Below are 144,179 nucleotides of genomic sequence, written 5' to 3' on the forward strand. Positions count from 1 at the left end.
AAAATTTCATTTGCATAATATCTGGAGCAGTGATTGGCGTGAGTTGGACCCAAAGGCATTGCTCTGCTTATCGAGGATTTCAGCGCTTACAGTCCATAGAATTTAGTGCTTTACAGCTGCTGTAAGAGCAGAATTCTGCAGTAAGCATTTATAACTATGAAATTGGACCTAGGTGGTTTGTTCAATCTGAACTTATTACCAGCATTTCCTATTTTTATGTTACAATGTGACTTTGGAGACATTGCCAGTATGTACTCCACAACAACAGCTTTACCACAGCTAATGCTAGCATTGTTACACTGTTGCCTCTATGCTGTAATATGTTTCACTTAATAGTCTGGTAACATTTGGCTTTGGCTCCACCAGCAACTTCTAAATCATGCGCTTTCCAAAGTCAACAAAACTACAACGAGTCATGGATCAAGCCATTTTCAGTGTTTTTCATTCATTTAAAATTAAACCCAGTCAGTTTCCATTGAGGTAAATTTTTAGTTCATTTGTTATTTAATAACTACAAACTTTTACATGACATGAACAAAGCAGTACAGCACCAACTTCCCTTAACCTTAACGTATCATTAAGAGAAGGGTTTCGGCCGGTGTTATCTTGTAGTGTTGGCTGCAGACTGCACCACATCACCGTGGAAACTGTTACATGGTGCAATGTAAACAAATGGGGCTTGTATTTCAAACATAGTTTTGCGTACCTTGTAGAAAAACTAATGAGCATTTTGAGACGCCCTCGGATATGATATAAAGCGCTTTAAAAAGAAATGCGTATTACTAATTTTCTTTTTACATCCAGCTAGTCATTCAGATCTCAAGAGCATCTAAAATGTTTGAATACACCACCGGGACAAGTACCATCAATTTTTATACAAAGTAAAGACAGCAAAACAAGTAACTAGGCTGTTGTAAAAGCACCTATATTTTAAAAATTGTTACTCATATTCTATAAATGAAAATACCAGTAGACGGTAAATTTTATTACAGGGATTTTGACACCTTGTTTGTTACAATCGGTCGAGTATTGTTGTCCTGGTATGTGCTTACAGGTGAAAAGTGCCCAGTTCTATTGTTGCAGTAACTCCTATTGATATGATTGATCTCTCCACTGATTCAGCGTGAAGCTAATAGCGGGAATTTTGAAAAGCTGTTCTTGTCAATAGGAGTTACTGCAACAATGGAAATCGGTACTTTCACCTGTAAGCACATACCGCGACAACAATACTCGACTGATTGACGTAATTAAATTGTCCGTCTACTGGTATTTTCATTTTTAGAATATGAGTAACAATTTTAAAATCATAGGTGCTTTTACAACAGCCGACTATCTTTTGTTGCTGTCTTTAGATTAGTAGCATTACAAAAAATCAGACCAGCTGTGCTGAATTCTACAGCTTTCTCTCTATGCCTTAACAAACACGGTGCAACCATGACGACTGTTCTTCTTTCATTTACAAATGATCCCCCCCCCCCTTTAAAAACAGACAAGAGTTCGCACGCAAAACTTTCCTTCATAAAATACATTTTTTTGTACAATCACTCCAAAATTGTCTGTAAAAATTTGTGATCTAAAAATATTCTCCCACCTCGTGAGCACTTCCAGTGATGACGCACTTGTAATCTTGATTGTTATACAGTTTCACATCCGTAGAATACGTAAACCTTGGCATACATCCCTTGGTAAGAAATCTCGGTTGAAATCATCACAAATCACGGCGCACATCAAATTCTCACTTAAGTCGAAAGTACCAATCAGTCGGGGAAACATCAATCAGCAATAAGCGTTTCACACATTTCACACTTAAACGCAACCAGTTTGTCCGTTGGGATAATATTCATGCCATCCTGATGAAGTCAAACACGACCAGCGCCCTCATGAGGTCATACATCGAGTGAACTTGGATTTACTGGCGTCATCACCGTGACCAGTTGCTGAGTCCACATCCATGTCCTTTGTCATCAGATCATCCATGTCCAGATAGTGTGCTATTGTGAACGGAGACTTGATGTCGCCGTCTATTAAGACATTGACGATGGCCTTCCACTTGTCAAACTGAATGCATGAACTCTGCCAAAGGAAAAGGAAAACAGAAGACGTTATCTTAGTACGAGTAAACATGCAGCTACAACCAGCTGGAAGTGTTGACCTCTGAAAAAATCTGTTAAAATGGTCAGTATAGGGAAAAATTATACATCATAAAGATGGGAAAAAAAATTCAAGTAAACATTGTTTGTATTGATTGAAGCTTTGCATTGTGTGGATAAATGACAAGAAACTATAAATAAATAGTAAAATTTTGTGGGAATGATGGCTCTCACCGGAGTGGTCTCATTGTTTGGCAATCACTTGATAATTAGGTGAGGTTTGCCGTGGCACCATGTCTAAATCTCTTATGAGTAGTGTTGGTTCTGAAACGAACCGGTAGTTGACAACTCAATGTTTTGAGCTAAGCTCAGCTTATCCTGTTCCTGTAACATCGGGCAAAGCCCAACTACCAGTTCATCTCCAAGGCAGTACTTAAAGGCAGTGGACACTATTGGTAATTACTCAAAATAATTATCAGCATAAAACCTGTAATGGGGAGAGGTTGATAGTATAAAACATTGTGAGAAACGGCTCCCTCTGAAGTGACGTAGTTATCAAGAAAGAAGTAATTTTCCACGAGTTTGATTTCAAGACCTCAAGTTTAGAATTTGAGGTCTCGAAATCAAGCATCTGAAAGCACACAACTTTGTGTGACAAGGGTGTTTTTTCTTTCATAATTATCTCGCAACTCCGACGACCAATCAAGCTCAAATTTGCACAGGTTTGTTATTTTATGCATATGTTGAGATACATCAAGTGAGAAGACTGGTCTTTGACAATTACCAATAGTGTCCACTGTCTTTAAAGACACAGGACACTATTGGTAACTGTCAAAGACCAGTCTTCTCACTTGGTGTATCTCAACACCCTTGTCACACGAAATCAAATTTGTGGAAAATTACTTCTTTCTCGAAAACTAAGTTACTTCAGAGGGAGCCGTTTCTCACAATGTTGTATACTATCAACAGCTCCCCACTACTTGTTACCAAGTAAGGTTTAATGCTAATAATTATTTTGAGTTATTACCAAGAGTGTCCACTGCCTTTAAGCAGCATCTAGCAACAAGAGTCCAGCATTTTCCTGAAGACGATCAAAGTATACTGAACATTGAGTTGTCAACTAACGGTTCTTTTGAGAACCAACACTACTCAAAAGAGATTTACACAAACCTCACTGTATACTCCCACTATGCAAAGTTACTAATCCTACTTGGTTACTGGATACCCGAACAAACTAGTCATATCCCCACTACATTTTTAAGTAACACAACTTGTCATTAATTTGTTACAAAGGCAGTGGACACTATTGGTAATTACTCAAAATAATTGTTAGCATAAAACCTTACTTGGTAACTAGTAATGGAGAGAGCTGTCGATAGTATAAAGCATTGTGAAAAATGGCTCCCTCTAAAGTAAAGTAAGTTTTGAGAAAGAAGTAATTTTCCACGAATTTGATTTCGAGACCTCAGAATTAGATTTTGAGGTCTCGAAATCAAGCATCTGAAAGCACTACGTGTGATAAGGGTGTTTTTTTCTTTCATTATTATCTCGCAAATTCCCTGACCAATTGAGCTCAAATGTTCACAGGTTTGCTATTGTATGCATACGATGAGATACACGAAGTGAGAATACTGGTCTATGACAATTACCAATAGTGTCCAGTGTCTTTAAGTTACCATGTTTCAATTTTGGGGATGAACAAAGGAAAAATTATCTTTCCCCGAGTCCTGTGAAAAAAATATCACAGTCATGTTACCCGGGTGCTAACACACATCGGTGTATGGGTAAAAACCAAAATTAATATTCTTTATCCCCGATGCAAATTTAAATCTCTTATAAAAATTTATTTATTTCACTGAGTAATTATAGATAAGGAATGTTCAGCTTGATGTACCTTTTCCAGTTGTGTAGAGTCCTTGTCTTTATGTAGGTAGTGATCCCTCCAGAAAAACACAAGCTCTCTGAAACATAACGCAACATCCAATATCAAGTAAAAGGGTGAACACTTCATTCATTTAGGGGAGAAATGCAGAATTAAACAAGCAGTAACTTGAGGTAACTCGACCTAGAAGCCTAACAGTCCCTGTTTACACTTGATCCAGAAAGTTGGATCAGACCCGGATCTTCAATTCAATTCATTTCAAAAATGGTTTATTAAAACATGTCTCGCAGTTAAAAACTGAATTGCACATGTCAACATCATGTTAAAAGAAAATATATCAAATAGATATTAACAAAGAAAAGGATCCTGCAATGTGAATGAACAGCTAGTGTAAACGCAAACAAAGCAGGATCAGACCTGGTTTAAGATCCTGCAATTTCAATCAATCTTTTTTATTTCTATGTTTTAGTCCGAAGACTAACCAAGTCAAGTTTAAAGATACAAAGCAGTGGATGTAGACCAACCTGAAGTTCTGTAGTAGGAAGCCTGGTTTGAGTTGACTCTGCTCTTCATGTCTAAGATCAGATAGATACTCAGGTAACTCACAAGACCTCTCAGCAAACATGAGGAAGATGATGGTAGTATTCAGACAACTCACGTTCTCCTGTCAAGAGGGAATAACAAAATCATGAAAGGTCATTCTCAACAGAGAAAGTATAAAAAACATTAATGTTTGGTTTTAACAAGATAATAATAACAAGAGGTCGTTCAAAGGTCATTCTCAGCAGAGGAAGTCTAAGTTAAAGTAATGTTTAGTTTTAACAAGATTATTGGAGCAAGAGGTCGTTCAAAGGTCGTTTCTAGGAAGTGGAAGTCTATGATACATTAATGATGTTTGGTTTCAACGAGATGGTCGTGAAGAAGAACAACAGCAAAAACAACAAATACAAACAATTAAGCAAATGTTGCATCAAAGCAAAAATAGCAAAGCGCAACTACACATTGTTTATCTTACTAGTTTACAAATATTGAGTGGCTCAGAGGGGAATGAAAGGAATATTATTGCAAGGTAAAATTTTGACTGTTCCATTTCACGAGGCAAGCCGAGTGAAATGGAACTGTCCAACACATAACCGGCGATAATATTCCTTCCATTCCACGAGTTAAAGCCACTCAATATTTGTTTTATATAACTGACATATAAATCCTTGTCATTTGATGTATTTTAAAAGTATAACATTATGAAAAATCACACAAATTACTGACAACCAAAAATCATATAGCGCCGCGTAGCGGCAACAATGCACAAATCGGACCACAACCTTTTGCACAGGTGCTCCTTTGTTTTAGCAGCGGCGCGGCGGCGCTGTACTGCTCAAAAACATTGGGAACAAGGATGATCCTAACTGTTGAATGGAAATGCTATTCCGCATGGGCGAATGGGTCTTTTTGATCGCATGTGCAGATGGGAGTAATAGTGAATGTCACGTGAAGTAAGGTCCAATCAAATGACAAGGATCAGTATGTCAGTTTTATAATACCTACTATTGTAGTCTGCCATACGTACCTGAGTTAAGATCTCAACATTGACCGTGTTGATAAGCTTGATAAGGAACTTCACTCTCACAGGTCTCTTGCGTACAAACTGAAGAAGGCGACAACTTCTCATCGCATACTCTGTAAACACAATTCAACATTAACGTTAGTTTCGAACCCCAAAGTCTTCCAAAAATCTATGAGCCTTCAAAAAATTGTAGCAGAACATTTGACGCGAATGACCAAAGTAATGTACTCACTTGGTAAGCACTTTCCAGTACTGCTGTCCAACAAAGACTTATACGCTCACATATGCATAGCACCTGCCACAACAACCCTGCTGAGAAGTCGTCTTTGTTTAACTGGCCACGCTCTACCTTCCTCAAACCAGCCACCTTGCGGACAGGGTGGAAGCTTTCGCTGCACCTACATATCACAGCTTATAGACGACCTCAACGTCATCGGCCTACAACACGAGCAAGCTGTTCAAGCTGCCCAGGATTGGCCTGGATGGCAGAGGCGAATTTCTAACATTGGACATACCGGTGGTCACAACGTCTCGAGCCGAGTTTGGCCAGAGTAGTGTCAACTATATATATTATATATACTCACCATAGTTATCAGGTTGCTCCTTCTGGAAGTGATCAAGGGTCAGTATTAGACATCTTATAAACATGTTGGAGTCAACGATGTTATCTGATACTAACTTCAAGAAAGACTCCATCTGAAATCAAAAGGAAATGAATAATACTTAACAACGCATTTCTGACTAAAAAATAGTTAATGGCCTGAAGTTTCGACCCCAGCAGAGTCTTCCTCCAAGGCTAAAAAATGCATTTCTTGCAGTGCACCTCAAACACAATTTATAATCTGCGCATGTTTTTTGTACGGAAAGTATTTGAGCAGAAGTAGATCCTTGATAAACCAAATTTTGATTTTGCACACAATTTCAAAGGATCTTGTTTGTTACGCAAGAAGAAATTGACACAGAGAGAAAAGCTTCTGAACCTCAAGCAAAGGTTTTGACAAAAGAGCGTCACTGCCAACATTAGAGTTAGAGATTGCTCAGTTGGTAATCCCTGTATCTCTTAAAGATGCTATGTCAAATTTTTGGCCCCAAACATTAAAAAATAGATTTTTTTGAGTGAATGGCATTTCAAAGAGTATCACCCGCTCTAACGAAAAAAAAATTAACTTTTACTTTTAATGGTCAGAAACCATGACAAAAATTTAAAACGTTTCTTATAAAACACATAAGAATTGGTCACGTGATATATATTGTCGGGATCCCGACAAAAACTAATTTTGAGCACTTTATTTCACTTCTACTAATAATTGGCGGACTTTTTCGAGCAATGGCTCAAATGAAAACTTTCTCGACCCCCCATCAAAATACCTATTGAATTTTAAATCAAGATTTTTGGGTCAAATCGGCCAAAAATCTGACATAGCATCTTTAAGAAAACCTCTACTGTCACAAGCAAATGGCAACTTCTTTTGCTAGAACTTTTTTATCTTCTACATTTCTGTCAAATATCAGAAGTAGTAATGTTCTGATATGTGAGGCCTGTATTCTAAATAAATCTGGACAATTCCAATTCAATTTTGAACAGTTGGCAGATATGCAAACAAAGGCAGCAAAGTTTGTCTGACCTTTTCTTCTGTCTCGATGAACTTGTTAAACCTCTTAAAGGCAACATGGTTGAACTTCATCAGCTCAGCCAGCAAGTCAAAGTTACTCTGTAGGACTTCTTTAGATTTGGTTCCTGTACTGATGACGTTGGTCAGTATAACCTCTAGGAGACCCTTCCTTAGCAGGAAGGTCTGATCTGTGAAGGACGTCTTGCCACGAAGGAAGCTCTCGACAGACCTAGACATCCAGAATCTGGACAAGAAAATTTTGCGTTTCGGTTGAAGTTGCAGTTTGTCAAAGGAGGGAAGGGAAGAGCCAGGTACAGCCGCCTGGCCCTTCCATAGCATACAGCCCAAATCAACAATTTTTTTATGTGTTTAAGATCATTTCTTGGTAAATTGAGAAAGATTTTTCAATTTAAAAGGTTTGGATGTTAATCTGACATGCCTTATCTCTGCCTCTTTCTACACTTAGTCCCGTGTCATGTCAAAATAGCTTATCTCTGTGCTTGCTTTTCTCAAAATGTACCCCATACATAGCTAAGGGTGCACTGGCCTATATACTCGCCCCAGCATGCGCGCAGGCGGCCATTTTCTAAGTTAAAAAAACAGGCATCCCACAGCGTGTATTTGTGCGGCCATTTTGTAAGTTGACAAAACAGCATCGCTTAGCGTTCAATAAACACTAACTCGTTTGTGCAAGAAGCATCACCAGTGCGCCCTCTAGTTCTTATATATAACTCTATGACCCCATATAAACATGACCTGGAGGAAGATGAGACACATGAGGGTGCTATTACACAGGGATGAACTGGGCTTTAGTATGAACAGGGCTTTAAATGTGTCAGGAAAGTAACATTTGCCTTTAAAGACAGTGGACACTATTGGTAATTGTCAAAGACCAGTCTTCTCACTCGGTGTATCTCAACATATGCATAAAATAACAAACCTGTGAAAATTTGAGCTCAATCGATTGTCGAAGTTGCGAGATATTAATGAAAGAACGAAACACCCTGGTCACACAAAGTTGTGTGCTTTCAGATGCTTGATTTCGAGACATCAAATTCTAAACTTGAGGTCTCGAAATCAAATTTTGTGGAAAATAACTTCTTTCTCGAAAGCCTACATCACTTCAGAGAATGTTTCTCACAATGTTTTATATAATCAACCTCTCCCCAATACTCGTAATCAAGAAAGGTTTTATGATAATTATTTTGAGTAATTACCAATAGTGTCCACTGCCTTTAAGTGAGATTTATTTACATGTACAAAGACTACAAATTCCTACCTGAACGGCGATTCTGCTGGTTCTTTCTTTAGTACATCCACTAGTTTAGATAGGATTCCCTTTTGGCCTGTACATAGCAGAGATCTGTCAAAGCATAACAATGAAACAGTGCATTAAGTGGAAGACAAATTTTCCCTCTCTCTGTGGTGCTCCGTAGTAGGCAGCTCCAGGGGTGGATTTCACAAAGAGTTAAGACTAGTCTTATCTCTAGTTAGGACGCATTACTAGTCCTAACTTAGGACTAGCCGTATACGTTTTCCATATCTCCTAAGACTAGTCCTCCGTTAGGACTAGTCCTAACTCTTTGTGAAATCGACCCAAGACCATTCAACCCAATGGTCTGAATATCCAACAACGAAACAATGGGTGCGTTTGATTAGTTTTCCGCGGGTTGTCCGTGACATACTTGTGCGAATGAGCCCCTGACATGAGCTAATCGCACGCCAACTTCCCCTGCATTCACACCAATGCATCTTGGGACAGCTGACCTGAACGACTTTCATTGTGTGCATAATAATTATTCTCAAGGTCAAAACTGCAATGCTGATAGTTTTTAAAGCCCATGTTGGAACAAAAGTAACAATCTGGGAATAAAAAACATACCTATTGCTCACAAAGTTGATGTTTTAAGGGTAATAATGTGTGTCAAACTTCCTTAAAGTGTCCCGCTGAATTACAAACAAATCTATCTACAGTGCACGTACGGTGCAATGGTGGTATATCGGCATGTTTGGATATTCTAGCGAGATAGGGTAATGGTCTAGCACCCTCACTTACCTATCTATATCTTTGACTGCATCTAACGGTGGTATATCAGCATGTTTGGATATTCTAGCAAGATAAGGTATTGGTCTACAGGGCTCGAATTTCACGCTGGACCGCAGGCCCGAGGCCAGTGATTTTAGCTTCGGTCCAGTAAACTTTATGCCGAACAAGTCCGGCGCTCTTGTGTTTTTTTATGCATACTAATATAGTTACTATTACAAATAATTATATGAAATATATTATCTTTCATTACAAAATGTATTTCAATCTCATTTAAAATAAAAGTTTTTGTTTTACTTGTCGTCAAATCAGTGTTCTGAGCACGCCTGCGGAACGTCAATCCGTCCTTTTTTCACGTGCATCAGACTGTATACAAGTTTTCCATTCAGTTTACTCATGCCCACACCTTGTACATCTAGTCTCAAACCATTTATGTTTATGCACCCGGGGAGTGAGCGAGTTGGGACGAGGGAATGATGTGTTGGTACCCGGCGCGGCGGCACACCTTAGTACAGCGATGTTTGTTTACCACTGACCATGTTTAAAGTCTGATACCTTACAAAGGAGTGTTGAATTTGCATTAAGAAGGTCTGGTTGCAATACCACACATCCCTGTGTAGCATGGATTAAAAGTAAGGTCTTGTTGCCAAACGTCTTGCTAAGTATGGCTACCAACAGTGATGAGCTTCTGACTACTGCTGTCAAATTTTTTGTCAATCTTTTTATGACGATCTTTTTATGAATGCTGCACGCTGCAGTGTTTTGTTGGTGATTTGCCCATCATATCGGAATATTTTTTTTGAGGCGGCGAGAATGACGTGAAGTAGGTATATGGAACTTTATTGAATGGGTTTCATAAAAAAAAAAAAACCTACTAAGGGATGAAAAAGGCCTGCTGTTCTATCGTGTTAACTTTTTTTTTTCCTAATAAAATTTTGGTCTTGTAAAAAATCTTCCGGTCCAGTAAAAATTCTGAGCAACAAGCCCTGCGGTCTTGTGGACTTTTTCCCCAAATTCGAGCCCTGAGTCTAGCACCCTGACTTACCTATCTATACCTCTAAATGCATCTAGTGGTGGTATATCGGCATGTTTGGATATTCAAACCAGATAACTTATTGGTCTAGCACCCTGGCCTACCTGTCAATATCTTTGACTGCATCTAACGGTGGTATATCGGCATGTTTGGATATTCTAGCAAGATAAGGTATTGGTCTAGCACCCTGACTAACCTATCTATACCTCTAAATGCACCTAGTGGTGGTATAGCAGCAAGACTGGATATTCTAGCAAGATTGATCTAGCACCCCGACTTACCTGTCAATATCTTTGACTGCATCTAATGGTGGTATATCGGCATGTTTGGATATTCTAGCAAGATAACGTATTGGTCTAGCACCCTGACTTACCTGTCAATGTCTTTGACTGCATCTAATGGTGGTATATCGGCATGTTTGGATATTCTAGCAAGATAACGTATTGGTCTAGCACCCTGACTTACCTGTCAATATCTTTGACTGCATCTAACGGTGGTATATCGGCATGTTTGGATATTCTAGCAAGATAAGGTATTGGTCTAGCACCCTGACTAACCTATCTATACCTCTAAATGCACCTAGTGGTGGTATAGCAGCAAGACTGGATATTCTAGCAATTGATCTAGCACCCCGACTTACCTGTCAATATCTTTGACTGCATCTAATGGTGGTATATCGGCATGTTTGGATATTCTAGCAAGATAACGTATTGGTCTAGCACCCTGACTTACCTGTCAATGTCTTTGACTGCATCTAATGGTGGTATATCGGCATGTTTGGATATTCTAGCAAGATAACGTATTGGTCTAGCACCCTGACTTACCTGTCAATGTCTTTGACTGCATCTAATGGTGGTATATCGGCATGTTTGGATATTCTAGCAAGATAACGTATTGGTCTAGCACCCTGACTTACCTGTCAATGTCTTTGACTGCATCTAATGGTGGTATATCGGCATGTTTGGATATTCTAGCAAGATAACGTATTGGTCTAGCACCCTGACTTACCTGTCAATGTCTTTGACTGCATCTAATGGCGGTATATCGGCATGTTTGGATATTCTATTCAGCTCATTGATTTCACCTCTTGTAAGGATAAGATACTTATTCCTGCAAAGGAAATAAAAAGTAAAATTATGACATATGATAATGACAGAAGTAGCTTACATGTAATTACTCATAGTGTGCATGTCACACTCTAATATACCAATCTTCAAACTCTAATATACCACATCCAAAATTAAGCAATTATTAATTATCTGTGCTCTTTGAATCTCATGAATTCTTTAGAGGATTTTAAGGAGGGGGGGGGATACTCCTTTACAATAAAAAAAGGGTGTCTCAAAGTAAGGGACTTTTTTTTCCCTTCAAATTTCAAATAACTAATGTGATAGATTTCATTTCTAACAAAAATTCTGGTTGTGAAGCAAAGGACTCAGAGAAATTGAAACTTAATCATTTAACTTGCCAAGAACCCCATGGAGAGAGAACAAAGAATGAAGTTTAAGTTTTAAATGTGGGAGGAAAATCCCCAGCGCATTATTCCAGGTAACCCACGCAATCAAAATGGGACTGAAAAAGGCAAGGAAAGCTACCACTACGCCAACTCACCCGCCCTTAAATGTGGGAAATTTATATGTTATTAAATGAAAAAATCTGCAAACTATAAGTGGTAGTTTTAAAATTTTGGTGGGTAAGTCCAAGTTAATTGTAAACTTACTCGTTCTGGTCACAGAAGCTGTGCACTAGCCTCAAGAACTGCACCTTGAGTGCTACCTCAGGACTACAGTCACAATTCTCATTATGACCATGTAGAGGTCGTGACCTCAAGTTACATCTCCAGATGACCTTATCAAACAGGAGGTTCAGACCGGCCATCAACTTGAACTTGGACAGCATTTCATGAACCTTGAGAAGACAAAAATATCAAGAAAATAACTGGTTGGAACAGTCTTAGCATAGACCATTTTCACGGTGTGGCCATCTTAATTTTACATTCCTTCCAACTCATTGTAACCAAACTGAGGCTGGACGAAATAATAGTCTGGTGCCATGTATGCGCAATGATTTGAGCATTCATTACTGTGATAGACCGTATAGAATAAACTCTTATTTGCTATAAAAGTCGCCATCTTGTAGGGCCAACCCTATGCGCGGCCAAACGCGTACTACAATGAAACGCGCAGCATGCAACATTTCTGGTTTGATTTCTACGGCACATGCATGCACGCACATGCGCCATGTTGTAGGGCAGATATTTGAACGGTCATATTCAATACGGTCTATTGGAAACAGGAAACATGACCAAAATAGTGACAGTGTGATAGAGGTCTATAACAGGAGTGCAGACCCTAGGCACACAATGATTTCTTGTGGCATATTCCACAGTTAAACATGTTACATTTACCATAAACGCAGGCCCGGGATTTCACCTTCCAGAGGGCACTTCCAATGGAAAATCTTAAAGTCTATGGGCATCTTTCGAAGGGGCATTAAGGCCAGTGGCCTAGTGTAATTCTAGGCCTGCAATTACACAAAATATGTTCTCTGAATGTTTGTCACTTGAGTGATATGTTGAAATTTATTCTTCAAAATAGCAAATTCTAACACATCAAGCCCCCTAAAAATAGAATTTAGTTGCATCATTAAATAAGTTGAATGATTAAATCATTGAATAGTACAGTTGCATCATTGAAGAAAAAAAGAAGAAAAAAAAGATCAAGAAAAAAATAAAAAACAGAAAACCAGGTTTCTAATACCTATGGTCATTGTAACAGCCGATCTTATCAATGTACCTTTGTTCGCTGTTTACCAGTGAGCAGCAGACAGAGTACATAGAGTACTTCAACCTTGTACACCAGCTCATGCATTGTCCTCAAGGACTGAGGTATAGGCGCTGACAGGTCATGGAGAGGTAGATTGAGGTACACCCCATCATCGTTGGACACCTCGGCAAGGGCGTCAAAGGCTAATGAGCTATCTAGCCACGTCACCCAGCCTGCAATCTCATTAAACAGGTTGGGCATGTTACCCGTGGATGCAGAGTCTAAAAAAGAAAATCACACTTACTTTTATAAATGTTCATTTGGATGGGAAATCGTCAGCAAAATCTATTCAAATAATATACATTCATAAATACCTCAGCCAGTTTATCCATTCTGATTGGTCGAGAGGGCTTCACGAGGGGTTGTTTGAACGGATGATATAACACCAGTAAAAAGTGTAGCAACATTGGCGTGACACGCGCGCTTGCACCTGTGATTATAAGAGAATTTCTTCATTCCTATTGGTCGCGAGCAACGACTGAAACAGTTGTGCAACATCACGCGATACGCGCGACGCGCACAGCATCTCCTTATAAGGAGTTGTTTACCTTACCATTTCATAGCTGCAGGGGTGTTGTGTTAAAAGAAATCATTGAACAGTTATAATTTTGCATTTATTTTACCTTTTAATCAAAATGTTAAATGTTTTTTTACCGAAAAGGTATTTATGAAAGGGAATCAAAGTGTGTTGAATCGGTTTAAAACTAGTAGTTTAAACACGCCGAGGCCTGGTTCTTGATAATTTACCTCGACTTCGTCTCGGTAAAATTATCAAGTCCAGGCCCCGGCGCGGGTTTAAAACACTAGTTGAAAACTTCTTCACCACACAGTGATTTCTTAATGTAATGCTGACTTATAATACTTGGTTCTCATATAGCACTTTATCACGCCCAATTGGAGTATCAAAGCATTTTTTTTCCTGCAAAGTATGTTTTTGAAACGTATGAAACCTATTCCTTTATAATTTGCTGTGGCACAAAAAAGCTGCCGTTCAGACCACACTGAGGCAAACCTTTTCTCTTATGACGAGTGCACTGGGGTTCTTTTATGCGCATTACACAACACACAGACCATACAGCTAAGGGCCCCATCCGAGGAACATATCAACACTCTGCTGATCAGAAACACCATAGCTTTAGTCCAGAGCACTTGACCACTCTGCCAGCACACGCCACAATTAAGCATTTTTTGGCTATAAAACCGACAACATCTCTATTCAAGGGAAATTAAATGCTGTCGCTGGGAAGCTAAGGCATTCAAACTTGCTAATCAAGTAAGTACTTACCAATTCTTTTGCAAGCAATTTTGACTAACTTCATGATGAAATTTGGAAGCTCAACGAGAAGTTCTAAACAAAAAAAGGAAAAACATTCACAATTTGATTTATTACTTTAGATATAGTTTTAAAGTTGCACAAAGCAATAGTTTTAAAGTTGCGGGAAAGCCGTGTGAATGTGATGCACTGTACCTATAGCAACACATGAACAGGACCAATTGCAACCACTGTACTATGCCATTAGCAACCAATGTACTACACATTTGACAACCATTGTACTACACCCATAGCAACCAATGTGCTACACTGTACCAACCAGTTTACTTTACCCACAACAGATAGTGAACCATACCCACAGCAACCAATGTGCTACACCCATAGCAACCAATGTGCTACACTGTACCAACCAGTTTACTTTACCCACAACAGATAGTGAACCATACCCACAGCAACCAATGTGCTACACCCATAGCAACCAATGTGCTACACTGTACCAACCAGTTTACTTTACCCACAACAGATAGTGAACCATACCCACAGCAACCATTGTACCATACCTGTAGCAACGTTAGACTCTGGTACCTAGACATGTAGGCACAATATTATAATAACAATAATAATAATAACAAGTTCTTATATAGCGCATTTCACAATAAACCGTATCAATGCGCTTTACATTAGTCTCCTGGTCATTGGGCCAATAAACATCCCTTTAATCTTTCTCAGCTCCCATTAGGGAGTATACAGCCCCGAGCTGCCGTGGCGCTCCAGAAGCTTTTCATTCACAATATCAACCTCTACCCTCGCAGGTACCCATTTATACCCCTGGGTGAAGAAAAGCAATTATAGTAGAGTATCTTGCTCAAGGACACAAGTGTCATGACCGGGATTCGAACCCACACTACGGTGACTTAGCACCAGAACTTGAATTCGATACTCTTAACCACTCGGCCGCGACACTCTACATATTATATATACTCTACACACTAATATTATATGTATGGTATATGGTGAGGGATAACCCCGGAAGTCATAGTTTTAAGTATAGCACTCAAAGAAGTCAATATTCTTGTTAAGGTGCAATGGGAAGTTTCTCATACCTTGGTTTAAGTCCGAGACTGGTACCCCTGTCTTGTTACGGTTGGCCTTGTCTTGAGCAACAAGATTGGGCTGTTCATCTCGGACGTCTGTATCGGAGACGGCAATGGACAGGACGCGACAGAAATTAGCTAGCTGCTCCTCGTCGAACCCAGTAACCAATGCTTCAAGGTTTGCTGCAGATTAAAATAAAATTTAAAATTAGTCTTTGCTAATAATCAGAACAAGTAATCTTATCACAATTTTTTTCCAGGGATTAGAATTGTTGACAAAAAACATCTGAAAAATAATCTTGATGAGGTTTGTTAAAAAGATGACATTCACCCCTGGAAGAATAAGCCCTTCTCATACTACATGCAAGCTGATCCCAGGAGCATCCAAGGGGAAATAACAGCCCACCCTTTCACACTTGGATCGCTTAACCCCTAACCCGGCAAAAGGCGTACCCCTGGGAATAGCCACCCGTGTTCCAGAGCAGGGGGTAAGCAGTAAAACCCTTTACCCCCCCCCCCTAATTTTGAAACGTGTAACTGGACCTAGGCAGGGACTGTGAGAAAGTGCCCCGTGGTAACCAAGGGGGACACAAAAATTCCGGGCCTCCCCAGGTCTGTATTCGACATGGTTTAGAGATACTTGGGAAGGGTCATTGGGCCGGACAGTATAACTGATGGTTCCACAAGTTTATTTTATTATTAATACAATGCCTGAACGCACTCCTGGCTACAGTCTGTCAGGCATTGTGTATAAATAAGTGGCGACGAATTAATTTTGTTGTGTCTGTTTTTCTTTGTGTTATGTTTTGTTTTTGTTTTGTTTTTTGGTTTTACTGCGCATTGAACACCCAGCAGGGTGGATATGTGCGCATTACAAGTCTTATTATTATTATTATTATTGACGAGTTCTTAAAAGGCCATTTAAAACCGGCAGGGTCGTAGCCATGTGAGGCCCGAGCTGAAGGCGAGGGCCTTTATCGATTGCCACACCCTGCAAGGTTAAGAAAGAGTCACTACTCTTTTATTCCCATTCATAAATGCCCGTATGTTAAAAAGCGAAATAATTTTGTGGGCGTCGGTCGGTGTGTTTATGCCCGTGTACAAACATATTACGTGCTGTTATTAATAGCTATGAATTGCGTTCCACATGATTTAAACTTGTGTACATTGAGCGTGCGCGCCCAACACGCGAAGCCAGCCGGTCTTAAACAGCTTCAGCCGTGTCTTTATCAACCGTGTAAAAGCCCCCACGTGATGCGCTCTCCACCAATAGGAATAGCGAAACTGTATGGAGTATTTATAAATGAACATTGAATCCCTAATAAATGGACGAGTTTTCCCCTTCACACAAGCGAAAGCAACGTACACATGAGACCAAAGTGGTAAAAAAATATTTGAATATGCGGGAGACTTGCTCGGTCAAAAAACAAATTGTTTATTCTTAAACTAAAGAAAATTTTATTTGAAAATCACTTACGTATTTTACTGAGAGAAATCATGGTTTGTTTGACGCCAAGGATGTCTTCTAATAGTGTGGCTGCTTTTAGAAAGCAAGATTTCTCTGCCATTAAGGTGAATAAATGGAAGATGAGGTCTTCTCTATCGGAGAGAGGCCCTGCAATGTCTGGACCCATCTGTAAACAAATCACAAATACATGATCAAAGGGACACAGAGTAACTGGAATTCATGCTTGAAATCTCCCTTTATAATAAATGGAAGATGAGGTCTTCTCTATCGGAGAGAGGCCCTGCAATGTCTGGACCCATCTGTAAACAAATCACAAATATATAATCAAAGGGACACATAGCAACTGGAATTCATGCTTGAAATCTCCCTTTATAATAAATGGAAGATGAGGTCTTCTCTATCGGAGAGAGGCCCTGCAATGTCTGGACCCATCTGTAAACAAATCACAAATATATAATCAAAGGGACACATAGCAACTGGAATTCATGCTTGAAATCTCCCTTTATAATAAATGGAAGATGAGGTCTTCTCTATCGGAGAGAGGACCTGCAATGTCTGGACCCATCTGTAAACAAATAAATCACAAATACATGATCAAAGGGACACAGAGTAAATGGAATTCATGCTTGAAATCTCCCTTTATAATAAATGGAAGATGAGGTCTTCTCTATCGGAGAGAGGCCCTGCAATGTCTGGACCCACCTGTAAACAAATCACAAATACATGATCAAAGGGACACAGAGTAACTGGAATTCATGCTTGAAATCTCCCTTTGTTTCTCTCTGTAATTCCTTATTCTGGACCATCATCTTTTTGTTGTACAAACGAGGTTTAATACAAGAGATAAATAAGCTGGGACCATTGTTTATCACTGTACTCATACATGGGAGGTAAGTATAAGACTCCAGTGTGGCTTACAGACAAGGGTTGGCCGTTTCACGGCGAGGACATCCCACATTTTCTCGAAAGAGAACCAAAACTCTTGGTGCATGTTATGAGACGGGGCTGGATGTCTTACTTTGTTTGGTAACACATGTAGTTTCATTTTGACATCAATATTTTTAACAACATAAAATATTCTGAAAGTTCAATCAAATAAAAACCAACAACGGCACGGTAAAAGTTGTTCAATATGAAGGTGAGTAGTTAGAAATGACTTCTTACTGGTTAATCCAATAGAACCACGAGAAATAAAGATTATGGTAGAAGGGATGTTTACTTACACAGATACACATAAAATGCAGCACATCGAGTACATGGTAGGATAACTTGGTTCTCACTTCAGCATGGGAAACATCTGGTGAACAAAATGAAGAAAATACTGAATTATGGTTTGCCCCTGACCCTTAAAGGATTGGGGTACTTTTTGCAACACAAAACACAATATCCACAGATTTACATTAAACTTACACCGTTTGAAGATAATGATAGTAGAAAGCAGTCCTTACAATATTAATTGCTGAGGTGCTGTAGGTTTTGAGAAATGAGTAAAACAATGCAATGAAAACACGTTTTTACATGCTAAATAATTTTCGTCTCATGCTCACTGAGACAAAAGTTATTTTCATGACATTGTTTTACTCATTTCTCAAAAACTACAACACCTCAGCAAGTAATATTTTGAAAGAAGCTTTCTACTGTCATTTTCTTCAAACTGTGTAAGTTTAATGTAAATCTGTGGACATTGTGTTTTTTGTCCTACAAAAAGTACATTGACCCTTTAACAGAGACCATTCATTTCTGTATAATCATCATAAAACACCAAGACATCGCTAATTTGTTAATTTATTTAACAAAAATAACATGAAACAGAACATTTTGAAAACATCGGAAAATTTCATATCCGGACATGACCTTTATTTTGACCTCTTCTGGTGAATGGAAACGGGTCAAATCTTGTGGCAAGCAGCTTGAGACCACTACAGTTCTCTATAGGGTACATCAGGCATATCAAACAGAAAAGTAGTGCTTGGCTTGTAAGTCCAGCCATTCCGTGTTTAGCATAAAATTAGCATACCTGGTTGAATTGGCTTGCTGGCTGTTGGGTAATACTCGGACAGAAGCAGTAGTTGCACCATCACCTACAAAGTACAACAATAATTTCGAGTTATTTTGATTGCATACCAAGGATAAAAAACGGTATCCTTTAATAATCATTAGTTTTAAATAGCGCACCCACTATGGCATGGCATGAACGAAAGACTGGACTCAAGTTCTGGTGTTTCTGTTCAGCAGAGTGTGGGTTGGAGTCCCTGTTGTGTAACACTTGTGTCCTAAAGCAAGACACTGAACCATTATTGATGCATCCTTAGGATGGGACGTAAAGCCGTAGGTCCTGTGTATTGTGTAATGGACGTAAAAGAACCCAGTACAATTAACGAAAAGAGAAGGAGTTCACCCTGGTGTTCCTGGTTTGATTGGCAGCATATTGTGCCACATCAACTTGTAAATCAATGGTGCTATGTATAATGAATTGATCTCAAACTTCAATATAGCAGTTCCACAATACCTTGCAGGAAAATACTGAATATTGAAGCGCCTTGAACGTCACTGAGTGACGGATATGAGTAGACTGGATATGAGCGCTACATAAGAAGCCACTATTTTTATCATTATTTGTCTATAACATACCACTGTATAGAATGGACACTATCAAAAGTCTTTACCAGAACGAACGTCTAAATGACACACTATACTGAGTGCTGAAACAATGGGTACACATGTAGATGAAGTACAGAATGGTAGACTTTCAAAAAGTAAAATGGAAGAAATGTAAATTAACAACAAGTATTTATGAACCGGGCAAGAACCAAATATCTTACACCTTAAAGCCATTGGACCCTTTCGGTTCAGAAAAAAAAATAAAAGTTCACAGATTTACAAATAACTTACAGGGTTTAGAGAAGGCAATGGTGAAAGACTTCTCTTGAAATATTATTCCATGAAATGCTTTACTTTTTGAGAAAACAGCAAAACAATATAAATTCTCGTTAACGAGAATTACGGATTTATTTTAAACACATGTCATGACACGGCGAAACGCGCGGAAACAAGGGTGGGTTTTTCCGTTGTTTTCTCCCGACTCCGATGACCGATTGAGCCTAAATTTTCACAGGTTTGTTGTTTGATATAGAAGTTGTGGTACACAAAGTGTGGGCCTTGGACAACACTGTTTACCGAAAGGGTCCATTGGCTTTAAGTGAAATCCACAGTTAACTTATACTGACCTCGACGCCTCCAAATAGATAAATGACCTCGGCGTGGATGACACGACTCTCTCTTGTCTGGCCGCTCCTCTTTGGATATTCTTGAGAGCTGTCCGAGTTCAGAAGTTTCACAAGTAACTGAAGAGAGAAAATAACTATTATTTTCTGTGTTTATATCATGGGCATTCCTGTCGGTACTTCACATTGCCATTTACACCCGATGAACCATTTGTCAGTTTTGTGAAAATTTTGATAAATTTGAAGTGAACACTCCATGTACCTACCTTGAGTTTTTCCATACAGGTTAAATACAGCTCCATGCTTGATTTTTGTTTATCAAGGAGGCTCCTAGTGCTCTCATATAAACCACTGATAATCACTGGTATTTGCTCTCCATCCTCCAGACCAAGTCGGTTGTCACAATCCAAGAGGATGCTTTTGGGAATCTAAAAAAAAATGAATCAGTAGAAAGGTCAATGGTATGAAAGTCACACCTTAAAAAGGCAAGCCTGGAATTTCACGGAGGCAGGCCATGGCCTCCGTTGCTCTCGTCTTGGCCTTGGTGCCCTTTCAAAAATTCCCATAGATTTTCCAATGGAAGTGCCCTTTTCAAAATTAAAATGGCCTTGCCATCTCAAAGATGAAATTCCAGGCCTGAAAAGGGTCAATATAAACTGTTGTCCATATAGAGCTAGGACCAATGCGTCAACCCACTACCTTTTCAAAACACTTTTCCAGGCATGTATGCTTCGTTTTTGAAAGGGCAAGGGCACCAAGGCATTTTCTCTGTGGCAAAGGGCACCCTATGAGGAAATTGTAAATTTCTACTGGAGCATTTCAAGGGCACCAAGGCAATGGCAAGGGGGCAACGGAGGCAATCGCCTCCGTTGCCTCCGTGAAGTATCAGGCCTGACTTTTCTGTAGCTTCCAAAACTCCTGAGCCCAATTTTATAGAGCCACAATACTTAAGCTGAAGCAGAAAATATTGCTTTAATACAATCAGATACTAAGTAACAATGAGCAGGGTACTAGTTATAAATTGTACATTAGACATGGTAGTTCAGCTGGTAACCTTATTATGATAAGCATAACTTTGAGCTCAATCGATGAGCTGACCTGACCTGATGCTGCTCCGACACGGATTCCGGTTGTTCTAAAACCCCCTCGACGTCCGTCCCCAATCGAAACGTGTCCCATTTCCGAAAACATCGCTTTACGGCCGAGTAAGAATTATGTCCCTAATTTAGAACCTTGCTACAGTCACCGACCACCCGTATCTGGGCCACACCTTCTCCACTAATATGTCATGGCAGAAACCTGGGCCTTGTTCGACGCAATCTTAGGAACTGCTCCATCAAAATACGCCAGCAAGCTTTTTTGTCACTCGTTAGACCCCACCTGGAATACTGCAGCCCTGTCTGGAATCCATACACCCAGAAAGACATCAACCAAAATCGAAGCCACTCAACAACGTGCTGCCAGGTTCGTTCTACAGCTGTACCACCGCACTGAAAGCGTGTCGGCCATGCTGAACACCTTGGAATGGGACACCTTAGAAAGGCGACGCCAGGCAGCCAGCCTCAACCTCACTCTACAAAATTCAGAACCAAACTATTGCAGTCAATCCAGACCTATACATTAACCCAGCAATCCCATGTAATACAAGATCATTCCACCCAAACAAATATCAGATCATCCCAGGTAGGATACAGTCATTCTCAAACTCATTTTTCCCAAGAACCGTCATCTGGTGGAACTGACTCCCCGGCAACATCATCACCTCCCCGTCAGTTGAGGTTTTCAGGGGAGTGGTGACTGCTCACCTATAAGCAGCAACAAGTATTTTTTACTTGCACCTTGTACAATCGCACCCCCGCACTGCTCATGGACAAGTAGTCCCTCGGCTTTACGTCCTGTCTTATGGACCCTACCGAGTATCCAAGTAGATGTAGAAGCAGAACTCACAGCGTGTGATCCAAAGAACAGGCGACGCAACTTCCTTCCACGACTGGACTTGATTTCAAGTCTGAGACTGCAGTTATTTCTCTGCGTCAGCCAAGCAGAATTGAGGCCACTTAGCATAAATGGACGTATTTACTCCACTTCCGCACGTCACGTGCACAGCGATCATACTCTCTTTGGCCGTACGGACAGGCGGTACAAGCAGTAGGCCCTTTGGCCTGGGGTGTGGGAGACTGACAACAACCCCAAAACATGTGTGGGCCATTTGGTCGGTCGAGTCTACAACCTCGAGCTCCGCATAGAGCAAGCAGTAAACAGAGCGGGAGCCATCAGCGGGAAATGGGTCTGCCACGTAATCGTACTCGGGCGGTAAACGCAGGTTCTTAGTTGGGATATAATCTTATTCAAGCTCAGGTCGGCCAAGAGATATGCATGGACATGCCACAATTTTTTTTCTGTACATCAAAATTGCCACAGGACCCGATCTCAGCCAATCACGCGCAGTTCGCTTTTCATGCTTTTGTGTGGACTGGCTGAGATTGTGTGCTGCGAGTGTGACAAACTTTATGTAGGCCTACAGGGGGAAAAAGTGTGCAAACTTCGAGCGAGCAGAAGTCACTCAAGGGGGTCGTGGGCATTTTAAAACAACCCATGTGACACATATATTGTACAGTGTACATTCATATGACTTGATATTGATGAAACAGTCTGACAGTCTGATATTGATGATCAGTCTGTACAGTGAATCAACTGAAATGGTGTACACACATTACACAACAAACAAGTCAGCTCAGCAAAAGTTATTGACAAAATACATGGACATGATGAAAGAGAGTTCACACGCGGATACGGACGTTTTCCCACATGGCAATCAGAAATGGTTATTCGTGGATTAATACCTCTGTAATACACCTGATGGGTGGCATTCCTCGTTGCGAATCACGAATCCGCTGGAAAATGTTTCCTCTTCGATCAGCAAGTCCTGTTCGATTTTTTATGGATGTCCTTTTGCGTTGGGAATTGAAATTGCATTGTTGCGGGTTCTCCTCTCTTTTCCCCCTTTTTCGATCTCCCATGATGACACTATGAATTACTAACAAACAAGGCGATTTCGAATTATTAAAACTGCTGTTCCATACATTAAAAATGCAACATAAAATACTTTGATAACTTAAAACAGTTGATTAAAAACAGTGAACTTGTTCCGGGGTTCGACAAAGACATGCAACCCAATTTTATGACGGACATGAAAGATGGCTCCCTTTTCGTTCCTTATGGAAGACGCCCTCTGTAGTTCCAAATTAATTTCGCGCGAAATTTTGAGGATCAGTTTCAAAGCTTCAGGCTGAAGCCTGAAGCTTTGAAACTGATCCTAAGGGGGTGGGGGGGGGCCTCGGGGGGCCTGAGCCCCCCCCCACCACCCCAACAGGGTCCCCCACCCCCAAGAGGGTCCCCCTCCAAAAAAAAAAAAAAAAAAGGGAAAGAAAGAGGGAAAGAGGGAAGGAAAATATAATGGGGGAGGGGAGGGGAAGGGGAAAAGAAAAAAGAGGGGAGGGAGAAAAGTCGCAAAAAAAAATGCGTGTATAGTTTTTGGTTTTTATTTCCGGTGGAAGTAATTTATTTTCTTCCCTTGTCATTCGCATTTTTTCCCCTGCCAAAATAACTCTTTTATCCGGGATATTTGAGGTGCGAGGTGCGAGGTGCGAGGTGAAAGATTTTGAACACATCTTATGCAATGATCTTACGACAACTCTCTTGTAATTGTGTAAACTCACGCAACAATAATTAAGCATTTGAAACCCGTTGTCCAGGATAAAATATATCTCACGTCGTTCTTGGTCGCTCCGGCATTCTATGGTTTTCTAGTACTACACGCCGGAACGGCCGGATAGTAATGTTTTTTACGAAGCGCGATGTTTTTACTGAATATGCATGAAACCAGATACCGACATCGATGGCGTCATCGATCGGACGGCATTAAAATGTCGTAGATTGGACTTTTCCTTGTAGTTTGCCTCAATATATTAAGTGGGAAATTTTTCATAAATACATATAACAATATAATATATATAGATATCGATGACGTCTTCAATCGCATGGCACTACAACATAGTTGGACTTTTCACTGTAATATTATTGCTCCACTTTTAAAATTAAGACATTTTATTTATTTTACTTTCTTAACAACTATGGGTGACACCCTCACCCACATTCCATTTCGAAATATTTGTGTAAAGAATTTTCACCATCTAGCGGGGTGCCGCGCGAAGCTCCTGTGGCTTGAACACTATTATTTAGACATCATCAAGACGGCCCCTCCCCGCAACCTCCACGTCGGACCATGGAGGTCGGACACGCCAGAGGAAAATATGTTAGCTTTTCGTAACGGACCTATTATAGGATAATTTCCCTAATTAGAGCTAGCTATAGCGCCACCTTGTGGAGCAGTTCAGGTATTCACCACCAGTATCGTTTCGACCCGTCCCTAGTCTTGCTCAAGGTAATTAGGCGAATTATTTACTCCGAAAAGAAGACCGCCGCCGCGGCCGGCTGTGATGGGGCGCTATATACCGCACGCGCCGGCCGTCGGCCTTGCAGCCTCTGCATTCGGTAAAAATACAATCATTAACGATAAATAATTGCACAAAAATATGAATGAAACAATAAAGTAATCAATAAAATAAATGCACAGTTAAGAATGACATGATAATCTGTGCATGGTGCCCATTCTTTGTATTAAAAAATTCAAAATATTCTAATTTCGGATTCTGCATGAGTCCCACCCACCATTGCCTCAGGCTTTGCGTCGTAATAATGGTAAGACAGTTTTTAAAATATTTAAAGTATGCTTTTGTTGTCGCAACAATTTGTTTTATCAAACATTATTTTTAGAAAGAAAACAAGTTACTAACAAGTTATCCGACGGCCTAGTAAGACAACAGTCTCTCCCATACAAAAAACTTCCCCTTTATTTGTACTTTGTAGACGCCCACGCATCTGGAACTCTCTACCACTTAATGTTCGATCTTGTGTTTGTACCGCAAAATTCAAGTCTCTTCTCAAAACTTATCTTATGTCACAGGTTTTCAATGACTAATTTTGTTGTGTCTGTTTTTCTTTGTGTTGTGTTTTGTTTTTAGTTTTACTGCGCCATTATTATTATTATTATTAACCTCTCGAAGAACACAATTATGACTCGTGGGCTGTGTAGGATCTGACGAAGGAAAACAACAACTTTTGTTTCGTGCTAATGCCCTAATCCATGGTTTGGTCATTATGGTCATTATAAAACCACTTGATCAAAAGGGAATTCCCTGACGTCACACAAGTTTGTGCCCTCAAAAAACTAGGAGGTCATTATTTGGCTGGTCCTCGGTAACCTCTATCCGTATCTCACCGCACAATCTTGAAATAGAACCAGCGAATTTCTCGTTGGGTAGCTATTCCAAACATGGCGGACCACTCCCACAAGTGTGCGTGAGAGCCCCACACCAACTTCCTGATCTTGTCAACTTGTTCTTCGTGGTTATTCGTTCTGTGTTTCGTGAAGTTACCTACCCCGCATTACAGTTGATGTGTTCATCTACCTTGTGGAAGCGTTTTGTGTAAAAATGAGCTCCCTAGAAGTAATTTCATCGGAGCTGGGAGGTGAGTTGAAGGGCAGAGATTTCTGACTTGCTGATTCGTTTTGTTTACACCATTGATTTGCATTGCGTAGTATTGGATCCGTGTATGCGTACTGTGTGTACGTGTGCATTGAGCAAGTTGTGTGTGACAGTGTGGGGGATGGGACCGGCTCCTTGGGACGTGTGTTGCGTTTATCGACTTTTCAATATACAAGAATTAGAAATAAACTTAACACGCGGCAGTGGCGTAACATGTTTATGTTCATTTAGCCTTCGAGAAAGACTCTGCTAGGGTCGAAACGTCAGGCCATTAACTATTTTTTGCATGTTTATATTCTGTACAAATGTATATAATAATTTATAAAAGTATATGATGAAGCTGTTTTGTGTAGCCTGTACTGTAGTGTAGGGAGTAAATCTTTTGTAAATGAACTGATGATATGAATACTTAAAATATTATTAAAATAGTATTAAAATAAAATTATTAAATTTATGTCAATCAAACCATAGTCCATACATAGAGACTCTAGAGAGATTGTTAAATGTTGAAAATTGTCTTAATGGAATTAAACATGCTTCGTAACTTGCTGGAACTTGGAAGCAAATGGAGCCAAGTCTCTTCTAAAGCAATATTTTAGTGGGGGCTAGTTAGCAATGCCTGGTTTTGTCAACCCATTTTATGACTTTAATTTATGTCCAGTTAAAAACAGGTACATGTAGCGGACACTATATTTGTTTGTTTTGTTTGTTTGTTTGTTTGTTTGTTTGTTTGAATGATCTTCCCATCAAGGGAACTCAGCAAACTCCCATGAGGGATATAAACACCAAGCTGGCAACGGCCAATCTCCCGCACAAACATTGGTTTAACGTCTATGATTATGAATTACACAAATCAAGATATTGTGATTCATTAACTCGATGACAATATTTGTGAACTTAGCTGTTAGCTGGGGATTCAAACCCACAACCTTATGATTGCAAGTCCTGCAGTTTAATCACTTGACCACGGTCCGCGATTGATTAACCTAACCCTAACCCTATACATTGGTAATCACTCAAAATAATTAATAGCATCTTTACTTGGTAACGAGTATGCCCTAATAGGGAAAGGTTGATAGTAAAAACATGGTGAGAAACAGCTTCTTCTGATGTAACATATTTTTCAAGAAAGGAGCAATTTTCCACGAATTTCGAGACCTCAGAGTTAGAATTTGAGGTCTCAAAATCAAGCATCTGAAAGCACACAACTTCGTGTGACAAGGTTGTTTTTTCTTTCATTATTATGTTTATCTTGCAAATTCGACGACCAATTGAGGTAAAAATTTCACAGGTTTGCTATTTTATGCATATATGTTGAGATACACCAAGTGAGAAGACTGGACTTTGATAATTACCAATAGTGTCCAGTGTCCAGGGAATTTTTTTGTTCAATTGAGTATACATATTATATAATAATGTTAATTAATGTTTGGATTTTTGTTTTTTAATTATCACTTTCTTCATTTAACTTTCCACACTCGGGGTTGAAGGAGTGGGGTATCCATGGGGTTGGGACCCCTCCTCTCCACAACCATTTTTGGACCCATTTTTTTCATTTCCCCCCTTATATTTGTAAAAGGCAATAAGCAGCAGCCTACCAACTGTGTTGAATCCTGTTATAATACATGTAATTACTTTTGTTCGAAGACTTAGAATGAGTTGGTATTCCTGAGATAGCCATTTTTTGTATGTATTAGTTTCACTTTCATGTTCATGATGGGTTTTGAGAAGATGAAATTGTATCACAACACAGACCAGAGGAAAATAGCTTTTGTTTGAAAACAAAAACAAAACAGTTGTTGTTGAGAGATCACCCAAAATCACATAGCCTGACGACCACTTCATGGTGAGGGTTACACTTCACTGATTTGGGCTATTGACCCAAATCAACTGCCACCAGGGGCACGTTGCAACCTACTCCAGGGGCTAAAAACAAGATGCCCCCCCCCCACCTTTACAGTTCGTTACGATGTTGGCATGGGTTTCATCCACTAGCAGTGTTTTAGCTAGGATTTGAAAAGTGGGAGTGCAAAATGAAAAACAGGGAGTGCAATATTTTTAGAGTCCAAAATTTGTGTGCGAAGCACACAACACGAGCGCGCAGCGCGAAGTCACTTACGGCCGGGGTCCAGGGCCCGCTTAAGGGCCCTGGGAGCTCTGGGTACTTTAGAAGCTCTGTGGTGGTCTCTGATGCATTTCTGACACCTATTTTTCCAGGTAGAAGTGAGCTACTTTTGTGTGATTTTTCCTTTTTTTTATTTTTTATAATAGGTTTAAGGGAAAATAAGGAATGTAAAGCTCAAACAATTTTGGGTTCGCCTGCGATTTTGTTACAATTCCGGAAAAAGAAAGGGGGAAAAAATAATAGTAATAATATTTTTTTTTTTTTTGACGATCTTATCCCTTATTTCTGCCCTTGAAAATGCTTTTTTTTTCTCACCAAAAACCATTTTTATAGGTTCTTGATTTGAAATTTGGTTGTGTAAAAGAAATTCTTTTGCAATTAAATGTTTGTGATTTTAACGATCCGTCGGCGACGCACATTTTAAAATATATATAGGCCTATATATTTGGCGAGAGCGATGTGTTTTTGTGAAAGAGATTGTTATTCAGCATAGGGTATAACTGGAACGAGGTTGAGATTAGACCCCAACATAGAAATAGAACCAATGAAGAAAGCACGTCGTCCGGACGTACAGTGTGTTTGCTGGTTCCCAATATATCTTTCGCTGGTTGTGAGGCAATAACAGGTACCAGTTTACCATGGCCTGCCGGCGATCTCAGATTCGTGCCGCGCCGCTCATTGGTTCGTGTGCAAACCTGCACGTACACAGCACACAGTACACATGGTGCAAACACGTGCATTGTTTTTTCAGTAGACTTTCAAAAGTCTCCACACGTGTTATCTTTGCTGCACCAGCAAGCGCATTACACGCAAACATTATTGAACCGTACCACTATAAACGAAGCAAGGAATGAGGAAAGTTTATACATCTGTCGCTGCTGCTGCATGCATGCGCGATGCCAGGAAGACAACAAGCCGTAAATTGGGCCAGCTGCTGGACGGCAATTTATTGTTTAGGTGCCGGTATTTCATGAACGACGTGTGGGGATCCGCGATAATAACTATTACAAAGGTAAACTTACATTGTCTGACTAGAGAAGAGGGATTAGAGAAATCCAAATGTATACCCCCAAAAACCTACCCCCCGAATTTTATAGCAAATTCACATCGCACTCGGAGACCACAATTTTGAAAGGAAAAAAAACGGAATTCCGGTTTAAACCGGAAGATTCTCATGCCTGATATCTAGATTACACAAACGTATAATTAAATAGTGCACGGCTAGATTTACACCGCCAGGCCGTGCTTGAAAAAATAGGCCGTGATTTCACAAAACTGGCCGTGCAAAACACGGGTGCACGGCTCGCTAGCTAAAACGCTGTCCACTAGGAGCCTGGTTAGTTTAGCAGAATGCAGCTTCCAAACTTTTTACAAAGCAATGTCTAAATGCCTTGCTCAAGGGCCCAAGTGTCTTTTTTATATTTTTTTTATTATTTTTTTTATGCAAGTCGCCTGACACACAAGGCCTGAAGGCCACTTCGCAGTGTGGGCTACATTTTTTTTTCCAGAGGCCATTGCCACCTCCTAGGGCTGAAACAGGGTTACCCCTTTCACACTCCATACGAATGTAGGCTTGGGTATCTTCAATTCGAAGCGTAGCCGGTAGAGCAGAAAGCACTACCTCCCCAATTTTGTCATGACTAGGATTCAAACCCACACTCTGCTGCTGACAACACCAGAGCTTGGGTCTGGTGAACTAGAGCGCTCGGCCACGATACACCACATGTTTAGGATATCTTGGTTTAAACAGTGTCTAGGAATTTTGTGTGATTTAATATTTTTAAAATTAATGTTGGAAGCACTTTGAAAGCAGTTTTGATATTGTAACCGCAACTATTTGAAAAGCAGTTTATGAAAACCTGTTAGTATTAATATTATTCTTATAATTATTGTATTTATTATTATTATTATTATTAAGGGTGTATTAATTTCTCTTTTTGTCATTGGTTCGGATCAAATCGTACTTCAAATCCCCCCCTAATGTGCTCTCCAAATGATTAATCCCATTACATTATGATTTTCCCATGAATGCTAGATTCTGTTCTAAGCTGTCTTGGAGAACGCTTCAATCATGGCACGCTCAAGCTGGTCCGAATGGATTCATCAAAAGGGGATAAACTGGAGACCAAAATACTGGTGAGTTATACTTGTAATTTTAAAACAAAAATCTAGTAGTGCGACCAATTTCATAGCGATGCTGAACGGTAAGCATTCTTATGCCAACCACAGCAGACGATTTGCTTAAAGCGTATTTGTATTTCACATGCAACATAATTAGGTGATCAGGTCATGCTTTCAACATGGATTTGCAGTGTTATGTCATTAATTTTCATACAGTTAGCAATGGAAATATAAATATCAAGCCTTTTTATGCGCACTAGTTAGCAGCGCTATGAAATGGAAACTGACGCAGTAAGCTCACTTAAACTGGCCGTTAAGCAGCTCTACACAGTTGGGCCCTGGGAGTGTAACACCCCATCTTAAACAAGTTTGAGAAGTTGGCTAGTTGAGCCTCAATGGAACACTACATCAAGTAGATCACAGGCATCCAGACTTAAAGGATTTGGGTACTTTTTGTAACACAAAACACAATGCCAAATATTTACATTAAACTTACAGTACACAGTTTGAAGATAATGAGAAGTTAGTAAAACAATGTCATGAAAATACGCTTCTACATGCTAAAATAGTTTTCGTCTCATGATCACTGAGACGAAAATTATTTTCATGACATTGTTTTACTCATTTCTCAAAATACTACAGCACCTCAGCAATTAATATTTTCAGGTAAGCTTTCTACTATCATTATCTTCAAACGATGTAAGTTTAATGTAAATCTGTGGACATTGTGTTTTTTGGCCCTACAAAAAAAAGTACATTAGAACCTTTAACTTCAGGTAGTTTATGCAAAAATTCAGTAATTTTGTACTACAAGATTACTGCGTGCGCTTGTCTTTCTTGAATAAAGGAGAATATTGGAAGTTTGTAAGTCAGCAAACTTGCTTCCATACACTCTCAAAAGCAATTGATCTTGCTATGCCTTGATCAAAGTAACAAAGAATCTGGGTGCTATAATTATCCACGCGCACACACACAGAAAGCGAAAGGTACCATGACCTTGCACGTTAAACAATCATTGTTTTTCAACTTCATGGAGCAAAGTCTTTCCCACATAGTATGCAAAATAAATTCCCTTTCACACACTCTAGTGTTTTGATTTCTTATGTCTCAGCTTTAAAACACTGTCTCTCAAATCTTCTAGTACCAAGTATATAGCAATTGTCCGTTTTTTAATGTTTTTAACGTGTCAATGTTTTTACTGTATGCAAGCATTTGAATTACCCTTTTTGGGATCTAATAAAGATTATTGTATTGTATTGTAAGTTTACCTTCAACCCACAATTATCTGACAATATGTACACTGAACAATCAAGGATTTCCTGAAATCAGGTAGTTGTGATTAATGACAGAAGTGTCCTAGACTGAAGTGTGAGTACAACTGGTAAAGCTGTTGGGTTTACACTTTAATACAATGTTTACTTAAAATTTGGACACATTGTTTTCAAATATTGGTAATTGTTGACATAGTGCTTCAAGGGTAGCAACCAAAACTTCAACAGTTTCCTTTCCTCTAATAGTTTTTAGCTCAAAGTAAAAACACAGTTGTGAAACCAACACTTCTCTTGTTTCTTCATGTGTAGGTTTAGAGTGTATTTGAAGTAGCGTACTATATATCGCACATGGACACGCAATCATAACATAAACATGGATCTTCCAATCAGGAAACATGCAAAGCTGTATGAAAAAAAAACACATACTTTGCAGTACACTTATGAATACAATGTCTTCCTGGCCAGGCAAATTTTCTCACAAAAATTGGTGTTCAAAGGGTTTGGGTACTTTTTGTTTACACAAAACACAAACGTCCACAGATTTACATAAAACTTACACATTTTAAACATAATTCTGACTAGAAAGCTTCCTTGTTGAGAAAAATACAACTTGCTGGGATGCTTACGTAGTTTTTGAGAAAATAGTATAACAATTTTCATCTTAGTGGGATGAATTTGTTTTGCCTGTACCAGTACAACAGAGTTTTTCGAGTCTCCTAAAAACTTTGCTCTATGATTTGCACTTTCTTACTAAAAACTTGAAGCTGAAACTTCTACAGGTAAACTTCTACACAAACACCTTCATTCATGCATGGGTAAACAAAAATTCATAATCTTTATCCCGGATGCAAATTGAACAAAACATCTATTATTATTATATCGTTGCGGTACCCCCTGCCAAAACATAAGTTTCGAACTGCCTTTAGCTACCGGGCAATCTTGGTGGTCTAGTTGGTGAGGCACTGCTCTACAAGGTTCAGGGGTTCGATTCCTGGACCCAAATAAATATCAAAGGACTCGGGGGGGGGGGGGGGAAGAACTGAGTATACAATGCTAACACACCTCAGTGTGAGCATGGAGGAAGGAAGAGAAGGAGCTCGAACGAAGGGACTTCAAAAGTCGAACCTGCGGTACTGCGGTCGGTTTAACGACACCTCATAATCACCCACATACCTTACACAGACAATGGGCGACCCCTGGCGTATGTGAGTTTGCGCGTGCGCACTTGGTTCTTCACTCAACTATGGTGTCGTATGTCGTATGGATATAATTCAGAAAAAACTACTTTTTTGAGACCTGATAAAAATTGTGTACACTTGTGCTCACCAAATCTTAAAACACAATTGAATACCAACCACCCTCGTGTGCTAATACCCAAATTTTGAACCACCGCTAGTGACCAGAAAGTCACAAAAAAAGTAAAAATATGCCATGATGTTTCAGTGAAACACCGCAAATGGTAAATGAAAATGTGTATATTCACAATTCTTGTCTCCAATGATTCAACTTTACACGAAGGCAACTGTGCAGAGCGACGGTACCGCACGTTCTGTACAAAGAGATCTAATCCTGCTCGTTAATCGGCCGTCCAGCTGGAGGTCTCCTATCTTTTTCCACTGGTCAGTTAGGGGCATTGTCAGGGTATTCTTTTGTTACTCTGCGGTTTTGCGGGTCGTTCGAGCTCCTTCTCTTCCTTCCTCCATGGTGTGAGTAAAACAACAACCTCAAAATGAATAACCCTCATTCACAGTGAGTAGAGATTCATGTCATCTACAAAAGGTATCATGAAACACTGTAACTGCCTAAATCTGTACACCTAATAGTGATACCAGGCCTAGCATTTAATATTTTAAATGAAGTGACGGTGTTATCTGACCCAGCGTTACAGTCAAATGAAAACCTGGAAATTCTATCCTGGGTCAAACTACAGGCCTTCATTACTTATTGAGCTTTGTTGCTTTCAAACCCAACTCATCTTACACTATATCATCATTTTTTAGAGCAATAGAGGTGTGGTCTTAGTATAAATCTCATCTTTCAATGCAGAAATTGTCCCTCTTCAGCAATTGGCACTGAGTTATAAGCCATAAATGACTTGGGCCCTGTCTAAACTGGTGGCTACAGCTGGTGGCTTAAATTTAGAATAGGCCTCATTGGTACGAATTGCTAGCGTTGGCTGTAGTGGCTTGTAACTTGATTGTCAATTGAATGGCAAACAATCTTTGAAATATACAGGAAGGCCCATAGAAATGATAAGCATCAGCCGTAGCCAGCTGCAGCTGCCAAATTTGGAAGAGAATTAATTTTGCTTCTGTTTGATAACATATGAGGTATTTTGTGTGTTGTCAATTTTCGGAGTGAAAAACTAAAGAAATTACTGGTAATGCAAAACCAGTGCTTAGGAGTGTTACCTTTTAGACCTGTCAGGGTTTGGTAACATCCTATTTTCTAACCATGTTCAGTTTCCTAAATGCTCCTGAGAGTTTATAAACTAGTTGCATATCTACATGTAACAATGAATTGATTGTTAAACTTACAGTTGACATACAAGGAACAAAACCTGCAATATGATTGACCTTGTACAATTGTGATTCAGAGTGTCGATGTTATTTAGGTCCGACCTTTTCATACTGGAATGATTAACACAAAATTGTAATTTTAAGTTATCAGCAGCTGATTTCACGAAACGCTAGGATCAATCCTATCTTGAGTTAGGACAAGTAACCCGTCCTAACTTAGGATGGATACAATACGTAATAACAACTACGGAACTGAACTCGTCCTAAGTCCTAAGATTAATCCTAAGTTAGGAAGAGTTTGGTGAAATCAACGGCTGATTTGTTAATACACTGTCCAAGTTATCAACTGTTAGTAACCAGATCTTTACTGTTGTCCTCAGTGAGATCTATTAACAGAACTTTTGAGTCGAACTTTCAGTAGGCCCCTACTTTAATTTCTTCCATAACAAAAGAAACAGGATAGTAGTTTTCTATTGTCAAGTTGCACTTTATTTTATCAGTAAGGTCAAACATAAAGCCACAGGAAATCATGTACCAACACTAATGACAGCTGGGGAGGACTTATTATGCAGACAACTTTCGAGCACTAACGGCTTATATTGTGAATGAAGATTTCAATGCAAATTAATGTCTTTTAACATGAAATATTTTCATCAAATAATTGAAATGGTTGATGTAACTGGTACGGAAGATTCAGGATTTGGGTGAGAGGCAGATTGTTGTCCTAAAAGCCATAAATAACACTTCTATCATAGACATTCATCAACTTAAAGACACTGGACACTATTGGTACGTTGTCAAAGACCAGTCTTCTCACTAGGTGTATCTCAACATATTCAAGTAGGCCTGTATATGAATTTACATAACACACCTGTGAAAATTTGAGCTCAGTTGGTCATCAAAGTTGCAAGATGATAATGAAAGAAAAAATACACTTGTCACACGAAGTTGTGTGCTTTCAGATGCTTAACTTCAAGACCTCAAAATCAAATTCTGAGGTCTTGAAATCAAATTCGTTGAAATTTACTTCTTTCTCGAAAACTACATTATGTTACTTCAGAGGGAGCCGTTTCTCACAATGTTTTATACTATCAACCCTCTCCCCATCACTCGTTGCCAAGTAAGGTTTTATGCTAGTAATTACCAATAGTGTCCACTGCCTTTAATATATGTAGACAAGGAAGTATGAAGAGATATAATGTGTCGGGCTGGTTGGAAAGGAAGTGATTACACGTAAATTAATCAAGTGTCTTGACATGTTTGTCATGTCTTACATTATGAATCTGAGTAATTGAGCTACCAAAAGCGTGAAGGAACTTTTTAATATTTAGTCAACACTGGTTCAGAGACCTTCAGGGTCAAGTGAATGGGCTTGATTCCAAGGTCATCAAGAGTTGACAATATTTCAGGGAAGGATTTCGTCCAAAATGTTTGCTTTATCAAGCTGCTACAATCCACCTTCCTTTCTTAGAGCTCCCTCTTCCTCCCCCAAATAAAATAGATTGAAAGACTTGATTCATCACAAAAGTCTTTTCAATAAAAAACACCAATTCTTACGAACCCCCTTCCCCATTCCAGTCCTGTCTGTCCCATGACACAGGGCTCAAATTTGGGAGGTAGTTTTGTATCTCAAAATATTTACTGGACCATAATTTATTTCACAAATCCAGAATTAAAAAGATTTGAACAACCACAAAGAAATAATCTCATTTCTTGTCGTGTACATGTGTAAGTGTAGCTTGAGATTCAAAAGAGTCGAAAGATATTGTATATTAGCGCTGTATATTAATAACTTTTTCCCACAAAGATGTAAAAACTAATGAAGTAGCCTATGAGGCTATTGTCCAACTATTGATTAATTAAAAAGTAAAAGCAAGACTGGCGAACTTGTATGGTATCTCTTGTATTGTACTGGCCAACGCTAACAATCACTGGCCCTGCAGCCTATTTTACAAAACACTAGGATTAATCCTATCTCAAGGTTTAGGTCAGTAACTCGTCCTACATGTAACCTACATGTAGGATGGGTTCAATGTATCCTAATGTTTATGGATACGGAACTTAACTCATCCCAAGATTAATCCTAAGTTAGGAAGAGTTTGTTGAAATCGACGGCTGGGTCCAGTGTTAATTTGGAGCCCAGCATGATGAATTTACAATGTAATCAATTACATGTATGGACCACATGCTTGACAACCTGATGTGTTTACATTACAAACAGGGCAAGTTGGGATTTGTCAACATGGATACCGATACAAGTAATTAAACTTGATCTCTAGGAACCTTTATCTTGACATTAAGAGACCCAGTGCGTCATTTACATCAACCTACATGTACTTCTACATGGAATAATTCCATTATCAATATTACTTGATCAAACTTTAAAGTGTTATAAGGTTACTAACCGGCTTTGACGATGCCTACTCGGCCATAAAAAGGTAACCACTGAAGTATTAGCAGTGGCCCTTTAATTTAAAATATGGACAAAGGAAAAAGCTGTCGCACTAGTGACATGACAAGTTTTGTTTACACTGGCTAATCACTAAAAAGTTATAGGGAGAACTCTGTTTTTAAGTAATTGAGGTCCCTTTTGTAGGTTTACAGAAACTTTTGAAACCTTAATCCTCATACTGTCAGACCATTCAATACAATCCACTTCGATTTTGAATGATATTTAAAATCATTTTTGGGGTTGAACAAAGAATTGACTAGAGTGGGATTCGAACCAACGACCTCCAAATTAACGTGCCGGCGCTCTACCAACTGAGCTATCTAGCCCTATATTGGCGGTTTCCCTATTTTGTCAATATCTTTGTTCGGCACGTTAATCCGGAGGTCGTTGGTGCGAATCCCACTCTAGTCAATTCTTTGTTCAACCCCAAAAATCATTTACAAACCTAACCCAGTCAGTTTCCCTTGTGGTTTATATTGATATTTAAAATCATGACCTGCAATATGATGTTATTTATGTTGAATGCATCTGTATACACCTGTGCACAGTTGTGTCATCGTACACAACCAATTATGCAGATGAATGGTTTCAAATGATTGGCCAACTCACTGGAAAATGTTACCTCTCAAACCCTTGAACCAACTTAAAATATATACCAAAGTATAATTGGGAATTTATATTTAAAAAATTGGTTATGGTGATCAATGTTTTATGTATATTACCAGGTGAGTTTTAGTTTCATCAATACATACATGTAACCATCAAGTTCAACAGTCAAGGTTGGATGGTTCTGTTTTGCTGTTAAAATAAACAATTGTATCCAACTTGTACAATGTGGGAAGCAAGATGTATGGAATTTTACATGCATAGTTAGCTCAGGGAAATGGCACACCCCCACTGTTATTATTTTGAAAGTAAAGTTTCACCGCTAGACAAGTTGTCAAACAAAACCTGTAGTTTGATGAGGAAGTGAAGATGCAGTAATGCCACTACACAGCACACTAGGTAGATCTAGTCTTGACCTACATGTACTGTATATTTTTAACACTGAAATCTATCCTTTACCTACAGAAATGGAACTCACATATTCAGGGAATGTAACAAAACAAAAAAGGTGTTGCAACCTTTGATTTTAATAATTTAGTACAGCGTTTCGGAATGCATTTAAAAAAGATTTTTAACATCATCGGTTTGCAAAAATCATTGTGATGTCATTTACTGGGACCGGAGGAAGTTAGAAATTAATCTGATTTTAACTTCAAGACCTACATGTTTTACTTCAATCTGATTCATTCCATGTGCAGGGGTGGTCCAACAATTTGGTTCAAGTACTATGTTTTTTTTTTTTTTTTTTTGGGGGGGGGGGAGGTTGCACTTTAGGACTGGTGGGTTAAAATGTAATGTATGTAATTTTACATTACATGATGACTTAAAATTAAAAGCACATGTTTTCAGGCCACATGGTTATGGAACCAACCACGTGATTACAGAACATGTGTAAATATATAATAATCGTGGCCTCTTATAATAAAGACCAGTTTGTTGTGGCCGAGCAGTCTAGTTCACTGGACCCATGCTCTGATGTTGTCAGCAGCAGAGTGTTGGTTCAAATCCCGGTCATGACACTTGTAGGAAGTTGGGAAGGTAGTGCATTCTGCTCTACCAGTCCTTGGGGACTGTGAATAGGGTAACCCTGTTTCAGCCCTATGAGAAGGTGACAATGTGCCCCTCGTGGCAGTTAAAGATGCTATGTCAGATTTTTGGCCCCAAACCTTAAAACAAATTTTCTTTTTGAGTGAATGGTATTTCGAAAAGTATCAACCGCTCTAACGAAAAAAAGTTTCACTTTTACTTTTAATGGTGAGGAACCATGACAAAAATTTAAAACGTTTCTTATAAAACACATAAGAATTGGATACGTGATGTATTGTCGGGATCCCTACAAAAACTAATTTTGAGCACTTTATTTCACTGCTACTAATTATTGGCGGACTTTTTCGAGCAATGGCTCAAATGAAAGCTTGTAACTTTCTCGACCCCCATGAAAATACCTATTGAATTTTAAATCTAAATTTTTGGGTTAAATCGGCCGAAAATCTGACATAGCATCTTTAAGTGTAGCCTCACCTGTGAAGTGGCCATCTGGTCTAGAACATCAACATTGGATCAAAGGCCGGATGATTTTAGTGGTGGGTCTTAGGTTTTTGATTAAAAAATAAATAAATTTGTTTTTAAAATGTTTACCCAGAGTCTGATAAATTATGTTAATTGACAAAGTTTACTTGCCCATTTAAAAGACAACTGTGGCTATTTTATTAATTTGTTTTCATTCAAATTAAAGCCTTTTAAAAACAATTCTGGCCGTTAAAGTTTTTGAGCTACATCCTCAAAGAAAAATCTAGCCATTAACCCCATTTAACATCTGCCAAGTAGCTACCAGTTTTTTTAATTTACTGTGTGTCTTTATTCGAAAATAGTTCAGCATCATTTGTGTATTTCCTGACTGCTTTTGATGTGTGTATGAATGAGATACTCAGCATGAACACAGATGTGCCTAACCTACATGTAGTGGTAGTTGGATCATATAACCATAATGGGACACCAGCATTCTATTTAGACTACATGTAAACCTACATTCATAAATACCTCAGACAGTTTCGCTATTCCTATTGGTGGAGAGCGCGTCACGTGGGAAACCTTTGTTTATCATTGGTAAAAAGTGTTAATTCATTGGCGTGACACGCGACCTTGCACCTGTTCTTATAAGACAGTTTCTTCATTCCTATTTGTCGAGAGCAACGGCTGATACAGTTGTGCCACATCACGCGATACGCACGACGCGCACAGCATTCCCTTATAAGGAGTTGTTTACCGGAGGGCGGCGGAGGGCTTCACCATTTCATAGCTTGAGGGGTGTTGTGTTGAAAGAAATCATTTAACAATTATAATTTTTGCATTTATTTTACTTTTAGACCAAAGAGTGATGATGTTTTTGATCGAAAAGGTATTTATGGATGGGAATCAAAGTGTGTTCATCACGGTAAAACGATCAAGAACCAAGCCTCGTTGGGATTAAACCACTAGTTGAAAACCTCTTCGCCACACATTGATTCCCTTAATAAAGAAATTAGAGTAGGGTTGGTTTCAGAATTGTTTTTTTCACTTTGAGCTAAAGCTTTTTCAAGGAAAGGAAACTATTCGAGTTTTGGTTGCTACTCGTGTAACTCTATAATTAGTAATATTTCAAATCAAGTATCAAAATACAAATGTAAATCCAACACAGTTGTACCCACAGTGTACTATATCTGAAACTGACAGGGATGAAACTAACACCAGTACAGATTTCAAGTATATTACCTTGATTTGTTTATGAAACTCATGACGACTGAGCTATGTAACTCTATACCTTAGAAGGGATTTTTTTCCGTTCGATGTAACTACTTGACATTTTCTTTCCATTCCCTTTATTTTGTATCTACAGGGATTGTCCAAGTACAGAGCATTTATACTTGCAAACAAGATTCCAACAAAAGTAAGTGGAAATCTATTACGGAAGTGACTTTTGTCTTAACTTCAATTTTGTCAAGTTTCCTTTGTTGTTTATTACTTGACATTTGAAATAAAAAGTTGAATCCCCTGAAGGTGATTCCTCTGCTGAGTCTTCCCAGGTTGTATCATAAACTTTGGTGTGATCCCTGGCTACACGGCGGCAGTTGCAGATTAAAATTTCCTACGACTGGCACCCCTAAACAAAGAAATTGACAAAATAGGGAGACTGCGAACACGAGGGCTAGATAGCTCGGTTGGTAGAGCGCAATCAACTTAATCCAGAGGTAGCAGGCTCAACTCCCGCTCTATAGTAGAATTTGTCTTTGTTCAACCAAAAATTTAACATAATTTTTGAGACAAAAGTTGATTGTTGTTTTTCTTCTGTCTTATAGCTTGAGCATGAGTTCAACTTCTTGGAGATTCACAGCATGGAAAGTCTAAAGCCACTCCAGGTAAAAACAAAACTACAAGGGCACAGTATGATTTTATTTTCTTGATGTACGTTAAAGGATTTGGGCCCGTACTATTTGTTCATGCAAGAAGGTTAAAGGCAGTGGACACTATTGGTAATTACTCAAAATAATTATTAGCATAAAACCTTTCTTGGTGACAAGTAATAGGGAGAGGTTGATGGTATAAAACATTCTGAGAAACGGCACCCTCTGAAGTGCCATAGTTTCCGAGAAAGAAGTAATTTTCCACGAATTTGATTTCAAGACCTCAGATTTAGAACTTGAGGTTTCGAAATCAACCATCTAAATGCACACACCTTCGTGTGACAAGGGTGTTTTTTTCTTTCATTCATATCTCGCAAGTTCGATGACTGATTGAGCTAAAATTTTCACAGGTTTGTTATTTTATGTTGAGATACACCAACTATGAAGGCTAGTCTCTCGACAATTACCAATGGACCCTTCCTGCTTTCCACTAAGCTCCGCCCACCGCACACGTGAGCAAGAAACGTGTACGAACACTCCCAATGACATTCTGCACGATTCCGCCGCGCGTGCCAAATATACGTGCACGCATGACCGAGTTTGTCCGACCACAATCATTGCTGTGATTGGTCAAATGGGTGAACGCGCACAGTTTGATTGATAGGCCGGATCAGTCTATAGTGTCCACTGCCTTTAATACTTAGTTTGGTCAAAAAGTTATATCTTGCATATTTTGAAAACTAGCAAGCTGCTTTGAACAATGAGAGCGAACCAGTATCAGTCCAGCATTATTACCTGTCACCTTCAGAAAAAGCAAAGATGATCGCAACTCTCTTTATAAGTTAAAATGAACTACATTTTTTAAAGACTGTCTTTTTCGTTTCTGCCTACAGTTGAAGATCTTTGTGAATTCAAAGAAGGATAACACGAATAAGACGACATACAGTCTTTCTACAGACAAGACAGAGGAGATTGATTGTATCATTGAAAACATAGCCCTGGAGATCAAGAAGTGCTTCCCCAATGTCTTCCCTATTGAGTAAGTCTAGCTGATAAGATCATTGACCTGTGGGGGCAGGGGGGGGGGTTGAGATCAGCCTGTGTGTGGGTACTCTTCCCGGTTTGAATGTTAATACCTACCGGGTTGGTCCTTTACCTTTTAAGAAAATATCAAAAACCAGCCTTTTGATAATGAAACTGATCAGACTGTTTGATTAAAAAAACAAAACTGTTTGTTGATATTTGTTTGTAACACACCAATTGTTTGAAAAGATCTCTGATCTGTTTTCAATTTTTGAGAAGCAATCTGCTCCCAGAAACCAGCCTTTTGATAATGAAACTGGTAAAACTTAGATGAAAAAACATGTGAACTTATTTGATGTTGTTTGTTATGCTCCTAATGTTTGAACAGATCTCTGATTTTGTTTATAAATTTTTGAGAAGCAGCCTGCTCCCGGAAACCAGCCTTTTGGTAATGAGACTGATAAAACTTTTATTTAAAAAAACATATGAATTTATTGGTGTAACACTCCAAATGTTTGAAAATATCACTGATCTTGAGAAGCAGCCTGCTCCTTCAAACCAGTCTTGAAGTATCCTTTGAAGATATTTATATTTTTCTCTTTGTGTGCAGAGCAATAATACCCCGAATAACGGCTAAACCAGAGAGCCGAATGATGAGCCTCAACATGAAGCTAGAGGAGACGTATCCAGAACTGGGGCCTTGTGGTGGCTTCACACAGATGTACGCATGTATGTGTGATCTACACCAAGAGGCATACATGGCTGAAGTAGCATGGGTGAGTTATACTGGACGTAATTTTTTATACAGCTGCTTAACGGCAGTGGACACTATTGGTAATTGTCAAAGACTAGCCTTCACAGTTGGTGTATCTCAACATATGCACGGTTGGGTGGCACGGTTGGCTTGTGCGTAAAGCGCTCGCCTCTCACCAGGGTGACCCCGGTTCGATTCCCGGTCGGGGCCATAATGTGAGTTGAGTTGTGCGTTGGTTCTCTGCTGTGCCACGAGGGTTTTTCCAGACTATCCGGTTTTCCTCCCTCAGGAAAAAATCAAACACTTTCGATCTTGGCTGTGCTCCGTGGTCATAATGGGTTGATGTGGCTGGCAGCTGAATGCGCCCTTGCATGCCTGCTTCTTGAACACGTTGTAGCCGCGTCCTTCGCAATTCAGCTCTTAGCTGCGAGTAAGGACGATTAGCCCCCCAAATTATTATAAAATAACAAACCTGTGAAAATTTGAGCTCAATCGGTCATCGAAGTTGCGCGATAATAATGAAAGAAAAAACACCTTTGTCACACGAAGTTGTGTGCGTTCAGATGGTTGATTTCGAGACCTCAAGTTCTAAACCTGAGGTCTCGAAATCAAATTCGTGGAAAATTACTTTTTTCTCGAAAACCATGGCACTTCAGAGGGAGCCGTTTCTCACAATGTTTTATACCATCAACCTCTACCCATTACTCGTAATCAAGAAAGGTTTTATGCTAATAATTATTTTGAGTAATTACCAATAGTGTCCACTGCCTTTAATGCAGGCGTCAATTTGAAGTGTGGACCGACCCTCCTCAGAGGTCGCAAAATATCGATGCCGAAGCCTGAGGTCAATAATTTGTTGTAATAGTGAAGCCGTAACGTTCTTTTTTACCTATAAAGTTTATGAAAAGGGTGAAGCGTTGACGAGCCTTATTTGTGTTTGGTGAAGTGACATCGAATCCACGACATCGGTCGCGCCGAAAGTATGTCAAAGTCGTTGCGTTTCAAACAACTGTAACTGTGATGCAATCTTTGAAGATGGCCTGTTTTGCAATTCGCGCAAGCCAACTTGGAATTTGCGTGTGCGCAATTTTTGAACTGAAGTTTGCCAACACCACTTGCGCAAACGTTGCCAAGTTTGCGCACGTTTGCTACCGATCTCATTTCGAGTGGAACGAGCTGTGCGCCGCCAACGTTAGCGAAAGTAAGCAACGAGGCGAATAAGACTGGTCCCCTGTCTATACCTTATCAGCAAGGAAAGACGTAAGATGCTCAGGCTAGCTATCGCGAACGTATATGTGTATAATAATACGTGTTGCGTGGTGGTTTTGACATGGCTGAAGGCTGGTTTATAGTCGGTCGCGCGATGGTCGCGCGACGGAAATCTTGCGCGCAATCCTAAGACTGAGGCCTAAAAAAGATTTCCGACGCCCGACCATCGCGCGACCGACTATAACTCGGCCTTGACAGTGACAGTGCAACAATAACCGAACGGTAAGCCGATGATATTATTAATTATGGTGAAACAGTGGTGAAGTGTCAGACCTGGCGAAAACTGAAAAAGTGAAGCTTCACCTATGGAAATAATTCAAAGGGTGAAGCTTGGACTAACACATTTGCTGATAGAGTGAAGTGGTGGTGAAATCCTGACCCTATACATAATTGGCTCAGGTGAAGAAAGGTGATGGCGTGAGGAGGGTTGGTCCACGCTTCAAATTGACACCTGCATAAGTACAAAAAGTAGCTAAGCACAACAAAACTATGCTGACCAGAATAAAGTTACCAGCCAAAATACCATGTCACATGTACAATCTGTGACTGATATCCTGCTTATTTGTGCTTAGCTGAAATTTGTTTAGCAACATTGTTTGCTTAAGCAGCTCTATGAAATTGATCCTTGGGGTTAAACCAGAGCTCAATTCACTCGTGCTGTTGAAGCACAAGAAGAAGCTAACCACAAAGAAATAATGGTAAATGAAGAATAAAGTTATCGACCGAAAATACTATTTAACATAGAACTGATACATGTATCCTGCTTAAAAATGTTTCCCACCAAGTGGCCGGATCGGGAGGGTCATTAGTCCCGGCAGGGTGAAACAGGCATGCTGGACAAGGGGCAATTGGGGTCGAGTTCCCTGGCAGGACCTTTGCCTTTGAGGCCCGGGAACCCTCTCAGGAAATGGCAAAGTATGAAGTTTCAGGGTAGTCGCAGGCATACGGTAACGACCAGCAGAGCTCTGTTCCCCACAGAAAAGCAACATTTTCTGCTTTAAAGAAGCTCTATGAATCTGGGCCATGGTACATAAAACAAATTCCATGCCAAGCAAGGTCTTCACAGTTGTCTTTTTTGTTTCGACTTCCTTAAAATATAATTCAAGTAAAATCATGAAAAAACAAATTCAAAGTCAATCAGGAAGTTTGGGGAGAAAAAAAAAAAATAAAATAAAAATAAAAATCATGACTACTATACAATAACAACATAAACATAATCGTCATATTCTGCACAATTGAGGAAAATATGGAGGTGTATGTTTACACAATAGATTCAGATGAATTTCACAGTTGAAGGGGGAATGAGATCAAGGACACAGAAAAAAGGGTCAGAATTGCTAAAAGTTTATAATAAATTGATTGTTGATACTCGTCATTTGTGAGTTCTTCATTTTCCTGTACTGTGTTGGAATCTCCTATGGAGTATTATACAAATATTGACTGCTTCGAGTGCTATGGTTAAAACTACTACTCCCGAGGTGATCCCCGGAGCGTTCTATTTTCCTGAGGCGCATAGCACGAGTTAAAGCAGACAATATTCGTTTTATAACACCCCAACTGACTATTTTATCATCTTTGTACACGTAACGTTCGTACACGCGTTTCAGATACACAGATGCACAATTGATTGGGTTTGAGGTGGGTAAAAAGACGTCTGGGTACTGCATGCCGTGTGATAGTCTTCTATTAAAGGGAAGCTTTCTACCATCATTTTTTTCAAACTGTGTGATTTCAATGTAAATCTGTGGACATTGTGTTTTGTGTCCTACAAAAAATATTTACAAAGTTAAGATCATCTGAAGTCTTTGTGAATTTGGCTTTGGAATTCAAATAAACACTCTGCTGATCAGAAACATCAAAGCTTGAGTGCGGTGTGCTTGACCGCTCGACCACGACATGCCACTGTCATAAAAATATATGGTGAATACTTTATCGATAAGTCATCCATTGGAGGATAGGTCATTATTGAAAACAAAAGTTAAACCTCACCATATTTTCATACATAGGTTATACTGTTGATTTTTGATTACAATTTTTGTTCGTGTAAAAGTATCTGAAAACAGCCCTGTGATGTAAAAACTTGCTTGGCATTCGCAGGAAGTATATGTACATGTATGAACCGGCCTTTAGTTTATATGAATCATTAGTCTTTTTAACTTTGACTTGAATTTCAACACAGTTTTAATTTTAAAAGCTGAAAGATTGAATTACATTATTTGATCTGTTAAAACTGTGGCTGTATTATGCTGAGATCGAAGGTTGTAAAACTGGTTTATATCAACACACTTGAGTCACTTCCTTCTGTACTCCTCTGCCTTCCTACTCAGTCCTGATTTGACCCGTAATCTTTATTTAAAGGTGGTACACACCTTAAGCAATGAGGCTGCAGATATTAACCTTAGAAAAAGACCTGGAAATTACATGGGGTTGACGGAGGCCATGGTTTCTGTTGCCCCTGGTCTTGGCCTTGGTGCTCCTTTAAACGTTTCCAATACACTTGCTGATTTTCTGATTTGAACCTTGTAATCTTTATTTTCAAAAAGTAATGAGGCTGCAGATGATAAATAAAACCTGGAAATTACATGTTTTCTGTTCCCCTTGGTCTTGACCTTTAAAAGTTTCCAATAGACTTGCTGATTTTTCCAATGGTTTTTTGAAGGGCCATTTTCAAACAGGTTTATGGCCCTACAAGGGGTAAATGTTTTTTTCAATCATTTTTTTAAAAATTTGTTCATCATGTGAAAAACAGATGAAATATGTTTTTAGTGTTCATATTTTTTGTATTTTTTATTTTTTTTGGGGGGGAGGGGGGGATTCATAATAATATTACAGGGTTAAAAGGGTAACACAACTTAAAAAATTTGTGGTTGTGTAGTAATTGTTTGCTTCTTTGTAATAATATTTATCTATATGTGTGTAGATAAATGATGTGCCATATCTACACTAGATGTAATGTACATGAACATGATGGATCAGGAACTATTGAATCAACCTCAGACTTCGTTAGTTCCTCATATTAATGTGTGAAAAAGGGGGATTTCCCCATTCATTGTTTGCTGATGCTATGCAAAGGATTACTAGTTCATTGTGTTGAGCTGTGTCCTTGAGGGTCTGCATGGGGTTATTCAGTGACTCAATCTAGAAAATACACGAACTTGTCTTAAGTGCATACTAGTAACTGAGGGGGGGGGGGGGCACAGGGGCCTCCAATTGGTGTACCCTTCCCATTTGAAATTTGGACTTTTGAGAGTAAAAATTACTACCAGAGTATTTAAAGCAACACATGAAATAAAGGGGACCACTTCACATCCGCTTTCTTTTGTTAAGTACATGTACATGTACTTGAAACCACCTATAAAGTGTTTCAATGGACATGCAGGCTTATAAAATGCATGTACATTCCGGTACATGTAAGTAGGATTTGAAACTTTGCATGGTGGAAATACGATATGGAAAGGTTTGCGGTAACACCATGTAATGACTATATACACATAGATGGGGTGGTTCTTATTAATTCACCTCAACGTTTCGATCAGTATGCTCAAAATACATGTACTAGAAAATAGTTAAGGTTGATTTATTTCAAGGTTTTAAAGTTTTTTTTCTTTAAATCAAGCTCAAATTTCCATTAAAAAAATGGATGGACATTATAACCTGCCTTTTCCACCCATTTTATTATGGAAATTCGAGAGCAAGGAAACCATTAAAAAATTGAATCAATTGAAGTTCTTTTCATGAATAAGCCTGCATGTCCATGTACATGTTGAGTGTTGGCACACTTTTGGTTTCAGGTAACTCAAAAAAGATACCGCCGTTGGAAAAACTGTGACAATAGAAAAGTGGTATACTTTATTGTGTTTTCTTTATGTTTCGTTGTTGTTAGCTTACATTGTTGTACTCTTGATGGAGTAGTAAAGTGTTTAACTTTATACAACAAATGTTCATTTCAATAACAACAACTCTTCTCAGAGCCAACATAAGAAACGTACACATATACCTTCTGGTTTACCAGAATATATATATTTGGTTTGCGGTAACACCATGTGTGTATCTACTTGCCATGTAGAGTTTGTTAGAACTGTCTTTCTTTATGTTACTACCGCGGAGTAGATTTAACGGATGTTCGAGAGGCTTCTCAGTTCTGAAAAGAACTGTCCTGCTTTTTTAACTACTACCCGGGCGGAAGGTATAGAAAATTGGCTGGGACTACTACTTTAGCTTATATAGGATTGTAATAAACTGCACTACCGCGAGTCAGTTCTTGGATTGGTCTCAACCTTTCGACTAGCTTGCTCTAGTCATCGTCAGGAGATATCAGTAATAGTTACTTCTTCAATTTGTCATTTTCTTGCAGGATGTGGATACAATCTACTTGTCCCATGACTCCAAAGAGTTATGCCTGAATGATTTTGATCATTTGTCAAACAGGTAAGTCTACATAGAAGTGCATGTTATGATCATTGAGTAATTCCCTTTTCCCCATAGAGTTATATATAAGAACTAGAGGGTGCACTGGTGATGCTTCTTGCACAAAAGCGACAGATATGTAAGCAGGTGATTGACATGTTTGAGCCTTGAAAGTTAACAGAAGACTTTTGTAAACTGTTCGAAACTTAACTGGGAGCCAGTGCAATTGCTTTAGTACAGGTGTAATATGGTGAGAACGAGGCAGGCAAGAAACGAGGCGAGCAGCAGTGTTCTGTACACGTTGAATTTTAGCAAGATTTTTATCAGGGAGTCCATACAGAGGTGAATTGCAGGAATCAAGTCTAGTAGTGATGAGGCGTGAACAAGACGAAGAGTAGTTGCTTCATCCAGGTAGCGGCAAATTTGAGATATTTTCCTAATAGCCATGAGAGCTCCTTTGCAAACATTATCAACATGTCTGTTTTATCAACTTAGAAAATGGCTACTTGCACGCATGCTGGGTCGCGTATATGGGCCAGTGCGCCCTCTAGTTCTTATATATAACTCTATGCTTTTCCCCTATCACCCCTCACTCCTCACTCTGCCTCATTCCTGATAACTTTTCTATGTTCACCATCTGGGACAATTTCAAAATTTGTGCTTACGCTCACCATTCACTGCTTACTGTGCAATCAATGGTTTTCTGCGCTACAGACAATCGAGCTATGCCTAGTAATGCCGTGGGGTATCGTCCTGGCCAAGTAGTTCTGAATCTCATATAACAAAGAGCAAGGAGTAATCTTCAATTAAGCCAGGAATACATCTATCTTAATTGCTAAGCAAAATGTGATGTCTCCAGTAGACAATTTAATGAAGGCTGCAAGCAGAAGTTTGCTGCTTATACACACTGTACATAGATGAGCCATTGGTACAGTCTCTATTTTGTAACCTCTGTTTACCGTCAACGGTCATTAAAGCAAAATGCATAACTCGGCCCTGCAAATGTGCTGAAAAAACTTTTTGATCATTTTATGAAGTTAACTTTTTCTGCAATAGTAGCACTAAACACTTTTTTTTCTTACTGATAAAACTTAAAGGTTTAAGAAGTTTGGCACAGGCTAGTCAAACACACAGCAGCTGACTGGAAAATATGAAGAAAAAAAATTTAAAAAATAGTGGTGCGTGGACTGCATTTGAATGACATAATATTTCGTACTGTTTTCACCCAGGGATCTTGTGCCTATCATCGCAGCATTAATTCACAACAACTGGTTCACCAAGCTGTCTTTCAGAAATGCATCCAAACTGGTGAGTCTTACAAACCAAACAAAAATCACAATTATCTGGAGGTCCTGCTCTAGTTAGTTGTTCTTTGTTCAACTCAAAATTATTCTGAAAGATTTACCAGTTGGTTGCCCTTACAATTTGTTACTTGATAACATAAACAGTTTCAACAGTAGTAATAAGGGAATCAATATGTGGTGAAGAGGTTTTCAACTAGTGGTTTAAACCCGCCGAGGCCTGGTTCTTGATAATTTTACAGAGACGAAGTCGAGGTAAATTATTAAGAACCAGGCCTCGGCAAGGTAAATTATTAAGAACCAGGCCTCGGCGGGTCGAAACCACTAGTTAAAAACCGATTAAACACACTTTGATTCCCATTCATAAATACTTTTTCTGTAAAAAAAAAACTCAATGATTTCTTTTCACACAACACCCCTCCAGCTATGAAATGGTAAGACCCTGGGGTAAACAACTCCTTAGAAGGAGATTGCTGTGCGTGTCACGCGTGTCCCGTGATGTGGCACAACTGTTCCAGCCGTTGCTCTCGACCAATAGGAACGAAGAGACTGTCTTATAAGCACAGGTGCAAGCTCGCGTGTCACGCCAATGTTTCAACACTTTTTACTGGTGTTATATCATCCGTTATAACACCCCCACGTGATGCCCTCTCGACCAATCAGAATGGATAAACTGTCTTAGGTATTTATGACTGAAAGTTATATACCGATGGATACTATGGCACTTATGATTTGAAAAGGGCCATCAGTTAAGTACATGTACCAATCTAAGAATAAGCATCCACCTGAGTAAAACAAACATTAAAAGGGAGGTTATACCTTTGGTAATGACTCCAAATTTGAATGCCTTTGGTAACTACTTCAAATGTTAATGCCTTTGGTAATTACTCCAAATGTTAATGCCTTTGGTAATGACTCCAAATTTGAATGCCTTTGGTAACTACTTCAAATGTTAATGCCTTTGGTAATTACTCCAAATGTTAATGCCTTTGGTAATTACTCCAAATGTTAATGCCTTTGGTAATTACTCCAAATGTTAATGCCTTTGGTAATTACTCCAAATTTGAATGCCTTTGGTAACTACTTCAAATGTTAATGCCATTGGTAATTACTTCAAATCCAAATGTTAATGCCTTTGGTAATTACTCCAAATGTAAATGATCATAAAACTTACAGGGTAAAGAGCTCGGAGGGTGACAGAGCTCAAACCAAGGTTTTGATAATAACTTTTCTAAATAAGAAATTCTCTGCAATGTTTTTAGTGTCAAAGATATTTCATATTACATTTTGTGGTTAATTTCTGAATCTACAGAGCAGTGATGCTGCACGGGAGATAAATAAAGTGTTACTGAAATCTTCACATCTAGAGCAACTAATCCTGGAAAATGTTGGACTTAAAGGGTATGTGTAGTTTAGAGAGAACACCATTGATCTGTACCGACTTCTATCGATAATTTCCAAATTACGACATCTTTAAAGGCACTGGACACTATTGGTAATTACTCAAAAAAAAATTTTAGCATGAAAACTTACTTGGTAATAAGCAATGGTGAGATGTAGATAGTATAAAACATTGTGAGAAACGGCTCCCTTTGAAGTACAGGGTTTTCGAGAAAGAAGTAATTTTCCACGAATTTGATTTCGAGACCTCAGAATTAGATGTTGAGGTCCCGAAATCAAGCATCTGAAAGCACACAACTTTGTGTGACAAGGTTGTTTTTTCTTCCACAATTATCTTGCAACTTCGACGACCAATTGAGTTCAAATTTTCATAGGTTTGTTTTTTATGCATATGTTGAGATACACCAAGTGAGAAGACTGGTCTTTGACAATAGTGTCCAGTGTCTTTAAAGGCAACTTGGTGTATGGCTTTGAGTCGCGTCTAATTTTGTACGTGTTTTGGGTTGGGATTTCAGTCCATTACCAGTTCCATGTTTTTGTTCCCTATTTGAGTTTGCCTCTGACATCTAAAACTGAAAAATCTCCATGAATGCATACCTCAAAGCCCACAGGTTACGATGCTAGTCCTTCTTGAGGATCTGTTGGTTTCATTATCAAAAACATATAACAAGTAACAACAACAAAGTAATAAATATTACTTAGGGTGCCATGGCTGACTGGTTAAGAGCATCAAATTCAAGTTCTGGTGGTTAAGTCATCGGAGTGTGGGTTCGAATCCCGGTCGTGACGCTTGTGCCCTTAGCAAGATACTTTACTGTGCTTGCTTCTCTTCACCCAGGAGTATGAATTGGTACCTGCAAGGGTAGAGGTTGATGTTGTATATGAACAAGCCTTTGGAGCGCTACAGTTGCCCAGGTTGTATACTCCTCAGGGAGCTGAGAAAGATTAAGGGAATGTAATTGGCCCAATGACCAGGGTACTTAAGAGCGCTTTAATACGGTTATTGTGAAATGCGCTATATAAGAACTAGTTATTATTACTATTATTAAATATAAATAAAATATCTAAAACTATTATATGTGAACTTAATATTTCAGGTCCTTCACACAGGACATGTGCACAGCGGTGCTTACCAACCAGAACACCTCCTTGCGACACATCAATCTGTCTAATAACTCACTTGATGATAGAGGTATTAGATACCTGGCCAGTCTACTGCATAAACTACCCAATGGTCTAGTGGAACTCAATCTGGCACGTACAGGCCTAACAGCAGAAGGTGAGTGTACAGTGGTTGAGTGTTTGATATTTCAGGTTTGATGAGTATTTTAGGCTCTCTTGGGTACAGTGGCTGAGTGTTTGATAACTCATAGTTGATGAGTAGTTGAGGCTCTCTTGGGGTAAGTGGCTGAGTGTTTGATAACTCATAGTTGATGAGTAGCAAAGGCTCTCTTGAGGTAAGTGGTTGAGTGTTTGATAACTCAGGTTTTAAAGGCAGTGGACACTGTTGGTAATTACTCAAAATAATTATCAGCATAAAACCTTACTTGGTAACGAGTAATGGGGAGCAGTTGGTAGTATAAAACATTGTGAGAAACGGCTCCCTCTAAAGTGGAGTAGTTTTCTAGAAAGAAGTAGTTATCCACGAATTTGATTTCGAGAACTCAAGTTTAGAATTTGAGGTCCCGAAATCAAGCATCTGAAAGCACACAACTTCGTGTGACAAGGGTGTTTTTTTCTTTCATAGTTATCTCGCAACTCCGACGACCAATCAAGCTCAAATTTTCACAGGTTTGTTATTTTATGCATATGTTGAGATACACCAAGTGAGAAGACTGGTCTTTGACAATTACTAATAGTGTCCAGTGACTTTAAGAGTATTTTAGGCTCTCTTGAGGTAAGTGGCTGAGTGTTTGATAACTCAGAATTGATGAGTAGTTTAGGCTCTGTTGAAAGCAGTGGCTGAGTATTTGACGACTCAGAGTTGATGAGTAGTTAAGGCTCTCTTGAGTAGTGGTTGAGTGTTTGACAACTCAGAATTGATGAGTCGTTAAGGCTCTCTTAAGCACACTAACTGTGTGTTAAGTTACTCAGATTTTATAAGTAGTTTAGGTTTTCTTGAGTACAGTGGCTGAGTATTTGATAACTCAGAGTTGATGAGTAGTTAAGGCTCTCTTGAGGAGTAGCTAAATGGTTTATTGCTTTCATTTTCAGGAACTCTTCACCTTGGCAAGGCACTTGTTGACAACAACTTCATGTCTATATCCTTGGTCAAGCTTGATGTATCTGGCAACCCCTTCAAAGATGGAGACATCAGTGTAAGTATCTTTACATTTTTGTGAAACAGTCCACTCTGAAATTAGGTGCTCTCTACAAAAAAAAACGAGCCTACAATGGAATATTCTATGGTTGCGTTCGTTAAGCTTCCCTGTGTGTACCCCGCAGTGCTCACTCGGGTGAGCCCCTGACAAGAGCTAATCGAACGATCACACTCGCCCTCTCGTGGTGACGGCATGCATCTTAGGTCACCCCCAAGTTACCCACTCCACAAGCAGGGCACTGGGGGTTGACCAAGGTGAGCCCGTCAAAGCTATTCGTACGCACCAGGGCAGACCGGGGTCGACCCAGGGAAGCTAAACTAACGCATCCATTGTAAAGACATTGTGTGAATGAAGTGGCTATGGGTAAGTCAATGGCTGTTGGATCCAGCGGTAGTGAAGTGCAGGCAGTGTTGGTGATCTTGCTATAGCCACTGTCAAAGCTGTCAATTTGGATCTGATCAATTATTTTTCTTATCACAGCATTTTGGGGGAAGTTGTTCGTAAGTACTGGTCAATCACTTTGGAACAGACTTCCCTACTGAACTCAGAAAAGAAACCTCATGTACACAATTCCAAGTTCAGTAAATAAAACACGCAACTCTGCCTTTTGCTCTCAATTGACTAGGAGTGTCAAGTCTGACAGACATGGCCCATTATTATTATATATTTCTGGTAAAGAAACAAAGGATGCCTCATAAGTGAACTTTATCACTGTAGCTAACAAGTCTTAGGGAACCTGTTTATCAAGGGTGCTTGCTATGTGAACCAGGAACACTTGGTTAACCCACACTTGACATCACTCGTTTGAATGTTCCCCGAGCAAACAAAGTTCTAGGTCGGAAGGCTTTCAGTGTGGCTGGGCCCATGATTTGGAACCATCTCCCAACTGCCATTAGGGAATCTAATACTCTATCTGCTTTTCAAAAAGACTCACCTTTTTCCAAGTAAATTTCTTTCTAGTGCGCTATGATCTTGATGGAATAGTGCCTTATAAATTTTAATTGTTCTGTTATGTTAACCCCTAGTCTTCCACAATGAGTGGTTCGGGTTCTTTTATGTGCACTACATGTACCACTCCTAGTACACGGAACCTACGGCAATATCCAGTTCAAAGGACAAAACATATGAGATGAAAAACAGCTTACAATTCGTCACTGTTTTCACGAAGGGGCAGAATTGTTGATTTTTTTTTGGTGGTTTCGAATTAGTTTAACAGTACCTAACAATTTTCTAATTTATAGACCTAAAAGTCTTCTAGTTTCTTAGATATGCTAAGATGGTGAAGGACAAGAATCTGGATTTGTGTTTTCATGAACAGCCAATTTCCTTCTTTGGCACAGCGCCAAAAACGAGTGCTCCGACTTTTGAGGGTTTCACGAAGGGCCAATATCTTTGACCTACAATGTTTTAGGCGCACGCGCCCCAAACGGCCACAAATGGACACAACTTGTTTTTTCGTTTGACCTACAATGTTTTAGGCGCACGCGCCCCAAACGGCCACAAATGGACACAACTTGTTTTTTCGTTTTCACAAACAGCCACTTTATGTATTGCTCTAACACGTGGGAATTTTCCCCTTGCACAGCGAAAAAGTAGGAGAACCGGCTTTTGCGTTTTCACAAACGGCCACACAACGTGCTGCACACAGACCATGTTTTGTACAGTTTTCACGAAGAGACAGTTTTGTTAATTGAATAATTACTCATTAATTAAACCGTTATGGACAAAATTGGAAACAGATTTGTATGATTTAGGATCTCTTCTTTCCTGATATGTAAAAATGTCAAAGATTACACATCGAAAAGTGATTTCAAAATTAGCATAACTTCAAACGTGATTTTCTCCAAACATACATTTTTGGCTGCATTGGACAAACTGCCCCTTCGTGAAAACGGTGATGAATTGTTAAGTATTTGAAGATTTTATAATAACTGCTTAAGATTATCATGTTTAAATTGTTTTCTGATTGTAGAACCTCACAATGTTCCTGGCCCAGCCCAACTCACTGACACATATCAACATGTCAGACACAGAGTGTGCCCTGGACAATGTGTTTGTCGCCCTCTTCAGGGGATGTTGCTCCAATCTTTCTCATCTTAACCTGGCTGGAAACACATTTACATACAGGTAATATTAATACCAAATTAGTGATCTAATTAACCCTTCAGGGGTCGATTTCACAAAAAATTTAGGACTCGTCTTATCTCGAGTTAGGTCGAGTAAGTCGTCCTAACTTAGGATTAGTCTTAAGGTCTGCATGCTACAGTGCAGGGTTCGGACTCGTCCTAAGTCCTAAGATTAGTCTTAAGTTAGGAAGAGTTTTGTGAAATCGACGGCAGAGCCTGTAGTGGCTGCAAGAGCAGTGGTGCCCACAGCGGACTAAAATGGCTGCCACAAACGGCTGCAATTTGGCCTTATTTCATTTAACCAAAAAGGACACAGAAAGGTCACGTCCTAAATTGACTTTTCCAGTGTTGCCCTTTGTTTTACATACTATCTACTATCTTATACTGGCACCAGCCAGTTTGCTCCTGTGATGTATAAAAACAAATTGTATTTCTTAATGGTTTTTCTGTAATTTTTAACATATTTATTTTTTATGAATCTTAGATTGTTTAAAACTCAATTCAGCTTGTAGCTGCGAGGTTTGAATATTTTTTAATAAACCAATAATAATATTTAAAAAAAATAAAAATAGAAATGATACAATTCTGATGCAAGCAGAGTATACTGTTCTGAATGTCGAGACCACACTGGCTCTTTTTAGAGCGAACACTCCTACAGAAGAGATTTTACACATGGTTGTACCCGCAAATTTACTATTTGTAGGTAATTCTTATTTTATTTTCCACACCATGCAAAGCTTCAAACACCACTTATCTACAATCTATTGAGAATTTTTGACTAGTAATATTTATTTAAGTGCATTTTAATGTTTTAGAAGAAAATTTATCAGATGGTAGACTTGTTTTGGTGTATGGTGAGCATTGTACAGAAATTCACAGTCTATAATTGCTCAATGTTTTTTCCCAGAATTTTATCTTAAAATCTGGCTGAATTTTGAAGTTTGAAATCTTGCCAAACCACTCCACCTTCTATCCACTGTTTTGTCCTGATCTTGTTTGAATGGGTACTGTTTATTGAATTGTGTTTGGAATAGGCAACCTTAACCACCCCAAAACCCACCTAAATCAGCAGATTTTGCTGAATTTCTCCTTTGTGTTGAACTTTGTATTTCTGGGAGGGGACCGGGTAGGGTAGGTGCCGAATGCCAAGTGTTTGACACAGGCCTTTTAAAAAAATATCATTGGATTTTTTCTTTCTTTCAAAGTTTGATAATAAAATTGCTATTTTTGTGATATTTGCTGTACATGTTAGGAGGGGTAAGGATGTACCAATCCAGGTGTCCTTCAAGCAGTTCTTTGCCACATGTACCAAGCTCAAGTACTTGAATCTCGCCAGGAATAAACTTCCTTATGAAGTGGTCAAGTAAGTGTTCCTTATACTTTCAGTAATTTCTTCTTCCTCCGTCATCAAACTAATGTTGTGAGTTGAACTTATCAGACTGTTTTTGTGATGCTACAAATTTTGTGACCCTTAAAGACACTGGACACCTTTAATTATTTTCAAAGACCAGTCTTCTCACTTGGTGTATCTCAACATAGGCATAAAATAACAAACCTGTGTATATTTGAGGTCAGTTGGTCGTTGAAGTGGCGAGAGAAAAATGGAATGAAAAAAAAACTATGTTACTTCAGAGGGAGTTGTTTCTCACAATGTTGTATACTATCAACAGCTCTCCATTGCTCATTACCAAGTAAGTTGTTATGCTCACAATTATTTTGAGTAATTACTAATAGTGTGCAGCGCCTTTACGCCATTGCAGTGGAATGACCTCACACAGAGGTTAAGTGGAGGTTGGCCCATCATGTACCATGCCTTAGGTTTCTATTGTTCCGTCATTGTTTTATCTCTAAAATGGCGTTGTGAATTGTAACTTCATGTAGATTCAGTATGTGCGAACACCATGTGTATACATGTATATGTACTTATGCAGTGAGTTCAAGTTTTGATATTTCTTGTCTCTTATTGCAGGGAAGTCCTCCTTGGTATTGGATCCAATGACAACCTTCAAGATGTGGAGCTTGACCTCAGCAGTAATGATGTAAGACCTTCTTCTATTTCATCAGCAGTTTAGTTGACCGATCTTAAGCTCTGATGTTGCCAGCAGCAGAATGTGGGTTCGAATCCAGGACATGAAACTTGCGCTTGAAAATACTGCTTGACAAATTTCTTTACTAAGCAAACATTTTTTGGAGTAAAGTTAATGTAATTTTGGTTGGTATACTGTTTCTGCTAAGCAGTATTTCTGTGCTTAGCAAGTTTTTGTGCTTATAGTCTTATGAAATTGGGCCATGGCCTTAAGGAGTCGGTAAGAATCCATAGACTTGTTGTGTGCACCCCTTCCCTAACCATGAGTCTTGATTTTGAATGTGTTTTTAGCTGAAGACAGAGGGGTGCAGAATTATTGCTGGCGGTATTGCTCATGTCAACAACATTGCTACATTGAACCTCAGCGATAATGACTTCAATGCAGAACTTGCTCACCTTGTTGATTGGATTGGACAGAGTAAGACCATTCGCTCATTGGACCTCAGCAAGAACATGTGCAGTGTCAAGTACAAGTAAGTCATGAATAAACATGAAGGGTAGTAATGAATAAACATGAAGGGTAGTAATATAATATGGTCTCAGCAAGAACATGTGCAGTGTCAAGTACAAGTTAATCATGAATAAACATAAAGGGTAGTAATGAATAATGGTTGTGATTGGATAGGACAGAGTAAAGACCATTCGCTCATTGGACCTAAGCAAGAACATGTGCAATGTCAAGTACAAGTAAGTCATGAATAAACATGATGGGTAGTAATGAATAAACGTGAAGGGTAGTAAAGTAGTATGGTTGTGATTGGATAGGACAGAGTAAGACCGTTCGCTCATTGGACCTCAGCAAGAACATGTGCAACGTCAAGTACAAGTAAGACATGAATAAACATGAAGGGTAGTAATGAATAAACATGAAGGGTAGTAATGAATAAACATGAAGGGTAAATATGGTTGTGATTGGATAGGACAGAGTAAAGACCATTCGTTCATTGGACCTCGGCAAGAACATGTGCAGTGTCAAGTACAAGTAAGTCATGACTAAACATGAAGGGTAGTAATATATGGTTGTGATTGGATAGGACACAATATAAAATGCACTCATTGGACAACGATTAGAATATATTAAAGTGTGATATCATTCCATTATAAGCCTGGCCACTAGCTCCACTGATTACCAGAAACCAATATGAATTTTACTAGAACTAGTTTTGATTTGAGGTTTTCTGCAAGAAAATTTCAACAGTTAGATTTTAGATTTTAGATCTGTTCTGCAAAGGCTTAAGCTCTACTTGAAGATCTTGTCAGTACTCTTTTATTCCCTTGTTATTTCTCATTGACAAGTTTTGTTTCACTGCCTTCCCGTTTTATTTTGAATTTCAGGCAGCTGCTGAAGGTACTGGAAACCATTGTGCAAGTCATTCAGGCTGAAGGATTGGTAAATACCAATTAACCACTTAGTTGTGTCCTTCCAAAAACTTATACATGTATCTCCTAAAATTTCACCTTTGATATTTGAATCATCATATCTCATTTAAAATATCCCAAATGTACACACATGCACAACCAGCTCTGTGTTGCAGCGACTGTATGGACATTCCTTTGGACACTCCTGAAAATCAACGCTGATTGGCTAACCTTAAGTTATTGCTTTGTACACACGCTTGTTCAAGATGTTTCAGCGCTTGTAGAGCGCGAGTCGGCGCCTAGTACCGCGCGTCAACATTCAGTACTTTGACCCTATACGTTTCAAATGAATCATGTTTTTAGACATATTACATGATCAAAAAAGATTGAGAGTGGGCCAGTTGCTCTATGACTTGATGTGTCTTTCGACAGTGCGCTCTGTTTCTGTCTCAAACACTGAATAGATCAACCACAGGACTAAATAAAATATCAAATTTATGTTGATATTTCAGAGTCAAATTTCACGAGATTATGATCAAGCAAGGCTTTTTTTTTGGAAGGCAAATATGGTTGACTGGAACAAGTTTGACTTTAATGTTGTTATTGATTGATCTTTTGTAGCCTCTACAAACCCTGTCATTGGCCGATAACAAAATGAAGTTTGAGACTATTCAGATCATCAATGCTTTGGGGAGTAACACAACGCTGACCAGTGTGGATATCAGGTAAGGTTGTAGTCAGTTATTGGTCTAAACGGTGTAACTCACAAGACTCAAACTCTGCTGGAAGTACAGTTTAAGTTCTACTCACAGCCGTGCTGTGCCTTGCCTGAAAAGGTTTTTTTCCTTACTCCCTTAACTATTACACCAGTGTACTTTTTGGTGGTTATGGCCGTGTCCGAAACGGCGACTTCGGCTACAGCTACGGCTAGATCGCGCGCGTCTGCCTATTCTTTAACACTGGTAGACGCGCTGATCTAGACGTATCTGTAGCCGAAGTCGTCGTTTCGGACACGGCCTAAGTTTGTACAGGTAGCTTCCAATTCTTTTTTTGAACAAGTTATTTGCTTGGTGTGCATAGATCTGTATAACAATCTGATTGCAATGTTTTTCCCATTCATTCTACTCCATGCGTAGTGGTAACAACATGGGAGACATTGGTGCTCGTATGCTTGCCAAGGCCTTACAGTTAAACACCAAGCTACACACAGTCAAGCTAGATGGCAATGGTATCACAGCATCAGGCTTCAATGATCTTGCCAACGCACTGGAAAAGTAAGTCGCATGTTGAGTGTTTTTTTTCTCCTTTTTGTTAAGTTCAATTAATTTGATATCTAGCTCATTATCTTTTTACGTAAGCTGACCAACGTTTAACTCTTTCAGTGCCAAGGTTGTACATGTACATGTGCGATCTATTTTATGTATTTCGAAAGTGCCATTATCATAAAAGTACGGCACATTTTCTGTACTCATAAAAGGTCATCAATCGGACATGTACCAACTATTTTATATATTCCGAGAGCGAAAATAGGGAGGTTTTGCATGCTATCGGATTCGGTTAGTGCGACGGATATGTCATCATAATGACGTCACACGCTACTCGCTATCCGCTATACATGTGGATGACACTGATATCCTGCTTTCTACACGGCAATTTGGTTACGGATAGCTAAACATATGCGTATGCGTAACCGTTCACGTGCGAAACCTCCCTATTGTAAGATGTACTTTGAAAGTGCCTTTTTTTATGTACTCCATAAGTCTCATCAATCACATATATACGACCCGTTTTTAGGAGAGGGCATTATCACTCAAGAAATACTATTGAGTTTTGAATGTACTAGGGCAGCACCAATCAGCAAGATATGTTTTGTTTGGTGAGAAAGACTGCTTTATTTATTTTGTTACAGAATTTTGAAAAACCTATTCAAAAGGAAACCTGTCATTCTTTGTTTGCTAAGGATGATCTAAATAGACTGGATCTATCAGTACATGTCTACTCCGCCAAAACCTTTGGAATTCTAAGAACTTTCCAGCTGGTGCTCCATGTGATTGGTTTCGTACGCAACAATGTATCAAAATCAAACAAATCTGTGGAGAGACTTCAGAGGGTTTTCAGAGGTTGGAGTCGTTTTTCCCTATTTGATTTGGATTTTAAAAATTTGATTTGCCCACCAGGAACTACACTCTGAAGTACATGCCTACTCCAGTCAATGATGTAACGGCTGCATTGAAGGTCAATGCTGAGAAGACGTCCGAGTCATTACAGAAGATCCAATCTCTACTGCAGAGGAATCACAGCCAGCATAAGTTCTCTGATGATCAAGCCTTCAGGCTGCAGCAGGGCTTCTTATACACTACAGCTCACCAGGTAAAATTAGTCTAGGGGTTAGTGCTGTTAGGCCAAATAAAATTTAAAAAACAGTTGATCGTCCGGATTTTTCAAAAAAGAGGAGGATGAGGGCCTTTTTATTTATTATTTATTATTTTTTCCCCAAGTATTTCAAATCAAACAGGCCACCGATTCGTCAGTTTGAACCCACTGCCAACTTATTTTATATCTATTTGTTGCATGAGGACCCGTGTTAACACTAACAGGGTCGGATTAGTACCAGATTAGCTGGTAGTAGAGGTAGGAATACAAAAAAATAAAAATAGCAAAAACTAAGGATGCTTAAAGACCATTATCTTGCTGCATCCATCTTGGTCATGTTCCTCGTATCAAATAACAATACTGAATGCTATTAACAAGTTTGCTAATAGGAACAAGACTATTTTGTTCTTCCAGCCTCGGTTTGGTAACATTGATATCAATGGGAGAAATTAAGGGTGGCTGCACCGTGATGAAAGTCTATCGGGTGTCATGGCGACCGGTTAATAACAATACTAAGTTCTTATATAGCGCTTTATCAAACCCTTAACATGACCTCTGACATCGGGAACCAAATTCATGCAAAACAAGGGCTATATTATATGCACATACTGCTAGGCAGATTTAATAGAGGGTGGTTGAGACAAAACAAAAAGGGCATATGGTCTAAAACATGGCATTTGATAAATTGAAAATTCCAATGGCTTCGTTGGTTCAAAATGATATCAATTTCTCAATTATTAACAAACAAAATGACTAGAGCGGAATTTGCACTGACGACGTGTCAGCAAAGAAAATTTTCCAAACCTAGAAACAAAATAAGCCATGTTTGGGATAATGAAATGAGCTTGTTCTGTAGGAGCTAGTGGCGTAACTGCCGAGGAGAGACTTGTTGTTCTCATAGTTGTGAGTACATGTATGCTGAGATTTACCTAACGGAAAAAGGTTTGGTTTTGAACAAAGTAAAATTGACTGGAGCAGGGCTTAAACCAACAACCTCCAGATTAACATACCAGCGCTCTACCAACTGAGCTATCCAGCCCTATGTTGGCAGTCTCCCTTTTAGTCAATGTCCTTGTTTGGGGAAGCCAGTCATAAGCTATACATTCGTTAGCTGCCATTTGGCCAGGGATTACACCTGAAAATGAAAATAAGCAGAATGTCTGTTGCCATCATGAGTCTAAGAAAGTTTGATACTGAATTGAAAAGATTTGTTTGATTGTAATTGTTGTAGATGGTTGACAAGTTGGTCGTCCAGATCCAGGATACCATTAAAGAGCTTGTTGACTGTACCGATGAAGACGTCCAAGCTGATGTTAATAAAGCACAGAATTACATACAAGATGCTGATAACTCGAAACTGGTAAGACAAGCAAGGGTTTCTTGCAACCTCATCCCACCATTTGAACCTCAGGGATTTGTGTGAATTGGACTGTTGTTGTTGTTGATGTATTGGGTTGATAAGCTATAATCCCGGCCATATTTCGTTGGGCCCCTTGCCCCCTTTCAGTGTTGGTTCTGATTGCACGGTCTTCTGCGTTCCAGTCAACATTGAGCAAGGGGACGGGGGAGAGAATGTTTCTTGTCAGGGGGGAGTGGATATGGAATGGTTTTATGTACCAATGGGAATGGGTGGCCCAAGCATTTTGGCCGGGATTGTAGTTTGTATATATGGTAGGAATCTTGTGGGTACTAATTCTGCAAGGAGTCTACACCCATTCCTTACTTAAGGGGGCTTTTTGGGACAAAATATTATGTTGTTGCTATCTTCTAAAATAGCACTGACATATCGCACGAGTTTGAAGTTGTCCAAACGTTTAAACTAGTCCGGATGTACACACAAGACAAGTACATATGCCAAGATATGACGCTTGTGCATGGAGAATTTTAGCAAGATACAACTTTTTTGCAAATTGAGATACAAGGTTTTTGCACTTTGAGATATTCAAAGTTTTTGCACTGACTTGACAATATACTAGACACAAAACAAACAATCATTGAGGATGGGAATCAGACCCACAATATTTGCAATTCTAGAGCAGATGTCTTACCAACTAGACCACCAAGATTGCCTGGTAGCTAGAGGCAGTTCGAATCCTATATTTTAGCTGCGGGTACTGCATTGATTTAACATATATTGAAATATGTTGGAATTGTTCTTGGTAGTTGCTGAATGCCCTCCATCAGGTAGCCCTGAACACAGACGGCAGCGATGTGAAAAACCAGCTGGAAGACATGGCTGGACAGTTAAAAAGCATCGTTGAAAATCAACTCAAGGTAGGCCGAGTACTCAGTAATGGTTACTCACTGATTGACAATAGATCTACATACTCACTAATGAGTAGTTGAAGTTAGTAATTTTATTTGTGTCAACTAAAATACGTTTCAACCAACCTATGAGTCTTTTATTTCCTATGTTCATGAGTATTAAGCTAAACTGGGAATACAAACATAAGTCAAATGTCTACTTTTTCCACGGTAAAATTCCTCAATATAAACTGGTGTATATGGGTGTATTCTTTAGATGTCTGTTGTTATACATGACCAGTTGGACGATACAAAATGATTGGTCAGGTTATTATTAACCCTTGTCATAACAAACCTTTTAAAATCAGAACCTGGGTGTGAGTGAGTCTAGAAGATTCTGTATTTCATAGCCCAACCCAAACACTATTAGCATGGGCCAGGATATATTCATTTTATCTGAGTCCACTCATTAGACTTTGAGCTCGCATAGAGATAAAGCTTTCACAGTTACTAGCCAGTTGAGTTCTTTATTTCTTCCTTTTTATGCCCCGTCAGGTAAGCAAGCCGAAGGGGCATATTGTGTTTGCCGAGTCCTTCCATGTGTGTGTGTGATTGTATTGCCTACCCTCCGAGGACATTTAACAAAAGGGATGATAGGTCCTCACTAGTCAGTTCTTTGTTTTCATGTGTCCTCACTAGTCATTTGTGTACAAAACCAAAGGGGATTGCTTTAATACAGGAACAACAGAGAGTATATGTACAATAGGTGTCCTCTAACGTAATGGTCAAACAAGACTGTGTGTATGCAATAGGTCCTCACTAGTCATTTGTGTACAAAACCAAAGGGGATTGCTTCAATACAGGAACAACAGAGAGCACAATAGGTGTCCTCTAATGTAATGGACAAACACGACTGTGTGTATGCAATATAGGTCCTCACTAGTCGGTTCTTTGTTTTCATGGGTCCTCACTAGTCATTTGTGTACAAAACCAAAGGGGATTGCTTCAATACATGAACAACAGAGAGTACAATAGGTGTCCTCTAATGTAAAGGTCAAACACGACTGTGTGTATGCAATAGGTCCTCACTAGTCAGTTCTTTGTTTTCATGTGTCCTCACTTGTCATTTGTGTACAAAACCAAAGGGGATTGCTTTAATACAGGAACAACAGAGAGCACAATAGGTGTCCTCTAACGAATAGGTGTGCTGTACCTGTGTGGGCATGTCTATTATTGATAACCGAGGACTTTAACAAAAGTGATCCGAGAAAAAGTCACACCGAGGACGTCCTTGATTTGATTTCGTGTACATAACCATGAGGACAACTGAAAAGAAAACGGTGGCCAAACAATGGGAGAACAAAGAGAAGTCCTCGGTTGACACCATCAACACAGCTGGGTGTGCGTGTGTGTGTGTGTGTGCATGCTGCGTGCAATTGTTGACTGTGCCTCGCAATTCCAAACTTGGTTTGAGGGTTTTTCTTGGGATCCCCCTGAAGCCTTTTATTTTTACACCCCTTGCGTCAAATGTCAAGGTCATTACAACATGTATGTCTAGAACGATTAGAACGAAATGTTGTCTGAGCGATAACTCATAACTCAAGTAGGCCTTGGCATATGAATTCCAAAAGTTGATGTGTTAGTTGGTCTTTGGATCCCCCAGAAGCCTATTGTTTCTGAACTCCTCGGTCAACTTTCAAGGTCAGTATTGGTAAAACAAAAGAAAGTTGTCCAAGCGCTGAGCGGGGCATTTGTGTTTATCAATACACCAGTCTTGTTTATAAATGTAGTCGAAACAGATAAGGTTTGTCGTTTACATGTACATGTACGCTAACAACTGAATCTTGAACTCTATAATGTTTGTATAGTCTAGTGCATCAGGGATGTTAACGACGTCCACCAAGCAGTGTAGTCATACGATGGAGGATAGCGCCCTCAAGGAGAGTCTTGATAACGTATGCCAGGGCCAGAGTAGTATGCCTCGGAGATTCCTACAGGATGTAGTGGAGCAGGTCGGAGCTGCCATCTCCAACAAAATGGGGTAAAATAATTGTTTTGTCTTTTTCATAAACATTTTGGGTAAAGGGGTAAAGTTATATTTTTTGGCTTTTTCACAAACATTTGTGTAAACAAATTTGTCATTACTGGAGTTCTGTTTTCGTTGTTGTTTGATTCTTCATATTATTTCCAAAGATATCACTTTTTCAGAGTGGGCTTAGTGAAGTCTTCCTTATCAAGACGTTCTTATACTATGCCACTATTTGTACCCTTGTTTGTTTGAGTCTAATCATCCTTGAAACCGCCTCAGCTCCTTTGGTGTATGCAACATCGGCAGCCACATTGGCGCACAGGTTGCTTATCATTCACATCAGTATTCTCTATCCCAATTTACTCCAGGGTGATAAGAAGCAGTGATACTTAAATGTCTTGCCAAAGAATACAATGATCGGGATTCTTTTCCACATTCCAATACATTGACCATTAGGGCCAAATTTCATAACGCTGCTTAATCACAAAATTTGCTTTAGCTAAAAAAAATCCTTCTGTACATAGAGTACAATCAGATTACCGGTCAGGACTCCACTCAATTGTTGTGCTAAGTAAAAACAGCAGCTGAATACCAGTCACAAGCAATGGAATTTTGGCCAGTAACATGTGTAAAATAAGCAAGCCATTTTTGTGCTTAAGCAAATTTTGTGCTTAAGCAGCTCTATGAAATTGACCCTAGAACTTGAATTTGAGGAGCTAGACCACTCGGCCACGACACGCTACCCTAATAACTTATGAATATTGTATTGTCCTATCGGATGTAGAGAGGCACATTTGGCCATGGCTAGCCACATCTCAGACACTATCACTGATGAGATCATGGAACATCTGACGGACTGTTATCATAAACTGGTAGGTTACCCCCCCCCAGACATTAATCCAAAGATGTGTGAGTGGTATGAAGTATCAATAGACATCTTGTAGATTTATCACGTCTAGAGTTTGATCTTAGGTGTTGCTCATTTCCCAAGTACAAGTGAAAACAGTGGTGGGCAATTTAACGAAGCACTTCCAGTTGTAGTCCGCTGGACCAGTAAAATTAAGTAGTCAAATTAAATGTGTGAAGGATTGTGGAAAAAACATTGAATTTCATGAACACAAGATTGTGAATCAGGAAACCACAAGTTCAAAATGAGGTTCTTGGTGATAAACATAGAAAACGAATACTAAGTTTGAAATATTTTGGGATTGAACAAAGACAAAGTGACAATAGCAGGATTTCAACCAACAACCTCCGGTTTAAATAAGCAGAGATTTTCTTGCAACATGGGTGCTTCAAATGTTTGCAGTCTCCCTATTTTGTCAATATCTTTCTTAGGGGGTTGCCTGTCAGAAGCCATTTAACCTGTAACTACTGTATTCATTCATTCAAACTTATATTTATTTCCATACTTCATGAAAACAGAGTACAAACAATGTTTTTTTTAAGGAATAACAAACAAACAAAGTAATTAAATGAGGGTGAGAAAAAAAAACCAGCCAGAGATCACACCCAAGTTTAGGATTGTACTTGGGAAGCCGGCAGCAGAGGGATCACCTTATGGGAATGTGACTTTTCATTTCAATCTTGTCAGTTTAGTTAACCTTCAAGCAAACTGGATTGGAATAAACATTCATTCATAAATACCTCAGACAGTTTCGCTATTCCTATTTGTGGAGAGCACGTCACGTGGGGGTGTTTAAACTGTTGATAATGACCAGTGTTTATAACCGGTTGTCCGCGCTAGTCTTGATGCAAGACGTCTCTTGTTACGGGCGATGCAGGCGCTGTCGGTGATTTGGCTGCGCTGTGTGTGAAAGGAAAACCCGTTGAAGTCTGGGCCCAATTTCATAGAGCTGCTTAGCACAAAAATTTGCTTAGCGTTAAAGTTCTTCCTTGATAAACACAGGACTACCAACCAAATTTCCATCTGTTGCATATTGCTTGTTACAGGTATTCAGCTGTTGTTTACTTATCCTGAAAATGACATGGAAATTTAGTTGGTAATCCTGTTTTTATGAAGGCACAAATTTCATGCTAAGCAAATTTTTGTGCTTAGCAGCTCTATGAAATTGGGCCCTGGTTCTTGATAATTTACCTCGACTTCGTCTCGGTAAAATTATCAAGAACCAGGCCACGTTGGGATTAAACCACTAGTTGAAAACCTCTTCACCACACATTGATTCCCTTACTCACAGACACTAATCTATGCCTTCTCATCTTGGGTTTTTCACAGTTGGAACACCAGGCAATGTTCAAGACCAGGAAGGGATCTCTGCTGACGAACGGCACAGAAGCAATGACCAATCATGATGAAGAACAGAAGAAAGACTCTGAGGAGAAGACAGAGGAAGTTAAGGTTTGTTTCCTTCTTAGGCTCACATGTTCGAAACTTCACCTAAAAGCAAATGATGAAATCATGACGTCATGGTAGTTGAGTCACTTTAGTTGAGGTGTGTCCAAGTTGTGTTGATCATGTGCACAAAATTCATGTCCAGTTGTAGAATTGAGTGTGCTTGACACTGGAGTGATCTTGGCTGTGTTCAATAACCCATCCCGTGTGGTCCACAACTGCAATCCTACCTGCATACCTCTTCCCATAAAGAATACACTAATCTCGGCTAGCCATAAAATCCTTACCCATATCATGGAATGAGGTGCTATCCTGTGTACTGGGTCCAATTTTATGGGGCTGCTTTTCGTAAGCTAAGAATTTGCGCTTGCTGAAGCAGGGAATTCTGCGCTTACGTCAAGTGTATTTCATGGGTTAGCAAGGAATTTTATCTTGTGCGCTTGTGTACTCCACATTACTAGGCCTTTTTCGCTTACACAGCTAGCACATAATTTTTTTGCTTACCTAGAAAGCGGAAAATGGTGATCATAAGCATAGAATTCGGCGGTAAGCAGAGCCATGATATTATGCACATGTCCTGCTTAGGGTAAGTCCCAATTTATGGCTCTGGCTGCATTGCAATCAAGCCACAGCCATGATATCAACTTGTTAAAAAGACCCAATCTCTATGGTTCTATTTAACACATGTCTATAAGACATATCAACTGCGACTGTTGTATTCCTAGTAAAAAAAAGGATAGACTGGGAGAATTTTTTCACTGTGACAGTACCACAGAGCAACTAAAAAAACTCTTGGAAATGGGACAGGCAACCCAATCCATTCCCAATTTGATAAAAGCATTTAATCACCAAAGTCTGCTAAGTGTTTACCTCTTTCGCTTAGCAGAAGCAGCTTTATATAATAGATGTTAAATTTGCATCGGAGATAAAGAATATTAATTTAGGTTTTTAGCCATACACCGATGCACTGTATACTCAGTGCTCGCCTGAGTCCTGTGAAAAAAATATCACAGGCATATTACTTGAATGGGATTCGAACCCATGACTCTTGCAATTCCTAGCTAGAAGCAACTTACCAGCCCAAAGTTTTGGATGATAAGTTTAAATTCAGAAAGGTCTCGAGTCACAAAACTAATCGAGTGTATGCATGAAATGGCAATTATTCCTAAACTGTATTTTGTTTTCAGTTTATTTCTTATTAGGTGTGGAATATATATCGCAAACCAGTAAATGTATGATTTTAACCAACCTGATATTATTGTTGTTTACATAATGAAGCTATCCTGATGCGCTATCAAGATATTTTGATTTTAAAATTTGATTTTTAATGAAAATATATGTTATTTGTTTAGCTGGCATGAGGCAAAACTATTGCCCTTACAAACAAAGTTATGCTACATGCTAATGTCCAATGATTCGAGGAAGGATTGTGCAGTCCACTTCCTTAGCCAGACAGGGTATTATTTGAGAAGTAAAATTCTTCCGTTGACTTGGAAATTGGGAAAAAAAAGAAGAAGAAAAAAAAATGTCACTTGCCGTTAACTAACTGTCTGAACAATTCTATATGATATCGCTCATATGGTTTTAAATGATAAATGCATAATGCCAGCCTGCAATAGATGGATTGCAAAAGGCGTCATCGGCGGCCATATTTGATGAATTGTGCACGCGTGAAAAGCTACTGTACCATTGGCTGAGAGTCATGCAATACTCGTACACGCGTGCACAGATGGCGGTCGATGATGCGTTTTGCAACCATCTCTTTGATATCATATGGTGAAGGCATTTTCATAACTCTCAAAATTAGTTCATTGTTTGGTTGTTCAGAGGGAGCTGTTTCGCACAATATTTTTTTTTTTTTTACTATCAACAGCTCTCCATTGCTTGTTACCAAATAAGTTTTTCTGCTAAAATTATTTTGAGTAATTATCAATAGTGTCCAGTGCCTTTAAAACAATGTCTACAAAATTTAAATTGGTAGAAACATATGATTGACAATAGAGACCCTTGACCCTTGACCCATCCTAACAGAGTGTTGAAGGGCATCAGCTATCCAGACATGAGGGTTCACGGTACCTGAAGGGTAATGTCAGCCGGAGTGAGTCCCAACGTTATAAGGCAGGTTCACCTTCATCAACCCTGGGATGTTCACTATTCTATTAATCAACTATGGACTGAACTTGCTTCTTGTACATGCTGTTTGACATGCAACCCGCTGTTTGATTCTTAACAGACCTTTATCACGGTGTAGCCATCTTTCTTTAATCCCGTTCGAGTAAGTGGAGCCTGATTGAGGTTGGGAAGGCAAAGTAGTCTGGTTTCTTTCTGTTTTATGAGAATCAACGTCCATAATTGTCCTTGTGCACAGGCAACATGAACAAAATGGCAGGGCCATGATAATGGACCTGGCTAGGACCATGATAATGGACTTGGCAGTACCATGAGATACATGTAGGACCTGGCAGGGCCATGAAATAGGACCTGGCAGGACCATGATAATGGACCTGGCAGGACCATGATAATGGACCTCATAATGGACCTGACAAGACAATGATAACGGACCTGGCCAGGACCATGATTAACGGACCTGGCCAAGACCATGATAATTGACCTGGCAGGAACATGATAATGGACCATTGTCCTATTTTAATCACTCAAACAAATTTTACCTAAACAAGGATGGAGATAAATGTAGTATGGTCCCTTGTTAAGAACGGAGAGAGTGACGTATCATTGTCAATGCACACAAGGCACCATACAGGGAACCAGACTAAAAATTGCCTGGTACTTTGACCTCTAACCAGTCCAAAAACTATCACTTCACACAAATAGGGAGTCAAACAAAGATGGCAATATTGTGATTAAGGTATATTCTGCTTACAGGACATGTCCAAACGAATGACTTTGGCAGTAGCTATGGCTCACTGCGGAAAGCAATGGTCATAGCTGTAGCCAAAGTCACTTGATTTTAACATGGCTTAACATTTCACTTGATATCATGGTGCCAGAGAGAACACACAGCAGCTATAAGCATGGTTAACTCCCGTTCGAATTGACATGTGGCATTCACTATGAGATATGATCTTGTTTTAGAGGCCTATTTCGAAGAGATTCTAAGCAGACATTTGTTGCTTAGCATAAGTGGATTACCAGAACTCTATCTTTGTGTACTATTGTTTCAACTGTTTCCATCTTTCACTTTGCAAAAAGGCATGACATTGAGTCACAATTTGGACCTGACAGCTCTTTGAAATACGCCTCATGTTTATCTGTCTATCTGCCATAAGCCTTTTTGAGGTATGGCGGACGTAATAGGAGTGTACTGTTTGGTTTGGGTGTACACTGACAGACTTACCCAAACTTTATAGTGTTGTAGCATTGTGTCCGCCATATCTCAAAAAGGCTTATGGGGTTTGTCTGCCTCATGTTCATAAATAACCCCATCTTGAGTCAATGAAGTGTTGGTATTGATTTAGCGTGTGAACTGCAGCAACAGCATACGAGTTAATGCAGCAGAATCTGAAGTCTCAGATACAGAAGTTGGGGTGTTGTGTCCGAGCAGTCTAGGGCGATGGACTTAAGTTCTGTAATTTACAGAAAGTGGGTTCAATCGTTACACTTGTGTCCTTGAGCAAGGCGCTTTATCATTAATGCTTCTCTCCACCCAGGAGTAGGAATGGGGGTACCAGCGAGAGTTTGGGGGTAACCTGTGATGGACTGGCATCCTGTTCAGTGGGAATAGAAATATTTTCAGTCATTTTATGCCAACGAAACCAGATATGAGCGCTGGATTGATTAGCCATATTGGCTTGGTCAGAAGCCTAATTAGAATTGTATCTGGAAAGGAACACTCTACTCTATCTGTCCATTGTGCATAGTGCATTGCATGAGTTTCCCTTGGACTGTTGCTCCATTAGGCTATCCATAAAGCCGATATTGGTTACAAAACGCGCCAATGCTAAGTCTTAAGGAATTCGCAATTATTTTAGGGAAGTTAGGGAACAGTACTCTGAATTGAAATGATTTCTTTCAAAATAGTGCAATGAAGATGGTGTGAGTTTGGCCGGGGAAATGCACACCAAACCCTAACAATTTTGACCTTGGTATAGCAATTAACAGGATGGTAGTGTGGCATTTGTAGCATGGCATTCCCGAAATGCAATTTTAAAAACTTAAACTCTAATTGTCTCCTCGTGAAAATGTCCTGATGCATGATGTCTTGCATTCACCCATGTTTTTCACATTACTAATATTCACTTAACCAGTAACTTTTCATCAATATAATCTAAGCTACAATAATAATATGCACAAACCGAATTTGAAACTGTGAGTTTGTCAAAGGAAGTTTTGTTCAATATTTGAACTTATTAAAAATGACTAAGTCAAAGTACTGACTCGTAAACAGTGGTCCCCAGTAGAAACAGTTCCAGAAAGTTCACGACAGCCATTCCATGCAAACGTCTGTAAGGTGCTAATGGTTCCGAAAAGAACAAGTTTTATTGAACATTTTTGCAATTAAGATAGATTTTCTTTTTCTGGCACTAAGATCCTTCACAGAACCAGTTTTGATCCAGCCTTTCCAAAAAAGGTCTGCAGCCGAGTTCATAAAATGCTAGGATTAATCCTATATAGGTTCAATGTGCCCTAACATCTATGAATACAGAATGTCCTAAGATTTTTCCTAAAGTTAGGAAGAGTTTTGGTGGAATCGACTCACTCGTCCTAACTTAGGACAGCCTTGAGTATTTAATATCTCCGGAGTTTAGTATGTACGCCTCTCTTAATATTTATGCATGACGTCATAATTCTTACCCAAAATGAGGCTATGGGCGCACGTCCACCATCACTTGCAGTGGCTGCGCCCATTGCCTTTTTTTGGGTTACCATTGTGACGTTCCTCATGCATAAATATTAAGAGAGGTGTATTGTACGGATAGTAAGCTCTGTACAAATTGATGATTTTATAACCAGAAACCACTATAGCACGATGCACTTTTTGCACTTTTAAGGCCACATGAGCTCCTGATAATGAAGTATTTAATAATATAAAGATACATCATGATGACTTGATCCTCTTGAGTTATATGTACGCATGTTATTATCTTCACATTTTGAGGCAAAATCGTCATCTCAGGACAATAAGGTCATTGGTGCAGTTTGCATGGATTTCATCAATTTGCTTTTGCATATTCTGAAGCTCCTGGAAAATGGACTTTATTTATCAAGAGTGGTCTCTAAAGTATTTGTTGGCAAACAGAAACATCCAGTTTAAAAGAATAACATTTAATTGTGCATTTTGATTTATTAACTTATTAACTTAGAATAGAATAGAATAGAATAGAATCGAATGATTTTATTGTCCACGTTAAAAACATAGAAACTTGACATCCACTGGCCAAATTACAAGTATGTACAATCAATATAAAAACTATAATAAGTCAAAACAAGTTAAGTTAGAAATACAAAGCAACAAAATACAAAAGACCCGCACACTAAAAAATGCACCAGCCAAAACAATGCCAACCGGTCACAATAGGACATCAAGACAACAACAGGCTGGGGAAAAACCCCACTACTCCTACCCCCAGCCGTGACCAGCTAACGCTGCCCCGACCAATCCATTCGAACAGAGCCATGCGAACAGAGCGAACAATACATTAAATACAAAACTTATCAACATTGTTCACTTAATAAGCCTTTGATTATTTCAAGGATGAAATTGCAATTATTGACCTTATAGCACTGAGCTTACGAAATGACCTATCCGACCCCACAAACCATAGTAGTTATTCAATTATCTTTGTTTCATACCCAACTTCTGCACATACATGTACCAACCAATGGTTGTTGTTCATAACATTTGTATGCAATCAACACTCTTTCAACCTGTCCGATATATGCCTGTATGTAAAATAACATTTCATAAATCTGGGGGAAAAAATCCATTTGGATTGTATACTTTGGCAGTGTACGACTGTCTACCAATCAGGATTTTATGTTTGTTCCACCCACCTTGCTATATGGTTCCACCAATCAGAAACCTGGTATGGCTCATGAATATGTATGAAGTATGATAATAACAGCATGATTCTTTTTTCGCTGTTCATGTGGTGGTTCCAAGATTTGAGTATCCTTCAAAAGTAAAAAAATAAAAAAATAAAAACTAATATGAAATACACAAAGAACATACCATCTCGAAACTTGGCATTCCCTTTTGAATTTATTTACATAGTACTCTTGTGTTAAACGAGAGGAGATTATTTGAACAAGAAAGTGTGTATCCCTACATCCATACATCTTATGAAGAATATGCATGATCAAAAACTCATATTTCATCTGTCACTTCGACATAATACTAAATTTTCAATTTTTGTTTCTCTTCACTTACAATCTTATCCTCACTACTCAAATTATTCAAAAAGATTTAATTTCAAAGGCCATAATCCATCTAGAAAATTTTTGCGTCCGTTCTTATGAATTTATTTTGTTTTTATTTCTCAGGAATCACCAGCTTTCCAACAACGGAAGAGTTGTAAAGTGCGCCCTCGCTCAGTCATCATGAGAGGTATTCAATTCTTTTTTATACCATGGGAACTCTTTATTGACACATCTAGCCCTATGTTGGTGGTCTCTCAATTGGGAGACCACCAACATAGGGTTAGATAGCTCAGTTGGTAGAGCGCCGGCACGTTACCGGAGGTCGTTGGTTCAAATCCCGCTCTAGTCAATTTTTTTTTGTTCATTCCTAAATCCTATATATATATATACATATAGATTTAGCCCTGGCGGCCTTATACTACAGTGGCGTCCTGGATTTCAGGGTCCATTTCTGGGGTGGACAAATTTCAAAGCTTCATAACTCAAATCTTACCTGCAAGAAACCACTAATTTCAACAGATTCACATTCCATTGCAGCATACACTTTTCTGCGGTGGGTTTTGGTCACCATATATTCCTTACAACTTTGCATTTTCGTGAAATAATGCAGCTCTCAACGTTCAGAAATTCCTGTTTTTTGATCAATTCTCACAGTCTGCCGTGCGTACGCAAGGCGCATGATGCGCATACCTTGCTTTGCGTTTGCGTGTTAAGGCTGTGCATCGAGACAAAGTATAACATGCGTCTTGTGCGCGAATGTACATATAGGCCTACTCATATGCACGGCAGCAGACAACACTGTGAGAAAACAGTTTTTTAACGTTGGGAGCTGCATTATTTCATGAAAATTACGGATTTGTTAGGAATATATGACAACCAAAACCCATCGCAGAAAAATGTATGCTGCCATTAGTCTAGTCTAAACTCTTTTGTGAAATCCACCCCATGAGTGTTTCATTTGACCTTTCCCTTCCTCTATAGGTCAAACCATTTACTGGTGCTCATTGGGTTCTTCTTGAAATTGGGCCTAGGTCTAAATCATGATTGGTAATAACCAATATTGTACCAATCCTTTAAAACCATTGTTTATACCTGCAGATTTTGAGTTTACTGTAGCTGAGGTAGACAGTGCAGACTCACTTGACACTACCGATGGTGGGGCCCCTTCAAAGCCGATCGCTAGTCCTACCCCTACCTCCAAGCCCACATCCCCAACCCCTAAAGTCTATCAGCAGAACAAGAAAGCAACGAAGCAGACAGTCAAGGCTTTTGATGAGCTCTCCAACTCTCAGGCGGGGACTCTGACTGATTTAAGGAAGAACAGACCAAGAGCACCAAGACAGCGGCCCTCCCGGCCAGTTAACAAACCGGTAGCACCCATTGAAAGTGTCAATGCATCTGCTGTGGATAGTGGAGTGACTGATTTCTTCTCTGCTGGTCTTACTGACTTAGTTGTACCAAACAACCAGACCCAGTTAAACACTTCACAGAATGTGTGAGTAATAATTTAGACTGAGACTTCTGAATGATCTAGCCTACAAACAAAAGACTATAGTTACATTACCGTGTTTAAACTTTCTACCTGTTTAGACGCAGGACAAAGGGATTCGTTAGGTGCTCTGTCCATCTGTGGATGTCCTCACTTTGACCCAGGTGCCAAACCAATGGGGATGTCACTAAGCCCAAGGAATGCGGGAACAAAGAGAAGTCCTTGATTTACAATTTTGTTTGGATGGGTGTGTTTGGATAAGAGGTGTTCAATAGACCTTTCTATTTCAACATCACATTCCAAGTTTTTGCCAACCAAGGTTCAAAAACTATGGGGAGCCATGACGGCAAATCAAAAACAGATAGCCACAAGTTGTATCAATTAAAACAAATGTTCAAAAAAAGTGTTGGACTTGTTGGAAACAAAGCAGAAATGTTGAACTTGGTCACAGCACCTGTTAACATAATTGAATGGTACGCTAACATTCATCCGCCCATGCCAACCAGAGCAGTTTGAGTTTGGGTATTAAAATAGACTAGCCAACAAAGCTGCCCAGTCCTACATTTATATTCTCCACTGTTCTTCGTTCTTCCATCCAGACTTTTTACTTGTAACTGTTAATAGTGTGTAATCAAACACGAATTGTGTATTTTGTATCACACAGAGATGATCACTCCCCAGACACTGGCAAGTCTAAGAAACATATTAAGAAGATGGGAGGATTATTCCACAAGAATAAAGCTAAAGATGAAGACAAACAAAAGAAGGAGGACAAGAAAGAAGAGCCTGCATCCGGCAAGAAAAGGTATGTGCTGATTCACTTGCATTAAAGCTTTCACAAGGGTCTGGGTACTTTTTATAGAACACAAAACACAAAGTCCACAGATTTACATTAAACTCGCACAGTTTGAAGATAATGATGGTAGAAAGCTTCCCTTAAAATATTACTTGCTGAGGTGCTGTAGTTTTTAAGAAATGACTAAAACAAGTCCTGAAAATTATTTGAGCATGAAAAACATATTTTCGTGACGTTGCATTACTCATTTCTCAAAAATTACACCACCTCGGCAAGTAATATTTAAAGAGAAGCCTTCTACTAAATGTATATTTATCTTCAAACGGTGTAAGTTTAATGTGAATCTGTGGACATTGTGTTTTGTGTTACAAAAAGTACCCCAATTCTTTGAAGGTAAGGTATACGTTTGTAGGCAGGGCCAGTGTCAAGGAATTTTCCCCCGCATCCTAATAATGGTTACTAAAGTAGAGATATTACTCTCCATATCTGTCATTCAGGTTCCGGCTGAATAATATGTTCAAGAGGAAACAATCCATGCCTAACATGGAGGAGCCGGAGCAGGCCAAGCCAGAGGGAGGCAAACGACGTGAGAGCCAGCCCGTTGCTAAAAAATCACCTCCAGAACCCGCTCCTACTCCTGCTCCCACTCCAATAGTTGAAGGTAGAGTTGAAACTAATTAAATAAGAATAACTTATTCTTTTATAGCACATTTTACAATAACTATACAATCAATGGACTTAACATTAGTGCGCTGGGACCAATTTCATGGCTCTGCTTACTGCCGAATTCTGCGCATACGATCACGATTCCCTGCTTACGTGCAAGCGCCAAATTTCTGCGCAAGCCTTGTAAGCGTAGAATGCCTAGAAACGTGGAGTACGCACGCGCAGAAGCCCAAATTCACTGCTTCCCCATGAAATACATGTAGCTTGCCGTGAGCAAAGAATTCCCTGCTTCCAGAAGCGCCGATTCTGTGATTACGGTATGCAGAGCCATGACATTGGGCCTACACATGTAGGTCATTGGGTCAATAACATGTCTGTAATTTTTTCTCGTTTACTTTGTAACACTATTGTCACCGTGTTGATGAAACAATGATAAAGTCGTGGACAAAATTGTGTTTGTTCGACCCGGTAGTTTTATTCGCACTCAGCGAGGAGCAGGTGAACTATAGAACAACAAATAATGAAATAGATAATTAAAATATAAATACATAAATTAGATTACTCAATAATCAAATCAAAGATACAAGAAGGGTATTTAAATAAAACACGCAATCAGTGGTTTCCGGAAAGATTAAATAAAAATGCAATCGATGGCTTCCGGAAAGATTATACGAAAATGAACAGACAATTGTTGACTTTACAAAATTAACACTTACAAATTGTTACCGGGAAATTCACATCAACACTGTGGGAAACTTAACGGCGATGTACAGGGTTTACAGGAGTTTTCGGCGGCATACTGATATATAACAAAAGAAAACGGCGATGAAAGCTAGCTGGGGTTGACTAAGAAAAATACGGCGAAGTTAACCAAACGAAACCAGGAAAAGAAATGACTTATAAATACCGGCACACAGGTACCTGCGTATAGAAAATAGGGCCTGCCACACCTTAAACCAAATTTCTAAGATGCCCGCAGGCGATTGGCTGCGTGCACTGACCTTTGACTTTAAACAAAATAAGGATAAGCTGGTAAACGTAAGAGAAACGTATAAATTATAAACAACAATATAAACACATGCCCGGTGGGAGATGACAACTATTGTTCTAATGCATACAATAACATTATTACAATAGTATTCAGATGATGCCTTAATATGAACACTTCCTTTCAAAAGCTAACTCAACCCTCCTAGTTATTGTATCTGAATACTTTATTTTCCTAATTAAAGAATCTTTTCATCTCCACAGCACAAAGCAAACCCCTCAATGAAGAGCTGTCTCGTAAGGTGACTGAGAAGAGAGCGATGCTGGTACCAAAGATTCAGAAGTCAATCAAGACAACCACCAGCCCAATTAAAAACCCTGAACCAACTCTTGAAACAAAAGATGAACCCAAGATGGAACCCAAGACGGAACCCAAGACGGAACCCAAGACCGAACCCAAAGCCGAACCCAAACCCGAACCTAAGGCCGAACCTAAGGCTGAAACAAAGCTAGAACCAAAAGCCGAACCAAAGGCCGAACCCAAAACCGAACTAAAGGTCGAACCCAAGACTGAAACCATGGCTGAGCCCAAGGCCGAAACCAAGACAGAGCCCAAGTCTGAACCCAAGGCCGAACCCACAGCAGAATCAAAGATTGAACCAAAGGCTGAACCCAAGGTGGACCCTAAGGTCTCTGAAGAAGGCGCCAAAGCCCAAGCTAGCAAGGAAGATGTCCCAGCTGTAGATATTACCCAAGTGAGCTCAAACCCTGATGAGGTTTCTGGGAAGGAAGACGGTGATGCTGCCGTTGGTGATAACAAAGAAACCCCTGAGGAGACGGTGGAAGAAGTTGTCGTGGAGAGAAGGAAACCCCCTGCAGGTGCCATGATGCTGGGAGGTACCAATATGCTGCAGGAGATGAAACTAAAGCGAGAAAAGAAGGCTGCTGACCGAGCAAGTAGGGTGAGTATACATACAACTAAATATTTGTAAAGCACCTTTACATCAAGATCAAAGCACTGAAAAGAGCAAAACCAATGGAACTATAAATTTAACACGTCTGGTACAAATGATTTTTGAGAGTTTTTTTAACAATGTCAAAGAGTTACAATTTCTGATGCGCACTGGGAGGTTGTTCCATATTAGGGGAGCAACATAGGAGAAAGTCTGGTTGTGAGCAGATGAGAGTGTTCTGTTAGGATCAGATCTGGGCCCAATTTCATGGCTCTGCTTACCACAGAATTCTGCGCTTACGGAACCCTTGTAGCACACAATTCTAGGATACGTAAGCGCAGAATTCCGCGGTAAGCAGAGCGATGAAATGCAATATAGCAAGATAGTTGAGCAGGAACAGACCATGTCAGCTCTAATGTAATTTCTCTCTATGTAATTTTATAAACAGATTTTGAATGCTCTTTAAACAGTATTGGTCTTGTTTTGTTATATTTTGCACAGGAAATCCTGGAGAGTCAGACTCCTAAAGTGGACGAAGTGGCTTCAAAAGAAACCACTGAGAGCCCAGCAGTTCCTGGTTCCCCAGAGAAGCCCACGCCCAAACTGAACCTAGTGATCCCAGTTGTAACCTCTCCTGAGCCAGGATCCCCAAAAGCTGCAGGACCCCCATCTTTCATTAAGCCTTCTCTTTCTCCAAAGGTGATGTCCCCACTAGCATCCCCACGAAGGTCACCTCTCGCCAAGGCAGCTAGTAGTCAATTGCCTCCTGAAGAAACTCTCAGTACGTCTAAGGATGACGCTAATGCCAAGGAGGAGAAGAGAGACAGCAGTGAGCTCATGAGACCCAAACTCCCGGAGGCAACGAGGCCCAAAATTGAAAAGGAGAAACCTCAAATCAAGGGACGACCTCCCTCTGGGAAGTTTGAAATTCCGTCACTGAAATCGACTCCTACTTCCCCAACCACCCCCGAGATTGTAGCTCCATTTGAGAAAAGTGTGAAGCCTTCGGATATCTTGAAGAGGAATTCCGCAGAGATCAAAGTGAAGTCCCCAGGAGAGGTGCCAAAGAGGAATTCGGTGGAGGTGAAACCTGCAGAGAGTGTTACCCCAAAGCCATCATCCAGACCTGGTTCTACTACCGAAGACAAGCTCCATCAGTCTGCTGAGGGTAAACCAAACGGAGATGCAGTCTTCCCAAAACCTAGACCCAAGCCTCCAAAGAGACCTGTTGCTTCTGTACCCGTAGTTGCCAAAAAACCTGGTGGTAAGTTGATTAACCGCTTAGAGACCATTTATTTCTGTATAATCATCACCATACGCGCTTACGTTACAAATCCGGTTGACATTTTTTTGCATTGTTATTATCAGCAAAAATGTATCTACCTAACAGATACATCAAGGCGCTAAGTATATACCAACTTTCTGAAAGATAGGTTAATAAAGTGATGAACTGTGAGACCCAATTATGTAGCACCTTATAAGGGTTTACCAGGTGCTATGGCGCATACAGCAGCAACAGCCAGGAACACCACGGCGAACCCCTTCGCTTTTTGATAAGTGCAATGGGTTCTTTTGCATGTGTTACACAACACATGGGACCAATGGCTTTATGTCCCATCCTAAAGGACGAAGCAATGGTTAACGTGTCTTGCTTAAGCACCCAAGTGTCATGGCTGGGGATTCGAACCCACACTCTGCTGATCAGAAAAATCAAGGTTTGAACTCGGAATTTGACACTTCCACAATACATGGTTTTGTTTTAGAGTTGTAGATTTGATGTTTACATGGGAAACGTTGGAAAATGTATACTCTGTCCGATACCTTTTCTTTAACCCTCTTGATTGAGTGTAAGTAGTTCTTATTTTGTGGCCATGTGGACATTCGAGTACAAGCCGCTTGCGGCTGCTGCGGTCTCTAAAGGGTTAAGGAGCAATATTCTGATCCAAGAGTATCTCCTATTGACGTACATCAATCACCTTTGCTCAGACCTGATACTAAAACGAATGTATTTCAAGATTATTTCATCTTTTTGTTACTGCTGATGCAGTAAAGGAAAAGTAAAGCTGATACTTTTTGTGTCCTGAGTTTGGCTACCAAAACTTGGGAACTGTACATTCTTTTCAGTGAGTGAGTGTGTTTACACTGACATTACTTGGGTCATTTTGCTTTATGGATGAACAGTTAATATACCTGGTGCAGTCAGCAGCCCCACTGGTTTGTTCATGATCCAATTAAAAGATTATAGTTCGCTGTTTGGACAAGGAATTAGATGAAGATAACAGGTGTGAGTTGGTAAAGACAAAAAGGATGTATTATTCAACAATGATATATTATGTCTTCCCTCATATCAACCAGCCGTCGATTTCACAAAACTCTTCCTAACTTAAGACTAATATAAGAACTTAGGACGAGTCCCAACCCTGCACTGTAGCATGCAGACTTTAAGATTAATCCTAAGTTAGGAAGAGTTGTTAGGACGAGTTAACTCGTCCTAACTCGAGATAAGACGAGTCCTAACTATTTGAGAAAATCGACCCCTGGATCTTAGTTTGTTTGATTGACTTGATTTGAATTTCTGTATTTGACAGTCTCTCTGAGGAAACAAAGCTCTCCTGCTGTCAGTGTAAATGACCTTCCATCTAAGCCTGAGGTCAGACCAGAAGGCAGTCCACAGAAAGGTTACTCACTACCCAAGAGCCAGCCTAGGACTGCACCATGTAAGAAGACAAAATAAGGAGTGGATTTTGCTCTCCTTTTTCAGTTTCTCTTGTGGTGTATTAATTGATATTTGAAATAAAAGGTTGCATCCCCTGAAGGTGATACATCTGCTTCCCAGGTTGTATCGTAAACGTGGGTGTGATCTTGGCTATATGGCAGTTACAGAGATATTAACAAATCAGGGAGACCACCAAAATAGGCTAGAAAGCTCAGTTGGTAAAGCGCTGGCACGTTAATCCAGATTAAATTCTAATCCCGCTCTATTTCGTTCTTTTTTGTTCAACCCCAAATTAATACATTTTGGGTAAAGTAGAATTTTATTTACAGCAGGAAATTAATTTTCAATGTTGCGTTGTTCTTCTTTTTTGATTTTTGGGGTTGAACAAAGAATTGACTAGAGTGGGATTCAAACCAACGACCTCCGGATTAACGTGCCGGTGCTCTACCAGCTGAGCTATCTAGCCCTATATTGGCGGTGTCCCTATTTTTGTCAATATCTTTGTTCGGGGTTCTTCTTTTTTATCAGGTAACAAACAAACAAACAAACAACAAATCAAAAAAATCCACCACTTCAATCTTGCAATCGGTATACCCATATGAATTGTAATAGGAAATCATGTGAACAGTCAGATTAGCCCAATGTGTTCCTTATATTTCTGAAATGAGGGACTCTAAACAAATAAGCATCATTTGTTATACACTGTGTTGTTGATTTCTTTAGATGCATTGATTAATTTCTGTCTACAGTTTGTCCACGGCATTGTGGTCTAAGAGCTAGATATATTTGAAGTTTGTTGAAAAGATTGTTTCTTGTATAAGTGGCCATTTGTTTTCCATATATGTAGCAAACAGAAGTTGCAAAGCTTATTATTTTGAAAGCAATTTTTGGAAACTATCCTTTCTATTTTGCATGAGATTCTCCTCTACTTAATGCAAACTAACTCCTCATATTCTCTTAGAACAAAGACCTGTTAACAACTGTTACCAAACTTTGGTTTGCTGTTCTATTTCTAGATTTCGGACAGTGTGCTCATGCCCAATATCTCTTTTGTTTTTAACTCAGCTATTGCAACCAAGCCTCGCTCCAGGTCCTTAGAGCCTAGCATGGCAGCCAAAGTAGAGATTAAGGTTCCAACAGCAGGTGTCGGAGGGTCTGCCCTCCTGGAGGTACCTGGCAGTGGGTCTAGTAATAAGAGGGACTCTACCCTCTCCAAGGAAAGCGATGATGAGACAATACAGGATACTGATGAATATTCATCTATTTGAGCCACTCCTCTCGGCCCCTCTAACAGCAAGTTAACGAGCAGATTCTCTCCCCAGCAACCTGTGACCTGTAACTTAGAAGCAAATTGTCTGTGCTTTTTAGTAATTAGTCCTTCTGCATTGACGTCGTCTCGCTGCCATCTAAGGGCCTTGTCACACGAGGCAACTTTTACAGGCAACTTGGAGGCAACCAAAACTGCAATGCATGTTACATTTACCACTTTGGTAGCAGATGAGTCATATTTCAAACAATGTCTTACGATCCCCAAGATTAAAATAAGAACATTCAAACATGGAGCGCTTTCCTTCATGGATATTGTCTGGAGCTAGTTGCCTGTAAACTCGTGTGACATGACCCTTAAACTGATCAACAATTACGTAGCACATATTTGTACATGCAGTGCACAAGATGGGCCAATGAGCGACGACCTGTCGACCTGTAGGTGATATTGCCTTACTCCAGTGACGTCATATGCATGTAAGGTCTACATGTGTCGTTTTTAGTTTACTGGACTCAACGCCAATTTTCACAAAACTGTAAGCAGAATACTTCATACATTCTGAGCACAAATAGCCGCAAATATATTTTTGCTGAAATCACTTTCTTCTATGCGGTATTTTGTTGTGTTCAATTAGAGATTTGTTTTATTAACTATTTCCAATTAACTAATGCAAACTTTAGGGAACAACACTGCAACTTTTGGCAAACAAAGGCCATCAGCAAAACTTAGCCAACAGTCTAGAGGCGGTGTTGGCTAATGTTAGCAAACTGTAAACAAAAGCAGTGAAAAGTGCATGACAATTTGGCAAATGTGACCAAACTTTCTGCACGATTTAATTCACAGGCACCTTAAATTATTGAAATAATTTAGATGATGACACCAGTTTGTTGAAATACGCCCTTTGCAAGTGATGCTGTACCCTGATGCATTAATTTGGGGTTAATATATTGTTATTGTAATTTATATACAGATTTCAAGACGTGCATGTTTGAAACAAAAACAGAGTTTATTTTTCAACTATTTTTTAAGTGTTGTTATTTGGTACCCCAGTAGAGGCTTAACTGTTTAGGGGTTGTCCAACAAGTATCTATTTATGTTAAGTAGGCATGAAACGTTACATGATTGAGAGACAATGGAGTGTTTAAGCTTTGGAAATCACAATGAAATTCTTCAGAGTTGTGAAGAAAAAAAAAACCATGAAAAACTGGAAAGACAGAATACTGACTATTAATCCATATGCTGTTATTGCTTTATTTTTATTAGACAGATTTATTTTGGCTATACGCAGAGAATGCATTGTTTAGTTAGCCACTTAAAATAGTGATGAGTTAGTGTAGTATATGACGGGTGTGGACACCGGGCAATTTTAGCTGGTAACTTGGAGGAAACCGACTTCACTACATGCAAAAGGTACATGTACACCTTAACATAACATAACATAACAATTAAAATTTATAAGGCGCTATTCCATCAAGATCATAGCGCACTAGAAAGAAATTAACTTGGAAAAAGGTGAGTCTACACAGCCACACTGAAAGCCTCCGACCTAGAACTTTGTTTGCTCTGGTAGTGCAATGAGAGGCAAATTTATCAGTGTCTTATTTCTCGACGGGAATTGTTGTCTTTTTTTAATTTTAATTTTTTTTCTTTCTGCTGGAGATTGCATGTAACTGGTTGCCTTTTTTTTCTTTTTCTGATGTGACATTGCACTAAGATCACATGTGTTCAAAGTACCATGGGGACCATGTACAACAATAGCCTTGCTCAAGGCAGTCGAATTGTGCACTCTGTAAAAAGATCGCCGCTGTATAAAAACCCACCCATACACCGTGCCTAAAATGTGTATAACCACGAGTGCGGATGGCTTGTGTGCACAGTAGTCGTACGATGTGACAGTGTGCAAACAGGTGGGTCGTGCGGTGTGATTACACACACCACGCACAGTGTATACGGGTGGGTTTACAGCGGCGTCTTTTCAGAGTGAATAATGCGACTGCCTTGAGCAAGGCTAGTACAACAATGGTTGCCTAAACCTTAACCTTCTTGCCACATTTGTGATGAAACGTTTATTTAGCATTGTTGTAGGATGTAGTTTCATGACAAAGAAGTGAGATTTAGAAACAGAATTCTATGTCTGCTTCAGAGCTAAACTTATATTATGATACAATCAATGAATAATGGGACATATATTTTTGATAACTGAATGAAAAGATTATTTTTTTTATACATTGACCCTTGTGCTTGGTAGATTTTAGGCTAGAGAATGACATTCCAGATTATTTGCTGGCACACAGTATTTGGCTTAGTTTCAGAAAAATGAGCATTCCACAGAATGTGAGTGAACTAGAATTAAAAATTGTTAAACAAATTAGTCAAGTGACCAACATGTACAATTACAAATATTTTAAGCACAGATACTAGGTACAAAATAAAAATATATTCATAGACAATTTATGAACAAAAACTTGTACATAACCTATGTAGAGGACAAAACTAGAAAAGCAATCAACACCACCAATTTGGGTGTTTTTATTGTATGATGTTGTGTACCAAAGTGGCCATTTAAAGGCAAAAGTGCACAATTGTTTTCACAAGAAGTGTTGGTAAGGTCCCACAACTTTAAATCTATCTGCAGTGGTGATTTCACACCCATGTATTGAGTACACAGTCAGGAACCTCTATTTCCAAATAATTATTTGTTAAGTAAGAACTTCTCTGACATTTTGTGGAACTGATTTATTTAGGATTATTGATTCAGAGGTCAAAATGTTAGCTGTAGCTTAGAGAGGGGCTCCGAAGTTGAATTCAATTTTATGATGCAATCATTTTCCAATAGGGATGTTCTTACGAAATGTAGAAAAAAGGTGCAAAGATCAAAATCTCAAATTAACACATAAAAAGTGCAAATGTTATCAAAATTCTGAAGCATCTCATGTTATTACATTTCAAGTTAATAGTCTGTACTTTTTTGTTCAGGAAAGTCTTTGGTTCATATCTGAATGTTGATGATATATTCAATCAAAAAGGCAACGAATTCCTCTTTAGAATTAATGACCCATTTTGTTGCTGATATCCAATGGGGTCATGTTACAAATTTCGCTTTGAAAGAGTATGAAACAACATTTTACACCTTTTTGAGATTACAGACTAATATTGTCCCCCTCATTCATAAGTTAGGACTCTATTTATTGGGAAATGAGTACACCACAACACTTTAAGCTATACATAATTATAGTGATGCATTTTAGTATATGTATCCTACTCATCAGTAATTGGAATTTGTAAGTATATAAATCATGACGATATTTTTGGATATCCTTTAAATAAACTTGACTTTGATAGATAATAGCAGACAGGCAATGGTCATTCCACAATACAAATACTTGCATTCTTAGTGCAAAGATTACACTATCAAAGAAACCTTAACCGACTTCGCCCAATTTCATAGAGCCATGATGCAAAAATGTTGCTTTGCAATTCCCTGCTTATCCAAAAGAAATCTCTGCTTATCAAAAACAAGCAGACTACCAGTCAGACATGTTACATGTGACATGGTAGTTTGGCTGGTAACCTTTATCTGGTCAGCATGATTTTGTTTTGGTCAGCGTGATTTTGTTGCGGTCAGCTACATTTTTGTGCTTAAACAGCTCTTTGAAATTAAGCCTTGTTAGTATGAATACCATGTATGCAAATAACTACTTTTTTTTATACAATTTGATACTTAAATCATTACCATCGTACGATACCTTTTATATAATTCTTTAAGACTTTGGGAATATTCTAACCCAATAATTTCCTATTAACAACTATTCATTTTGCCAAATGCTTCCTTCTAATATTTTGTTTGTTACGACTAATAGATATACCTATGCATGCAAAAGCCATTTGGAACTGGCTGTTTATTTTTGTATATTACCAATGTACATAGCATGTTGATATGTTTTGCTTAATTGGATACTTTCATTTACATGTAAGGTAGGGAGGAACTTTGTACCAACCTATAGGCAGATTGTCAACATTTTGTAAAAGTTATAAAATCAAATGCAACTAGTAGCTCAAGTTGCTTGATGTTGTTAGAATAGTAAATACCTTTCTTAGGTAGAGCATCTTGGGATATATAAAAGAGATAGCTTATTATATAGCTTTGAAATATAAAGACAATTTTTTTGTATGACAATCAAGTCATATCCAGTTGTAACAGTACTTGTCAAAAACGCGAGTGTTTTATTTTATTATTAATTATGTTTATTTTTTACATTTATGTTAAATCCACAATTGTGAGAATGAAAAGCTTGAAGAAAATAACGTAAGTAGTGCTTTAAAAAGTAGTGCATTAATAAATTTAAGAAGTGACGAATAATTATTATAAATTATGTTTAAGATGATCAGTTAGAAATTTTCAACATAGAAGATGTTTTGGAGGTCACAGTTAAAATTCCCAATGGTGCCTGTCTGTGGGGTTTTGTGTCCCCTAACAAGACTTTTTGTGTCAGATCTGAGTGTTTTGTAATGAACACATGACCAAAAGTTAACGAATTTGAGTTGAGTATAACAATGTATGGGTAGGAATTGTGATAACTACTAATTAGTATACTATTGCAGAGGAGAATACTATGAAGTAGTAGTTTCTGGGTGAGTTTGAATTTATTGTTTAATTTGTACTCAAGCAGTGGTGCTGATCCATTGTAGTTGTGTTGGATTTGTTGTCCAGAGCTCACAACTCTTCCTGATTCTGCAGAGAGAAATCCCTGAAAATATGCAAGTCTTCCATTTTTTGATGAACTAATTTGAAAATCTCCCTGACTATGGAAACCTTTTCCTTACAATGTTAAATGTAATTCTAAATATCTAAATATTGCAACAAGCAAATGTTTGCAAGTAGGATTTGAAACTTTGCATGGTGGAAATACGATATAGAAAGGTTTGCGGTAACACCATGTAATGACTATCTCTAGTGAAGACCATCAGAGCATACTGATCGAAACGTCGAGTTGAAACCAACGGTTCATTTCAGAACCACCCCAACTTATTAGAGATAGTCATGACATGGTGTTACCGCAAACCTTTCCATATCAAATGTTTGCAGTTCTGTGTGAGACATAACAACATTTGTGACTAGGCGAAATCTTGAAATCTTGAAAGTATACAAATGTATGTGAGATGAAAACCCAGCACTGTTTAGGAAAAACAGTACAACAATTAGGCCTATGACCTATAATGGGAGACTTTCTGGACGCTTTGTGGCAGCAGACCTACCTGGTAAAATCCATTGTTCTACGTAAACAATGGAAATTTACCTGGTAAGTCTGCTGCCATCTAGCGCCTCAATGTCTGCCATTATGTAACCAGCTGTCGATTTCAGCAAACTCTTCCTAACTTGGGATTAATCTTAGGACTTAGGACGAGTTAAGTTCCGTGTCCAAAGACGTTGAGTATTGAACCCATCCTGAATTAGGACGAGTAACTCGTCTTAACTCCGGATAGGATTAATCCTAGCGCTTCATGAATTCGGCTGCAGGATTTTTGCCTGATGAACGGTTCACATTGGATGAACGTTTCACATAATTTAGTTGCATTTATTTTTGTTTTACTAAAAGTTTGATCCCCACAGTATAATTATCCCAAAGTGTTATGAGTTTTTAAGAATTAATAAAAAGGCAGGGTGCTTATTAATTTATATTTGTATGCAGAATTAACAATGATCTCTTACACAGTGAGACACAGTTGACACAGTGGAGGAAATCACAATGTATCTTTTCCCCTCTAAAGATGTTTACTTGCATAGTTTAGATCATGTTTATGTACAGTAAGAGACATTAAATGGTAAAGACATGTTAAAGACACTGGACACTATTGGTAATTGTCAAAGATCAGTCTTCTCACTTGCTGAATCTCAAAATATGTAATAAAATAACAAACCTGTGAAAATTTGAGCTCATTCGGTCATCGGAGTTGTGAGATAATAATGAAAGAAAAAAAACACCCCTGTCACACGAAGATGTGTGCTTTCAGATGCTTGATTTCGAGAATAAAAAATCTAATTCCGAGGTCTCAAAATCAAGTTTTATTGTAAATTACTTCTTTCTCAAAAACTACGTTACATCAAAAACTACGTTACTTCAAAAACTACCAATCTCTCCCCATTACTCGTTACCAAGTAAGGTTTTATGCTAACAACTATTTTGAGTAATTACCAATAGTGTCCACTGCCTACATGTAAATGCATAAGTATAAAGTTATTTATTTTGGTTGGCAGAGATCATTTGTAGCATTCTGTATTCTAAATGTTGGTCTTGATAAGAGGACTGTTCTTTCATCTGCTATGTAATATCTTTAATTTAATTATACTCATTTCATAAGTATAATCCATCATATAAAATAGTATAATTTTTGTTTAAAAAAAGAAACACTTGTGTTTCCCTCATTATATTTTATTTAATTAATCAACTAGAATGTCTTTATTTTATTGTAAATTCCTACGTATAATTAGTCCAGCAATTAGGTGTCATTCCATACTGTATTTTTTATTCCATATATTAATTTTTTGTCAATACTCAGAAAAGAACAATTATAAAACTTTATTTTATATGAGCGTAAAAAGACAAGAACCTAACTGCATGTAATGTTTTGAAAGGGGAAATAAGGATGGTAATTATTAAGAAAGTAGTTATGTTCGGGTTAATTTCTTCCTGTATAGGTATGGTACATCATTGCTTTGTTCAAGAGCAAATAAACGATTTCACCAGTTTTCAATTGACACTCTATAACAACAAACCTGTAAAGATTTCACCATATTAAGGTTAAAAATTTGAGAAATTGCCCAGGTATAGTTGTCTCATGTCAGGGATTTGTGGACATTCAATGCGCTATAATTTTGATTTATAAACCCCCCAAAAAAGAAGAGTATTTCTCAAGCTTTTGAAAGTCAAGCTTTGAGTTCAAAAACCCTTTTAAAGTTATGTTTTCTCTTTATGTTGGGATCGTTTGGAATACCAACATGTTATCCTGCAGAATTATTGGTTAGTTCCTCATGCCTGACCTTAGAGGCACTGGTGCTATTGGTAATTACTCAAAACGATTGTTAGCATAAAAACTAACTTGTTAACGATCAATGGAGAGCTGTTGATGGTATAAAACATTGTGAGTAATGGCTCAAACATTGTGAGTAATGGCTCCCTCTGAAGTAACATAGTTTGTGAGAAAGAAGTAATTTCTCACTAAAATGTTTGAATTTGATTTTGAGACCTTAGAATTCGAATTTGATGTCTCGAAATCATGCAACTGAAAGCACACAACTTGCGACTATTTGAGCCAGAATTTTCACAGGTTTGTTATTCTGTGCATATGTTGAGACACACCAAGTAAGAAGACAGGTCTTTGACAATTACCAATAGTGTCCTGTGTTTTTAAACATGAATAAAACCTTTTGTCAAGACTTCTTCATTTGAACCAATCTAGTAGTCTATGACACAAAAGAGAATTTGACATTGCATTGATTTCATTAGTGTTTTGTTTAAAGGCACTGGACTCCTTTGGTAATTGCTAAAGACCAGATTGTGTTCTCACTTGGTGTATCCCGACATTTGCATAAAATAATACACCTGTAAAGAATAATGAATGAAAAACACTCTTGTTGCACATAGTACTTTGTGTGCTTTCAGATGCATAACAAAAGACTTCAGCTGAAGTCTTTTATTTGAGTGAGAAATTACCTCTTTCTCTGAGAAAATACCTGTTTCTCAAAAACTATGTTATTCAGAGGGAGCTGTTTCTCAATGTGAAGGCTATTCTTTGACAATTACCAATGGTGTCCACTGCCTTTAAAGTTGAATGAAGACAGGAGAACAAATCATCTTGGCTGAAAGGGAAATTTACACTCTGATAGTTATTCCATTACAAATTTCTAATTAACTATTGAGGTTATAGTAATTTGACAACTTTTGAAGCTTTAATTTACATAACTGTCTTTTTTTTTACATCTATATATTGGGTAGCAAACTTCTATTTTTGTACAGTGTGTAATTATTATAACAACTTCATAACATGATTGGGAAAATCACAAATAACTCATTATTATCGACCCGTACACTCTGCTTCAAAATATATTTCTTATGAATTAGATTTGTTCAATATAATACTATAGGGGAGGCCATATATCTGATTGGCAGTGATTTGCAATAAGTCTGTTGAAACTGCACAAGTTAGAGGTTTAAACATTCAAAAGTTCACAAGATTAATTAATTTAATAGATTAAATACAAAAGAATGGATCTATTGACATGAGGTGCGATTTGAGAGATGTTTTGAAAGAGTGAATGGAAGTAGATGTTTTGATGTTAGAACATTAATGCAAGAACCTTAAAATGTACACCTCTATAAAATGATACCTTGGTCACAGAAGACAGGATTGTTTTTAATGGAAATTATGAATCTTTTTCTATTGCGGCACCACATCTCTGGAATCAACTACCTCTTCACATCAAAACATCCACTTCTATTCACTCTTTCAAAACATCTCTCAATACACACCTCATGTCAACAGATCCATTCTTTTGTATTTAATCTGTTCTTTTTTTTTTTTTTTTTTTTCTCTGTAATAGCACCCTGAGCACTTTTGTGGATTTGTGTGCTCTATAAGACCTCGTTATTATTAATATTATCTATCTATCTAATTTGCTTCTCTGGTCTTTTTTGTTGGCTGTTTTAGGACTTTCTTGTTTGATTTGTTGTTGATACAATATCCTGTCTGACATTACATATTTTTGGGGGTAATATCTGTACATATTTAAAACTGATGTTTAGGTTGTGACTCGAGAAGCGAAAAACTTTAAATTTAAAGGTAGAAAAGGAATTTACCAGCAATTTGAAAACAATGAAATAAATATTGAAGTCGTTGCTGCAGATCTGTTTCCTTTGTGAATTTTACAAGAATGTTTGACTCCGTATTTCTGAATATATTGTTTTCTACTTCTTTGGTATTGACACATTTTGTAAAAAGTTGAGAAGAAAAACCAAAATGTTTTGTCAACAAAATGGATCAAGATGAACTAAAGTTAAACAAAATGAACTAGGGTCAGGGAATTGTTCTTTATAAAATACTGTTCGCCTGTTTTTGTGTTGACATGTTTTAGTTTGTTGTGTACTAATTAACTTGTGGCTGTTTTTCATGTTGGCCAGATGCAATTAAGCTAACTTGTTATTTAGAATAATAATTGATTTAAAATGACTACAGACAATCAGTAGAAGCATAGAGCAAAATGGTAACAAAAATAGCAACCAGCATTTGATGGTTGTTTTGCAAAAGGGCTTTCAACTCGGCAAGCACTACTTGTACCGCGGAATTTGGCGCGTATCCATATTTTTTCTTTTTGACAAAGCAAAGAATTCCGTGCTTTGTAACTTGAACAGCTGAATTTAAAATGGGGGGCGTGGCGTTACCCCGTAATGTGGAAAGTGCTGTTTCATAAGTGAAGATTGCCGCACTTCGGCTGTACATGAACCGCAACCTCAATCAAATGCAATAATGGTTTGAGTAAAAATAATGCTTGGTGTGTGAGTGTAAGAAAAAATGTTTTAATCAAAATGTTGTCGCCACCTGGAACTTGGGAGAAAATATTTACGCCTGGTAGATGTTTTGCTGCAATGAACATGTGACCTGTTGCAGCTTTATAACACAACTTGCAGGTTACTTGAATTTCACAGATGAACGAATGCCACATGCGTCTGGTTATCAGACGATCGTCCAAGCTTTAAAAATGTCTCCTAAAACATGGCGGCAAATTTTTATTAAAAACTCCAACCAGCGATGTGGTTTGAAGACCAGAATGTTGGCCGTCTTTTTAGGAAAGGTCTTACTGCTTCTGTGCATTTTAAAGTTTGTGTTCGTGGACCAATTTCATTCCCCAGTTGTGCATTTCTTGGTTGGAGCACCGATTATGTCGATTGTAGGATGGCAGACCATGTCTTCGGCAGAGGCAAGGGAGGCCACCACGGCAAGCCTGATGTACTACGGGCCGTTACCGTTCGATGAAGCCGGTATCGCCGACCTACTGCGAGCACACAATACAGGAAGATCAGAGGTGGACCCGCCCTCGACAAATATGAACAAAGTGGTAAATTATCTTTCATGTTTCTCTCCTAATCTATGTAATGTTTAATTATAACTAGAAGGGGTCGTAAATATTACTATGCCGGTTTCAATACTTTTTTTTTCATTTTCACTTAAAATATTTTAATATTTTCCCCACATTTGCACACCATAGAATCCCAAATAGTAACCACCTCACGTGATCCATCTAGTGACTAAAGCAGAATGAAACTCAATCTAGCAGATAGTAATTTTGTTACATAATAACATTTAGCGTCAGGTGCTTCTTGGTTATATGTTAATTTTTTTCAGGTGTGGAGTCCAGATTTAGCATCAGCTGCAGCTGACTCCGTGGATAGCTGCGTTTACAAGATCTCATTACCTAAATATATCAGTGATGATCGTTGGGTCATTCAGATGACTAGTATTACTGAGATAGATACACTACTGAACGATACCATTGCTGACTGGTATACTTATGGAGAATATTATGATTACTTTGGGAAAACATGCCTGAAACCTGAGATCTGTATTGTCTGTGAGATCTACAAAATGGTGAGTAAAATACACAGCTTTTAAAAACAGCACCTTGCACGAGTCTCAAACCCCTTTAACAAGGAAGATTAATTCAAAATACAGCACTTCAGTAAGTTATACTTGAAGGGAAGCTTTGTACTATCCTTGCCATCAAACCGTGTAAGCTTGACGTAAATCTGTGGACATTTTGAAAAAGAACCCGAATCCTTTTCCACTTATTATGGTAAAGTATGGGCCCACTTGTAAAAAACCTTTTGGATTCATCAGTTCAGGTTGAAGTAACTTTCCTTTCTGAAACATCAAACCAGGGGCGGAACCGGGGGTTGGTTTAGGGCATTCAGAATTGTAATAATAAAAATAGTGGCTTCTCTCATGGCGCTTCAACATTATTACCCCTGGTCACTGGCCCTTAAATCAATCCTTAATTAAACCATCTCAGCTCCCTGTGCCACCAAATATGTAGCGCACTATAAAGCTAATCAATCACAGAAACCAACTCTGCCCTCACAGGTACCCATTTACCCCTGGTTGAAGAGAAGCTTATTGTTAAGTGTCCTGCTAATAAAGGACAGAAGTGTCACCACCGGGATGCAAACCCCACACTCTGCTGAACACCAGAGCTTGACTGCTCGGCCATGATACCCCCCAAATAGAGTCTGCCCTGCATGCTCTCAACTACAGTTCTTAACTTAACTATGGTGGTATCTGTTCTAAGTTGCACCTCATTGGCTTTTTACTGATTAAGATCTCTGTACCACTTAATTTTATTTATCAAATTTGTTTTTACTTGTCGCCCAGTTATTCAATAAACCTGTATTCATAAATACCTCAGACAGTTTCGCTATTCCTATTGGTGGAGGGCGTCACGTGGGTGTGTAGAAACCTTTGTTTATGACCGGTAAAAAGTGTTAATTCATGGGCGTGACACGCGACCTTGCACCTGTTCTTATGAGACAGTTTCTTCATTCCTATTGGTCGAGAGCAACAGCTAAAACAGTTGTGCCACATCACGCGATACCCGCATTGCGCACAGCGTTCCCTTATAAGGAGTTGTTTACCCGAGGGCGGCGGAGGGCTTTACCATTTCATAGCTGGAGGGGTGTTGTGTTGAAAGAAATCATTTAACAATTATAATTTTTGCATGTATTTTACTTTTTGACCAAAAAGTGATGATGTTTTTGATCAAAAAGGTATTTATGAATGGGAATCAAAGTGTGTTGAATCGGATTTCAACTAGTGGTTTAAACCCGCCGAGGCCTGGTTCTTGATAATTTACCTTGACTTCGTCTCGGTAAAATTATCAAGAACCAGGCCTCGTTGGGATTAAACCACTAGTTGAAAACCTCTTCACCATACATTGATTCCCTTAAAAGAAATCCTTTCGGGTCTACTCATGTTAACCAACTTCATAAGATTGTCTTACATTCAGTGAATTTTTTGCTTCTCTTAACAGCTGGCATTTTCCTCAATGACGGCTATTGGATGTTCACAGCACCACTGTGAAGAACTCTACAACACATTCACAAGACGCATAGAATATGACAAACTGTACTGGAAGTGTAATTATGAGAACGTGTATGTACAAGCAATATCTAAAATATTAATGTTTGTTCAATTTTTTAGAAACATAAGCTTAGAGTAGAAGTTTTTTCTTAGGTGTTTATGTAAAATCCTGAGCAAAATGCTTTTGAAAACCCAATGACTTTTGTGTATTATTCTCCTTCTCAAATGGCCTTTGCAACAAAACTCCATTAGAGGGTGTTGAGAATAAGTCCATTACACAGCCTTGGGTTCTAAACAAAACAAAAACGTTACAACCGTACAAACAGAATAAATTAAAGTGCCCAAGAAGCTATCCTTTTTAGCTGTCTGCTGTACCAATGTCTGTAGGCCTATATGAGAGTCTTATTTTAAGGAATGAGTTTTGAACACTGAAGTTTTTATATTATTATGTCTATTAATAGTTCAATGAAAATTCAAAAGTTTTCTATACATATAGAAACAGACATCTATATTGAAAGGAACCAGTTACGGAAACTAGTTTAAAGAAATTGCAATCGTTTTGCTTCACTTAGATACAAAATGTGTTGAACCTTTAACTAAAACAAAGTAGTTTGCCAAAATTATCATGGTTTCTGCACTGGCATTGAATATAATTTTATTAGTACATTTAATATGCTCACTTTAACAATTATTATTATTAATTTCAATAGCCATAGAATGTGTACAGTATCACTACACTTTCAAAACATTTGCTTGCCTTTTTATTTTCTCATAGTGGTGAATACACCGATGAAGCTGCTAGTCCCTATCAGAATGGTACGGATGAGGATGACCAATGTACAGAATGTGATAGTGGTTCTGGCTGGTGCAGTGATGGTCTATGTGATTCCGAGTGTAGCCCCGACCAAGATGGATGTGTCTGTCAGGTTGACAGTGACTGCAATGATGGTGGTATCTTCGATGAAGTGGCATGTAACTGTAGCTGTAACCCATGCTATCATGATAATGGCTGTGATCGTAAGTCTAGGCTTAATACTTTTCATGCCATACTTAAAAGGTCTCTTGTAATCATCTGCCTCTGGTTATCTGGAGGCAAAGATAGTCTGGTCACCTTTTTAGGTGATGTCTGTTGAAACCAATGCTTAGGGTTGGCTTCAGGCTTATGTACCATCCACCTGTTTGAAGCACACCAAAAGCACTAGTTTAGATAGATAGATAGATAGATAGATAAAAGGTTTATTGACAATAACCATCACAGCATAAAAACTGAATTGCAACTATGATACAATATTTATACAAAATTATATACAAACATTATATAAAATTCACAAGCAAAAAGGGGAATAAAATTAAACAGCAACCACACACCTTTGGCAAGACACACACCACACCAGCACACACAGAAAGGAACAAAAACGCATGTAACACTTGAACTAATCAAAAACAGCATTTTACAAGAACTCTGCAACACAAACAAGACCAAAAGAGCTTTATAAAAAGGAATGCAATAACAAATTAATTAATATTGTACAAATCGAACCAGGTAACAAAATACAACAAGCCATGAGTCATACGCACAGGCCGGATAATTATGGGGTCCGGATGGGAAAAAACATTTGAAAAATAAATCAAAGTCAAACAGAACTGTTGTTCCACATATTAGCCATATATATGAGAGGGTTTTTCTGACAGCGAGTTGTTCTACATCTAGGAACGGACAGTTTGTTTGAGTTCCTTAGGTCTCTATTGTGGATGGTACTCTTCTTTGGAGGGACCCAACTATGGAAACGCTCTAATTTCATTAGTGATTTGAAGAAATTAAGGCAAAGCTGTTCTCATCTATCAAACAATGTGGATAACTTACAGAGTTCAAGTGCCTCATCATACTGTGTGTACTGATTGCCAAGGATGATCTTACAAGCCCTTCTCTGAACTCGTTCCAGTGCAGCACTCTCCTTGGCAGTAAGACCAGGATGCCACACAGGGGCAGCATATTCTGCCAGGGGACGTACGAAACCAGAGAAGATGGTGATAAGATCATCCATTGGCAATTTGAAGTGCTTAAGAAGTTTCAGTAGATACAATCTGCCGTTAGCCTTTTTAAGCATTTCTGCAATCTGACTATCCCATTTTAAGTCAGACCGTATGTGAACACCTAGAATTTTTGCAACTTCCACAGTCTGTAATAGTAACATTGGCAATTTTTGAGATTGTTGAACGGGGCTGTGTTTCATGAAAGATACTTGCATGGAAGCACATTTCTCAGGATTAAGTTTCATATGGTTCACTGCGGCCCAGTTCTCAAGTTCATCCAGATGATCTTGCATGACAGATGGTTCTTTATGCGCTCTTGTCTCAATCAAGGTTAGATCATCAACGTACTTCAGGGATGTAAGGGAGGTATCAGAGGCTGCATCATTCACCATGGTTTCAAAACCAAGTGGGCCAATGCGAGTGCCTTGGGGTACTCCACCATTTAACTTGATCCAATCGCTGGTTTCACCTTGGTAGCGAACACATTGTTCTCTTTCGGTGAGAAAACTGGCAACCCACGTAACAACCGATGGCCGAAGTATCATTTTGGAAAACCAGACTATATTTTCGAGTCTCACTTCTCTTGAGTCAAGTGTCGCGGGTCAATTGGGTAAAATTTAAAAAAATCATATCTTGGACTCAGACTCTCGACCCTGGGACTCGTCAGGACTTTAGCTCAAAACCATCTTGAGACCGGGAAGAAACATGCAACTTCAGCTTCATGGTGCCTAAATTGCCTTTCGTATTAACGATGGATCCTGTCTGTTTCAACTGCATATTTATATCAGTGTTGTAGTCTTGTACAACAAGCCTGTAATTGAAGTTTTGTTTGCCTGATCTACCACCATGTTGTGAACTAATCTTCTGAATGGCATTTTGCATGATGGGTTCAGACAAAACTAAGTGCAATCCCATTAAAAAGTCAAGATTAGTTTATACCTGGCTTTTTGCGATTTTGGGGGGAATTGACATTAACTGGTCCAATAAGATTCACTACCTCCATGAACTGATCAAAATCTAGTGGCCTTGACAGAGCTACACTTAAAATGACAGAATTCTAACAAGTATGTAAGTTTTTGTAAGTTTGTGCTTATTTTGGCTCCAGCAAGATGTTTTAGGGGTTGTTAATTTATTCTCTACACAAAGCGGAGATCAATCTCATATACTGAACGTTTAGGTGGCAACATTCGGGCAAACCTGATCATAAAATCGACAGAGTTGGCAGGAAATGGCTGAAGTTTCAGAAATATTTGAAATGACCACATGGGAGGATTGATACACAGGATTGATTGGTTATGATAATTGCAGCTAACTTTATGGACGTGCAGACTTGTAGGACATGAGTGACTCACTGGTTGGGGATCAGGTCATGGATTTTGGAGTTGGTCTCAGACTCTGACTGGTACTCAGACACCAGAGACTTGAATACATCACTGACCGTCATACCTAGGAACTTACAACAACTGTTGACAGTTTTGCAAGGTGATAAAACACAATGCCACCAAATTATCAATACATTTTTTTGAAGGGACAATATTGTTAACAATCACTGTTTTAAGTTTCTTTGCATGGGATGTGAATAGATGTTTTATATATGATTTAATAACAGGCACGGCTCCAACATGTGGAGGTAATGGAGTTCTACACCCAGACATCTGTGAATGTGTGTGTACAACTGGATACCAATTGAACGAAACTTTGGGTGTCTGTATAGGCAAGTATCTTTGCTTATTTAAAGAAAGTGGACACTATTGGTAATTGTCAAAGACCAGTCATCTCACTTGATGTATCTCAACATATGCACAAAATAACAAACCTGTGAAAATTTGGACTCAATTGGTCTTCGAAGTTGCGAGATAATAATGAAAGAAAAAACACCGTGGTCACACGAAGTTGTGTGCTCTTAGATGCTTGATTGCGTGACCTCAAATTCTAAATGTGAGGTCTCGAAATCAAATTCGTGGGAAATTACTAATTTCTTGAAAACTACGTCACTTCATCGGGAGCCATTTCTCACAATGTTTTATACTACCAACCTCTCCCCATTACTTTAAAGGCAGTGGACACTATTGGTAATTACTGAAAATAATTATTATCATAAAACCTTTCTTGATTACAAGCAATGGGGAGAGGTTGATGGTGTAAAACACTGTGAGAAACGGCTCCATCTGAAGTGCCATAGTTTTCGAGAAAGAAGTAATTTTCCAGGAATTCGATTTCGAGACCTCAAGTTTAGAACTTGAGGTCTCAAAATCAACCATCTAAACACACACAACTTTGTGTTTTTTTCTTTCATTATTATCTCACAAGTTCGATGACCGATTGAGCTCAAATTTTCACAGGTTTGTTATTTTATGCATAGGTTGAGATACACCAACTGTGAAGACTGGTCTTTGAAAATTACCAAAAGTGTCCACTGCCTTTAATAAGGCTTTATGATAATAATTATTTTGAGTAATTACCAATAGTGTACACTGCCTTTAAACTTAGTTTCAAGAAGTGAGTTTAAAGTTAAGTCAAGTAAACTATTGCAAAATAGGAAGAAAAACAGTTTTCATGTATTATATATTTTAGGTAAAGAGGAAAACATATAATTCCATTCTGTAAGCCTCCAGACAACTTTATACTGCAATATATTTTTAAAGCTTTAAACATTTTCATTTGACATTCTAGATGTGGACGAGTGTCAGGGCTCACATGGATGTGATCATGAGTGTAAGAATACAGATGGATCCTACGAATGTATCTGCCTAGCTGGTGCTATACTAAACCCTGATCTTCGCTCGTGTACTTGTATTGCAAAAATTTCACTGTTCTTACAAGGGGTTACTACAGAAGTAACTACCACTGAACAAAGTACAACAGAAACTTCTACCACTGAACTACGTACTACAGAAGCTTCTACCACTGAACAAAGTACAACAGAGGCTTCTACCACTAAGCGAATCACCACAGCAGCTTCTACAACCAAACTAAGTTCAACAGAAGTTTCTTCCACTGAAACAAGTACGACAGGAGCGTCTACCACTGAACAAAGTGCAACAAAAGCTTTGACTACTGTGAAAAGTACAACAGAGGCTTCTTCCACAGAGAAAAGAACTACAGAAGCTTCTACCACTAAACAAAGTTCAACAGAGGCTTCTACTACTGAACAAAGTACAACATCAGGATCTACCACAGAACCTAGTACAACAGAGGCTTCTACCACTGAGAAAAGTACAACAGAAGCTTCTACTACTGAACAAAGTACAACAGAAGCTTCTACCACTGAACAAGGTACTACAGAAGCTTCTACCACTGAACAAAGCACAACAGAAGTTTCCACAACTGAACGAAGTACAACAGAAGCTTCTACCACTGAACAAAGTACTACAGAAGCCTCTACCACTGAACAAAGTACAACAGAAGCTCCTACCACTAAACAAAGCACGACAGAAGTTTCCACAACTGAACAAAGTACAACAGTTTTAAGTACAATTGAAGATAGCACAACTGAATCTTTGACAACGCTTTATGCAACTACCCTTTTGACTTTGCCAGAGACGACTAAAGCTTCTACTCAACCAAGTACAACAGAAACTTCTACCACTGAACTAAGTTCAACTGAGGCTTCTACCACTGAACAAATTACAACAGAAGCTTCTACCACTGAGAAAAGTTCAACAGAAGCTTCTACCACTGAGAAAAGTTCAACCGAGGCTTCTACTACTAAACAAAGTACTACAGAAGCTTCTACCACTCAGAAAAGTTCTACAGAAGTCTCTACCACTGAACAAAGTACAACAGCAGCTTCTACCACTGAACAAAGTACAACAGCAGCTTCTACCACTGAACAAAGTTCAACGGAGGCTTCTTCCACTGAGAAAAGTACAACAGAAGCTTCTACCACTGAACAAAGTACTACAGAAGCTTTTACCACTGGAAAAAGTTCAACCAAGGCTTCTACTACTGAACAAAGCACGACAGAAGCTTCTACCACAGAACAAATTACAATAGAAGCTTCTACCACTGAGAAAAGTTCAACAGAAGCTTCTACCACTGAACAAAGTACAACAGTTTTGAGTACAATTGAAGATAGTACAACTGAATCTTTCACAACGCTACATGTAACTACCCTTTTAACTTTACCGGAGACGACTAAAGCTACAACTCAACCAAGTACAACGGAAGCTATGACTACTGAACAAAGTACAACAGAGGCTTCTAACACTGTACAAAGTACAATAGAAGCTTCTACCACTGAACAAAGTTCAACAGCAGCTTCTACCACTGAACAAAGTACAGCAGCAGCTTCTACCACTGAGAAAAGTACAACAGAAGCTTCTACCACTGAACAAAGTACAACAGAAGCTTCTACCACTGAAAAAAGTACAACAGAAGCTTCTACCACAAAACAAAGTACAGCAGCAGCTTCTACCACTGAACAAAGTACAACAGCAGCTTCTACCACTGAACAAAGTACAGCAGCAGCTTCTACCACTGCGAAAAGTACAACAGAAGCTTCTACCACTGAACAAAGTACAACAGAAGCTTCTACCACTGAACAAAGTACAACAGAAGCTTCTACCACAAAACAAAGTACAACAGCAGCTTCTACCACTGAACAAAATACAACAGCAGCTTCTACCACTGAACAAAGTACAACAGAAGCTTCTACCACAAAACAAAGTACAACAGCAGCTTCTACCACTGAACAAAGTACAACAGCAGCTTCTACCACTGAAAAAAGTACTACAGAGGCCTCTACCACTGAACAAAGTACAACAGAAGCTCCTACCACTAAACAAAGCACACCAGAAGTTTCCACAACTGAACAAAGTACAACAGTTTTGAGTACAATTGAAGATAGTACAACTGAATCTTTCACAACGCTACATGTAACTACACTTTTAACTTTACCAGAGACGACTAAAGCTACAACTCAACCAAGTACAACGGAAGCTATGACTACTGAACAAAGTACAACAGAAGCTTCTACCACTGAACAAATTACAACAGAAGCTTCTACCACTGAACAAAGTACAACAGAAGCTTCTACCACTGAACAAAGTACAACAGAAGCTTCTACCACTGAACAAAGTACAACAGAAGCTTCTACCACAAAACAAAGTACAACAGCAGCTTCTACCACTGAACAAAGTACAACAACAGCTTCTACCACTGAAAAAAGTACTACAGAGGCCTCTACCACTGAACAAAGTACAACAGAAGCTCCTACCACTAAACAAAGCACACCAGAAGTTTCCACAACTGAACAAAGTACAACAGTTTTGAGTACAATTGAAGATAGTACAACTGAATCTTTCACAACGCTACATGTAACTACACTTTTAACTTTACCAGAGACGACTAAAGTTACAACTCAACCAAGTACAACGGAAGCTATGACTACTGAACAAAGTACAACAGAAGCTTCTACCACTGAACAAATTACAACAGAAGCTTCTACCACTGAACAAAGTACAGCAGCAGCTTCTACCACTGAACAAAGTACAGCAGCAGCTTCTACCACTGTACAAAGTACAACAGCAGCTTCTACCACTGAACAAAGTACAACAGAAGCTTCTACCACTGAACAAAGTACAACAGCAGCTTCTACCACTGAACAAAGTACAACAGAAGCTTCTACCACAAAACAAAGTACAACAGCAGCTTCTACCACTGAACAAAGTACAACAACAGCTTCTACCACTGAAAAAAGTACTACAGAGGCCTCTACCACTGAACAAAGTACAACAGAAGCTCCTACCACTAAACAAAGCACACCAGAAGTTTCCACAACTGAACAAAGTACAACAGTTTTGAGTACAATTGAAGATAGTACAACTGAATCTTTCACAACGCTGCATGTAACTACACTTTTAATTTTACCAGAGACGACTAAAGTTACAACTCAACCAAGTACAACGGAAGCTATGACTACTGAACAAAGTACAACAGCAGCTTCTACCACTGAACAAAGTACAACAGAAGCTTCTACCACTGAACAAAGTACAACAGCAGCTTCTACCACTGAACAAAGTACAACAGCAGCTTCTACCACTGAACAAAGTACAACAGAAGCTTCTACCACTGAACAGAGTTCAATAGAAGCTTCTACCACTGAACAAAGTACAACAGAAGCTTCTACCACTGTACAAAGTACAATAGAAGCTTCTACCACTGAACGAGTGACATCAATTTTGAGTACAATTGAAGATAGTACAACTAAATCTTTGACAACACTTTATGTAACTACCCTTTTGACTTTGCCAGAGACAACTGAAGCTACCACTGAACCAAGTACAACAGAGGCCTCTACCACTGAACCAAGTACAACAGCCGCTTCTACCACTGAACAAAGTACAATAGAAGCTTCTACCACTGAGAAAAGTTCAACAGAAGCTTCTACCACTGAACAAAGTACAATAGAAGCTTCTACCACTGAACAAAGTACAACAGGAGCTTCTACCACTGAACAAAGTACAACAGAAGCTTCTACCACTGAAAAAAGTACAACAGAAGCTTCTACCACTAAACAAATTTCAAAAGAAGCTTCTACCACTGAAAAAAGTACAATAGAAGCTTCTACCACTGAACAAAGTACAACAGAAGCTTCTACCACTGAACAAAGTACAACAGAACCTTCTACCACTGTACAAAGTACAACAGAAGCTTCTACCACTGAACAAAGTACAACAGAAGCTTCTACCACTGAACTACGTACAACAGAAGCCTCTACCACTGAACCAAGTACAACAGCAGCTTCTACCACAGAACAAAGTACCAAAGAAGCTTCCACAACTGAACAAAGTACAACAGTTTTAAGTACAATTGAAGATAGTACAACTGAATCTTTGACAATGGTTTATGTGACTACTCTTTTGACTTTGCCAGAGACGACTAAAACTACCACTAAACCAAGTACAACAGAAGCTTCTACCACTGAACAAAGAACAACAGAAGCTTCTACCACTGAACAAAGTACAACAGAAGCTTCTACCACTACAGAAAGTACAACAGAAGTTTCCACAACTGAACAAATGACATCAATTTTCAGTACAATTGAAGATAGTACAACTGAATCTTTGACAACACTATTTGTAACTACCCTTTTGACAACAGAAGCTTCAACCACTGAGAAAAGTACAACAGAAGCGTCTACCACTGAACAGAGTACAACAGAAGTGTCTGCCACAGAACAAAGTACAACAGAAGCTTCTACCACTGAACAAAGTACAACAGCAGCTTCTACCACTGAACTACGTACAACAGAGGCCTCTACCACTGAACAAAGTACAACAGATGCTTCTACCACTGAAAAAAGTTCAACAGCAGCTTCTACCACTGAACAAAGTTCAACAGCAGCTTCTACCACTGAACTACGTACAACAGAGGCCTCTACCACTGAACCAAGTACAACAGAAGCTTCTACCGCTGAACAAAGTACAACAGAAGCTTCTACCACTGAACAAAGTTCAACAGCAGCTTCTACCACTGAACTTCGTACAACAGAGGCCTCTACCACTGAACCAAGTACAACAGAAGCTTCTACCACTGAACAAAGTACAACAGAAGCTTCTACCACTGAACAAAGTTCAACAGCAGCTTCTACCACTGAACAAAGTACAAGAGAAGTTTCCACCACTGAACAAAGTACAACACATGTTTTATCCACTGAACAAAGTACAAGAGAAGTGAAAACCTCAAAGGAGAGCTCAACAGTTCTAGGTACAGTTGCAGAAAGCACAACTGAATCACCTACAACAATACATGTGACCACATTTTCTGAGACTAAAGCCATGACTGAACAAAGTACAGCCCAAGCCTCTACTGAAGCTCTACCTGAGAAATTGGTTTTAAGTACAAAATCCTCTTCTACCACTAAATTTAGTTCAACACAAGCTTCACCTACCACTGATTTAAGTACAACAGAAGCTTCGTCTACTGAACAAAGTACAACAGAAGCTTCTACCACTGAACAAAGTACAACAGCAGCTTCTACTACTGAACAAAGTACAACAGAAGCTTCTACTACTGAACAAAGTTCAACAGAAGCTTCTACCACTGAACAAAGTACAATAGAAGCTTCTACCACTGAACAAAGTACAACAGAAGCTTCTACCACTGAACAAAGTACAACAGAAGCTTCTACCACTGAACAAATTTCAACAAAAGCTTCTACCACTGAAAAAAGTACAATAGAAGCTTCTACCACTGAACAAAGTACAACAGAAGCTTCTACCAATGAACAAAGTACTACAGAAGCTTCTACCACTGTACAAAGTACAATAGAAGCTTCTACCACTGAACAAAGTACAATAGAAGTTTCTACCACTGAACAAAGTACAACAGAAGCTTCTACCACTGAACAGAGTTCAACAGCAGCTTCTACCACTGAACAAAGTACAACAGAAGCTTCTACCACTGAACAAAGTTCAATAGAAGCTTCTACCACTGAAAAAAGTACAATAGAAGCTTCTACCACTGAACAAAGTACAATAGAAGCTTCTACCACTGAACAAAGTACAACAGAAGCTTCTACCACTGAACAAATTTCAACAGAAGCTTCTACCACTGAACAAAGTACAATAGAAGCTTCTACCACTGAACAAAGTACAACAGAAGCTTCTACCACTGAACAAATTTCAACAGCAGCTTCTACCACTGAACAAAGTACAACAGAAGCTTCTACCACTGAACAAATTTCAACAGAAGCTTCTACCACTGAACAAAGTACAATAGAAGCTTCTACCACTGTACAAAGTACAACAGAAGCTTCTACCACTGAACAAAGTACAATAGAAGCTTCTACCACTGAACAAAGTACAACAGAAGCTTCTACCACTGAACAAAGTACAACAGAAATGAAAACAGTGGAGGAGAGCACCACAGTAGGGCTGGCGACAGAATCCACCACTCCAGAGGTGACCACATTTCAAGGTAGCACAACAGAGAAACTTCTGCCCAGAACTGAGTCAACTACCTTTGAATCTACAACATTAGAAGAAATGACTTCTGAAGACATTACCCAACCTTCTACTACAGTGTGTGATATAACATGTGGGGGAGGCGGTGTTCCGGATGTGACTACTTGTGAATGCGAATGTGAGGAGGGATATCTCTACAACTACACCAGTAATGCTTGTGAAGGTCAGTCACAATTTTATTTTTCAAGGTTGCCAAATGCTATTTAATTACATAGGTGAAAAGGGAATGGGAGACTTTGTAATGCAAGGTGAATTTACCAGGTTAATTTCCAATGCTATCTTCATTCTGGGCATGCCGATATATAATGGTAAATATTCCGTAAATTAATAACTCATTAAAACTTATGGTAAGCAGCACTGCAGTTGTTGGAAATATAAACTCATTTGAGAATGGTTTCCTTTCCAAGCAATGTGGTTTTCATATTATTTGTTTATCCCAATACATTCAAAATTGAGAAATGATTCATAAAGTTGACTGAAATTCAAATCCATGGACTATGTCTGGAATGTTGCGGCCAAAGATGAGTTGGTATCTGCATTCACCTCATGCAAAGTGGATGGATTCCTACATTTGTTTTACTGTTTTATTAACAAGTACATGCTGTGTTCAGCGGAAACATTCACAAGTGACTTTTTAGTATCTTTTTTTATCATGTTTTAGTATACAAAAACCTATTTTTGACTCTATTTTTAAAGGCAGGGGACACTTGGTAATTACTGAAAATAATTGTTAGCACAAAATCTTACTTGGTCATGAGAATTGGGAGTTGTTGATAGTATAAATTATTGTGAGATACGGCTACCTAAAGTAACGTAGTTTTTGAGAAAGATGTAATTTTCCACGAATTTGATTTTGAGGTCTTGCAATCAAGCATTGATCGAAATCAATCACTTAACTTCGTGTGACAAGGGTGTTTTTTTCTTTCATCATTATGTAGCAACTTCGATGACCAATTAGTACAATTTTCACAGGTTTGTTATTTTGTGCTTAATGTTGAAATACAGCAAGTGAGAAGACTGGTCTTTGACAATGAATAATAGTGTCCAGTGTCTTTAAGACTCTAAACAATTTTTGTAATCAAAAATCAGATTCAGCCATTTAAACTTTCTGTTTGCTTCCAATAATAATAATAATAATAATGAACAGTTCTTATAAAGTGCATAAATGTTACAAAATTTACAAATTTAGTTCCAAATTTAATTTTAAACTGTATTCAAACTCTGTTTATAAACAAGTATGTATTTGTCTCAGTGAGACGTTAATTATTTCAGCAATTGTGAAGCGCATAGAGATGTTAATTGATAAAATGCGCTATATAAATGTAAATCAATATTATTATTGGAGTACACACAACCAAACTGCCAATCGATACTTTGAATGACAAAATGTATGGACACTCTGTCCAAAAACACATTATTTTTTTAACAATAATGTGATTCATGTATTTTTTTTGGATAAAGATATTGATGAGTGTTTCAACAAGACGGATCTGTGTGATCATAACTGTACCAACACAGAAGGAGGATACAACTGTTCCTGTTTGAACGGCTTCCTGCTGCTGGAGGATGAAAGGACATGTCTATTTCAAGGTAATTTATTACATTTTTTGGATTTAAATTTGGGGTTTAAAGGATTTTGGTAGGCCTAGTCTTTGAAGGACACAAAACACAATAACCACAGATTAACATTAAACTTACACAGTTTGAAGACAATGATGGTAGAAAGCTTCCCTGAAAATATTACCATGTCTTGCTGAGGTGCTGTAGTTTTTGAGAAATGAGTAAATCAAGTCATGAAAATAATTTTGTTTGTCTCAGTGAGACGTCAATTATTTTAGCAATGTAAAATGTAATAACCAATTATGGTAATTAAAACATAACTGGTAATCGTTTCACATGCTAAAACTTAAACAAATATTATGTTTTGTGACATTGTGTCACTCTTTTCTCAAAAACTATAGCACCTCAGCAAGCAATATTTTTAAGGAAGGTTTCTACCCCAATTATCTTCAGACTGTGTATTGTTTAATGTAAGTATCTGGACATTGTGTTTTGTGATACAAAAAGTACCCAAAGCCTTTTAACAAAGAAAGGGACTTGAACCTCTAACCTCTGTATTAACGGGCCCGGTGGTGATGGGCCGGCGATCTACCATCTACCATCTAGCCCTAATGTTGACTATCTCTCTATTTTGTCAGTATATTTGTTTGGGGATGTCAGTAAGAGGCCATTTAACCTGTAATAGCAAAACGCAGCGAAGGATTTCCACACCCAAGTTTATCATGCACAAAATGAATACAAAATTAAATGGTGTTTGAAGCTTTGCGTGGTGTGAGGAATAAGAGTAACTCTATATATATATATGAATAGTAAACTTGCGGGTTCAACCATGTGTACAAATTTTGTTTCTTCTTTTTTTTGAAGGAGTGTTTGCTCTGAAAAGAGCCTGTTTGGTAACGACGGTTACACAGTAAACTCTTTCTGGCAGAGTATACTGTTCAAAACGTCGAGACCAATTTCAGAGCCAACACTCTTCAAAAGACATTTTACACATGGTTAAAACCACAAGTCTACTCTTCATATCTATATGTTACTCGGAATACAAAATTATTCAGTAATTTTTTTTGTGGTTTATTACTTTAAAAAAAAAGTAGTTGTGAATGACATATAACATGTTTGAAATCATAGTTTTAAAGGAACACATTGCCTTGGATTGGTCGAGTTGGTCTTTGAAAAGCGTTTGTAATCGTTTGTTATAAAATGCATATGACTAGAAAGATACTTTAAAAGTAGAATATAATGATCCACACAAGTATCACTCGAAATTGCGTGGTTTTCCTTTTACCTCGTCGACAAACATGGTCGGCCATTTATGGGAGTCAAATTTTAGACTCCCATAAATGGCCGACTGTGTTATTTCGCAAAGTAAAAGGAAAACCCTGCAATTTCGAGGCAAAATGGTGTGGATCATTGTATTCCACTTTTGAATCATCTGTCTAACCATATGCATTTTATAACAAACAGTTACAAACGCTTTTCAAAGACCAACTCGACCGATCCAAGGCAACGTGTTCCTTTAAGCAAACTCGTTAAAAACTATTTAAAAATTGGGTTGTACTGTTAAATCTGTCTTTTTTTAATGAAACTTTACAATTAGATTGTTGCTGCCTTTGTACACAATTTAGTTAAATTTTTACCATGCCAACATCTTGCTTGCAGCTTGCCCCCAAAAAACACTTCAGTTCTTTTTGCAGCCATCTGAATTGTACACCTGGTTTTAAAAATTTGTTGGTATTCCTTCAGAAATAAAATCCTTTGAACTACATAAAAATTCACTAAGAAGTTTACACAATTAATGCATAAAGGAACATTACAGGCTGTGGACACTATTGGTAATTAGTCAAAATAGTTATTTTCATAAAACCTTACTTGGTATCGAGAAATGGAGAGCTGTTAATATTATTACATATTGTGAGAAATGGCTCCCTCTGAAATAACTAGTTTTGAAGAAAAAAGTAATTTTCCACTTATTTGATTTCGAGACCTCAGAATTGGATTTGGAGGTCTCGAAATCGAACATCTGAAAGCACACAACTTCGTGAAACAAGGGTGTTTTTTCTGTCATTATTATATAGCAACTTCGGCGACCAATTGAGCTAAAATTTTCCCAGGTTTGTTATTTTAAAGCCATTGGGCACTTTTTAACAGTATTGTCCAAAGGCCCACACTTTGTGTATCACAACTCATAGACAAAATAACAAACCTGGGAAAATTTAGGCTCAATCAGTCATCAGAGTCAGGAGAAAAAAACGGGAAAACCAACCCTTGTTTCCGCATGTTTCGCGGTGTCATGACATGTGTTTAAAATAAATCCATAATTCTCGACAACGAGAATTAGTAATTGTTTTAATGTTTTCTGGAAAAGTAAAGCATTTCATCGAATAATATTTCAAGAGAAGTCTTTTACCATTACCTTCTGTAAACCCTGTAAGTTATTTGTAAATCTGTGACCTTTAATTTCTTTTTCTGTTCTGCAAGTGTATAATGGCTTTAAGCATATGTTGAGATACACAAAGTCAGAAGACTTGTCTTTGACATTTACCAATAGTGTCCAGTGTCTTTAAGGAAACAAGCAAGATGCAGGTTGCAAGCCTGAAGCTAAATGCTTATAAAGTGGAGGTGTTTTCATTGCAATAGAGACACCACTGTGGGAAGAAAACAAGGGAGAAAGTCGACACAGAGGACACCACACAAAAACATTAACAAATGTCAACTGATGATAACAACACTGACATTGCCAGCAACAGACTGCAGAGATAAAAACAGTTTCATGAAAAATAACAACAAGAAATAACAAAAAATAAGTAAATCTACTATAAGATAAACAAATAGAAAGTGCAAATTTATAAATAAAACACAAATCTTGTATGCTTTAAGGCTCTGGACCAGGCTTCTGACTTGGTGTACCGTTTTTCATTGGTCGTCGAAGTTGCGAGAAAATACTGAAGAAAAAAACAAACTTGTCACACAAGTTGGTGCTCTCAGATGCTTGAATTCGAGGGAGATCTCAGTTTAGGTCTCGAATTTAATTCAAACATTTTTGTGAGAAAATACTTCTTTCTCAGAAACTATGTTACTTCAGAGGGCGCTGTTTTTCACATAGTTTTATACTAAAAACAGCTCTCCCCTGGTCGTTTCTAATTAAGTTTTTAGGCTAACACTAATTTTGAGTAATTATCGATACTATCCAGGGCCTTTTAACAAATTTAATCAAATATTATGAATATTTTTATCTTGTTTGTATCTTAGAATGTAATGGTAATGGCGTATTGGACCCTACTGGATGTAGGTGCTACTGTGCCAGTGGATATGAAGGAGAAGAATGTCAAAGTATGTAGAATTTTATACACTGACTGTTTTCAATATTCAAAATTAGCTGTGTTAGGCTGACAGATAAAACAAGGAAGTTGGTAGCACTTAAACTTACTAAAAAAAAAAAAAAATGCATACAAGCTTTTGTAGCAAACTTGCATTTAATGAAGCAGTTTTTGTTGTTGCTTCGAAAGCTTATACAATTTTGTATGTAATTAGTTAGACTTTAGGGGCTACCACTTCTTAAAAAGTATTAATTTGTACTTGAAGAAATAAGACCTGTACAATGTATTATATGTACACAATTGAAATAAATCTTGAACCCCTCCCAAAATATACTTGATCGACAAAATGATACTTTTTGGATATTTATTTAAGTAGTGCTTATTAAAACTTACTGTTTGTTGTACATTGTCGGTATTTAAGTGGACTAAGAATGTTCAAAGTAACACCTCCCATGTCACATCCAAAGCATAATCAAGATGATTGCTTGGTTATTTTATAACCTTGCCAATTATTTATCTCTGTTTATTCTCCTGGAGCTATATCAATATTTTCACCCCAGTAGCCTCTTTGCTTGACCATGAATATATTGACAATTTTAAATAGCCCCCAACATACACAAAACTTTTTTGAGATGATGTTTTTATCAATTCTTACCATTATCTGTAAAGCGTAAACTGTTTTCCAAGGCTAAGCGCTCTGGATCTCTTGTTGATTGGAACACTTACAAACTTGTACGTAATCAGCTAAAATATTGCTCCCGCAAGGCTTATAAACACTTTGTTGATAACATGTTTTCATCTAAGGATAACAAAAAACGGTTTTGGTACTTTGTTCGTAGTAGAAAACGATCACCTACCCCATTGTCTTTTAAACATGGAGCCCAAACACTAGTCAACCCCCATGAAATAGCTTGTGCTTTTAATACTTATTTTGCTTCAGTTTTTTCTGCTGATGTCCCCGTTTGCCAAGACCCTCCCACATGTGATTTTCCCATTCCAGCTCTGTCTAGTATTAACTTCTCAGTTGATGATATTCAGCGTACCTTATCTTCCTTACCTCTGGGGAAGGCTCCTGGGCCAGATGGAATCAACGCTAAATTCTTGCGTAACACAGTTTCTACAATCTCTCCGGTTCTCTGTAGAATCTTCAATGATTCCATTGCCTGTGGACGCCTTCCCCGTGGTTGGAAGCTTGCCAACATCACCCCTGTGTTTAAATCTGGTGACCGTTCCCTTCTTAGCAACTATAGGCCTATTGCTCTCACTTCTCGCGTTAGCAAGATCATGGAGAGACTGTTAGCTAATGCTGTTAAAGATCATTTAAATTCTAATTGTTTATTGTCTGATAAGCAGCATGGTTTTGTTCCTTACAAATCTTGTGTCACCCAACTTATGAATGTGTATCATTCATGGGCTACAACTTTAGATAAGCGTAGTCCCCCAAGGATTGATGCAGTTTTCTTGGCTATGAGCAAAGCCTTTGATCGTATGCCCCACCATACACTTGTTCGTAAACTTGCCAGTAACTTTAACATCCGTGGATCTCTCTGGAGCTGGATAAAAGATTTTCTGGTTGATCGTCAACAAAGAGTCACATTTGTTGGTATGAACTCCTCATGGTCCGTAGTTAGCTCTGGTGTTCCTCAAGGAAGTGTTCTTGGGCCTCTGTTATTCAATTTATTCATCAATGATATATCTTACAACCTCAGTTCTAACTGTGTTCTTTTCGCTGATGATGTATTAATTTATCGTCTAATCCGTTCCTGTTTAGATGTAAGTTCCCTCCAGCATGACCTCGATGAGCTAAGCACTTGGAGTGTTTCCAATGGTATGACGTTCAACCCTACAAAGTCCAAAATCATGCATATTTCCCGTAAACACTCTCTCGACCCCCCTGTTTACACTCTTTCAGGTTTTCCTGTGCAACCCACATCCTCTGTCAAATACCTTGGAGTCACTCTGAATGCTCAGCTCTCTTGGAATAACCATGTTAAAAATGTTGTTTCAAGTGCCAATAGAACATTGGGCCTCATTAAGACCATTGCTTTCAATTCTTCTGTTTCAGCTAAGTTCTGTCTTTATAAATCCCAAGTTCTCTCCAGACTCAGGCCCTCGAACGGGTACAAAAACGTGCTACTCAGTTTATTCTTGGGCAGAGGATGGGTGAGATGTCCTACCCCGATAGACTTAAGTACCCTCAACTGGTCGTCTCTGTCAATTCGTCGTAATTTTTCTGTTTTGTATTTTATCATTAAGTGTAAGTTTCACCTTATTCACTGTGATGTGGCAGACATCATTTCTGTCAACCATAGATATCCTAATGTTCTCACCTTCAAACACCTGTATGCTAGAACCGATGCTCTGCACTTATCTGCTCCTCATCTTTTTCCCAGACTTTGGTCTAGTTTGCCAGAAAACATTCGTAATTCACTACTGCTCTTGCCCTTCCACAGCTTTCTCAAATCACTTAGATTTTCTGTCTGTCAATCTCATGAATCTACTGAATAGTAGCTTTAGCCCAATCACTTGTGCAATATTTTAAGTCGTTTTAATTTATCTACAAGTTTAGGTTTTATTTATTTATTTATTTCCCTTTATTGTTTATCCTTACCCCATCTGTTATTTTTACTTATTTATTTATTTTTAATTTAATTTAATTTAATTTATTTTTTATTCTTAATATATATTTATAATTTTCTATTGGTTTTTAATTTTCTGCTTTTGTTATTGCTTTGTGTACTATATTATGTTAAATCTATATTAATTTTATTGTGTACCCCAGATGTGGGGCAACAGATCTACGGATCATAGTATGTATTTGCTTTTGTTGTCCCTTGCCCATCTTGGGGTATTATGCTGTCAATGTATTTTGTTTTGTACTGTTATGGCGAATAAAATAATAATAATAATAATAATAATAATAATAATAATAATAATAATAATAATAATAATAATAATAATAATAATAATAATAATAATAATAATAATAATAATAATAATAATAATAATAATAATAATAATAATAATAATAATAATAATAATAATAATAATAATAATAATAATAATAATAATAATAATAATAATAATAATAATAATAATAATAATAATAATAATAATAATAATAATAATAATAATAATAATAATAATAATAATAATAATAATATTTAATTTATATTTTGTTGTGATAATGTTATCAGTACCATGTGCACCAAGTAACAGAGAGTGTTGGGTTCCATACAAGAAGCCACCAGTTTGGTACGATGACGATGCTTGTCCTATTTACTGCTTCGAATGTTGTAAGTACAAAAATCAAACCTTGTTTATAATAAAATAATATGTCTTATATAGCGCATGTATCTACCGAACAAGGTACTCAATGTGCTGAGTATATACAGAAAGATAGGTTATTGCAGTGATGAATTTGAGACCCAATAACTCTATCATACAAATTCAATTGAGGTCACCATATAGCTGCTTGAAATGTGTTATGTGTTATATTTATTTAATTTTGTTCAGCATCCAACAGCGCAAGCGCCAATTACATAATTAAGGAAAAAGGTTTTGTTTTGCATTATTTAAGGGTTTATTAAATTCACTGAATTCGCTCTTACTGGTGAGCTTATTATTAACTTTAAAAAATAATAAAAACAACAACACGATTCTTGTTTTCGTTGGCATGTTTTCATAAATCAACAGTTCCGCTTTTATACCTTCCATTCGTTCATCCTCTTTCAACCAAAAAGTATGAGAAATAAATTAAGTTTTGAAATACAAAGAATTTTTTTTTTTTTTTAACCCCCATTGTTCGATAACCAGAGCGAAAAAATGCTGTTAGAAAATGTGTAGCATGATCTAAAACAGGTACCTGACAGTTTTTCTTGAACACAAACAGACATGTTACTTGCATTTATAGAAAGATGCAATTAATTGGAATATTGGAATGGAGAGAGGATAGGAATGAATTGACCCTACTTTTGATCGGTTAATATTTGTTTCCCACTCTCAACCACAGTGTGTAATGAGTCTGACGGTGACTGTGCAAATAATGGCACCTATGCCAAGGTACAAGGCTTTGAATGGGAACAGGATATGTGTCGTTGCTACTGCTCCTTCCCATGGAGTGGACTCAACTGTGAAGGTAAGCAGCAGTGGCAGAACGAGCAGGGATGGGGTCAGCCTCGCTAAGCGCCATATCGATACCTCTTGTCACTAACCCTTGGGAGGGATGTACTGAGAAACAACGCTGATTGGCTCAGGAAATTGGTTATGGATTAGATGTCAAGTGCGTGCTGGCGTAGTTTTAAGATATTTGTATGTTGATCAAGCCCGTATTTTTTATATAATTAATATGTTCGCTCAGTCATGGCTCATTTAATTGTGCCAGCATATAGCACATTTAAATTTGCCATATCCAGAGGTTATGATCGAGCAACATGCTGGGAAAAAATGGTGCGGTGAGATCCATCACCCCTGGGAACGAGGTTGGGATGAGGTTTCCTTGCTGTATGTTTGGACCTTTGGGGAGGAGGGGGCCTCAGGAGATTCATGTTCAGACCCCTTTCCCCTGCACCCACACTGATTTAAAAAAAATTGTTTTTATGCACTTTGTCAAACACACAAAGCCTGAAGGCCACTTCAAGGTGTGGGCTAAAAAGTTTTGATCTCCAGGGGCCGGTGCCACCTACTCAAACGGCTGAAACAGGGTGACCCTTTTACAGTCCATACGGCTGTAGGCTTGGGTATCATCCATCAGAAGCCTGGCTGGTAGAGCAGAAAGCACTACCTCCACAACTTCATGTAGCAAGTGTCATGAATGAGACTCGAACCCACACTCTTCTGATCGAACACCAGAGTTTGAATTTGGTGCTCTTAACCGCTAGGCTGTGACATGCCAAAAATGATAGAAAAACTGTGTGATTGAGTTGTTTGATACATTAAAAGCAGCCCCAAATGATGGTTTGGTAGGGGAATGTGGGCAGGGGGAATGAAAATGTAAGGAGACGTCAGACTCCCCCCGACGATCAACTGGTATTTTTTTTATTAGGCCTTATTTTGAGCTTGGCTCTTGTCAAACAGTAAGTTAGATGGTCAATTATTTGAAACGTCTGCTGCAGAAGGCAAAAAGTAAGGTTTCAAATCCAACTGTTTCTGTGGATTTTTCTTTGCAGAACTTTAAAAACCTTTAGGATAACAAAATGTGCCAGGCCAAAAACATGAATTCATGTGTTCAACAATCGTTTAAGCAAGAGTTGCTTCTTTTGACTTATTTTCTGACCATATACATTGATAAAAATAATAATAATATCGAAGTCTTATACAGTGCACATATCTACCAAACAAGGTTCTCAAGGCGCTGAGTATATACAAACTTTTAGACAATAGGTTATTGCAGTAAAGAATTTTGAGACCCAATTGTTTAGCACCTTATAATGTTTTTTTTACAAGGTGCTCCGGCGCATACAGCAGCCACAGCCAGGAACACCGGGGCGAACCCCTTCTCTTTTCGAAAAAGTGCACTGGGTTCTTTTACATGCGTTACTCAACACATGGGACCAACAGCTTTACGTCCAATTCGAAGGACGAAGCAATGCAGGTTTCTTGCTTAAGGACACAAGTGTCACAAGAACCTGATTAATTTACTACAACTTTGGTTTTCAGTCTTGAGCTTGGGTTTTTAGTAATAAGATTTTCTTTATTTATTGTTTTCCTGTGCTATTTAGATTGTAATCTTTCATGTACAAATGGAGGAACACTGGACCCAAATACCTGTAGATGTAACTGCCCAGGTGGTTTGATGCAACCAGAATGCTCAGGTAAATTCCCACAAACTCATTGTCAACTTAATTTGTTAAATTGTCTCTTCATTACAAATGTTAGCTTTAGATGGGTCCAAGACTGAAAAATTATCATTAAAGACACTAGATACTATTGTTAACTGTCAAAGACCATTGTCTTTTCATAATGTGTGTCTCAACATAATGTATAATTATGTGAAAATTTGAGCTCAATCGGTCGTCGAGGTTGCGAGATAATAATGAAAGAAAAAACACTCTTGTCACGCGAAGTTGATAGCTTTCAGACGCTTGATTTCGAGACCTCAAAATCTATTTGTGGAAAATTACTTCTTTCTCAAAAACTTTGTTACTTCAGAGGGAGCCGTTTCTAACAATGTTTTATACTATCAACAGCTCTCAATTACTTGTTACCAAGTCAGGTTTTATGCTAATCATTATTTTAAGTAACTACCACTGCCTGTTCTTTACAGATTCCATAACTCATAATGTCGCGAGATTATCAAGCTGTGGACAAATTTTGTGACAGCAGCAAAACTCAAAATGCAAACTTGGGTCAATATTTAAACACGCAGTGGCATGTCCCTTTCAAGCCATTGGTGGAAACAATTGATTACTAGTTTCAATTGAAGCTTGCTCAAGAATGTGAACAAAATCACATTGGAAATGCAAACCTCGTTTTTTTATTGTTTTCTCTCAAAAGGAAATCTTTCAAATCAATGGAAGCTTTACAGACTTGTTGTATGGTGCTTTATAAAAAAAACAGGGGATTCAAATAAATTTATAATTCCATAAACCAATAGATCCCTTGCAAATAATGCCACTCTCTCAACCAACTCACTTGGGCAAAAAGAAACAGATCATATTAGATGACAGCTGTTCTTTGTGTGTACAAACTTGCGCGTGACTTTTGCCAACCGGCAGCTTTGCGCATTACTCAAGGGTTCTATGGTGGTTTCTTATATATCTTGTTTGGAAAAGAAGAGTGAAATCATACAGGTAGCCTGCAGAGAAACTTTGTGAATAGGGAAGACAGTGTTGCCACAAAGACAGTTCTGATTGTAGTTTTCCCAAAACATGGGTGCATCAAACAACTTTGTTTGCTTGAAAAATTTCAGTTCGATGCTTTAATGGATTTGGTGTTTCTGTCTCGTTCCATATAGATTCTTGTTCTGAAAGTTCACATTGGTGTACACAGGAAGTGGTTGGTTTGTGCCATCGAGTTCCTGTAATTCTTAAGAACTGTCCTGTTCTTTGTGGCCTGTGTGGTAAGTCAAGTCAATGAAGGAAAACTAGGTGGCAGCAGACACAGCACTGATCCAACCCAGCGAACCTATTCATCACAATAATTTTTGTTGCGCAATTTTTTTAAATCAATGTCTCCGTTTGTTATACAGTGAAGTGTAGTATGAATTGCAGGCAATGCTGTGTTTAACATGCTAACCAATTGACTTTTGTGAGCATGGCAAACAACGTAGCATGTGTGATGTTGGTGCTAGGGGAATGCAGGTTTTTGTGAGTGTTTGCGTAGGATTTGAACCTGCAAGTCTGCTGCCACCTAGTGTCACAAAATATCCATTCAATCTTTAACTTCTCTGCCATATCACCTCCTGAATAGTAATCCTGATTCCACACCGACCTTTAACACTGGAAAATATTACTGCAGAAGATATAAAAGCATTTGCGACTTTGCCAAGTGGATATAAGAGTATCGAATTCAAGCTCTGGTGCCTCTGTTCAGCAGTTGTTGTAGTGTGGGTTCGAATCCCGGTCGTGAAACTTGTGTCCCTTAGCAAGACACTTAACTTTAACTGCTTCTCTCCACCCAGGGGTACATGTAAATGGGTACCTGTAAGGGCAGAGATGGTTCTTGTGATTGGTTTTAGCCGAGTAGCGCATATATTTATCGCACAGGCTGTTTACTCCCCAGGGAGTTGAGATGGTTTAAGGAATGATTTAAGGCCCAGTGACCAGGGGTAATAATGTCAGAAGCGCTTCGAGAAGCCCTCGGGTGTGAAAAGCGCAATATAAAAACTGGTTATTATTTTCATTGTGCGTATCAGATTGCAGAACCTACTAATACCTTGAGTATGATGCATGGTTGGCTTATTGTTGTCTTGCCTTGCCTTCTTGCTCTGGGACCCGAGTCCGAACCCCACCGGGGGCACTATAGGCCTTTTCACACTAAGAAAAAATCTCTGTGTTGGACACCGGTCCGACACCGGTCCGACACGTGTTAACTAGTGAACCTTTTTAACACTGCAACATCCAAGTCTGCAGCTGACAGAGAATCTCATTTTCATGAAATTTGTATAACAATCTTTATTTATCTTTTTCTTTCAGCCCCTACTTAGACTTGAGGTGCTATTCAACTGATAAAATATTGAAGACATTATTTAAGGTGAATACCATCATCTTTCTTGAAGCCGTCACATCCAACTTAAAGGTACTGGACACTATTGGTAATTACTTAAAAATAATTGTTAGCATCAAACTTAGTATAACACATTGTGAGAAATGGCTCCCTCTGAAGTAACGTAGTTTTTGAGAAAGATGTAATTTCTCACTAAAATATTTGAATCAAATTCGAGTCCTCAGATGAGGTCTAGAATTCAAGCAGCCTAAACACACAACTTGTGTGACGAGGATGTGTTTTTTCTTCCATTATTCTCTCACAATTTCAACGATCAATTGATTCAAATTTTCATGGGTTTGTTATTTAATCCAGATACATCAAGTGAGAAGACTGGTCTTTGACAATTATCAAAGGTGTCCAGTGCCTTTAACCGGAATTTACACTTTTTGTAAGTACTCTAATTGCAGCTACAGCAAAAGCATTTTGAGAAACATTTCACTGCGAAGTAATATGGTCATGTGAAGATATTTCAGTTTAGTTGTCCCCAAATTTTAGTTTTGAGCGTAACACTTCTCAGACTGTGTATTCCTACTAGTAGGGAAAATCCTCTTCCTGCGTGGACAGATTCTTTCCGAATTATTGGCGATATCTCAAAAACCTCACCACTTTTGAAATGATATTTTCACATGTTAGTTTTATTGTTTACATCCACGTTTGATGGTATTATACTGGATTGGTAAGGATACTAAATATTATTATTTGATTTTGTCTGAAAGCTAACTGATTAGGGGGGGGGGGTCTGTGAAATATATTTTCCTCTGAAACGAAGTCATGTTATTCAAGAAAACTGTATCTAAAAGCCTCTGCAAAAATGCAAGAGCTGTTTTAAGTTGTTACAGCCAAAATTAAAGAAAAGTAGGTTAACATGCTGGTTTTTCATAATTTTCTTCTGACATGCACAATAGGGTTCTGCCCAAATGTTCAATGCACCGATCCTCCGCCCACGAACACGTGTGAGCAAGAACACATGGGGCTCTCCAATGCCTTTCTGCACAACTCTGCCACGTGCACCGCATGTCGGACCTCATTTGTGGGATGTCGGACCTAATTTGTCGGACCTTCGTTGCGTTGTGATTGGTCAATACGCAATGGGGCGGAGCTTAGGGGATTGGTCTATTGTTATTTCACGTATAGGGTTGATCACACAAAACATGAACACTGTCTATAACTATTTTGGTCAGATCATGGCCATGGTCAGATCTATCAATCCTGTAGAATACCTTAAAGGCAGTGGACACTTTTGGTAATTTCTCAAAATACTTATTAGCATAAAACCTTACTTGGTAACGAGTAATGGGGAGAGGTTGATAGTATAAAACATTGTGAGAAACGGCTCCCTCTGAAGTAAGGTAGTTTTGGATAATGAAGTAATATTCCAGGAACTAACTTGATTTTGAGACCTCGGAATTGGGTCTCGAAATCAAGCATCTGAAAGCACACAACTTCGTGTGTCAAGGGTGTTTTTTTCTTTCATTATGATCTCGTAACTTTGATGACCAATTTAGCTCAAATTTTCACAGGTTTGTTATTCGAAGCATGTTGAGATACACCAAGTGAGAAGACTGGTCTTTGACAATTACCAAAAGTTTCCAGTGTCTTTAGAATAGGATTAAAACAATTCAATGGTTCCAAAAACCATCAACGGGAAACACCACCCCAGCTTTAAATACTTTGCCTTTAAGATAAGTGTTTTATTGATGGAATTGTCAGTTTTTGTTCAATTTTGATGGATTTAATTTGTTGTTGGTCATTGAAGTATATTTTGTTATAAAGATAAATATTTATGTATGGCGATAGTATTTATATATAGTATATTGATAACACTACAGGTGTATTGTAGAAACCTCTGTGATACATTTTGATTAGCACCATGATAATGAAATGTACGACATCATTTATTTATTTATTTACATCAAGAATTCAAATTGTGTAAGTTTAGTTTTTATATGTTCACACTAGTGAATTTATTTTACTTCATTCGTTTCTTGTAGTTTATTTACTGAAATTTATAAAAAATATTTCACACTTATTAATGATCATTTTTCTAGGGCCTACAAAGCTATTGCTTTACACTTTGGGTTTTGTCTGGTTTAGTTCTTTATTCATCTTGTGTTTGCTCATATGCAATTGCACTTTGTTTGTTTTGGTAAAAAACCAAAAAATAATAAAGCTGACAACAAGCAACTTTGAATCCTTGATTGTATCTATAGCAACAAGATAATGATTTAAGTCTATCAAACAGCCAATATCAAACCCTGATCTATGATGTCACTATGTGCTACACCTCAAGTTTGATTGAAGATAATTCTTTATCACAGTTATCACACACACACTTACAAAACGAAATGACGCATCTGCGTCCCTTATCAAATTCACCATCCATCTCTTTGAATGAGATGCAGAAGCGCAATAATTGTTCTTCCAGTACACGATAATCCACCAACCATATGCTTGACTAAGATGGTGGTATAAATCCCTATAACCTACTCCAAGTTTTTACATTGCACACTGCGTATTGCGAGTGTCAATGCATACGCTCAGTGCAAAAATTAAGTTCTAAACTTTGTGCTTGCGCATGCTGTTCGTCTTGAAATAATGTTCTGAAATTAAAAACTTTGCGCATTGCATGTGAAATTTGAAGATAAATTTGTTATAACACCAGCGCTTTAGAATACGGAAAAGTATAGCGTGTCTGCGTCCCATACTCGGCCTTCAGCCTCGTTGGTTATAGGACGCAGAAGCGCTATATTTGTCCATACGCCACTAGTAGCGCTTGTGACTTGTGAGATAGCTAGAAACATACTTTCCCCTTGATGTTATGAAGAATACATGTACATTAATGTTCTAGTTTTCAATAGACAAAGTCTGGAAACACTTGAGCAAGTTTAATGCTTATTTGAAATTTACAAATAAACTAAGCTTGGGGAAAAAAATTCTCGGATATTGCAGTTTTTCCAATTTTTTAAAACATTGTGAGGACAAAAAGGTATGGAGAACAATAAAAACAATTTGTTGTTTTCCGATTTAACCATATAGAGAGCAACTTCTTTATTCCTGGTTTTATAATAAATAGATCATCAATTAATATTACACGTCATACAAAATAAACCCCTTACGAAAAATTATGAATAATAATATGGTAATAACATGTCTAATAGTAAACCAAAATTGAAATGTCGAGACTGATTCTTGATGTCAAGCTAGCTCAATGAGATAGAGCTGTTTAACACGCATAGCATTGGCAGGTTACCACTTCACATTAATATTAGAAGGTTGTACATCATTTGTAAACTGGTATCACACTGAATTGTGACTAATCAAAGATTTTGACTTGATATCTTCTGTTCAAAGGCACGGGACACTATAGACCCCCGATCGCTTGCATAATGCAAAACGCTACACTGATGTGCACGCTTTCACGCACAACAGCTATTGTCCAATCATTTGCCTCCTTTTACCCCAGTAAGGCGCTTTTGGACCCCAGTGAGGGCGCTTTTGATCCCAGTGAGGGCGCTTTTTGACCCCAGTGAGGGGGCTTTTTGACCCCAGTGAGGGCGCTTTTTGGCCAAAGTGAGGATGCTTTTTTACCCCAGTGAGGGCGCTTTTTGACCCAAGTGAGGTGCTTTTTGACCCCAGAGGGGGCTTTTTGACCCCAGTGAGGGCGCTTTTTGACCCAAGTGAGGGTGCTTTTTGACCCCAGTGAGGGCGCTTTTAGACCCCAGTGAGGGCGCTTTTAGACCCCAGTGAGGTCGCTTTTTGAGCGTGTGACGTCACATGGTAATTGCTTATTTGGTAACGAGCAATGTTGAGCTGTTGTGAGAGACTCCCTCTAAAGTAACATAGTTTTTTTTTGACAAATTATTTCTCACTTACATTTTTTTGAAAGCACATTAATTTGTACAAGGGTTTTTTTTTCTTTCATTATTTTCTTGGTAAATCAATGACCAATTGAGTCCAAATTTTCACAGATTTGCATATATTGGGATACACCAAGTGAGAATAATGGTCTTTGACAATTACCAATAGTGTCCAGTGCCTTTAAGACGGGACAAGCAGCAATGTAAAATTGTTTAATGAAACTGCTGTAATTATGAAGTGTACAGTACTCTGAAGATACAGGGGGTGAATTTCACAAAGAGTTAGGACTAGTCTTATCTCGAGTTGGGACGCGTCCTAACTTAGGAATAGTCACATGTGTTGTATATTTCCTAAGTTAGGACTAGTCCTAACTCTTTGTGAAATTGCCCCTGGTCTCTTTATTTCAATTAAGATGATGACAATGACACAGTTAGTCATGATAAATTTATGAAAAATACTACACAATTGATTTATCTGTGGTGGTTTTTTGTAACTTCATATGTTCAGATTTGTACAAAATAACTTTCACCATTACACTCATCAAGTTTCAGAATCAAAGAATTGTTGTAAATTCGTCTTGAGTAATTGTGGAATTGCCCTGAACTCTGCTCTTTCTTAAATATGGAAGATTGGAAAAAAGAGCGCCCTCCATAGTTTGGCCAGGAGAGGCCATTGTCACAGAGCATCATTCAGGAAAAGGTTATTCAAGTTGGCTTTTTTAAGCTACCAAACTTCCTGTGATGAGCCAAGTTGCAAGAGTGATATTTTTTTGTAATTGATCCCTTTTAAAGGCAGTGGACACTATTGGTAATTACTCAAAATAATTATTAGCATAAAACCTTTTTTGGTGACAAGTAATGGGGAGAGGTTGATGGTATAAAACATTGTGAGAAACGGCTCCCTCTGAAGTGCCATAGTTTTGGAGAAAGAAGTAAGTTTCCGCAAATTTGATTTTGAGACCTCAAGTTTAGAGCTTGAGGTCTCAAAATCAAGCATCTGAAAGCACACAACTTCATGTGACAAGGCGTTTTTTTCATCCATTATTATCTCGCAAATTCGACGACCAATTGAGCTCAAATTTTCACAGATTTGTTATTTTAAGCATATGTTGAGATACACCAAGTGAGAAGACTAGTCTTTGACAATTACCAATAGTGTCCAGTGTCTTTAACCTACATCAAGACTTGATCATTAAAAATGATATTAAAAATATTAGGAATGGAAATAACAAGACGAAATGGAAATAACAAGACGAAATGGAAATAACAAGGCAAAATAAACATAGTTGATAGAAGTGGTGGCTCTGATAAGAAAACTGAAATTTAGTTATTGATACAGTTATAATTGCTATTACATAGACACACACATTTTTATTCTACCAAAAACCAGTGTGAAATTAACAAACTTACTGCCAAGGTTGGACTAGTTCTTAAAATATATCTCTTTTCAAAAAAATGCTAAGTATATTATGTTTAATAATAAGTAGTTTTTGAGAAATCAGTAAACGATGTCACAAAAATAATTTTCGCCTTTTGAGACGAAAATTATTTTCCGACATTGATTTTGAAATTCGCAGATTAGATGCTGCCCTCACAAGTCCGATATTAGTTTTACATTTGAACTTGGAAAGATTCGCAAATATTTCAAGGCATGTTTCCTCATACCCCGTAAATCAGGAGACTGAATGACTATTTTGTATTAGTTGTATGTAGTGAGCATAGATTACCAGCGTGCGAAGATGTTCAGGTGGAGCACACCAATCGACATGGGACGTACTTGTATAATTATATACATTCCCACTAGATGCCAAAGGAAGACGAGTCTGGGCGAAAAAAGTTGGTCTCACTCGTGCATGCAACGCACGCGAGAGCCGGAAACAGTCGTCTGATGTTTCGCAGAGGCCCCGACTAGCGGACGCCCAGCTGTTTGATTTCAATAGTCTGGTGTCAATAACAATAGTAGGCTTAGCAGAGGCCTGGTCTAGTGCGCCGCCACAATCAATGACAGCAAGTGTGTTGTAATACGACGTGCAGTCTAGTTTTTAAGTGTTTAATTTTGTTGCCGCACGTTGGATTTTCGATTTGTTGCGAATAACTGGAGAGTTTTATCATGAATGTTTCAAGTTTGGATGAAGATCATGACAATGAGTTCGTCGAGATGTATAGTGATGACGGGTCAGAGCCTCAGGAAACTGAGGATACTGTCTCAAAGGCAAGGCCAAAGAGGTACAAAAGATATAAGCAACAGTTTTTGAGTGGGTGGATGACAGATTCTGCTTTCAAAGACTGGATTGAAAAAAAGAAACACGATGGAAACCTAGTACCATATTGTCGGGTATGTAAAGTTAACATTTCCTGTGCTAAAACTGCCCTCACACAGCACAGTACAAGTAAGGCACACAAAGAAGCCATTCGAATGACCGATGACCTCACAAGGTCGCAACCAAACAGCCGAGAATTTTTCAGTTCTACCAAAGATGCTGCCGCCAAAGTTGAAATCAAGCTTTGCAGTTTCATTGCCGAACACAATCTGCCCATCAGTCCGTGTGAGGATTTGGTTGCTCTCCTAAGGAACTTATTTCCGTCTGATGCTGCTCTGAAAAATGTCACCCTGGGTAAGCAAAAAGCAACAAACACCATCCGCCAAGTTTTGGGGTTTTATTATATGATGGAAGGAATTGACAACCTACAGTCGCATAAATTTTCACTCATTGTAGATGAAACAACGGACAGATCAACCGTAAGTCAGCTAACAATCCTGGGAAGCTACTTCGATGCAGAAAGATTAAATATGAAATTTGTATTTATTGACATCATCAAGATGCCTGACGGTAAAGCTGATACAATTTACGGCAAGATTATTGAATGTTTTCAGGAAAGAAACATTCCAATGGCAAATGTGATTGGATTTTGTGCAGACACATGTAACGTTATGTTCGGTAAAAATCATTCAGTTTCCCAAATGCTGGTCAGGGATTATCCATGGATCTTGCCCGTTAAGTGTTCATGCCATATGATTCACTTGTGTGCCTCACACTCTTCGATGAAATTGCCAAAATCACTTGAGGATCTGTGTAGAACCGTGTACTCACATTTCAGCTTATCCAGTCAGAGATGTGAAGCCTTTAGTGAGTTTCAAGATTTCCTGAACCTAAACAAGCATAGGATTCTTAAGCCTGGCCAAACAAGATGGCTTTTAATGAAAGTCTGCGTGGACAGAATTCTTGAACAGTATGCAGCATTAAAACTGTATTTTCAAGGCGAGGCTTTAGTGGACCCGACCCATACCACTGATGCCATTCTCAAAAGCCTCCGCAACAAATTCACACAAGCATACCTGGAATTCATGGCCTTCAATCTCGGCAGACTTACATCTTTTAACAAGCTGTTCCAAAGCAACCTGCCACTCCTACATGTGCTGAGAAAGGAAGTCACCACATTGCTCTCATCCCTTTGCTCAGATTTTATTCAAATGGCCTACATTTGGCAAGCAGATCTCATCAGCATAGATCCAAGCAACGAACATTATCATGTTCCTCTGAACAGAATCTACATTGGAGTGAAAGCGACAGAGATCATTCAAAGCATCACCAACGACACGGGAATGAATCACCCTGATGTGGAGCTGTTTTACTCCCACTGCAAGGAATTCCTGATTGAATGTATCAAACAGATTCAGTCAAGATTTGACACTGTCAAATTTGACTTCTTGTCATGCTTGTTTCCAGAAGTAGCATTCAACCTAGCAGTGCCATCTTTGTCAGGAGTGTATGCTCAACTGCCCTACCTCAAGGATGTTTCAGTCCTACAGGATGCTGACACCGAGTGGAGACAGCATCCATTAAATTCAAATTTGAATGGCCAATTAACATCTCAAGAATACTGGAAAGTAGTCTTCAATGCCAAAAATTCCCTGACAGGTGCGCCGAGATATCCAAACCTGTCAAAGGTAGTAGCTGTGTTATTCTCTTTACCATTTTCCAATGCCTCTGTTGAGCAAGTGTTCAGCCAGCTGAAATTGATGAAGAGTGATCATAGAGCAGCCCTCAAGCAACAAAGTTTGATTGGTTTGATGATGACAAAGCTCACCTTCCAAGACAAAGGCACTGGACAGGCTGTTAAGTTGGACCCACCCAAGAAGATGATCAAACTGCAAAATGTCATGAAATCAAGTGCGGACGATGAAGACACAGCTAAACTGCGAAAAGCCTTACTTCAAGAACTGAGAGACTAATTTTTATATTTTTTTTTTTACTTCAAGAAGTGAGACACTAAATAGGTAAGAAATATCCTATTTAAAATTTCTTAATACCATATTCCATGGGGCATGGTGGATTTAAATTGCAGTTATCTAAGGAAAATCTAAGGAAATTTGAAGAAAAATCTAAGGAAATTTCAGAAAATATCAGGAAATTTATATGCCAATCTAAGGAAATTCAATTTTGAGAAGTGGAAACACTGACCCACGCTGACTCGACTCTACACAGCAATCGCGCAATCAACGACGTACAGAAAAATTATCAACAAAATGGATTCCGACAGCGAAGTTTCCAGCGATTTATTTTCTGAATCATCGGGATCATCATCGGGCGATGGTATCACTGAAGAGGAAGTAGGAGAAGTTGGGGGAGTCCGTGCTATGCAGCCATACATGTACGAGCCAGAACGTGGCTCCGATAGCGACAGTGATAATGATGTTCCCCCAGCAGTGCGGGACGACGACGACGTTGTTGAAAACAGACTGGGAAACTCCCAATGGTGTGTAAATTGTATTTTGTTGTAGCGCAAAATTTTGTTGTTATACTTTTGCTACGAATTATACTGATTTTGTAAGATAAGAAGGATTCAAAACATATATACTAGAACAAAACCTGGCAGCTGTTACACAATCATATCGCAACTGGTTAAGGGCATAGCAACCCACTTGGATTGGACTGACAACAACACGGTACGGTGGCATCTCGTTCATGTCGCCTTCATAATTTATACAAAGCTAATATTTACTCGTGGGGATTTTCATGGAAATTGGCAAACTTTAGGAAGACGGTTTGTTTCTTTATTTATTATATATTTTCTTTTCTTGGGGGTGGGACGTGTCTCTTTATAAAGTTTATATTTTGGAAAGCTGACCAAGACCTATTTTTGTGTTGTATTATAAACTTCTCCCCTGGTTTCCTTCTTCACTTCATATTATTATAATGTTATTTCTTTCCAAACTGTCAATATTTTGGCATACCAGACCTTTTGGTCAATTCAAATGACGAAACAGTACATTTTGACGTTGTTCATAAGACAAAATCTCTAATAATCCTTTTCGGTAGCATTTATTTTTGCACAAACCAAAAAGCACTTGATGGTATAGACCAAGATAAACCTATTAAATAATAATTTATTTCAATCAATATCAACAGGTGCCTGTGTGGATGCTCTGTGTCAATGCCAACAGTCAAGGAGAGCATTTTTGCTGCAAGGAGGTCGAAAGGGTTGTTGCCAAGATGGATGAATTTGTCTTGGATGTCGATTGTATAACCGAGCACCCAGGTTTTTCGGCAGTATGCCTTAATTTATGGGTTTTGGAAACCGCATTATGGGAATACAATCAGGCCTATAATCCACCGGAGCAGGAGGTAACTCAAAATCAGTAAGTTTGACAATTGTTGTGTGGTTACCTCCATGATTAATTGAATACTAGTGATCGGTTGCATTTCCATCTACTTCAAGAGTAATATTTATGTAAGAGTTAACTAATATTTATTTTAAATCATGGTTTAATTTTCAAATCATTGCTCAGTCCTCTGTTTCGCAATGTACATGTACATGTAGGGGAGATGCAGGAGAGTTGAGCCATAAGGATAGTTGACCCATCCCCCAAAACACCCCTATCCCATAGAGTGGTTGAGTCCATACGCCCTCTGTTGGTAGTGTCTAACCAAACTTTCTTTTTGGCTACAACGGAGAATGTGAGAGATAAGTGCTCAAAGTGGGAGTGACAAGAACATCTAAATTCCACTAAAAAGTGAATTTTGGAACTGCAGGTAAGACCCTTTCTATTATTTACATGTTTAGCAATGAATATAGTGATAATGTGTCTAACATATAGCCTAAATATTGTTGTTTATTATGGTAATTTTAATTGGATCTAATTGCATTGTTATAAATCAAAATCAAGTCACATGTCAAAATGGTTCTCTTATAGGAGAGTTGAGCCAATAAGCATGGGGAGAGTTGATCCATGGATCAACTCTCCTCAAGTGGGTGGCTCAACTCTCCTGCATCTCACAAAATCTAATTACACCATGCATCATGTATCATTTTGTCTTACACTTATTGAATTCTTTCAAAGATATCATAGACTAATGATTACTTATCTTTTCTTAACAGACCACAATGCCTCAGGAATACAAAAGAAAAACAAACCGTGGGAGTAATCCTGATTTTCTTCAACGTGCAGCAGCAGACGTCCAAGGAGGAAGCAGCATTCGAAGTGCTGCAAAAGATCATGGTGTTGATTGTTCGACCCTTAAGCGATATATGGAAAAGCAGAGAGATGATCCTGAAGGAGTTAGTGGTTATCAGAACTGTAAAATAAAGAACTTGATCTTTCCTCCAGAGATGGAAACTGAGTTAGCCCAGCACATCAAAGATTTGGCAGCAAGTTATAATGGGTTATCTAAAGAAAAATGTTGCAGCTTGACCTACGAATATGCTATGCGAAACAGAGTTGAAGTTCCCGACAACTGGCAAACCACCCAAAAAGCAGGGCAAAGTTTCTGGTTGGGATTTAAAAAACGCCACAACCTTGCCATTCGTAGTCCAGAGGCTACTTCGTTAGCACGAGCGACTGCCTTCAATCGTCATACAGTTGGTAAATTTTATGACAACTTAGCATCTGTCATGGACCAACACAAGTTTCAGGCACAGGACATATACAATTTGGATGAAACTGGGTGCACGACCGTGCAAAAGCCAGGAAATGTTGTTGCGCCAAAAGGAGTAAAGCAAGTTGGATCAGTCACGTCTGCCGAAAGGGGGGAACTAGTCACGGTGGTCAATACCATAAGCGCCGGTGGGGCAGTGCTGCCACCGCTGTTCCTATTCCCAAGAGTCAACTACCGCGAGCACTTCATACGTGGGGGTCCAGTAGGCTCCATTGGTGGAGCTACAAGAACAGGGTGGATCAATACAGAAACTTTCGTAGGGTATATGGACCATTTCATCCACCATACACGATGCACTCCAGAGAGAAAGGTCTTGCTCATCCTGGATAATCATGAGGCACACATCTCTCTAGCAGCAGTTGACAAAGCAAAGGCAAATGGGGTAGCTCTGTTAACGATTCCCCCCCACACTTCCCACAGGTTACAACCATTAGATACAGCAATTTATGGTCCGTACAAGAGAGCATATGCACGCGCAATGGATGCTTGGATGCGTTCTAATCCTGGCAAAACTGTTTCTATCTACGACCTCCCTTCACTTGTGAATGAGGTCCATGTATGTGCATGTGTTCCAAGAAATATCCTGTCAGGTTTTCGAAGTGCAGGAATTTACCCGTTCAACAGGGACATATTTACTGATGCCGACTACGCTCCAGCAAACGCCCCAGCAGAAAATGCCCCTGATGCTGATCAAGCGGAGAAAACTGGTGCCCCAGCAGCTGACCTAGAGAATGCCCCTGCAGCACAGGACTCGGATGCACCTGCAGCTGTCCCCACAGAGAACTCTGATACCACCGCAGATGCAGGCTCATCAGGGAATCCTGATGGACCCACAACATCCAGAGCATCCACATCCACATATGTATCACCCAGGGATATAGAGCCATTCCCTAAGGCCGCACCTCGGAAAGGAAGAGCTACTAATAGAAAGAAAGGTAGCACTAAAATTCTGACTGACACACCAGTCAGAGATGAAATTGCTGCAGCAAATAAAGCCAAAGAAAACAAGAAACAAGCTGCAAATACCAATGCAAGAAAATCTCTATTCACAAAGCCGCAAAGCAGAAGCAAACGTAAAAAGCTGCCTTCTGAGAGCTCATCTTCAAGTGAAAGTGATATGGACATGGAGTTGTCGGATACCTCTGATGACTCTGACGTGGATGACGATCAGGAGGATATCATTGAAGGCGACTTCGTGATAGTGAAAGTCCACAGAAAAACAAGAACAATGCACTACATTGCCAGAGTTGACGGATTTGATGCTGATGAATATGAAGGAGTTTTTCTTCGTAGAGTGTTGAGCCGCAATGATGACAGGGCTACTTTTGTTGTGGATACCGAGGATGAAGCACTGTGGTTGCAAGAAGATATAGCAAAGAAGTTGCCAACCCCCACTGTTAGTGGTACTTCGTTGTAATCTCGATAAATGGGATTTGGGACATTAACTACCGCCATCTTACCAGATCTTACTGCATGGTGTGATCCCCAGTTAGGGGTTAAGTGCTGAAAAATGTTTTACGTTGTTTCATCCTGCCATCCTTATTGACAAACAGTAGATTATTAGATGTTTATAGATGAGTCCTGCTCCCACAAAACTAGCCATAAATTACTAAGAATAGTTGTTCTGATTAGCATTACAATGCCAAAATTGCAAGCTTCACTTGCCATACTGTATTTGTGCAAACGTTTGTCCCTGAAAATAACCATTTACCAAGAAAAATTGTCTGGGCTGTAGCCAACGGTACCCTAATGAGTGACTTAATACATGTATGTATGGCGGGTTTTGTGGGACTAGCTCACAAAAGGTGCTTTACTTGCTAGGGGATGGTGTTGAAGATCGGCTCACCCACCTTTAATACAAAGACTCTTCTATTTCTCTTGATAAAAACATCCAAGATGAGAGAAAACAATTTCAAAAGAGCAAATTTCAAGTTTTCAAGCTGGTAACTGATTGACGGCTCTAAAAAGGTTTTCACCAATTTAACTCGGATGAACACTTTTGAAGTGGTTTTCTCATTTTAGTCTTTGCATATAAGTACAAGTGCCACACCATTGACAAGCAAAACATGGTTTTGTTTATTTGTTTGTTTTAGAATAAATAGTGAGTTGAAACTAAACTGTCTGACTTCGAGATGCTTTATTGTAAGACAACAAGTAAACGTATTACAAGCAAGTAACATTGTTGTAAGCAAAAGTTGTAGGCTAAATGCCATTGTTTGTTATAAATTTCACAGTGGCTCATCTCTCCTTAGGTGGATCAAGTCTCCTTAAGGGTATGGTCAACTCTCCTCACCTTGCAGGAGAGTTGAACCACTTCGCCACTTTTTTTTATACCTTTCCTGTGAATAGGCTGCAACAATTAGCCTAACTGTCACATTATATAAAGTAAGTCAACCCTCTAAAGCTTTACTTAAAATATTTAGTTAGTGTATCCTACATTTTATCTCTGCAGAATGGTGCAAAATGTAAAAAATGGCTCAACTCTCCTGCATCTCCCCTACACAAAAAATATGGGTACAATCACAATTAATAGACCGCACCATGAACAAGCATATCACTGCCGGCTTTCCTGTGTTGGGCAATGGTTTGTTTACATTCAGGCAGCAGTCTCTTCGTTCCCCAAGTGATGTCACAGCGATGACGTCACTTATTCATGAGCTACGGTCTATTTTTAGTGGGCGTTCCAGAAGCGCTACATTTTAATTCAATTTAATTCAATAAAAAATACAAGGGAGGGCTAAAAAAAAAATAAAAAAATCAAATTTGTTGTTAATATCTAGCTATTTAATAACACCAATCAAAGTAGTTAATTCTCATAACCTTTAAAAGAATTTTGTCAGCCAAAGACCCTATCCTGAAGATAATGTCAAAGCTTTTGAAAGAAGGGGGATCTGGCAAGATCTAATTATCACGGGGTTCCTTTCCTTTGCAAAAATGGGACTAACACAAAGATAGCCCTCAAACACGACCCCATTTTTGAGGCCATAATGGCAGTCAAACCTAGAGTTTCCGGACGAGTTGTCATCATCCTCAGTCCGGTGGAATGAGATGACCGACCTGTCTCTTCCAAAGAAGATGACAGTGGAATCCCAGATATTTATGAAGAAGAGTATCCAAACCCAGCCCCAGATTTGACAAAAGGAAGACATTCACTGGATGTTGTTAATACATGCAACAACAAGAGTAACTTATGACCGTGATCAACTCCTGGCACTTAACAATCTCTCCCATCATGCAGCTGCTTCACCATTACCCTCAACTTTGTGGAATCATCTGAACTCGATTCCAATCAAATCATCATACCGTCCCAGACATCGTGGTAAATGAGGTGGCCATCGCAAACAATGGCAGAACAATGAATGTAATAAATAGTGATTTGAGCCAAGGTTCTAATCCAATCACAGTCATCTCGTCTCACCGTCACTCTCCCAACAGAGGCAAGACATTTCCCAGATCAGCTGACCTTAGTTAGTTACGGCCATTACCAAGGAAAGACTTCTCACGTCTCAGTATTAAACTCTGGATTGCCCATTCAGTGCGTAACAAAACCACATCAATGGCTGATTTTGTTATCGATCATGATGCAGATATCGATTATCGATCATGATGTAGTAAGTTAATTACTGAACCTTGATTACAGAACATTTTGGCATGTAACCTACCGACAGGTTGTGTGCTGGTGCTGGGGTTTTCTTGGAAGACACAACCATGTGCCACTTCCTTCTTGTGTAGTGCTTCAAATCAGAGGGACATATCCAGATGAAGAGGGCAACTACAAAGGCTTCCAGTTTCCTCTATTATTTGACTTGTAAATAACTATCATGTTAATTCAGGTTGTATATAAAAATGCAAAACTCAAAAGGTTTACAGTTTCCTCTATAAGACGACTTGAAAATAACGTTAATTTTTAGTAATCACTGTTATGTTTATTCTACCATCATAAGATTCCTAACTGCAGTATGTCGGTAGCAGCTGCAACAAAATGCAGACAACCATACACTAAGCAGAGAGAAGAACCGTTGGACAGTCTAATATTATATGTGCAGGGCTGCATACCTGTGGGTAATAGCGGTAAATTCAACATTTGCCCCTGACCCACAGAGCTGCCTGTTTTGTTTTGGTATTTTGCAGTTTGGTACGTCCTGGGTTAGTTGTATTAATGTTGTATTGGCCCTGTTAAGATGTTTTCACTCTTTGTGTTTCTCTTCATCTTGTATTCTTGTGTTCGATTTCATGCTTTTTGGTACACATTTATTGTTTTGTGCTGTTTTATATATTTTTGTACGTTTTGCGTTGTCTTGGTCAAATAAATAGTAATCATAATATTTGGACTCTGGAAGAGACATCATCAGGTATGTGGCAGTTGTGAGGAAATCACGCCAAATTCCCCTAAATCAAAACTACCCTGCTCTTTTATTTTTACACACGAGAAGACTTGCTCGACAAGCTTTTCATTGTTTCTACAATAAGCAACAGGAACTATTCTACGGATAGATACTTTCTAAGTAGAGCTGAAAAGAACAAGTTTTCAGAGGAATAGAGAATCACGTAGAGGTGACATGAGGTGATCAGGAAATTATGATTTTCTGTACATGAAGTGAAAGCGAAAATCATTGGTACCACTGACGACTGCATGGACTGTAGGTTTAAACATAAGGATGGGAAGTGGGAGAAAAAAAAACAGCATGTCAGCCAACTGTGTAGTCAGAGACTATGAGGGCATGGGGAGGTTTGGAGCTCACCAATGAAGATAACATGACTGGTCATTTGATAAAGACATCCTTACACACCAGACCAGATAACTACATGCACACCCAGTTGTTGTGTTCTTACGTCGTCAATATAAGTAATAATAGACAAGAAAACGGGTGTAACGTTGCGTCAATACTTGGGTTCTATTCACGTGGTTAAAAACAAGCAAAACACCAGAGCTCTCGTACAACGAGATCTTGCGTGAAACAATGACATCATATTCTATAAATAGATCTCTGAGTCTGCATACACTACACCAGTAAACTTTTAATAAAACTTACTAGGAAACTCAAGAGTAATCGATACTGTAGTTAAAAAATTCACACATCGTCTACAAGGCTTGGGTTATGGGAAATTCAGACACTGTGATAGCCATTGTATCAATAATCAGTTAATATGAGCACAGATACTCCTCAGACACAATGGTGTGACTGATCGAAAAAGCACATCACAAGCCAATCAGGATAGATGAAAAGATTTTCACCGAGGGGCTTAATGGCAGGGCCATGAGATTTCGGCATTGATAAACATTTAGGGCGATGAGGAATACTGACTCGCCAACAACGATCTATCTCAAAAAGGACGAAAATAATGGAGTCGGTTTCCACTCATTTGGCTACAGCAGATCAGTTACACAAATAGTAAACAAGCTAAAACAACTGAAGATCAAATACAAACAGGATAGCAACCGAAGAAGTGGGAGGGCATTGATGGAGTGGGACTACTCCAAAGAGGTCAATAACCAGGTACTTGCCAAGAGCAGGTGGTTTATACCTGAAGTCACAAAAAATCCAGGGTGCACAGTCCCTCGGATGATCTGACAATACACAGATGAAGACACCGCAAACAGTACTTTTTCATGTTGCGACCAACAACTTAAACTGTAGCGCCTTTCAACTAAATGTAAAGAACTTTAATTTATGAGTCAGGCAGCAAAAGACAAGTTTCCACAGTCTAAGATCTTCATTAATGCCATGCAATGATGACGATGGCCTAAACTGTAAGGCTAATAATCTAAACATTCATCTTGCCAAGGTTTGCAAATCAAATCATGTGAGTTTTCTTGATTTTTGTGAAATCTATTACTTCACCATCTCTATATGCCTGTGATGGTACCCACTTGAATTATGACGGGAATGAGAAGCTAGCCAGACTTATCGAAGACGTCTTCCTAGAGCATTTTGTACAGGTTAATCCTGGCAAAGCTTTATTCCGAAGGAACTGAAGCTTCCGACTCGGAAGAAAATGGTGAAGAAGTCATCTTTAAATTCAAGTTCTTTATCCTCACCATCTATCGGTAAAAGTGATAAACCCGCACTATTTGTGCAGAGAAAAAAGAAAAATAAATGCCATTTTGCCACACCATGATGACGATCGTCTAAGCTAAAAGGCTAATTCTTGCCAAGGTTTGCAAATTGAATCATGTGAATTTTCTTGATTTTTGTGAATATTACTTCACCATCTCTATCTAAATTCAAGTTCCTTGTCTTCATCTATCGATAACTCTGATATGTCTTCACCATGTATCAGTTAAATTGATCCTCATCCCTAAGCCCACCAGTCAAACCGACTTGCCATTCTACAGGGTGAAGGTCTTTAGCGAATCCATCATCAAGTACTTGCCTTATGTCATTGATAGCGAGTGGTTTCTACCCGACGTTACAACAAAGCCAGTGTGCATGTTCCCTCGGATGGTCAGAGCGCTGAGAAATTTTGAAAAACAAACCAAGACACCGCACATAGTACTTTTACATGTTGGGACCAACGACTTGGACTGTAAAGTGTTTCATCGTGATGTGAAGAACTTTCTTTTACTGATTCAGGCAGCAAAAGACAAGTTTTCACAGTCAAAGATCTTCATTTATGCCATTTTGGCACACTATGATGATGATTGTTTAAACTGTAAGGCTTATTATTTAAACATTATCTTGCCAAGGTTTGCAAATCAAAATTTCTTGACTTTTGTGAATTTTTTAGGAATACAAAACAAACTGCGTACCGGGGTACCACAACTATAGTCTGAGAAACAAGTGCATGTTGCTCTACATCCAAAATGTAAGAAATAACACAGTTTTATAGTGAATTGAAATTACAAATGTACATGTTCATGTAAATATTGTTTGGAGCGAACATGTTTTACAACAAACAAAAACCAGGAAAAAAGTGTTTTGTGAGAATACAATTTTTTTGTTCCAACTATGCATGCTTGATCACACATGTTTTGTACGAATTACAAGTGCACGTGTGACAAGTGTGACTTCATAATCTATGCCGGCAAGGGTGAGCGTGTCACGGATAATGGGCTGAAGTATGACGTTGTCATGCAGCTCATGGACCCCTACTTGGGGAAGGGATACAAGTTGTTTGTAGATAACTTCTACACTAGTCCGACATTGTTTCATAACCTGTACGCCTAGAACACCATGGCATGTGGGACCATTCGGGAAAACATTAGTAGAGGCTTCCCAAAGACCAAGAAATGCAGCGAGAGGAACCATTCGATGGATGGTCATCTTTATGGACTTTATCAGTGCTTTGAGTAAGTAAAATGACAGCTTTTATAACTTCATTAGTGACCCCGAAGTTTGAGAGCCAACCTTGTTCCTGCAGAACATTTGCTTGTGTATGTTTCTCGACTCACGAGTCATCCACTTGATTTGTCTGCTATATCTTGTGTACTATAATCGACTATGGCCACTAATAAGCCAGATGTTGAGGACATTCCCGTGGCTGTACCAATACCGCTTGCTGCAGTTAGTCTGAAGCTGCCCCCTTTTTGGCAAAACGACCCCACGTTGTGGTTCGCACAGGTCGAAGCAAATTTTTTTTTAAACCAGAGGGATTACCGAACAGGCGACCAAGTTTGCTCAAATTGTGGCCTCCCTTCCAACCGAGGTTGCACAGGAAGTCCGCGACCTTCTCATTGACCCTTGGAACTGATTATAGGAAGAAACTGCTTCCAATTCGGTAACAAGTACTACATGTACCTAAAAGAAATCGGCTGTGCCATGGGCTCAACTGCCAGCCCAGAAAATTCCCCCCCACAAAGGTGTGGTTGGAGTCTATGAACGAATACTTACCCGTAGAGCCACTATAAACCGACAGGTTTGATTTGCTAAGAGTTTTACATACACACATAAAAGCGCCCTCTCTCGTCCCATACTGCCCCGCAGTCTGGCTGCCATGTTATCTTCCTCTTTTCTCTTAGCACCAATGTGAGTAGACGTAATTTTTCTGCTCCGACTAAAAAGTGTTAAGTTTAAAAGTTTTACGAAATTTTTTCCTGGTAAGAAGTGCAGTTTTTTTTTACTGGACTACTTCCGTTTTTTGAAGTTCCCTAGAGCCCGTATTTTGTTTTTTGGAAGTGTTTTTTGATTGAGATATGGAGAAACGTGTTGCCCTCTCTAGCGGGGGCCGAGTACTCAAAAGTACAGATAACCGTTTTGCTATCATTTGGTTCATCTATTTCAAGCGGTACCATAAAGATGACATCATCATACATCGCTTTGACTACCAGACCAATATTTACCCCTATTGTAACTCGCTGCATCGGTTATGCATTGTAGAATCTAAAATGTCACTTCAATTTTTGTTGGCAGATGAAAGTGTTTCGAATGCGTCATTGAATTGACACAGATTTCAAAATCAGGCCTACTTCGAACATAGTGTTTGTGGAAAACAAAAGCAGATTTGGAAGCACTGTTTGGAGTAAGATTGATTTTTTTATTAAACTAGTGTGTAACACATGTTTTATACATCACGTAAAAGTGATATAGCCTATTACCTTTATTTTGTGTTTGTTCATACTTACAGGGAGCTACCAAAAAGTAAAAAGGAAAGGGCAAGAAAGGTGTTACTGTTAGCCAGAGTGAGTGGGCCTTAATAATAACTAAATTACATGTATCTCACGGTCTGGTCTGGTCGGGTCCAGACTCTGTTAGTGTTTAGTTTTTATACTATGGTGACGGTAATGACAGAAACACTGTAAGCTTGGGTCCAAAATATATTCTTGTTTTGCAAGGAGGCTTATAAATAGTGAACTTTCAGATACTTCATCGAATGATACCATTATACTGTCAACCATAGCTGGAAGGATTGCCCTGGGAAGTTTGATTTACATGAAAAGTCACACTTCCACGCAGAATGTTGACAATGGCTCAACACTGAAATGCCGAAATGAACAGAATCAAAATAGCAATCAAAGGTGCTTAATGATGTAGTTCCAGTGTCTGCAATATCTATTGATGCAGGGACTTGCTATGCGTGGACATACTGATGATGGAGGTAACCTCCAAACACTATTTGCACTGTTGTCTCGAATTCAGGAAACAGACAAAACCAGAAAGCTTGATACTTGGTTGAAAGATCGTAATTACCTTTCTCATGACATTGTCAACCCTTTGTGTATCTGTTCTTGAAAGGTCAGCTGTGAATAGTTACAATAGACTCTGCATAATTACTCCCACAAGAAACTTATTTTTATGTCGTAATTAGTGAGTTGTGATTTGAACAACGTAAATTGGCCTCTGGAAATTCAAACAGCAGGAACACACAGTCTGCCATGTTGCCAAGTCCAAAATTTGACTCTATAAAATATTGAAGTTATGTTTGTTAGTCATACGACCTTATGTTTTAGTATTTCAATATTTGAGAGAAACAGAGAAATGAAACTTAATCAATAAACCAACGAAGGGTATTCTACAACCATATTCTTCTTGTAGAGTTCATTAGTATCATATCGAACAGTAGCAACATCTCCCCACTTACGTATACCCCGGCTAACCAACATAACGCGACTACACTACGTACTATTCATCTTAAGTGCCTAACCGGGTTTGGTGGGAACAGTTAGCAAGTAGATAAGAAATCCTACCAGTCAACCCCTCGGTATTCCGGAGAGGTTTATCCTAACACAAACAAAGAACAATTAGTGTCATCATAAGGAATTCTCAAATTAGTCATATTACTTGCAAATGCAATAGGAAGATGGGTATGACAGATGTTAAATTTGCATCGGGGATAAAGAATATTAATTTTGGTTTTTTACCCATACACTGATGTGTGTTAGCACTGTATACTCAGTACTTTCCCGAGTCCTGTGAAAAAATATCACAGGCATGTTACTCGGATGGGATTCGAACCCACGACCCTTGCAATTTAATGGGTATGATTAAACGCACAATTGGTTATGAAGCTTCATGCAGAGTTTCACAAAACTCTTAATACTGCATTAATTAGTTAGAAGTGACTTGGAGTTTTGTGATTCAGTTTGGAGTGGCACTATGAAACTTGTTGATAGTGTCCAAAGACGAGCCACTAAGTTCATTTTACATCGTCCACAAGAAGACTATATAGCCTTCCTTAAACGTTGCCGAGACTCAAACCTGATGCCGCAAGGACTCCGCCTCCAAGATCCAGTCCGCAGCCGCCGTTCATCATCCATCCTTCAAGCCGCCAGTTCTGCCCTTCTCAAGGAGCGGATATCATCCACCAGATCATCTCCAGCCGGTCTAGATCATGACATCACTCACACCGAGCGGGAACTACAATCCTCCCTACACCCGAGGGATTTCTCCAAGATCAGCGCCCTCTCCAGTTCATCCAGCCAGCATGCCTTCGCGACCGCCCGCAGGAAGCAGATAGCCAAATTCCACAAGTTGTACCACCAGAAGCAGAGATCGTCTATATCTCACTTCAATCGCGCACCCTCCGAGAAGATGAGATCTCCTATATCTCTATTCAATCGCGCCCCTGGGCAACCCACAGGATCCCCTATATCCTTACGGCCACCAGTTCATCTCCGTAGTCAACGTGCTTTTCAGAAGCACACCGTAGTCAACCTTAGCAACCGGAGTATCACGAAAACCGAGACCAGCGTCCTGTCCCTGGGTATGAACTTTGCCCAGCCCCCCAAGTCCATCCCCACCGAAGAAATTATCGTGTCTACAGAGCAAGCCCTCAAACACCTCAGCAAGACGGAGAAGATTGATGTCCGGATCAAGATTAACGAGGTTCTGCGAAAGGCGAAACCAGCCAAGTCCAACCTTTCCAAGGTTGAGCAGGCAGCCCTCCGAGAACTTCGCCGGGACGAATCCATTCACATCTTGCCTGCTGACAAAGGGAATGCCACTGTCATCATGGACCGCACTGAGTACACTGACAAGGTAAGCAACATTTTATCATCTGGTTCATACCGCCCCCTCCCCAAGGACCCCACCCCTAGCATCGAGAAGAGGGTTGCCAGCAAACTCCTTTCCATCCACCGGTCTGGGGCTCTCCCCGTCCCACTCTATCGTAGGCTCCGCCCATCCAGCTCCACCTGTCCCAGGTTCTTCGGCAATCCCAAGATTCACAAGCCGGAAGTTCCCCTCCGCCCCATAGTTGCCTCGAGGGGTTCCCCCACCTACGACACTGCCAAGTACCTAGCTAAAGTACTTCGACCCCTGGTGGGTCTCACTGAACACCATGTTTCCAATTCCACCCAGTTTGTTGACATTACCCGCAACCTAACCCTACAACCCACTGATATCTTGGTAAGTTTTGATGTGGAATCTCTCTTCACCAACGTGCCCACAGATGAAGCTTGCTTCTTGGCCAAGGAGAGATTATCACATGACCCATCCCTCCCTGATCGTACTGGTCTTTCACCTGACCAAATTCATGATTTGCTTTACACATGCGTTTCCTCCAGTTGTTTTCAATTTCAGGGCAAGTACTACGAGCAGACAGCTGGGACCTCCATGGGATCCCCTATATCCCCGGTTCTAGCTGACATATTCATGGAAGAGTTCGAGTCCTCATCACTCCTCTTCGCTGACCTCTGACCCAGCCTGTGGCTCCGCTACGTTGACGACACCTTTGTCGTGTGGCCCCACGGTCAGGACGCTCTCCATGAATTTCTACAGTACCTCAACCAACAACACTCCAGTATCAAGTTCACTGTGGAGCAAGAACATTCCGGAAAGTTACCCTTTCTGGATGTTCTCATCACAAGAAACCAAGACGGCACCCTTCATCACAGCATTTACCGTAAGCCCACCCACACCGACCGTTACCTACATCAGCGTTCTTTCCATCATCCAGCTATCAAGTCGTCAGTCAACCGTGCGCTGGTTCAACGGGCTTATACCATCTGTGATCCGGATAGCCTCCAGCAGGGGTTGCAGCACATCACCACTTCTCTACAGCGGAATGGATACAACGCCAAGCAAGTCAAGACAAGCAAGCCCGTCCCCCCCGACCAAAGGGTCTCCTATACCCAATGTCAAACACACACACCCACAGTTAGTTTACCATACCTAGGTCCCCCCTCTCATCGCCTCCAACGCATCTTCAAGGAAGCAGGAATCAAGGTGTACCACTCCGCCCCGAAGAAACTCCATGGCTCTCTCTAATCGCACAAGGACAAGAAGGACTCCTCCACCCGTGCCGGAGTCTATCGCATTCCATACGAATGTGGTAAGGTTTATGTCGGGGAAACCGGGCGTAACCTTCCCACTAGACTTAAGGAACACCGAGCACACGGAAGGAGGGGGGACTTCGATAAATCCGCCATCGTCAAGCATTCCCACATCACTGACCACCGAGTGAACTGGGAAGCAGCAGAAATCATCGCTCCAATCCAGGCGTGGCACCCTAGACGCATCAGAGAGGCCATAGAGATCCACAAGCATGACACCGTACCCCAAGACATCGGCTTCCACATCAGCGACATCTGGCTCCCCCTTCTCCCGACCAATGGATCTTCTATATCCACGGTCACCCCCTAGGCCCCAACCATTAGACTGCTTTGGGTCATCTTTACCCTCAGTCACCTAGGCCCCACACCCTCACTATCCCCTGTGCTTGTTCCTACTGACACGGTTCAGTGAGCACACACCCCCCACACACCACCCAAGGCTCCACAACAGGTTTCACCACGCATCATCGAGTTCACTTCCCGCCTCTATTTCCCGCCTTCATGCATCACCGCTGATCCACCGCCCAGTACTTAAGCAGCATGCAGCATCAGAGTCCAGCATTCTCCAGAAGACGATCAGAGAAACGTCGAGTTAATCCAACGGTTCTTTTCAGAACCACCCCAACTCATTTAGAGATTATTACATGGTGTTACCGCAAACTTTTCTATATCTTACTTCCACCATGCAAAGTTTCAAATCCTACTATAAGACACAACGACTCATTTTCAGAAGGAAAATTTGTTGTATAATTCTGTTTTTTAAATGTGAATACGGTCAAATTGCATAAATGTTGATAGATATGTAAGTTTAAATGTCACACAGGGGCATCCTGCCACTAGACTGTCTTCTGATCCCTTCAAGTTATCTGTACCTCATTGTAAAACAGAGTCCCAAAAGTCTTTTTATATTCAGTGGATTGTCCCCATGTGGAACCAGCTTCCGCTGTCAGTCAGGGCTAATTTGTCCCTTGAGCTTTTAAGACTCTTCTGCTTAAAAGCTAGCCCAACGTTGTTTTGCAATCTGTTTGCCCAGAACACCCTAGCATGTGGGACAGTGCGGGAAAACTGCAGAGGCTTACCAAAGACCAAGGAGAACGGTATTCCAAGGAATGCAGCGAGAGGAACCATTCGAAGGATAAGGGACAGTCAGCTTCTCTTTGTGAAGTGGAAGGACAAGAGGGAGGTCACAATGCTGTCCACCATTCACACTGCATGTGGCAATGACACGGGAAGGAAGGCCAAGTATCAAGCGACTGGAGCATGTGAAAGAGTTGATAATCCAATACCGATTTGAACACATCACACCTATAATTCGTCAAATAAATTGGCTGCCTGTTTCGTACAGGATTCATTTTAAAATCCTGTTGTTGTTTTTGTACATGTATTTCATTCTCTACTTGAGTAATGGCTACTTGTATCATTAAGCCATGCAGCGAACTCTTCATTCTGCTACCCAAAACCCCAAATCCACAACCTACTGAAGACTTCGTAGATGCTCATTGTCACATAGATCAGTTATTGAATGTTACACACAACAAAGGGACATTCAGTCAATTCATGAAAACCGAAGGCATCGAGTGCCAAAACCTCCGCGGCTCTGTCGCAGTCTTCTGTGACCAATCCACCTTCAGGGACTACAACAGATGGTTGGAACTTGTTTCTGATGACTTGATCCACGTGGCAGTGGGATACCACCCAAACCAAGCGGCCAATTTCAAACCCAAGTCCGAACAAACAATCCGACACCTAATGAACCACTCAAAAGTGTGCGCATTGGGAGAAATTAGGTTGGACTATTCAATGAGACATATTTGAAACAAAGTAGTTCTCTGGCATTATAAATGTCTCCTGAAGCTTGCCTTAGAACTGAACAAACCATTAGTAGTGCATTGTCGAGACGCCGAAGACGACTGTATGAAAATTGCCGTAGAAATCCTCCCCCAAAATTGAAAAATTCACTTGCATTGTTTTTCTCAAGATTGGGGAAGAGCTCAGAAATGGTTGGCACATTTCCCTAATTTGTTCATAGGATTGACCCTGCTTGTCTCTGGGGAAAATGCGGGCGTGCAGTCAGAGCGCAAACTGTGCTACAATCACGGCTGAGGGCATGTTTTATTTGTTGGAAAAAACCTGTCTCACGCTTTTTGGAAATGCGTGAGAAAATCTGCGAGTTGAGGAGGGCCCCTACAAAAACGTTTGGGAAACCCGTAAGGTCACTTTTTTTTTTTGCTTTGAAAAGCACGAATTTTTCAGTTTTTAGTGAGTAAAACAATAGTACATGTGACGTCATAGTCGCGCTAGACCTGTGAGTTTCTCATATTCTCGCGTGTGTAGAAAAAACGGGGTGACGAAACATTTTGTTATTAACCGAGTTGTGTGTTTTACCAATTACGTGATAAAATATTTTCAATTTCTTTTTTACTTTTAAGTTTTATGAATATTATGTTGTCCAAATAAACAGAAACAGG

General features: G+C 39.0%; 4 protein-coding genes and 1 pseudogene across 5 annotated transcripts; 4 read left to right on the forward strand and 1 right to left on the reverse strand.

Moving 5' to 3' along the window:
• Positions 1-1,666: 1,666 nt before the first annotated feature.
• LOC117289701 (short transient receptor potential channel 4-associated protein-like) lies at positions 1,667-23,297 on the reverse strand. The gene is made up of 18 exons (XM_033770939.1): positions 22,954-23,297; positions 20,377-20,538; positions 20,114-20,230; positions 18,904-18,967; positions 18,110-18,183; positions 16,896-17,052; positions 15,428-15,601; positions 14,337-14,399; positions 13,022-13,272; positions 11,947-12,134; positions 11,235-11,336; positions 8,429-8,512; positions 7,162-7,393; positions 6,121-6,232; positions 5,540-5,649; positions 4,497-4,636; positions 3,985-4,051; positions 1,667-2,073 (listed from the first exon to the last, which is right to left on the reverse strand). The coding sequence occupies exons 1-18, from the start codon at positions 23,128-23,130 to the stop codon at positions 1,879-1,881; spliced, it is 2,469 nt and encodes an 822-aa protein (XP_033626830.1). The 5' UTR covers positions 23,131-23,297; the 3' UTR covers positions 1,667-1,878.
• A 2,219-nt stretch (positions 23,298-25,516) lies between these two features.
• LOC117288857 (F-actin-uncapping protein LRRC16A-like) lies at positions 25,517-83,709 on the forward strand. 2 transcript variants are annotated; one of them, XM_033769710.1, is made up of 33 exons: positions 25,517-25,702; positions 29,880-29,980; positions 39,689-39,739; positions 40,149-40,208; positions 41,087-41,232; positions 41,827-41,992; positions 47,594-47,667; positions 48,876-48,954; positions 50,260-50,348; positions 51,446-51,627; positions 52,563-52,666; positions 54,642-54,796; positions 56,048-56,158; positions 56,765-56,834; positions 57,173-57,354; positions 58,217-58,271; positions 58,862-58,965; positions 59,377-59,514; positions 60,418-60,610; positions 61,845-61,973; positions 62,777-62,887; positions 64,726-64,898; positions 65,671-65,758; positions 67,123-67,245; positions 69,271-69,357; positions 73,741-73,804; positions 74,716-75,112; positions 75,771-75,911; positions 76,400-76,563; positions 77,820-78,517; positions 79,010-79,772; positions 81,097-81,225; positions 82,290-83,709. In XM_033769710.1, the coding sequence occupies exons 1-33, from the start codon at positions 25,666-25,668 to the stop codon at positions 82,490-82,492; spliced, it is 5,367 nt and encodes a 1,788-aa protein (XP_033625601.1). In that variant the 5' UTR covers positions 25,517-25,665; the 3' UTR covers positions 82,493-83,709. The 2 variants fall into 2 exon arrangements, with proteins under 2 accessions (XP_033625601.1, XP_033625602.1); XM_033769711.1 differs by lacking the exon at positions 69,271-69,357.
• An 8,292-nt stretch (positions 83,710-92,001) lies between these two features.
• Positions 92,002-120,156, forward strand: LOC117288888 (mucin-17-like). The gene is made up of 16 exons (XM_033769757.1): positions 92,002-92,602; positions 92,890-93,132; positions 94,568-94,689; positions 95,393-95,634; positions 98,261-98,365; positions 99,325-100,949; positions 102,907-102,993; positions 105,426-105,783; positions 107,082-107,210; positions 110,430-110,510; positions 113,695-113,793; positions 114,510-114,635; positions 116,218-116,310; positions 117,453-117,557; positions 118,633-118,735; positions 119,018-120,156. The coding sequence occupies exons 1-15, from the start codon at positions 92,120-92,122 to the stop codon at positions 118,641-118,643; spliced, it is 3,909 nt and encodes a 1,302-aa protein (XP_033625648.1). The 5' UTR covers positions 92,002-92,119; the 3' UTR covers positions 118,644-118,735; positions 119,018-120,156.
• Positions 120,157-128,900: 8,744 nt separating this feature from the next.
• On the forward strand, positions 128,901-130,917 carry LOC117288889. Its single transcript, XM_033769758.1, has one exon. It carries the CDS (start codon positions 128,950-128,952, stop codon positions 130,915-130,917), a length of 1,968 nt encoding a protein of 655 aa, XP_033625649.1. The 5' UTR covers positions 128,901-128,949.
• Positions 130,918-139,639: 8,722 nt separating this feature from the next.
• On the forward strand, positions 139,640-141,626 carry LOC117288890 (annotated as a pseudogene).
• Positions 141,627-144,179: the final 2,553 nt, after the last annotated feature.

Source organism: Asterias rubens, chromosome 4 (assembly GCF_902459465.1).
Source record: "Asterias rubens chromosome 4, eAstRub1.3, whole genome shotgun sequence".
Lineage (NCBI taxonomy): Eukaryota > Metazoa > Echinodermata > Asteroidea > Forcipulatida > Asteriidae > Asterias > Asterias rubens.

What these genes read in the sequence shown, in the direction of transcription:
- LOC117289701 (XM_033770939.1), bottom strand. Translation starts at nt 23,130, where the DNA reads ATGGGAGATCGAAAAAGGGGGAAAAGAGAGGAGAACCCGCAACAATGC. An exon ending in AATTGCTTGCAAAAGAATTG is followed by an intron (nt 13,273 to 14,336) that starts GTAAGTACTTAC and finishes TTTCTTTTTTAG; the next exon opens with ACTCTGCATCCACGGGTAAC. An exon ending in CCAGCAGAATCGCCGTTCAG is followed by an intron (nt 7,394 to 8,428) that starts GTAGGAATTTGT and finishes TTTCTTGTCCAG; the next exon opens with ATTCTGGATGTCTAGGTCTG.
- LOC117288857 (XM_033769710.1), top strand. Translation starts at nt 25,666, where the DNA reads ATGAGCTCCCTAGAAGTAATTTCATCGGAGCTGGGAG. An exon ending in AAAGTCTAAAGCCACTCCAG is followed by an intron (nt 40,209 to 41,086) that starts GTAAAAACAAAA and finishes TTCTGCCTACAG; the next exon opens with TTGAAGATCTTTGTGAATTC. An exon ending in TACAGGCCTAACAGCAGAAG is followed by an intron (nt 51,628 to 52,562) that starts GTGAGTGTACAG and finishes TTTCATTTTCAG; the next exon opens with GAACTCTTCACCTTGGCAAG.
- LOC117288888 (XM_033769757.1), top strand. Translation starts at nt 92,120, where the DNA reads ATGTTTTGCTGCAATGAACATGTGACCTGTTGCAGCTTTATAACACAA. An exon ending in CACCAGTAATGCTTGTGAAG is followed by an intron (nt 105,784 to 107,081) that starts GTCAGTCACAAT and finishes TTTTGGATAAAG; the next exon opens with ATATTGATGAGTGTTTCAAC. An exon ending in TATTTACTGCTTCGAATGTT is followed by an intron (nt 113,794 to 114,509) that starts GTAAGTACAAAA and finishes TCTCAACCACAG; the next exon opens with TGTGTAATGAGTCTGACGGT.
- LOC117288889 (XM_033769758.1), top strand. Translation starts at nt 128,950, where the DNA reads ATGCCTCAGGAATACAAAAGAAAAACAAACCGTGGGAGTAATCCTGAT.